The following is a 142,285-nucleotide window of genomic DNA, read 5'->3' on the forward strand; positions in this document are numbered from 1 at the left end:
ATCATTGGGTTTTCATTGTTCATGGGGCTCAGTATAGTAACATTCTATGCAGCACTGAGTCTCAAGGCCACAGACCTTCCTATGTGTCTGGGTGTGACCATCTGTAATTGTGCAAGTACGTGCTGTGATGTTTACACAATGATGAAATTACCCCACAATGCATTTCTCAGTGCATACTCTGGTCACTGAGCCCTGTGTAGCTGCATATATGGCCACACAGTCTTCATGATATCCTCACACACACAAATATCAAGAAACTATCGTAGGCTATTGGTTCCCATCAGGCTAAACCACCCACAGTCAACTGGTGCGACCTGGAAGTTCAGGAGATGTTGGTAGTGTAGGAAGAGGCATGCTGAAGGCAAGAAGAGCCTCAAGCGCCCTCCAGATGCTCGAGTGAACTCCGACTCCTCACCTCTTCACTTGCCCATCCACACAGAACCCCCGAAGGACAATGCTAACTCCTTTTGCTCACACCCTCAACAGACACACCGAGAGCTTAACCTCTGGAATGTTTCCGAGGGGCTGGTAAAAGCTCAGTCAGTGCTGGAAGTTTTAAATTAAGAATATTGCTGATGTCGGGCCATTTCCTGCACATGTCAGGAAAGCACCAAAGAGCCAGGCTCTCATCCAGATTCCTGTCTCGTCCCTGCTCCGGAAGGCCTACCTGTCCTGAGGAAGCCACCGCAGCCTACAACCCTTCTCTCCCAACCCACCCCGGCTTCACCTTTGCCTTCAGCCTGGCAGCCAGCAGAGGCCTGCAGGTCCCTCGAGCTGCCTAGGGCACGGTCAGCAAGCCCCTTTCCAGGGCCACCGACTCAACTCTCTGTAGGGTGAGTCTTGGCAGCTTTTCCCCGCATCTACTTATAAAACCAAAGCTCACCAGGGCTTGGTAAGGGAAGACTGCTACAGTGGGTCTGTGGAGGGGTGGTGATGGGGTAATGCAGAGTAGGGGTCTCCTAGCACAGAGGGCCCAGTAAGAACCTGCAACACTGGGTAAAAAGGAGTTCACCCTTCTGTGTTTCTTTGGTCAGATGAGGATGCTACAAGGGTCAAGGCATTGGGGTGATTGACAGTCGGCCAGTAAGGTGGTGGCTCAGACATCTCATGCTCATGGGCTCATGGGCTCATGGGAGAGATGAGAGTGTGAGACATGTTAGCGTGTGGAGTTGCCTTGGTCATGCTGGCTGGCTGCTGTGTGTTCTCACTTGTCCCTCTTGGGCTGGATGAAGAGTCAGTCAGTCCCTTGGAGAGTGAATTTCCTGGGTTGTCTAGATTCACAGGGTTTGGGGAGGAGAGGGTAGAGACAGCCTGCCTATGCCCATTCAAGTGCCTGAGTTCTTGAGTTCGGCTCTACCACAGTAGCTATCTGTGTCTGACTACTAGGTGAGCTTCTTGCAAGAAACACATTTATTTCAGGCATCCATTCATCTAAGGCCAAAGCCGAGTTCCTCAGAGCCTCAGGTATCAGGCTAAACAATGCTTACAAAAATCAAAACCGGTGCCCCTGATGGTGAGTGCTAATTATCAATTTGACAGAGTCTAGAATCACCTTGCGGGGTGGAGTGGGCTTCTGGTCATGCCTGGGGCGGGTATCTTGATTATATTAATTGATGTGGACAAATTCATCCTAATTGTGGGTGGGGCCATCCCATGGTCAGGGGAAGCTGGACAGTATAAAACAGAGAAAGTGTGCTGGTTTGCCCTCACTGCTCTGAGTATACAAGCTATGTCACCATCTGCTTCAGGCACCTGCCCCCTTCCCTGTCCTGCCACGGCAGACTGCATCCTTTAACCTGCACCAGAATAAACCCCTTCTCCCTTAAGTTGCTTCTGTTATGCTATTTGACAATCACAACAAGAAAAAGAACTACAAGAGTGCCCGGGTCCCTGATAAGCAGGGTAACAGCAGCACCCAGCCATATGGGGACTGACAGGGAGGCAGGAAGAGCAGCCCAGGGTGGAGCTGCAGGGTGGGGAGAAGGGTGTCCTCTATAGCCAGTCATTACTGTCATCCTGTTGCCATCTGTCCTTCTAGCTGGGACTTGATTTTACTTTTCATGAATTTTGATCATTTATTTTTGCTTGAAAACATATGGGCCATCTGATGTGCCAGGAAGTGGAGCAACTGGAGGGCACAGCCTGCCCCTTGGAAGGCACTTGTATTACACTCATGTTCTGCTGAACTGATTCGTGGGGAACAGTTTCAACGGTGGTCTCTGTTCTAAAGGTTCTAATGCCAGGAACTTGTGAGAGGCACCTGGATTCTGCAGAGAAGACCCTTAGAGAAGCCAAAACAAGAACTGTCTCTTCCTCCACCCCACCCCTCTAAGTACTGAAGAACCACCCCCCTCCTATGAGTGAGGAGGTAGTGTCTCTCAGAACACAGCTAGACCCTCTCCAGGTCACTTGGCTTCCCTGTATCTCATTTCTTAAAGAACATAGAAATGACTGTCTGAAGATTCTGAGGAGCACTCACTTTCACCTAGGGAGCACTCACACTCATCCAGGGGAGCACTCACCTTCACCAAGGCAACACTCATATTCACTTGGGTGGTTTACATAGCCCTTAACTTCAGTGGGGCAGGGACACTCTTGAAGGATTGGTGAGAGGTGTTAGGTCCCAGAAGGCAGAGCAGCTTAATAATGGCAAATGTTTCCAGAATATTCCAGAATGTAGTTCCAGAATATTCCAGACATGTGGTTCTGCACAGGGTAAATAACTGGCTTTAAGCCTCAGTTTCCTCCTCCATCAAATGTGCTTCCTGAGTAGAACCAGTCTGGGAAGCAGCAGGCTCAGCACAGCCTGTGATACATCGAGCTCTCCATTAAATGCTGGCTGTCACCGAGAAGTCATGGAACTGTGGGAGAACGGCGCTCTTCTGTTGAGAACAAGGTCAAGAGTGAAGTCAGATAGAGAGAGCTGGCTTCTAGTCCCAGCTCTGTGAGCTTCTTCTGTCTGGAACTCTGGTTTCTCATCTGTGAGACGTAGGCTTCATGGTTTGTAATCAGCAGACTCAAGTAAGGGAAGAGTCTGAACCCACGGGTGTTTAAGGAAGGCTGACAGAAACAGTCATGCCAACTTCCTGGGTGGGACTTCACACGGTTCTGTGTGCTCTTGGCATGGGTAACTGCTTCACTGGGCCTTTTCTGGGCCCGGAGATTGCTCTGCAGTGGCAGGGTGGTATCCTTTAAGGGCAGGGAGGGACCTGGGAAATGTCTGCAGCTTTCAGCTCAAGGTCAAGTTTGAAGAGTGGTTATTATTAGTGAGGATAAGAGAGTGACCTTGAAGTGCTCAGGAGTGTAGGGTGACCAAAATCAAGGAGGACCCCTGAAAACCTCAAACCTCTCTGCTAGTCTTATGTCCCTTCTTTTGGGTGTGGTGAAATGCAGCAATCATGTAGGTATCTGTGGGAACCAAGTAGCAGGTCCTGAGGTATGGGCGGACTTTGCAAATTTAGGGACTGGAGGGAGGGAGTCACTATGAGGGGGAACATGGAAAGGTGGTGTGAGAACAAACTTTTAGATGTTTGTGGGTGACATTTAGGGCCTTGTGTGTGTGTGTGCTCTTTTTTTTTTCAAGACGATGATCTTGTGCTTTGAAAAAGTATGTTTACTGAACTATGCAACTGTCACTCCAAATGCAACTTTAACATTTAACAGTTTATGCAACTATGCAACTGTCACTCCAAATCCTTCTTTAACAGTTTTAAGAGTAGTTTATTTTATGTATATGAGTGTGTTTTGTCTGTTTATATGTCCGAGCCCTGAATGTATGCCTGCTGCCCAACAGAGGTCAAAAGAAGTCATCAGATCTCCTGGAACTGGAGTCACGGATGCCTGTGAGCTGCCAAGTGGGTACTGTGAATGGAAGATAGCTCCGCTGGAAGAGCAGCTATCGCTCTTGGCCTATGCTCCATCTCTTCAGCCCCATCCTAAGTTCTTCTTTGATGGTCATCACCTCCCAGATGCCATCGCTCAGTCATTTGCTGGCTTCCCATGAGGCACCACTGTGCTGCCCAATGCCCCATGGCCTCACGTCCTCCAGGTATTTCAGCACATCTTCTTTCCTGTCTGGTTTCTTTGGGGAAGCCTAGCATTTTGAGACTTATGAGTGCTGCAGCACACAGTCAGAGTTGATTTCCCTTTACAGCTGAACAGCACCCCGATTGGGATAGGTTCTTAACAGTGATGGGATTCAGCGAAGGGTCTAGTGCCTGAGAGAAGTGCACCTGAAAAGGCTCTGCATCTTTCAGACAAGATAGCTCTTCCCAAGCAAGCCCAAGCATGCGCATGCGTGGCTTCAAGCTCGCCACATAGGCTGCTATCATCCACACATCTCTCTTTTCTGAGCTCTAGCCTCCCCCCTTTCTTAATCAATTTCTTATTTTAGTAAATTTACTTATAAAATATCGGTCCCATCAACCCTTGTTACGCATACCGTGAGCCACAGTTGAGTGCATCTGGGCTGATGTCTTATGGTCATCTTGTCTCTCTTAGAATGGAAACTAGAAACTGTACACATGTTCCCCACCCCCCTTTCCCAGCCCTTGACAAGCACTGAGAACCTAAGAATGTCTCTGGCCTATGGGAACTCAGACGCAGAGATATGGACAGAGCTTGTGTTTTTGTTTGTCTTGTAAACGAACTATCTGCAAGGCTCATCCTTGGTGTGGCGTGAGATGGACTTGCCTTCCTTTTTTAGGGCAGAATGCTCGTCCACAGTAAGGGCATACCACACGCTGTTTACCTCTTTATCACCCGTGGACATCCGAGTTGTTTGCACCTTTTGGCTATTGTAAAAATATAAAGTGCTGAGTGCCCTTAAAGGTGATCCAACGCTAAAAGGGTTGTCACTACTGATGATCTGTAGCCAAGCACTCAAGAGACGGCTCATAAGCCTGTGAGCTCAAAGAAGGGCAAAGTTCTCTCCTTCTAGCCATTCTCTTTTAGCATAACTCCAATCTTAATTTTATTTTTAAAAAAGATTTATTTTTTTCCAAAAAATTATTTATTATTAGTACATTAAGTTCACTGTAGCTGACTTCATGCACACCAGAAGAGGATGCCAGATCTCATTACGGGTGGTTGTGAGCCACCATGTGGTTGCTGGGAATTGAATTCAGGATCTCTGGAAGAGCAGCCAGTGTTCTTAACCACTGAGCCATCTCTTCAGCCTCCTCTTAGTTTTATTTTAAAGCATTTTTTTCTTTTTTGATTTTGAGAGACAAACTTTGAATACATTATCCAGGTTGGCCTTGAACTTGTAATCTTCTTGCCTAGACCTGCTCTGTGTGTGTGTGTGTGTGTGTGTGTGTGTGTGTGTGTGTGTATGTTTTGCTAGTGATGGAATCCAGGGCCTCACAGATGCCAGACAATCGCTCTACCTCTGCCCAGCACCTCCAGTCCCACCTCTAATTATTTTTAAATTTAGAAAACAGTGAATAAAAGACGCAGTCTATCCCCAGTCACTTTCAATTTCCTTTCCCTTCAGACAATTAAACAACCTTTCAGATGGGAACAACCTGGGCCCAGGACTGGAGGGTATCGAAACAGCTTTCTGGAAGCCTCTCTCCCTAGGCATTCTGTTTAGAAAACCCTGGGTGACTGGCTCCGCCAAGGAAGGGTGACTCTTTGGCTGAGGCGCTGGGAGAGCGAAGTGACAAAAGGAAATCTCGTTTCCTTAACTAGTAGGTATTGATATCCTGTTTAATTTAATTTTGGCTTTCTGTGCTGGTGAGCGCTTTCCCCCTAACATACAGTGTCAGCTTGGCAGGGGGTTTCTGACAGTATCAAAAGAGGATTTAGCTCTGAACCCTTGCCATGAAAGTGCCTCTGTCTGCACACAGAAGAGAGCATTGTGTCCTGCGAAGACGGTAATTGAGTGAACGAGGCCTGGCACCTGGGCCTGCCGTGGTGCACTGATAAGGACATAAAGGCAGGCTTAAAGGGCCTGCTTGCCAGAGGCAGAACCACTGGAGAAGGCAGCCCAGTCATCCCTGTGGAGAGCTTGAGCAGAGAGCCAGGCTCGGCCCCTGCAGTGATGCAGAAAGAGGGCCCTGGACAGATGGAGGCCTGAGCATTCTGCACTTCCACAGTGGACAGGCACTTTGGGGAGATAAGCAGGTGGTGATGGTGGTGGATGGGTGGTTTTGGCCCTGGCTGGCTGCTGAGCCCTCCTTTCTAGATAAGCACACTGTGTTGTGTGGCTGGTTTTGCAGACAGCAGAAGAGCCAAGATACAGCCTGGGTTCTCTGGACTTCTTGTGTTCCGTCTTGCCTTGAGATGCTAAGAGGACACTGGAAGCGAGGCTGCAGCCAGGAGTCCTGTGGAGAATTTCTCGTATAGGTCTGTGTGCATCTGACTGTCCTTGCCCAAAAAGGCTTGTCTGTCTGTCTGAGGATGCTGGGTTGACACCATAACTTCTTCCTAGGTTTCAGAAGAATAAACCTTTTCCAGGACCATAGCTGTGATAATTAGAAGGCCAATGACAACCAGATCAACACCCACCATTCCCACTCATCCATCTGCCCAACTGCTCATCCATCCATCCACCCTTCATTCCATCTACTCAAACACCCATCTATTTACTATCAGTCTATCTGTTCATCCATGCCTTCATTTATTCAGTATATTCCTTCCATCATCAATCTATTCCATCCATCCACTCAGCCACCTATCTATTTCTATTGATCCATCCATCCATCCATTCCTACCTATCTACTCATCCATACAGCTTTGTGGTGTCTGTTATGAAAATATATATTTTAAGCCGACTTAATGGTTGTTTTAGTTAGGGTCTTACTGCTGTGAACAGATACCATGACCATGGCGACTCTTATAAGGACAACATTTAGTTGGAGCTGGCTTATGGGTTCCGAGGGTCAGTCCATTATCATCAAGGCAGAAAGAAACATGGCAGCATTCAGGCAGACATGGTGCAGGCAGAACTGAGAGTTCTACATTTTCATTTGAAGCCTGCTAGAAGAATATTGACTTCAGGCAGCTAGTACAAGGGTATTAAAGCCCACACTCACAGTGACACACCTACTCCAACAAGGCTACACTCCCTGGGTCAAGGATATATAAGCCATTACAATGGTGAAGACTGAACAAGCCCCGAAGCCCGAATCCCTGTTGCTGTCTGATCCTGCCCAGGTCAATGTTCCAGAGTCTATAGACGTGACGCCTGCACTGGACTCACGGCTCTCAGATCTCAGTGTCTTAACAGAAGACACATTTCATCATTATCAGTTATCCTACCCTATGTTCCTGATTGATAGGTAGATCTCTCCATGCAGCAACTTAGGGGTCTAAGTTAGTTCTGCCTGGACATCCAGTCTTCTCTAGTCTGAGCAGTCCTCACTTCCACGCAATAAGACAGAAATCAGAATTAGGCGTGTGAGGCCTGGAAGCGGTGGTCATCACATGGTCACATTCTATCACTAGGACTCAGGCAGATGCCCTTTATGGTGTCCTGGTGCTCAGAAAGGTGAGGAAGCTACAGGCATAGTGCATGTGTGTCAGGAGTTTCAGCTGTTGAGTCCGAGGGTGGTTTTGTTTATTGTTTGTTTGTTTTGTCACAAATAAATGATAAAATGTTAGATATCAAAAAAAATGAGGCAAGCTATCTAGCATGCTTTATTCTCAGAGCAAAAAGTTAAAAAGTTAAGTGTGACCTAAGTCATTTGACTCACCACAAGGGGAGGGTATTCAAGTGTGTAAATAGCCTGGACACCAGGGTGAGTGACATTGAGAGGGGGTGAGCTGGGGAGATCTTCTGAAACCCAAGCACAGAACCCTTCAAATAGGAGTGGAATGTGTCCCATAGTGAAGATGGGACATCTTTGAAACATGTGATCTTAGGATGAAATGAAAGGGAAATAGTCCTAGCATCTCTACAAAACAAATGCAGGAGATATCATCTTTCCTATGGAATTGTGATGGGCAGGATTCCTGCTAGGCTCTTCTGGAAGCATACACGTCAGAGGCCACTCCAACTGTCATTGTCATCGTGACCACCAAAGTGCACAGGATCCTCACAGTAGACCACACATCATGGTGACACCCATGTAATTACCATATTCATCTTTTTCAGCAGCCTGATTGGGTTAGGTCAGTGAGAATCCGTGTCCTCTAGTCAATGGTCCCCACATCCTGGATGGGAGATTGTCCTTGGGGTCTTTTGGTTGTCCCCAGTAGGTCCATTTTATCGTCATAAAACTGGGAGGCTGACTCACCTGCCTCTGTCACAGCCTTCTGGAGGGCGACACTTGAGAATGGGTTTGGAAGCATCGGTCAGGGCGGATGATGTCACAGCTGTGCAGAGTCACTGCTTATAAGTGCTAGCATTTGTTAGCTCTTTGATGTCCCCTTCTCTTAAAAGCAGGGCAAGTGATTTATTCAGCAAATCAAGATCTTATGGCCGAATAAGGCATTCTCCTGCTGTCCTGCCTTTGTAATAGGGACCCCAGGAGGTCAGGAGGAGCTGGGAAGTGCAGCACCTTACCTCAGCCCTTGCAGCCTGCCCAGCTCTGTGCAGCTTTTCCAGCCCCTTCTCTCCAGATGTTTTTGGCCTGTAAAGCTGTACCCATTCATAGGGAGCCATCAGACACCACCAGCTCCAGGGGCCAACGTCCCACCATGAGTACTCTACCCTCTTCAACGTCAGTGCAGAGGAATGCCCCGGTAAAAAAAGCTAGGCACTAGGATCTGCCTTGCATCTGGGGCTGACTGCAGCCTGGCAAGAGTGGGCAGCTGGGTAGGGACAGCCAGTCCAGGGAGATCCCTAGTCCTCTGCTGACAATCCATGCGTGCTTAGGTGAGACAGACACTTCCCTATGGAGGAGCCAGGAAAGTCTACCAGGTGGAGTGGAAGCTGATTGGGTGAGGGGGGAATGTTTGCTTTCTAGGGATTCTGGGACCATTTTTTCTTGAAGTCTCTCTGGTTCTGAGTTCTCTGGAAGTAGTTAGAAGAAACAGCTGGGTGTTTGAGGGAAAATGTCTAGTGTGTTTAACGTCTTTATACAGCTAGCACATGGTTAGAAAAATGAGTGATTAGACCTGATTCTCCCCACACTGGCTTGATTCTCCCACCCCATGCACTAGGCTTTCCTGAAGCTTCCAAATGTTTATAGGGTCAATTAACAAGCTGGAGGGGAACACTAGCAGCTGCTATTGAAATAGAAGCATCCGGGTCTTGAAAATCTGATGGCTGAAGATACAGAGACGCTTGCAAAGTGTGCAGCCAGCCCGTCTGCCTTGCTTTGACGCAGTCCAGTCTTGCAAAGGTTTCTAGAATTAGGTCACAGCCTGGCAAAAGTCAAGGGAGTCTGGAAGAGTCTCATGAGGCTTTTTACACCCCCCACCCCTTTGTTGCAAATCAATTGGACTAAGCAGCTGATGCAAGCTTTGGACCAAATTACATGTTTCAATAAGTCATAGTTTTAAATTGTAGTTGTTTGGAGGAATTCAGACTTGTGACTGGAGGCGCTTTTGAAAGTCTCACTAGGAGCGAGGCTGGGGAAGTAACTAGCTGTTTTTGTTCTCCAAAGACAGGATTCACTGGTTTCTAGCTGAAGGTACCACACAGGGCAGCCCAGAAGCGCAAAACAGTCTTCTCGAGTGACCTCCCAGGATCACCAAATACTCAATAAACCAAGATGCAAGCACCTCCCAAGAGTGGTCCATGTAAGAGACATGTCCTCGTTAGAGTGACTATTGCTGTGAAGAAACACCAAGCAACTTGGAGAGGAAAGGGTTTCTTTGACTTACACTTCCACATTGTAGTTCATCATTGAGGGAAGTCAGGACAGGAACTCAGACAGGGCAGGAACCTGGAGGCAGGAGCTGATGAAGGGGTGCTGCTTACTGGCTTTCTACTCATGACTTGCTCAGCCTGCTCTCTCTCTCTCTCTCTCTCCCTCTCAATGATTTTATTTCTCCAATTAACATGTAAAGAACAGTTTTAAGTTTTTTTTAATTAATTTTCTACTCCATATTTTATTCCCCCCTCCCTTCTGCTCCACATCCCATACCTCTTCCCCACCCATCCTGTCTCCAGATGGATGTCCCCACCCTCAATGGCACCTGACCTCTACACTCCCTAAGGTCTCCAGTCTCTTGTGGGTTAGGTGCATCATTTCTGAATGAAAACAGACCCAGCAGTCCTCTGCTGTATGTGTGTTGGTGGCCTCATATCAACTGGTGTATTCAGCCTGCTTTCTTATAGTCCCCAGGACCACCAGTCCAGGGTTGGCACCACCCACCATAGGCTGGCCCCTCCCCCACCAATCACCAACTAAGAAAATGACCTCCATCTGGATATCATGGAGCCATTGCCTCAGTTGAGTTCTCCTCCTCTTTCAGGTGACTCTAGTTTTGTGTCATTGATATAAAACTAGCTGGGACAACATGTGTGGAGGATTTAGGAGTCTTGTTCATACGGTCACCTTGATTCTGTGGAGACATCACGCTGAAGGCCTTCATTTCCATCTGAACTTTATACTGTTAACTCCCTGAGAAAGAGGGTTTATCTTTCGGAGTGGGGCATTGGAACTGAACTTGGCTGTGCAGGTAAACTGGTGAGGACCTGGCTAAAGCCCGGTGACTCTGCCAGCTTGTGACGACTCAGCCTTTTACTTGGCTATATTTTCAGAAGAGAAGACAGCCAGTGGGAGTAAGTTCCTTACATTAAATATATACTCACAGTTAACAGCAGCAAAGCACTTAAGTTGGCAGCAGACCAATTATTAATGAAATGAATGGCCTTTTATAAATCCTTCTGCAGCCCCAGGACAGCTGATGGCTTTATGGTCCATGCATTAAGGAGCTTGGGTCCTCTGTGGTTATAGCTATTCACAGTTGCTGCAATTGCAGGCTTCTTGCACCCTAAACTGCTGTGCAGTGGGTATGCTGTTCTAGGCTGTCATGGAGGTGAAGGAAGGTTTTCTAATGCTCTTCCTGGCTCTTTGATTTTGGGAAAGTTCCTTGAGTATCCTTGCGTTGTGTGCATAGAGCTGGCATTCTACACTAACTGGCCCAGATCCCTTTTCCCCTTGGACTGCAGAACCTTCACACCCCCTCCTTACATTTAGCCCATTTGGTTTGAGGAAGGGCTCTAGTCTTAGCTCAAGGACCACACATGCGACCCACACCTGACCCATGCCAGAACATTGCCTCTCTGTGGTTTCAAGGATCGGCTCAGATCTAGTCCCCCATGCCATAGAAAACAGTGGCTGTTGTTGGGGAGGGAGCAGAGCTAACCCATTTTTGTGCTGACAGCTTTGCCCTTGTCTGAGAAGGTTTGTAAGTTAGAAACTTGGGAACTTAAATTTTTGTGATTATCTTAAAAAAAAAAAACAACAAAACCTAGAACTGTGAAAAAGAAACTCACAGCATTCATAAGACAAGGTACAGAAGTGGGGCTTTCACTCTTGGTGGGCAGAGAAACAAGAATCCACGAAGAACTCCTCAGACCCGTGTTAGTCAACAAATATACTTAGTGACATATCACACAACAAACACACAATGCATACCACACACACATATACATACATACCACACATGCACAAATACACACACATATGTACACACACACCATACACACCACACACACACACACACACACAAACACACAAACACACAGAGGGAGATAGAGTGTGTGAGGTTAGTTTTCAGTCCTTTTACTGCCTCTTGACAGTGGGTAGGAGGGACTTAGAGTCCAGACTTTTTCTACCTCTGGCTCTACCTTGCATCTCTGCATTCTTGTGGGGTCTTCCCATCCTGAGAGCAGGTGGTAGGGAGAGCATGGAGTGCGATGCTGAGGTCTGAGGGAAGGTTAGGAAAGGTGCACACCAGCTCTTCCAGAACTTAATAGCTTAGCTCTGCCAGTGCAAGGGAGGCTGGGAAATGTAGTCCAGCTGGGTACTTAAGCTGAGAAGGGGAAACTGTGCGGGGACAGCAGCTAGCTCACTCTACCAAGCCCCAGAAACACATTTATAAGCTGCTGGTCATGGTGAGAACAGGTTTTTATTTCATGGGTATGGCTACTACAGGTGAACCAAGGAACAAATGAAAATAAAAACTCAAAGTCACCATTTCTCAGGCTTTCTGGCTCCATGGAATTGGACATATCAAGATGTGACAGGTTTAAAAAAAAACACTTATTTTTACGTGTGTGTGTGTGTGTGTGTGTGTGTGTGTGTGTGTGTCTCACTGCACACATGAATGATAACTTGCAGCAATTGGTTCTCTCTTACAGTGTGGGTCTTGGGGATGAAACTCTGGTCTTCAGGTTTTGTGGCAAGCATATATGTGTGTGCAGAGCCATCTCACTGGCCCATGACAATTTTTTTGCTTCTCCCTTACTACCACCTCCATCTTAGGTGACTAACTCGGTGTTAGGTAGCTGAGTCATAGGGACCATGCAGTCCAGTTACCACTAAACTTTCCTGTGACACACACTCTCTCTTGTTTACAGCTGTCTCGAAACCTTGTCCCCAACAGAGCAGGACTTCCTCAAGCATCAAATCCTCCCAAGGCTCCGCTCCAGCTCTATGGGTGACATTATGTGTGTTCATGAGAAAATCATTTCAAGGGCTACAAATGAGTCCTTTAGTAATCCCCAGGAGTCATAATGTCTGTGACATAATGAACCTTCCTAAATTACAACCTACACTAATTACATCACTTACTGCTGCATTCCAGACCCTGAAACAATTTGCTTAAAGTGATAGTTACCTCTAATGAAAAGATACATAACGGAAAATGTCAGCAACCTTTTAAGTCCTTGGTGACTTATCATGAGGACTGTCTAGTGCAAAGTGCCCGCGGAGTGACATCTGCGGGGACCACTTCCTCCTAAATCAGGTGAGGATTTTATGACCTCAGGGACACAGAGAGAATTTTTCAGGAATGGAAGAAGATTAGGTAAGGGCTGGCTGTACCTTGGCCCATGGACTTCCCAACATCTTGACTAGGAATCTCCATGGTTATCAGCTGTTTGCCATGCAGGGCAGGGTGACATGTGTGGATGCCTGGGGTCTCACTGCAGGAGAAAGGTCCCCCCTCCCGCCCCATGAACAGATGTCATGGCCCTTTCACTAAAGTTGGAAGGAATGCTCTGGTCCTGGGTCTGAGGGACAACTGGCACAATCAGAGTCATCCATGGGGCCTTGAAAAGGCGCTGTCTGCACGTGTGGAGAACATTGGGAGTGACAGTGAGCCCCATTGCTACCTCAACCCAAAGGCATAAGGAAAGGAATACTTCTAGGGGTTAGGAGAGACCAGTGGGGGAGGGGAGGTTGACCTTGAAGCTGAAACATTGACCCTTGTGCTGAGGTTCCTAGTCCCTCCTTAGTATCCCATGGGCAGAAGACAAAAGAACAAATATCTCTTCTTCTTCTTCTTCTTCTTCTTCTTCTTCTTCTTCTTCTTCTTCTTCTTCTTCTTCTTCTTCTTCTTCTTCTTCTTCTCCTCCTCCTCCTCCTCCTTCCCCTTTTTCTTCCCCTTCCCTATCCTCCTTCTCCTCTTCCTCTTCTTCTTCATCTCCTGCTCCTTCCTTTTCCTCCTCTTCCTCCTCCTATTCCTCATCTCCTCCCTCTCTGCTCCCCATGATTCTCATGTTTCCTTATGGCTTGAATTTCCTGATAACCATTTGTGCTGGGAGATCTGAAGGGGGAATGGAGAGGGCCTGTGGGCTGATTCTAACCTTGAGATCAACTTCCCAGGTCAGAGAGCAGGAGTGGAGGGTGGGGAGCAAGTGGGGTGAGTACACAGATGACCCTCATACCATCTTTCATCTCGGGGAGCCATCTTCCCATCTTACACTCCTCTGCATCCTCCTTTGTCCTTCTTGGTCCTTGAGCAATCATTCTGGTTCTCTGGGCAGGCCAGGGCCAGCCCCGTGTGGGCTCCAACAAGGCCAGTTTTCACTGGTCTGAGGTCCTGCAGCCTGGACATATACGATAACCCTTGACTTTGGTTTAGAGTGACCAACTGAGACATCTGATGACTTCATGTCTGGTTCTCATCTCAGAAGGCAACACAGACTCAAGGCTTTCTCTATGTAAGGATTTTTTTACAGTCTGAGGGGATACTCTCATGCAAATGAGGAAGATACCACCACAAAAAGATGAAAACCACAACCACTTGGGGGGGGGTATGGAACTGAGAGGGAACTAATTATTTCTTGAACACTGAAGCCTGCATGGGTAGGGAACAGTTTCATGGAAGTACCCAGGGTACTGCCTGGCAAGTTGAGAAACTGTTGGGATGTAAGTTGTAGGGCATAAAAACTAGTTCACTGGGGGTTGGGTTTCTTGGTAAAATCTACCCTGCTACTGTTACTCACTGGGAAAGATCAGGAGGCAGCTTAAATTTAAAACCATTTATATGTCTTCAGGCTTGAATAGCTTTACATACATTAGGTGACTTTTAGAAAATTGTTTACATTGGCTGGCTACGGTGGCATATACTTTTAATCCCAGTACCCAGGAGGCAGAGGCAGAGGCAGAGGCAGAGGCAGAGGCAGAGGCAGAGGCAGAGGCAGAGGCAGAGGCAGAGGCAGAGGCAGAGGCAGAGGCAGAGGCAGAGGCAGAGGCAGAGGCAGAGGCAGAGGCAGAGGCAGAGGCAGAGGCAGAGGCAGAGGCAGAGGCAGAGGCAGAGGCAGAGGCAGTCAGATCTCTGTTAAGTTCAGAAGCCATCATAATCTACATAGTGAGTTTCAGGCTACTAGTTGGAGCTGCATAGTGAGACCCAGTCAAAAAAATGAAAAAAAAAAAAAGAAAGAAAGAAAGAAAGAAAGAAAGAAAGAAAGGAAGGAAGGAAGGAAGAAAAAAGAGTGTGTGTGAGTGAGTGTGTGTGTGTGTGAGTGTGTGTGTGTGTGTGTGTGTGTGTGTGTGTGTGTGTGTGTGTGTGTGTGCTGGGAAATAAGGTTGCATCCTGTGGAAGCAAGTCCCCTTTACTGCTGAGTCATCTCTTCAGTTCCTTAGGTGACTAGAGTGTATCTAGAGAAGGCAGTGTGGCAATTAGAATGGAGCAGTGGGAGGCGCCTTTGGGTGCCACTTGCAGCATTGCTTTGGAGGCTGAGACGAGGAAGAAAAGTTCAGAGGGGGATGCTGGCCTCATTGAGAATACAGGAAGACTTTTAAGGAAGAATTGTGAGGCCATAGGATTTGGAGGCTGTGTGTGTCTGAGTGTGTGTGATTGTATATGTGTGAATATGTATGTGTGTGTATATATGTGTGTGCATGAGTGTGTGTAAATATGTGCATTGCATGAGCGTGTATGACTCAGAGGGTGTGAAGATGTATATGTGTGTGTACAGGAGTGTGCATGTATGTGTAAGTGTGTGCATGTGCATGAGTGTTTATGTGTATGTGTGAGAATGTGTGAATAGGTATGTGTGTGTAAATATGTGCATGTGTGTATGTGTATGTGTGAGAGTGTGTGAATATATGTATGTGTGCATTGTGTACAGGAGTGTGTATTGTGTGACTATGAGTGCGTGCAAATATGCCTGTGTATGAGCATGTATATATGTGTAAATATGTGTGTGCATGAGTGTGTGTGTATAAATATGCCTGTGCGCATGAGTGTGTGTGCAAATATACCTGTGTATGAGTATGTATATGTGTTTAAAATGTGTGTGTGTGTGTGTGTGCATGAGGGTGTGTGTGTAAATATGCCTGTGTTTGAGTATATATGTATATGTGTATATATACTCTTGAGTCCCTCAACAATCATAATTTGAAGTCTGAGTGTGATTGGTTGAGGTGGGCAGGGGCAGGTAGGACATCTTGACCGATAATCCTGCAGAGACTGTGGGGGAGGAGTCATACATCCAAAAGAAGCTCAGTAGCTGTCTCTAAAGGAAAACAGAATTTGTTAAGGCCAACAAATGTCCACTGTGCAAGCCACTGTCTTGTTCAGACCTTTCCTCCACCCTGTGTCCCAACACGGTGAGTGAAGGAGACAGAATTTTCTAGTGGAAGGGGGAGCACAAGTTCAGAGAGAAGTATCCGGTCGGTCTGGGTAACACACAGCGTCTGACTTCCTCTCACGCCGCCTGCCACCCTCACTGAACTTCACACAACTGTGTCTACTTAAGTCACCCCATCCTTGCCTGGCAGGAGAGGGACAGGACATGTCTTGTGTCCAGGCTTGAGCAGAGTGGGTCATGGCTGAGTGCAGGAGAGAACAGTGACCCAGCCAGGATGGATGAGGGCTCCCCTGAGCCTCCAGCCCAATCCTGGAGCCATCTGGGACTATTGCTGGCTAGAGGAAGGTTCTGGGTGAAGAAGGCTGGAGCTGACTCTGGGAAGAAAGGCTTTGAGTGAACAGTGCAGACTGGGCGGGTCCAGGAACACGGGAGAAAGGCAAAGCCAACCATCCTGCACTATAAAATTGTACGCATTCCTGAAACACTGGCCTTCCGAAACTGGGGGGTGAGGAACGTTCAAGTCCCTGCCAACCTCAAACAGCCCTGGGAGAAACTTCTCCTTCTCCTAGCTCTTAAGGTAGGGCTGAGACCAAGAGAGCTGGGTTCTAACTCTGAGACTGCTGTTTATCAGTGGTAGTCTTGCACAAAACCCTCTGGATCTCATTTGTGGAGTTGAACGTTTGTAATAGAAAACAGTGGGCTAAAATGATGCTCAAACCAGTGAACTCTGTAGGAAGTGCTTGTGGCAGACAACATCTTTCTGCCTGCTGAACAGCTAAGCTTCTCCTGCCTGCCAGAAACTCAGCCACTGACTACAGTTCCCAGAGATCCTCGCATAAAAGTGTGTGTTGGCATCCCAGTAAAACATTATTTGCAGACAGGGGATCAAGTTTGGCCTCTGGACTGTGGCTAGACTCTGCTATAGAAGATGTTTGTACATCTTTTCTCTAGCTTGTACCACCTGCTTGATGGCATTTGCTAATCTGTATGCACCATGGCAGGAATGTGGTTAAGTTCTGGGTTTTACTGCTAAATTCTCCCAGCCAGAGTGTGTGGAGGCAGAGTCTATCCGTGCTCTAGATTCTTCCAAATTGAGGCTGTGAACACAGAGATGGGGGGGGGGCGTCTAGGTGACAGGCAGGGTGGTGGAAGGACAGAGGCTAAGGAAATGTGTTGGAAAGGCATTACTTCAGAAGCCAAACTATGCCAACCTCACGGCGGGCAGGTGGTGCCACTCATGAACCATAGAAATTTAAGTGTCTCTGCACCCCAAAGATTCTCCTGAAGCCCTTTACACCCTCACTTCTAGAAAGCAGACAACTCCAAAACCTAAGAAACAGTAGAGGAGGCAGGGCACTCCAAACTGTCACAGCGGCCCCTTGAATAGAAATGCCTACCTTGAGCCACCTTGAGTTGTTTTGTGATCCTAACAGATGGTGGAGTAAGGCACTTCCTGGAGTTTGTTTGATTCAGCATCTAGAATCACTCAAATGAAGTGCCCAGGGTCTGTCATCTCAATTAAGCTCCTATGAGATGGGGACTTGAATCATGCCACCTGATAGGCTGTGTCTTGTCCAAGAAGCACGTTTGAATAGCCTGAACTCTAATCTGGGGAAGTCTGTTTGCCAAGCCCCACTTTTGGCAATGTCTCTGTTGATGTCATTAGCTCAGATTCTGATCCATATATGGGCTAGCCTCCTGTCAGTCTCTACAACGTAGCCTAAGAAGGAGGGGACAATTTTGAACTGGCACTTGTACCAATGAGACTAGGTGGGATTTCCCCATGGCAGGGCTCTGAAGGCCAGTGGCCAGGCAAATAGGCTGGCTTATTGCCTTGCTGGAAACCAACTTTTCCAGAGTTTAGGACCAGACAAGATCCCCGTGCCCCACACCCCAAATCCTCTCGAGGCTATGGTAAGATGTGGAGGCTTCCAGGGTGCCTTCTCTTCCTGTTCCCTGGGCATGTTTGTCTTTGCATCCCATCAAGGCCCAGTGTTCTCTGTGGCCAGTGTGTCCAAAGCTGTCAGTCTGGAACTGCTCGCTTGCTTTTAAGTGTCAGGAGATGTAAATAGTTTTAGCCTTCAGTGGCTCCTGATGGAGTATCCTTTTGAAGTAATGATAGCTATAATTTAAAGCAACAGTTACCATATTTTCCTTGCTGGCTGGCTCTCTTTGAAGCCCTAAGTATAAATCTGCTTAAAGTCCTAAAATAGCTGTATTTCTGACTCAATATTCTTCCAGGAGCCAGGACGATGCCGCCTCTAATCGGAGTCATCTGCAACTAATACGAGCTTCACAGTGGCTGCTGATGAGGTGGACGGATCGCTGCTCAGTCGTGGGCAGGAAGATGGCGGCTGAGGCGTGGTCTCCCTTTGGGGACTTTCCCTTCGCTTGGCATTCCAAAGAGACCAATCTTGAAACTGCGGCCAAATGGGCACTGGGCTGGGGCTGGGGGTTTAAGTCTTTTCCAGGCTCTTTTTAGATGTCTGAGATAGAAGATGAGGCCTCTTTACCAAACAAACTGAGAAGGCTCAAGTATGGGTGAAACCTTTGCTGTAGCCCTTGGCATTCTGGGTACTGTATTCACTTTGGGGTGAGCTTTTAAGGGACAACCAAGGCTGTGTCAGTGTGTCAGTGTGGATGGCCACCAACAGGGAGTAAAATGGGCAGCCATCGCGGCAGCACGCCAGCAGTACATATGAAGTCAGTTGTGAAGCAGGGTCTGTCTGTTCAACCTCTTGTTACCTCAGCATATTGGAGGCTGGGGCCTGAGGAAAACTGCAAGTTTGAGGCTAGCCTGGGCTACACAGATTGTTCTGGGCTAACCAGAGCTACAATAGAAAGATCCTAACTCAAATAAACAAGACCAAATAAAATTCATAGCGAAATCGGATTGTAGGGTTTTCATTTTTCACAAGTATCCACTCGCTCAGCAGTTCATATTATGTGTCCTGTGCTCCTAATGTGTGCTAGGCTATGAATACAACTGCATTTACTGAGCTATGCTAATACAATGGAAATAAGGGGGATGAAGGGACATACCAGGGCATGAAATAAACCAGAGAAGGAAGCAGGGAGTGCTCGGGTGTGGCTTTAAATAAGACTGTTACTGAGAAAGAAGATGCCATTCAAACGGCTCACTGCATGTTACCTCTGTAACCCCACCAAAACAGTGTGAGTGTGTGTGTGTGTGTGTGTGTGTGTGTGTGTGTGTTTTATGTATGGGTATATGTGCGTGTTTTATGTGTGTACACATGACAGCCACAGGTTGATGTCATATTGCATGTTTTATGTTTGTATACATGACAGCCACAGGTTGATGTCAAATGACTTTTTTTAAAAAAAACTTTTTATTGATTCTTTGTGAGTGTCACATCATGCATCCCAGTCCTGCTTATCCCCTCATCCCTCGTACCTGCCCTTTGTCCTTGTAACTTCCTCCCCCAAATAAAACACACACCACCACCACCACCACCACCACCACCACCACCACCACCAACAACAACAACAACAACAACAACAACAACAACAAAGCTTAGAAAACATCTCACTACAGAAGCTTTAGAATGTCAGTGTATCCCCCAGTACATCCCTCTGTCTGTACATCTTCACTTTGCAATGAGTCATTGCATTTTGGGGTGAGCCAATTCAGAACCCTGGATCTGGGCCTGAGTGGTAGCTGAACTGGTCAACCTGCACCACCAAGGTGAGCTCTCCAGTGCTGCCCAGGCTAAGTTACCCAAGGCCGCCATAGGCAGGTGGCAGGGTCAGCCCTCCTGCTCTCGTGCCCTCGGGGCCAGCTCACCCACACCCCCTCCTCCAGAGCCAGTTCCACTGTGCTGCCCAGTCAAGTTACAGACGCCACTCTCCCAAGTGCTGCCTCTGATCTCCAGAGAGTGGCAACCCGTTATGCACAGTCCCTGGACACCCACAGTCCCTGGAGGTTGCCCCAACCATGTTCTTTAGTGGTAATATGAGTATGGACATCAACACCAACCCCTGCTGTTGTCTAGCCTCGGACTCCATCATGGCCCTCAGCAGCAGCTTGGGCTAGCCTCAGACTCCATCATGGCCCTCAGCAGCAGCTTGGGCTGGACCTTACCATGGCCTCAGGTGGCAGGGCTAGCCTCTCACAGCTGGCTGCTCCTTTCCACCCTCGAGTCTCCAGATCCATCTCCTTCATCATGTTCAAGCTGCTCCACTTCCCTGTCTCTCCCACCTGACTACCACATGTTACCACACTGTGATGGGTCCCGCTGTAGGCTGGTCACGTGGCTGGTGGGCCCCTGGGTGACATCCTCCATCTGTGCTGTGTGGTGGCACACAGGTGTTATGTCCTGCCTGTGTTGTGCACTGGAGGTCGTGTCGAAGGGTGGCTTAGTGGTCCACATGTCTCTGTGTGTCTTCCCCTTCCCATGCTGCGCTGCCTGGATTTGATTTGATTTTTATGAGTCCTAGGAAAAAGCCCGCTTTGGCCACCAAGCCAGGATGAACAAAGGACTGCCATCTTCTCTGCCCCTGACTATTATAAGAATAAAACCCCAACAAGGTGTCTCTTTGCCATTTGCCAGGGGGAATTAAATGACTGTTTTCAGTCCCTCTCCACCTTTTAAAAATTTACTTGCTAATTTTTATTTTGCATGTGTGGTATGTATTTCTGTGCATGGGTATGTGCACCACCTATGTGCAGGTTTGACTTGGGGGTCAGAAGATGGTGTCAGATCCCCTGGAACCAGAATTGCAGGTACTTGTGAACTATCTGGTGTGGGTACTAGGAAGCAAACATGGTTCTCTGCAGGAGAACTAATCTCTCTTATCCACGGAGCCGCCTCTCGAGCCCACACCTATGTTTAAGACAAGCTCTCTCGCTGAACCTGCAGTTCACGAATCAGACAGCTTCCTGCATGGGTGCTGGGGAGCCAGTCTTAGGTTCTCATGTGAGTGTGTGGCAGGCCGTCTCAGCTCCTGCATTGCCATTTTTTTTTGCATAAACTTTTGGAAACAGTCTTAATATGTGCATATTTAGGCATTATAAACAAAAACCCTGGCAGGAGACATTTATATTTACAGCATTTACCTTTGAGGGACAGAGCTTCTCTTCATGTGTTCCAGTTCTTTCTGAGACAGAGGTCGTCTACATCTGGGGAAAATGTTAACTGGATTTGGTAGTTTCTCAATGTCGCCTGACTCATCAGTTTCACTCCTGGATAGATGCCACAAAGAATGGAAAGTAATGTGCAAAGCCAAACTTGCACCCTCGGAGGTGTATGACATGCACTATGCTCACACTCCACTGGACAGAGGCAGGTGGATAGCCAGCACTGGTTAGAGTGAGTTATTTGTCAATTTGAGCAGAGAGACCCAGTAGCTAAAAAAAATAAATAAATAAAGTGGTAGACTGCTTTCCTGGTAAGTGTGAGGCTCTGGGTTTAATCCTAAGGATTGGAACAAAGCAACTTACATACAAATGTGCACAGTAGCACTATTTACAACAGCCAGGATGTAAAAGCAATCCAAGCATCCTTCACTGGATAGAAGGACTTATCCATACAATGCTAAGGGAAGGAAGTCAGATCAGATAATCACACAATTTATTATTTCATTTATATAAAAGCCAGGAGAGGCAAATTTGTACAGACATAAAGCAAGCCAGAGTTTATCTGAGGCTGAGGGGAGAGGGGGAAGGGGAGTCGGTTTAATGGGAGTAGTGTTTCCTTTTGGAAAAATATTTGAGGCTGTGGGTAGGGGAAGTGCTTGGGCAGCATGGTGCACACATAGACATTACTAGTTCTTATACTTCGTAATGGTCAAAGCCAGTACGCTTAGAAGTATTCCCCATGATAAAGGCATGACAGCTTGGGATGTAAACAGAAAGGCTAAGAGGCCATAGATGCTTGGTATCTCTGCCAGGTGGCCAAAGTGTCAGCAGCTGGGAGAGCTGTCAAGGCTGAGCCCATGGTCACAGGCAGGTCACAGGTCATAGCAACGAGTGACCACAGGTCTAGCCAGACAGAGAAAGCAGGCGGAGGGACCAGGGATGAGGTTGGCCATGTGGGTCTGAGCCATGGATATGGTTGCTTCTAGGCCGAGGTCACAGACAGATGTTACAAGATGTCAGACTGATGGCTCAGGAATTTGTGTCTAATGCATAATGGGAGTTGGCTGGGTAAATGGGATGGCTACAGATCTCATTGAGGCATCATCATCTCCTGCCTGCAGATCAACCTGGATGGAGCTAGCTGAGCAAAGGCATGGTCTCCTAACCTCATGTGTCCCAGTCTGGCTGAGTAGAAGTACCTGTGTATTTCAGGATGGTGAAAGTCAAGGTGTCCTTCCACTTGGAAAGCAAGGAAAGAAACTTGGGTCGTTTTTGGTCACTGGGGACGGCTAGGCAAGCCCTCTCCTGCCTCCTTGTGTCCCCTTCCCCTAGAACTCTGGGCCTTGCACCTGCATGCCACGCCAGGCCTGGATCTCCATGTCCATGCTTTCAGGCCAAAATGCAGTAGGATGAAGCTCATGTCGCCTGAGGGTCCCAGTCAGGGGTCCTCGATATATATAATGAAAGGACTGCTCCAAAGATCTGGTGGCCCCACACACAGAAGAGGGCAGACACTTACTCGTCAGTTCTCGGTTCTCTGGGACTCCTTGTTGGCTTGTCCTGCAGTTTAATGCTTCCCTAATAGCTTCTGTGTCTGTGACCCACACCCTGGCCACACCTGACTCCTCGCTGTCCTGGATTGGCCCCTGCCCTTCCTCCAGGCTTTGTACCGCCTGTTCTTTCATTCTGGCATGCCTTCCACCACAGTGCTGCCTCCGAAACTCAAGCTGACCTTCTCACCCCATCTCAAATGCCACCACATCCCTCAGGATCCCCTACCCCCACCCCGTCCCAATCACTCCCAGGATGCTCTCACCCCTGTGCCTGCCCAGCACCCTCTTACAGACCCGAGACACCGCCAAGGTTTTACCTTGCGGTCTTTTCCCACACAGGCTGTGGTTTAGCCTGGGCTTCCCCTTAGCTCCTCTGTAAATTGCTAATAATAACTTACCTGGAAAGCATGCTGCTTCTGGGGTTGGAAGAGAAGAGCATCCCTGCTCTTTGCAAGCAGGACCAGGAGTGAGGTGAGGCTCCCGCAGAAGGTATGTGTGCACACACGAGCAGGTGAGAAGGCAGATCATGGCTGGTGGAGCCAGGGAATGTTGTCATACTTAATACAGGGGTGGGCCTGGTACTGATCCTACATGGAGGTGGAGCCAGGGAATGGGGTCAAGAGCCACAGAAGGGCACAGTGCTCAGCAGCAGGCACCATGATGTCCAGGCCCCCCAGTCCTCCTGAATCTGTGACCTAGGATGTTACTCCACCTCTCTGAGCCTCAGTTTCCAATCTTCGAAGTGGACCTACTTTGACGAAAGTGCACCTGGCTCTGAGCAGGCCAGCAGCCAGCAGCATGCATTTGATTGAGTAACACACCAGGTGGCAGGTAGGAAGGGTGGCGAGAACCAGGCAGGGAGGTGGGTGGGGGCAACAGGCCAGCTTAGTCACAGTGGGAAGGAGCAGAGGCGGGGAGACAGAACAGATACCATCTAATGAACTTGCCAATCGATTTGAAGTAGGGGCCAAGGCAGTGTGGAGAAGAGGGAAGGCTATTGATGAAGAGAGATGTAAAGAGAATGTCCCAGGGCCTGGGAGGACACTGGAAGTGGCTCAGAAGAACTGTGCTCTGTGATGGCATTTGGTTGGGCGTGCTGAGTTGGATAGACCGTGGGAATGGAGGCTGAAATCTTAGAAACAGGGAGGGGTGGCTTCTGTGAGAGGTAATTGATGTCAGCTTCCCAGTCACCTTAAATCGGCTCCTGATTGGTACGAGGTCTTAGAACTCATTATGAAAATGTAATATCACAGAGGAGCCTCTGTTGCCTTTCCTGTGTGTGTGTCTCTCTCTCTCTTCCAAGGAAGGGCGGTGTTTCCAGAAATATATTCCGCATCTGGGCATTCTAGGAAGAGTTTATAGTAAGTGAGGTTGGGAGGTGTTCAGTTGAATACAATCACCATGTTCCTGTAATGTTGGACTGGTCAGGACCTCAGAGGAGCTGCTGTGTTTTGTGGGTAGAGGAACCTGGTGGGAAGGATTTCTTAGATTTATCCACCTGCAGAGCTGTTCGCTTACTCATTTGTCAAGAGCTAAGTTATCTGAACCTGGGGTGGGGGTAGAGGAGGCCTCCAGGTCAGTAGTGTAAGCAGGCTTACCAAGTTGAGTGTGTGTTAATGGGGCACATGAGCGCCCATAGGACTCATAGCTCTCTCAAGTTCCCTGATGGTGCCAATGAGCCAGGCACAGACCACACACTCACCCAAACTGGCTTTTCTACCTCCCTGGACACCATCTCTCAGCTTTCCCTAATGTTGCATGGGATGACAGTTTTTCCCCCACCAAGGTGAGCACAGGTATGACAGTGTGTCTCTTAAGTAAATCAATTTATTCTCTAGGTAATGTAGAATATACAATTTGTTTGCCACATGGTGACATGTGGCTTCTTTTTTTCCTGTGCCTACTGAGGGGTCTGTGTTTCCCTCCTAGAAGCTTATAAAAGATGCTATGCACAGAACCTGAGTTCAGGTCACAGACCCAGTTAGTGACAAGAGAGGAGCGGCCCACACTGGTTCTGTACTGTGGAAATGTGCCTCAGATTGGCCCAAAGTGCCCTGGGCAAAGAGGTGAGGCTTTGCTCACTCTTATAAAGGAAAGACTTCCTGGTTGTGTGGTCACAGTGTGATGAGCTATTGATGCCTGGTGACCTGGTCAACACTGCCCGAGCCTCAGCCAGCACCAAGTCCCACTCTTCCTCCTTAAACACTCCCTAAGGACAGTAGTGTGGCCAGCTGAAAGACTTTCTCCCAACCTCTCTTGTAAGTGAAGTTGCTAGGGAGGTTTCAGATGTCTTCTTAAACTAGAAACCATGGAGAAAGGTAATTTCTGTCCTTCCTTCTCCCTAGAGCATATATGTGGTGTTAGGAGTACCAGTAGCCGTTGTCATGAGGTATGTATGGGAATTATTTATTAATACTGGAAGAACAGGATAACTGAACTAAATTGGGTCTCTCATGACCATGGAGTTCTTGGTGCTTTTTGGTGTGAAATACCATAAAACAATTTTCTAATTCTTTCTAAGTTGCATGGGTCCAATCCTTCCTAGCATATTATGCTCTGGTGTGTGGCATCCCAACATGGTGAAACTACATCAGTCACAGGTGAGAACTCTAGAAGGTTCTCTATAGTCTGAGGCAGGAGGATGGTGAATTTGAGACCACCCTGACCCACATAGCAAGATCCTGTTTAAAAAATAAATAAATAAAGGACAAGAATAAAACTAAAAAAAAATTATTTTACGGCACATAAGATATGTCAGAAGGCTAAGGGCTCAATCAAGAGAGCTATGGCTGAGAGCAGGCCTGTTCACCTCTTACTACTGCAGAGGGCACCTCACTCCAGAGCCAGGCCCTTGTAGAGTCTTGGGGCTGCAGGTGTTATGTCTGGTATTACAGAGCTCAAAATTCATGAAGGGACAAAGAACATTTGAGGACAATTCAAAGTAACTAGCGCACTTAGGGAGGAAATGCCTGGGTTATGCGGAACTTTGGTTAATTCAGCCAATAACTACCAAACTGCTTTTCAGCAGCAGGCTTCACCTTACACTCCCACCAACACTGGGGGGGCTGAGATTGTTCCAGAGCTTTGTCAACACAACACTTGCTGTTTTCTATCTTTCCCCCCCCCCCCATCGTCCTGATTTTGGTGCAAGCTAGAGTTATCTGGAAAGGAGAACCTCAATTTAGATGGCATGCAGGGACATCTGTGGTAGCATACTCTCAGTTAATTATTGGTATGGAAGGGCCCACCCATTGGGGGCAAGGGCTATCCCTGGGCAGGTTGTCTTGGGCAGTATAAGAGAGCAGGCTGAGCAAGCCATGGAGATCAGCCAGTAAGCAACATTATTCCACGGCCTCTGCTTCAGGTATTGCCTTCAGGTTCCTACTTTGTTTTCAATGGCTGTGACTCAGGATACTAAACCAAGTAGACCCTTCCTTCCCCAAGTTGCTTGTGGTCATAATCTTTTTAAGTGATTTGTTATTTATTTGTATTTTGTATGCATTGACTGGTGTTGTGTCTGCATGTCTGTCTGTCGAGGGTGTCGAATTCTCTGGAACTGGAGTTACAGACAGTTACATACAGCTATGATATAGGTGCTGGGAGTTGAACCCAGGTCCTCTGGAAGAGTAGCTAATTCATGCTCTTAACCACTGAGCCATCTCTCCAGCCCTTGTGGACATGACCTTTATCTCAGCACTTGAAAGTCAAACTAAGACACCAGCCTAGTGCGGTGGGATTTCGTGGTTTTGGACTGCATGCCTCTGATGGATAACAATGCTATCTACCTTTCTGTATGACAATTGTCCGTTTACATATCATTTTTGGAGAAATGTCTGCTAAGAGTATTTTCCTGATTTTAAATAGGATTGATTGTTTTACTGTTCACTTACAGTGTCTTTATATATTGTAGACATGGCCCCTAGATATATCATTTGCAGGCATTTCATCGTATACAAGTCTTTATGTTTTGAACTATTTCTCTCATTCTTTTGATGTCTTAAAGAAGACTTTGCTTGACTCAAATTTAAAAAGAGTTTTCTCTATGGATTTTTGAAGTGTTAGTTCTTCTACTTAAGTTTAGGATGTTTAGTTGGTTGTGTGAATGGTGTGAAGGGGTCCAACTTAATTCTCATAAATGTGGACATCGCTGCCTGTTTTTAAAATGAAGTCTCATTAGCCGGGCGGTGGTGGTGCACGCCTTTAATCCCAGCACTAGGGAGGCAGAGGCAGGTGGATTTCTGAGTTTGAGGCCAGCCTGATCTACAGAGTGAGTTCCAGGACAGCCAGGGCTACACAGAGAAACCCCCCCCCCCCAAAAAAAGAAGAAGTCTCATTCCACTTGGTTAATTGTGCTGTTCTGAGACTCCAAGTGTCACCTTTTTTGTTCTGGTTCTTCCCTGGATCCTTCTGGCCATTCCTGTCTCATAAACTGAGCTGACAATACCTGGTGTCACAGGTCGCAGCATCCTGCTGGCTGAAATACTGCAGAAGTCTGACTTATGAAGTACTCAAAACAACATCCCCACCCCCTGCACATGATCCTCATGTCAGTTCCGAGATGTCTCATGGCCTGTCGTAAAACAGGCTAATGTCTCTATTGTTGGAGCAAGGAGAGATGCCAGCTTTGAGTAACTGTCACACGGGTGAGGACCCATGAAGGAGGACATGAGAATAGTCTGCCATGGTGTCTCCACAGGTTCCGATCACTGATGTACCTCGTGGGGAACAGAGAGAGCCAGGGATTTGGAGAAAGAAGAGGCTGGAGTAGACCCTCCCTCAGCTTCTCTCTAGGTACAACAAGTTTGACCACTGTCTATGGTTTCTCAGGACACAAGGGTCTTTCTTGGGAAGGTTGGTCAGCCATGACAGCTTCTTTAAAAGCCTATAGTTTGCAGGCCAGCCTGGCTTGGTTCCTAACACTCCTCGCCCTACAATGGTTGCCCAGCAGGTCACTGACAGGCAGGCCCTCTGCCCATCTGCCAGAACTGGCTTTGCTGCCGCCTGCCCAGCCCCCCCCCCAACCCCCATGCTCTGCTCAGCTCCTGGCTCCTGCCGTCTCTTCCTTCCACATTTCTGGATAATTCTAATTCTGGCAGTGGCCCTCTACGTGCTGTGACCAAGTGGTAGTGCCTGTGGCCTTTTCCCAAGTCCTATTTCCAGCTGGGCCATACCACTCTGCTCTTCTATTCTAGTCCAGGACATGAAAGGTCAGGGGCCCTGCTGGGAAGATAGACCCCGTGTGGCTACCTCCTGGCCTGACTGCGCCATGGACAAAAGGAAACAGGAACATCTTAGGAGAGTGGGAACATAGGATAAGACACCCCAGGCCCAGTCCTCCCAGCTGACCTCATAAATGGCTCCAACTGTGCCTGTGTGTTTGAGTGAGAGTCAGCAGCGGGTGAGGGTATATTTGGAGTTCTCAGGTGTGGCAGGGAGGAGGCAGGAGACAACCCAAAATAGAGTGGCTGATGGCACTGGATTGGACTTCTGCGCTGACCACAGATACAGAAACGTGGTGACCAGTCCCTGTCATATGACAAACCTGGACACAGGGTAACTTACCATATTACTCTGTTGGATAATGGTGTTTTGAACTGCTGTGACATTTTATAGCTATTAAATCTGTCCATGCAATTATATTGATGATGACCCTGTTAGTTATTGTTCTACTGCTGTGAAGAGACAGTGTAATAAAGACAACTTTTACAAATCAAAGTTATCTAACAGGGGGACTTGCTTACAGTTTTAAAGGCTTGGTCCCTAATCGCTATGGCAAGAAGCAGACAGTCATGGCACTGTGGTGGTAGATGAGAGAAGAATAGCATGATCTGCAGGCAGCAGGTTGAGAGAGAGAGAGGCTGGGCCTGGCATGGGCTTTTGAAATTTCCAAGCTCACTCCAAGTTGCAAACTTCCTCCAACAAAGCCATATCTCCTAGTCCTTCCCAAACAGTTCCACTAACTTTGGACCAAGCATTCAAACATGAACCTATAGGGACCAGTCTCATTCAAACCACAATGATTATATTTGTTTAATGGGTTTGTGTGTATGAGACTGATTCTTACACTATAGCTCAGTCTGGTCTTAAAATCAAGATCCTCTGCCTTAGATTCCCAAATGCAGGGATTAGAGGGGTGTGCCCCACACCTGGCCTTATTTTTTATTTTTTCAAAAATATTTGCAAGTGGTCTTCTTAAATATTGTAAAGATGGCTTCAGGAAAAGTCTGACTTTATTTCTTAGTTACCAAGCAGAAATGCATTTGGTAAATATCAAACCCCAAGACGAGGGCAGGCCAGTACCCAGCTCCAGCAAGCATTTTCCAGTTCAGGTTCAAATGAGAGGGGAAGAGAGATGGAGGGATGACAGAGAGAAGAGAAATGGCTGTCACTAAAGTTCTGGTGACCTTGAGCTCCCCAGGAGTCCTCATTCAACCAGCCTTTGTCACTCTGCTGGGTGTTAGAGCTCTTCCCCCACCCAAGGCTGCTCAGCTAGAATAGCTAGAAAAGTTGTTGCACAGCCTGTGTCCAGCCCCATATGATCCAAAGGGGACCTTAACATCTGAAGTGTGGGAAGGTCTCTGAGGCTAGCTGGCTCTGGTCTCAGCCAGTGCTTTGTCACCAACCATACCAGACTGGCATTTGGTGAAAGAATTGAGCACTCTTCTCCCTTTTGATGGTGTTGGAGATGGAACCAGGATGCTGTGCCTGCCACACAGCCAGCCCAAGATCAAGCTCCCTTCTCTTTCTGCCCAGGCCTTGTTCCTCATCCCTCCACCCCACTCTAGCCCAGCAGACATCCTTGATGGAGTCCATCATGAGCCTCAAAGGAGAGTCTCTTCCTCCTACACACCCTGACCATTGTAATTGTATCAGCAGTAAGAGCATGACCCACGCTGAGCTCACTGGAACACTTCCTTGCGATTTGACGGCTGAGATGAACAAGAGAAACAGTTTCACTTGACTATCTGGCACTTAGAGAAATCTGTGAGCTGCTATAACTTTATGCCCCTGGGCTTGAGGTGACTCTGCAGTAATCTTTGAAGCAGATTATCACTTGATCACGATTCCGGTGTTTTCTGGTGAAAAGTTCCTCACTCTGTCCACTGACATTATTCAATCATGTTGGTGTTATGCTAAGCACTTGACACGTTATTGTCCCAACAAACACTCTCCAGTGTTTGGATCTCAAACGTTCACCAAGGGGCCATGTTAAAGGTTGATTGATCAGAGAATTGAGTCATGGGTCTTTAAAAGGTGGAGTTTAGTAAGAGGTGGCCAGGCCATAAGGGGGTGTCCTTGAGAGTGATCATTGAGATAGCCTCTCCTTCCTCTCTCACATCCTGTTCATGAGGGAGGAGCTTTGATGGGCTCTTCCACCATCATGTGAGGTAGACTACGCCATGGGCCAACATAACCTGGTTCTCTCAAGTGTGTGTGTGTGTGTGTGTGTGTGTGTGTGTGTGTGAGAGAGAGAGAGAGAGAGAGAGAGAGAGAGAGTATGAGCATGTGTGTGTGAGTGTGAGTGTGTATGTGTGAGTGTGTATATATGTGTGAGAGTGTGAATGTGTGTATGTAAATGTGAGTGTGTATGAATGTGTGAGTGTGTGAGTGTGTGTGTGAGTGTGAGAGAATGTGTGTGCACGAGAGTAAGTAAGTGTGTGTGTGTGATGTGTACTCCCACAATACAGTGACCTCTATGGAGTAAGCACTATTACTATAGCCTTGCAGCGCAGTGGTTTTGTAACAGCAGCTCTGGTCCAACCTGTCTGGGTTAAATCACTTTCTGGGAACGTGGATTAGTAGAATTGCCTCTTTGAGCTTCAGTTTCTCCATTTTAAAGAGTCCTGATGAGAACTGCAATACCTACCTTGTAGGACCATTTGAAGACTAGATGATCATCCGGATGCTTGTGCTTTGACAGGAAGGCTCTGCTCAGTGAGGTCCAGGCACAGAGGCAAACAGGTATAACACAGGAAGACCCTGAGGCTCAGCAAGGCTAGACTGACACTCTCCAAGGCCTTTGGTGCAGAGCAATGGTGCTGGGCATGGATTCTTGGTGTTTCAATGGCCCAGGGGGCCAACTGCCTACTGGAAATACAAAGTGAACTATGGATGCTAAAAGCCAAAAACAAACAAACAAACAAACAAACAAACACCCTCTCTTACTATCTCTGAAAAACATAAGGATTGATAAAATTAAATTCAATACTTCTTATTTAATCTGTTGTATTCAAAACATTGATATGTAAACATGGGAAAGTTTTGTGTTACTTTATATTCTGCCTTTTAATTCCTAAGTCTTTGGCTTCTAGAATGTACCACATTTAGTGCTATCTCCCATTGGGACCAGCCCTGTGTTAGTCAGCTTCTCCTCACTGTGACAATACACCTGAGCAAAACAACTTAAAGGAGGGAAATTTTCTTTGGGCTCATGGTTTCAGAGATTCTGGCCCTTGATGGCACAGCAGAAAACAGCTCCTGTAATGGTAGCCAGGAAGTAGAGGGACACTCCCCGTCTCCTCCAACCTATAGGCTGGTGCTGGTGGCCGCTTGCTTGGGTGTTCTCCACTTAGTTAATCTTCTCTGTCTCCTAGGTACTCCTTAATACAATCAAGGTAGCAAGACGAGCTCTCAAAAGCCACACTTAGTTGCTCAGTAGTCAGGTTGTTTGGCAGCTGCTATCCTGAGTGGCACAGGGCTAGAGCTTAACCGGATCTCACTGTGGGCAGGTCTCCTTGGTACAGATGTGGAAGAATGTGTTACTCCCCATGTCCCACCATCTACCCAACCACCATCTTGACCAGGTCTCTAGGATGTGCATGGGTAGTGAGCATCTGCCCTATTTCATAGCCCAGAAAACCCAGCATGGGTTATGATAATATTTTTTTAATTGTTTATTTTTAGTAGACAGAAAGTTGCAGGAGGCCAGGCTTTGCTCACTGTGTTCTTCTTTGGTAACTCTTATTGAATAAATGAATGAATAAATTAAAAGGCATAAATGAGATGATCTTTATCTTCTAGGGCTCCTGCCATTTTATAGCATCTTAAATGGCAGTCCCCCTCTTTTCCCCTCCTGTCATCTCCTCCTCTTCCAGAAGACATACCTGACTCTAGTGCAGATGTGATGTTCGCTTTAATATGGTAAGAAACCACCGGTAGGCGTTTATGCTTCCAGTGTTTGTCCTGTTGCTGGGAGACATCTGGAAGGGCACATGGGCATAGGCGATGGGCACAAGGGGCCGGCCAGTGTTCACAGCCACCCACAGACTAGTCTAGTTCTGCTGGTTTAAGAGTCCTTCCCCTGACTTGCCTCATTCCCTTGAATTTCCCTCCATCCTAGCCCTGCACTGCATTCCTGGAGAGCCCCCAGACTCAGGGACAATTCCAGCTCAGGTCCATGCTGGCGAGGTTCCATGTCTTGTTGGGGGAGCTTCTAGAGGGCAGGGGGCAGGGATGTCACTAATATACACGTGCGGTACTCACCCAGACCTCTCCATGCAAAGGCAGATTCGGGTGTAGGAGGGTAGGGAGTAGACTGAGCTTCATACACTGTTGATGGTCCAGGGACCCTTGCTGAATGGCAGATCTAGGGGTAGGATGAGTCTTCTACTGTGGAGGGTGGGCTTTTCCTGCTCTCAGGGGAAATCTTTGATGTGTGCCTATGCTGGCAGCCCTTCCACATGGACTGGGCATGAGAAAGGGTTAAAGGAGTGGGCAAAGATCCACATCCTGACCTGTAACTACTGGCAAAGTGGAGAATGTGGCAGGAGTTCAAGGTTACCCTCTGGCACGGCCACTCAAATGGAGTCCCATTCTTCACTGTAGAAGTGGGTGAGATTCGGTGAAAACTATGGGTTGGGGTCTTACCAAGATCTTTAGGCCCATGAACATCAGCTATGCCAGGGAGTAGGAAGGAATGGGGCAATGTGGATTCACAGACGCAGGGCCATCTGCTCCGAATCCAGATGCAAAGAACTGTGTCAGCATCCCATTCTGGAATCAAGATGTCCAGGGTCCGGATTTGGCTTTTCCATTTATTGGCCACATTGTGCAAGTGGCTGAACCTACATCTGTCAATTTACAAAATGAAGGCAATAGCACCTATTACATCAGGCAGTTGTTGTAATCAACAAGAAAATTAACGATATAGAATTGTGTATTATAATTACTAAGAGTGGAGGTCAAAGGATAATTTAGAAAGGCCCTGGGCACTGTATTCAAGTTGTCAGACTTGGCAATGAGTGGCTTCATCTGCTGAGCCCACAGTTTGGATCTTAAACATCTCTTCCAATATCCTTTGAAGGAGGATTGTTTTCTAGCTAACCATACCACTAGAGCCCATAAATCTTTAAGCCTAGCTAGGCTGGGTGAGAGTTGGCGAGGTCACTGGGAGTGTATCCCTGAAGGAGATGTTACCTGAGAAGTCCTTTGCCAACTCACTCAGTTCCACATTAGTTTAGTCTGTAAAGTCAGTGCAGGAAGACTAGAGAGGAGGCCGGTAGTCCCAGCACTTGGAAGGTAATGGCAGAAAAATCAGCAGTTCATATTGCTTTTGAGGCCAGCCTGGCCTACACTTTGAGGCCTGTGTCAACAGCAAATGCAAACAAAACAAGAAAGCACGTGAGCTCAAGAGCAGCCGCTGCTGTAGGTAGTTGGGGAAGGGTGGGTAGGCTTCTTAATGGTGGGGTCAGTCTATGTCAGGAGCAGATCTTCTGAAGGCAGGAGGGCAGGGAAGAAGGAGCAAGTGACCACAGGGACAAAGAAACTTCAAAGTCACTTTCTAAAGTAGAGGTGGAGGCCCCAGACTCTAGGCAAACCCAGACATGGACCCCCATCATGACCCTTCACTGCATATCCTCAGAGTCCATTCCACCCACACCATCTAACTTTTAATTCAACACGCCAATGCCAGAAACACAAGGGGTCACTTCACACAGAGGCACCAGATTCCATGTCCTGTTGACAATTCTGCAAAGCCACCAAACCTGGGGCTACTGAGCAAGAGCGAGTTTTTAATTCTTGGTAGACCTGATGATAGCAGAGGAATAACTGTAATTCCTAGGCCCAACCAACTGCATGATTTATGCTGGCATCTGTGACCACTTTTTTTGTTGCTTGCTCTTGGCGTCAGCATCTACAAGAGAAACGTAGGGATGTCTTCTTCCCTAGGTACAAGAACAAAGGCCCTTGGCTATGCTTTGTAGAGCTTAGATTTCAGGGCTAGAACAGGGTGCTTAGGGGACCAGTCTGCCCCAGTGGGTCATCTGCCTTCCTCTAAGTAAAGGCTACAGACGTGGGCAGAGTCTAGCAGCTAGGCAGAGGCATTTACCTCTCACTCTCCCTGATACGTTTCTCTTTTCATGGCCAGGAGCACTCCACTTAAAAAACAAAACAGAGCATGAAAATTAAATTGATGCTATTTCATATCCACACAATTTAGATGCTACTTAGAAGTTTTTCCCCCCAACACTGTCCCTAGAAGCTTCCACTATGTAAGGATTATTAGGAACAGAGGGGGAGGAGAGAGAGGGAGAGAGAGAGAGAGAGAGAGAGAGAGAGAGAGAGAGAGAGAGAGAGAGGCGGAGAGGCTCTGTTCTGCTCTGTCAGGGAGAAGGAAATAAAGAGAAATCAGGCTGGCTTCAAAGGGCACATTTCCATAATTGCCCTGTAACTTTGGCAAAATAAATCTGAGCGTCTGGGGGCAGCACAGTTGCCAGATGAGTGCACGCTAAAGGCCCTGGAGGGCTGCAGCCCACTTGTTAGCGACCTAGTGTAGTGAGAGAATGCAGGACTGTCACAGGCACAAAAGACATGACATCACAGCCTCCATGGCCAGGCCAGGGCAGGCTCGGCTACAGGCCAGGAGTCAGAGTTGACCCTACCTTTGTCTTTGTCCTGCTCTGTGACGTGAGGCACATACATGGGTTCTCTCTCTCTCTCTCTCTCTCTCTCTCTCTCTCTCTCTCTCTCTCTCTCTCTCTCTCTCTCTCTCTCTTCTCCAATTCCCTGGCTAGGGGCTGGGGCAGGGAGGGGTAACTAAGCACAATAACTAAATGGATTTGTTTTTGTCCTTGGAAGACATCACAGTGGTGGCTGTAATTTCTAGGCCCAAACTACACGTTTTACGCTGTGACCACCTTGTCGCCTTCTCTTGGCATCAGCATCTATAAGGGAAAAGTCCCAGTTTTCTAGCGTTTTAAAGCCACACCCTCCTTGGATGGGCCTCCTCTTTGCCAACTTAGAGGAAAAAGACTTCATGCAATATTGCCCTAAGACCCACTCTTGTTTTATCTGAAGCTCATGTAGTTCATTTCCTGTTGGTTAACTCTCATCCTTATGCCTTCTTCCTAACACCAAAAGCCTTTAAAGGCAAAGGTGGTCCACTTAGCAGTCTGGTTTCCTATTTCCTTCAACAAGCTGTGGCTTCTGGGAGAAGGTAACTGCTGAGAGATGTCACCTCATCTCCATCGTCTCTTAGCTTCATCACTAACTACCGGCCTCTTAGTCACACCCAATACGAAGCAGCCTCCACCACGATTCAGAGGAGCATCTGGAGGCAGTGACACAGGTTTACCTGACTCATTCTTCTTGTGTCCAAAAAAAGACCTTGCTCAGTGATTCTGGTCTCTGTGGCTGAGGGGACAGTTCTATTCCTCTGGTTGTGTTTTCTTTACTCCTCTGAGGACATTGTCAGGTATCCCAGGAGAAACCTTTCTCTACTGCTCCCTACTTTAGAGTTCCTTCCTTCCTTCCTTCCTTCCTTCCTTCCTTCCTTCCTTCCTTCCTTCCTCCTTCCTTCCTTCCTTCCTCCCTCCCTCCCTCCCTCCCTCCCTCCCTCCCTCCCTCCCTCCCTCCCTCCCTCCCTCCCTCCCTCCCTCCCTCCCTTCTTTCTTTCTTTCTTTCTTTCTTTCTTTCTTTCTTTCTTTCTTTCTTTCTTTCTTTCTTTCTTTCTTTCTTTCTTTCTTTCTTTCTTTCTTTCTTTCTTTCTCTCTGTTGTCCAGAGACCTCACCTTCCTTCTGAGGGTCCTGAGGTTGTTCCTGGGAACAATCACACAACAGGTAGACATTTTTAAAATGTGCTTAAGCTACATGGGTGGATCAGATGAGAGTGGCCAATTCAGATCAGGAAAGAATATCTGGTGGTATATGAGGACCCCTTACCCCATAATTATCTTTGGGCTCATTCTTCTTTTTTTTTAGACCCAATCCTAACCATTGATGGATTTGCAAGAAAGTGTGGCTAAGTCTGTCAAATCCACCTTTCCTGGATGCTCAAAGTGAGACCTAAGAAATATGAGACTTGTCTCCACTCAGAGTTACCTTCAAGCACAGGCACAAGTTTTACAGACTTGTAGTTGTCCATTTTTGCTCCACAGGGGCACATGCAACCTAGAATTCTAGGAAGAAGACAATGTTTTTGGAAGAGAGTCAGTCCCAAAGAGAGTCCTGGCAAAACCTCCTAATAAACTCAAACCAGAAGATATCTGACACACAGTTCTTACCCAGGCATCCATCTCTCTGGCTACCTTTCCCCAAGACAGATGGGCCAGGGACAGACGTGCCTTTGGGTCTCCCTGTCCTCCATGTGCCCAGAGAATACTCTCTAGTAGGTGGGATTTGTCCCCTCTTCACTCCTGGCATGAAGCAAGTAAGTGGTGTGTCATGTACTAACCCTTGGTCCTTCCTGTCACCTTGGGGTTGAATTGAATTTCTTGTTGCCTGAAGTCCCCGTACTCCCAGAAGACAATTTAGTTAGAAAATATTAATGTGTCAGTGGACACCTGGAAGGTAATTTTATTCTCCTTGGGCTCTCTGGCCTTGGCAGGCACTGTCCCTTCCCAGTTCTGTGAAGATATTGGGGAAAGCAGTGTCTCCAACCTAGTGGATCCCACACATACTTTGGATGGCTCTGAGTAACCAGCCGGACAGCAAAGGCACTTCCTAGTGTCGAGCTGACATATTTCACCTCTGATTGGAGCAGCAGCAGGGACAAGACGTACACTACTTCTCACCCCCCCCCCACCACGTCTTCTAACTTTCCTTCTCCATTTTAGGAATCAATATTAAGGAATGGAGGGACTTCTTGGGACCCTTTCCTCTTTTGCTGGGAACCTGGGAGATTCTGTTTTGCTTTGGTTGAGTTGGTATACTGAGGTCAACTTGGGAACGGTGGTGTCTGAAGCACACACTGTATGAGATATGCCCAGGGTGGGGCTGGCTCCCCCATGCCTCCTCCTATTGCTGTACTTTCAAGATAGACAGTCTGGGCAGTTCCGGAAGCTTCACTGGAGAGAGACCCTATGTCCACCCATCTCTCTCCCACTGATGAAGTCCCTCTCTCTGGGGACCTCCTCCCAGAAGACTGTGCCTACCAACATCATTTTTCCCCTGGGTAGTTTCCTGTTTTCCTTGGTAAAGCTGGTTTCAGGGTCTCTTGAGCCACCTAAAGGAAAGGTCTCACATTTCTGGACAATGGGAAGGGGAGCGGCAGGTACCCCTGGGAACTGAGGATATTTAGTTTAAGCCTCTGCAAATGGCTGGACACCCCTACTTAAGAATGAGCACGGGCAGACCCCCCTCTCTCATCCTCACCTTGTGAAGCAGGCGGCTGGTGAAAAAGAACCCGAGGAAGTGAATTCTCTGCCCTTGGCTTCCTGGGAAGTAAATGGATAGTCAGTGTGGGTCAGGGCTAAGCCCAGGAGGTAGGAACTAAGATGCCCTTGTACAGATACTCATGGCACTAACCAGAGCCTTGACCCTTGTTCTGTGGTACTGACTTCACATGTATGACCTAAGAAGATGGAGCGTCAATGCTTCAACTGTGAAAGACCTTGAACCCCTGAAACACCTTTGCAAACAGAGAAAGGAAGTGTTTGCTTGAATATCAGTCCGTCCCCGTCCCCCCAACCCCCCGCTGTCACTGTCCTTTTCTTTGCTAGTGGTCTCCATTCTGAGGACTTTCGTTATGTGGGCACCGGTCTTCATACAACAGAGTCCCAGGTCGCCCGTGGCTCTGGCAGCTGTGTCCTCATCTCGTGGACCCGTACACTGCGGCGGCCCTCGCATACAGATCCACAATGTTGACTGTGCTGGATCCAGACTGGAAGCTGATCCAGGTTGTAAGCACTAGCTCTTTCTACCTTCCAACAGTGTGCAAGACCTTGCTCACGAGAGCCCTGCTCTGCAGCTCAGATGCACAGTGCATGGCTATCCCGGAAATTCCAAAGGGCCAGACAGGAGGGCCTCAAAGGCGCCCCCACTTCGAACCCCATCCAAGGCGTCACTACTCTGAATGTGATTCTCCACTTCTTAGAATCAAAGTTGGGCAAGCCAGGCAGGCAGTGTCCAGGCAGGCAAGGGACCAGGAGGGCTGCAGAGGCCGGGAAGGTCTGGCGCCGACCGTCCCCTTCGTCCTGTAGAGGGAGCTCAAGCCCCAGGTTTCCCCACTGTGGCGTCCACCCCCCACCCACCCGCCACCTTCGCCCCTCTCTTAACGGTCCCCCGGCTCACCCGACTTCTGACACGATCCCAGCTCCAAAGGTTCCCGGGCTGTACCCCGAACCCACGCGTGATTTCTAAAAGTACTCATAAGCACCTAGGGACCAAACGCCGCCTGGCTTCGGCCTTGGATTTCCAACACCAGCGCGGTCACACGCCACCAAGCGGGAAACGTGAACACCCCGGCTTCTCACGCAGATCCCCCACGCCCTTTGCACCTATAAGGAGCCGTTGGAGAGGGAACCACGGCGAGAAAGGCCTAGGCATTGAGCGTTTAAAGACAGCCCCTATACTCCAGGCTGAGAAACTTCAGTTGAGCGCAGTCAGAAGGGAGCAGGGAGGGCGAGTCTCCCAGCCCACGCCCTGAACTCCTGGAAGCTTCCCTAAGTCTTTCTGCTAAGTCATCAGAGGAGGCCCCAAGGCTCCATGGTTACTCCTGTGGACCCGTGGGCAGAGCCTAGTTTTCCAGCTCCTAGTAAGGAACCAACATCATTTTCTCCTTGGTCTTTGCCCTTTTTTCTCGGTCGCCCAGCGACTCTCATCACCCCTTCTTGGAGAGGCTTCTAAGCCTGGCTACCTAAGCCCGAACGACTTCTGCCATTGCTGTCCTCAGACCCAGCTCATCTTTTCCTGTAGATTCTTTAAACAACGGCCGGGGGTGGGGGGGAAGAAACACCAAAAACACCAAAGAACCATGCAGCAAACCGGTCCATGTGGCAGACCTGCCGGTTATAGTCAAAAGTGGCAACAGCTCATTTATTTAGCCAAAAAATAGATACTTTCTTGTACAATTTGGTTCACACGTATGTACATTTTCCCGTATATACAAAAAGAGTCAGACAGGCTTGTTCTCTCCGTAACCCCACTCCCCCCCCCCCCGAAATCAACACAACGAAGGAACCTCACAATCTAAATGTGGGGTGACTTGGGGGAGGGCCAAGGTGGGGGGACTGGCTTTCTTTCTTTCTTTTGTCCTTTCCTGTTGTTGTTGTTGTTGTTGTTGTTGTTTAGTGTTTCTTTTAAGGTAATCATACACAGACATGCTTGCAACTCGTCACTATACAGAGCGATTTTGTTTTGTTTTGTTTTTTACAATTAGTACAACGATTTAAAAATGGTTGAAAAGTTAAGACGAGGAGAGAGCTGATAAGACCAGAGCAGCGTCCAGATGGTTCTGTGGCCTGGAAGAGAACGGAAGCAGAGACAGTGAGCTTTAGAGTTGGGGAGACTGCTTAGATAGGGGATCCCCTATAAAGCCGGTGTTTAGCTGTGGGAGTATTAACTAAAAGCTGAGCTAAAGAGATCAGAAGTCAAGACCGGGCTTGGAAGGAAGTGGACATTACGCAGAGGCCTTCTGCGCCACAGGCCTCTTGTAAGGGCCAGACTTCCCCTAGCTCTGTACCACAGGCCTGAGGTGCTCCAGCCGAGAATGGAACCGTGTCTATGGGTCCACAAGAAGTGACAGAAGAGTGGATTTTTTGGGTCCTTTAGCAATAGTTTGCCAGCTACTTTGCTACCTTCCCAGGGGGCAAAGGGCTCCCGCCACTGGCTCTGTGTTTTTCTTATTCCTCCCGAAGGGTCTCCCACTATGCTTCCCAAATTCGGAGTCTCTTACCGCCTTGGCACCGGCTGGAAAGCTGTCTTGAGTAACTTTTTCTCCACTTCCAAGGCACTACAGCGATCTGTAGGAAACAGAGGGAAGAAAAAGGAGGCCTTTAAAACACAGGCTCCAGGCCTCCAGGGCAGCTGCACCCGCCTGCGAGCAAAGAGGAAAACACCGGCGTCCCACACACCCCCAAAGCCCCGTTCTTTCCCTTTAGTCTAGGCGAGAGCCCCACCAACACCCTCCCACTGTGCCCCTACATTTTTCTTGTCACCTGTTCCACTCTCCGGCTCGGCAGGCCGAGCATAGGCGGCTGCGGCCGCAGCGGGATGACCTGCGGCTCCGGGAAGTCCCAGCAGGTGCTGTGGGGCCGAGCCCAGCATGGACAGCGGGTGCGGCCGCGGACCGGCCGGCGGCCCTGGGAAAGGCCTGTTGGTCCAAGCGGGGAATTTGCCAAGCGGCGCCGACACGAGTCTGTGTGCCGCTGCAGCCGCTGCAGCGGCCGCGGGCGAGAGCTGCAGCGTCGGGGGCGCAACGGCTGCGCCGGGAGGCGAACCTCCGGCTCCGGGAGGCGAGCGGCGTGGGTTGTCCGGGCTGGTGGCCGTCTCGGCCAGTGACCAGATCTTGGGCTTCTGGAGGGCGGAGGAGGGCGCCGGGGCCGGAGCGCAGGGATCCAGGCTGGAGGGTGGAGAAGGTGGAGATGCAGGAGCCCTGGCCACGGGCGGTGGCGGTGGGGCCAGGCTCAGGACCGACAGTGGTCGGTCCTCCAAGCCTTCGGAGCTGTCGTCCGAGTCGCTAGTTTTGCAGTCCGAAATGGGTCCCAGGCCGAAGTCGCCGTTCCTGTGCGCCGCCCCAGCCAGGGTCAGCTCCGACCCGGCTGCCGCGCTGTCTAAGTTTTCCAAATCGATCTCCTCATCCTCGTCGTCGTCGGCCAGCCCCTCGCCCCCCGTGTCCTCCTCCTCTCCTGCGAGCTCCTCCTCCTCCATCTCCAGCTCGCGTTTGCTCTCTTCCTCGTCTTCCTCTTCGTCCTCCTCCTCCCGCTCGCTCCCATAAGCATTGCCCTCCTCGTCCGTGCGACTACGGGGAGCCCACGTCATCTTGTTCTCCTTCTTGAGGCGCCGGCGCGCGTTGGCGAACCAGGTGGACACCTGGGTGAGGGTCATCTTGGTGATGATGGCCAACATGATCTTCTCGCCCTTGGTGGGGTACGGGTTCTTGCGGTGCTCGTTGAGCCAGGCCTTGAGCGTGCTCGTGCTTTCCCGGGTGGCGTTCTTGGGACGGGACGGGTCCCCGAACTGGTACTGGCCATAGGGGTAGAAGGCGGGGTGCGGGTGCGGGAACGCGGCGGCCGTGGCCGGATGCTGGACGCCAGGGCTGTCCTTCAGCTCATACTGAGCGCCCTGTACGCACATGGAAAAGGAAGGGGACACGCGCGCAGGGAGCGCGAGTGAGCTCCTGCCGTCCCCACCTTTATCCTCCCGCCGGGACCCCAGCTTTCTTCTGCACGCTCACCTTGCCCCACACCCCAACTCCAACCCCTCTCTCCCGGGTTTCTCTGGCTCTTACCAGCTGTGGGAAGATGGGCAGCTCCGTGGCGTAGGGCAGGAAGGCGCCGTAACCCTGAGCGGCGGCGGCGGCAGCTGCGGCAGCGGCGTAGGGTGCCCCGTACACTGATGAAAGCACATTGGATAGGGACCCAGAGGCGGCCAACTCGGAGGCTCCGGCGCCGGGACCGCTCCGGCCCCCAGCGCTACTGCCGCCTCCACCGCCGCCCGCAGCTCCCGGGCGTTCGGGTGGGTAGAGAGGGCGGATGTACTGGTATCCGAGCTGGGGGAAGGACATGGTGGCCCGCGGCGCACCTACGGACTGGGGGCCCGGACCCCCGAGCCGCCGTGCTCAGCTCCGGACCCCGGCTCCGGAGCGCATCGGGGGCTGGGCCGAGCCCGGGCCGCGCTGCGTCGCGCTCCGCGTTCGCCTATTGATCTGCTCCGCGGCGGGCGGCGGCGGCGGCAGCGGCGGCAGCGAGGAGTCAGGTCAGGTCCGAACAGATTGGCCGAGATTCCCTGGGCTCCGGGCTCTGATTGACATTTCTACGGGGCCTCAAGCCCCTCCTCTCTGCGCAGCACTCCCTCCTCTAGGCCGGGCGAGCCGCTCTGCGCTAGGCGCTCAGTTCTGCCCTCCTCTCCGGGAGCTGTGTCGCGCCTCGCTTCCTTCGCCCTCCTCTAGTTTACACTCTCCTCCTGTCCTGTCCTCTCCCCTCCCCTCGCTGCGTCCCCCCTCACCCCACCCCTGGCCGCTTCCGCTCCCGAGGCTCCTTCGCAGTCCTGGACGCTGGGAAACTGCGGTTCTTTTTGCTCTTTCTGTTTCTCACGGTTGCTTTTGCTCACCTTTCTGCTCTCTTCACTTTTCCTAGTCTGACTCCTCTCTTTTAAATCTCTTTACTCTCTCGTTCTCTCTTCCCCTCTTCCCCGGTCTCCGCACCCTGAGCTAAGGCGGCTTAAAGTTGAAGACACTTAGAACGCTGTGCGGGGGGTGTGTGTCCGCGTCAGTGTCTGTGTGTCCGTCCCCGCCCTTCCACCCCCTCCTTCACCCTTCCCCAAATCTCGAGTCTGACGTCGCGCCCTCTTATTCGACTTTTCCCTGCGTCTCCTCCTGGAGTCGCCAATCACCCGGGAGCCTTCTGGGCGAGGCGGCCCTCCCCCGCGAGTACAGAGCGCCGGGCGGGGCGGGGCGGGACTGGACTCAGTCTCTTCCCGCCCCCTCCTGCCCGCACTCGGAGGGGAGAGCCGAGACCACGAGTGGCGGCTTAGTACAGGGTCACCTAGCCCCTCAGGTCTTCCAACTCCTCAATTCTCAGCCCCCTTCGAAGCTGTAGTTCCGGGTTGGGACAGGACCCTGGACCAAGGCAGGCTTCCGGGGCTTCCCGCCCTCCCCCCCCCCCCCCCGTGGCTCCCTTTGCACTTTTCAGCTCTGGTCCCTAGGTCGTTCTCCAAAGCCTAAGCCTGCAGCTAAAAGAGTGAACGTGCTGCCTGGGAGTTGGGAGTGCTGCCTCTCCGAGCTTTAAAAGACCTATTCTGTGCTGGGTGGGGGGAGGGCGGGGGAACCCCGCAGTTTGCTACATTTACACCTCCAGGGTACCTTGTTGAGAATCCTCACAAGAAATAGTGAGTTTGGCGCCTAGGTGGTCTGGTGGAACAAGCAAGGAGTTGGTGGAGCTCCTGGCTATGGAGTGGGGGAGGAGCAGAGAAACTTAGAGCCTAGGCTCTGGGAACTTTCCGAAAGCTCTTCCGAGAAGTTTCTATGTTGGTGTGATTTTTTTTTTTTTAATTGCGACCATTCATTTCACTATCCCCCTCCCCTTTCCGCTCTCTGGTCCCCAGACCCAGCGTTTTTCTTTTGGCGAGAATTCCCCCAGAGCCGTAGAGAGTGTGCATTGTGGGGGCGGGGAGCAAGACTTTGGTTTTATGGTAGGATATTTCCTAAATCTAACTTGAAATGTGAGTGTCCAAGTGCCCACCGTCACGGATTAGTGTGTGCAGTGGAAAGTCATACTGAAATTCCCGGGATAGCTGGAGCTCCCAGATAAGGCTGTAGCGGCGACCCACGCGCGGGCCAGGCCTGCTGTGGGCCTGCGGACTGAACAACTCCCCGGCTGCGATTCTTCAGTAGAGTGAAGAGCCCTAGCTTAGAGGCAGAAAAACCACCCCAAGGGCCTCCGACTGAACTAAGAATCAAACCGGAACTCGCCAGCTTGGAGGAATCTAAGGGTCCCGGGCTGGCCGGGCTCTAGTGTGAATACAGTTAGGGAATGGATTTCTTTCTCCCTGGCCCTGGCCTCCAGTTTTGACCCCCATGTCCCACCTCTGGCTGCATTCCACTGACCTTAGGCTCCAGGAGGTACTAACTCAGAAAATTAGTGGGAGAAACACAAACAGAAGTTTGGGGAGCTACCAAGTCTAGGGTTCGATGTCAGCATGTGGGGTCTTCCTAAATTGAATCTGTGCAGCTTCTCTGTGGTCTCCTGGTCTCCTTGCCTGGTGCTGGAGGTTGGCTTTAAGGTGAGCCTGGACAGAGGAGGCATAGTAGGATCAGCTCAGGCCTTCGAATGGCTTCCCCGCAGCCTGATTCCGTTTCTGGTTAAACCTGTCACAGGAAGCCAGGGCTCACCTGCTCAAGCAAAGGTCTTAGGGTTGTAGAATAGAGGTGACATTATTTTCCAGGATCTTTCCTGTGTATAGGATGGTGAGTCTTTTAAGACAGCCGGGACGACCTACCTACACAGAACTGGACCAGACCAATGGGCGACAGAGCCAGATTGCAAGGTGGGCGAAGGGGTTTCGCTGTACATGTCTGGGCAAAACCACGAGTATTTCATTCCTTTTTGTTTGTTTGTTTGTTTTGTTTTGTTTTTCAGAAGGGAAAGAAAAACAAAACGCAACACCACACAACAACACCACACAAGAGCCTCTGAGATGCTCCTTCCTTCCTTACTGCATTAACCAGCTATCGACCTGGTTGTGTCCGATTGCGATGATGGGCTGAGAGAAAGAACACCGGAAGAGCCAGGCTGTTCTCAGGAAGGACTCACGCCGGCCACGGGGCCGCCCCTGGCCCAGAGGGTGAACCTCTAGACCCAGGCATGAACCTAAGAACCTCGCTTAATTAGATTCCTCCAGGCATCCCAGGCCTGGAGTAGAAACAGCTACCAGTTACCCCGTGACCAACTGGGAAGAGCTTTGGTCTGGCCCTGAAATCAGCAACCCACGCCGGGACCCAGTATCCCAAGCGACTGGAGTCACTGCATGGCTCTGATTCCTCAACAAGACCAGGCCAGTGGAACTCAGCTCTTAGACTAAACTCGCGAGTCCGCGGAGAGCTGAAGCTTTTCATGGGATTTTTAATCCAGGAGATTAGGTCAGACAGACAGATTCGCACAGAGAGTGAGGAGAAGCAGGTGCATCGGGAGTTGATTGGGGAAAGACCTGAGCGCAACAGCAGGAGACCAGCAGGAGCTTCTCCCTCACCCCCTCTTTCTCCCAACAGGCACAGTGCACAAAGCGCTCGCCGCGGACGCTCTGTGGTCTGGGATCAGGGCGCCAGGAGCATACAGAAAAGGTGTACGCCGAGGACACGTGGCGCACGAAGCTGTGCGCGCTGGAGGACAACTACAAGGGGTGCCCTATGTGTAGCCAGAGGCCCACCAGCTTCGGGGTCGGACACTCCGAACCACCAGCCCCCATCTCTTCCCTCCCCTGGTCCAGCTCCCCGATGTGCCCGTGCCCCCCGTCGTTGGGAGCTTCTGCAGCTGTGTCTCCCAGCTCGGACAGAGTTCACTCCTTTCCTCCCAAGGCTCAGAGTCCCCCAGAGGCGGTGCGGGCTGGCTATCCTTCAGCTTCTTGCAGAGGCTGCTGCGTACGCTCCCCCCCCCCCCAGCTGGGGTTACAGGTTAATGAAACGCTCGTTTTCCTCAGTCATTTGTTTTGTTTTCCTGCAAAGTTCTGATAAGTAGCTAACCAACGAAGCTTGTAATTACAATCTTACAGAAACCGGGCCGATCTGTATATAAATCTCACCATCCAATTACAAGATGTAATAATTTTGCACTCAAGCTGGTAATGAGGTCTAATACTCGCGCATGCGATAATCCCCTCTGGATGCTGGCTTGATCAGATGTTGGCTTTGTAATTAGACGGGCAGAAAATCATTATTTCATGTTCAAATAGAAAATGAGGTTGGTGGGAAGTTAATTTCTCTCCGCTCTGTGAAGCGTAGACAAGAATTTAATGATTTAATTACAGTTGTAAGCCCTTTCCATGAGACTTAAATTGAGCTGAGAATATTTTTTTCCTTTTCTCTCTCTCCCCCTCTCTGGCTTTCTCATTCTCTCTCTCCGCTATTAGCAGCCACACGGACTTGCAGATGCATGGCCTGGCGTAGCACCGGGAGGAATTCACATTTGACTGTGAATCCGGCCTCGGAGCATCCCAGGAGGCGCGGGCCGGGCGCCGGCACGTCTGCCGTGCAACGCTGGCTGAGCCCTGTAAGCCGTCAGGGCCCGGGAGGCTGTCCCTGGTCCAGAGGCGCTACGGGAAACTTTGAGGCAAACTTTGCAAACTTCTTTCTCGGAGTTAAGAGAGGCCGCCGGTCAGAAAGGCTGCGGCGGCAGCAGCGTGGGCCCCAGGCCGGATTTGTACACCGCCGAACTGGCCCTGCGGCCCCAGAAGGAGCGCGAGGCTCTCCAGCGTGCCCATCTCTGCCTGCACCTCCCGGACCAGGGCCCCTGCCACTGGCCTTCGAGTGGCCAGCTCTACGCAGCTCCCGGAATCTCAGCATGGAAGGAAAACCGTGGCCCTGTGCACCAGTGGTTTTGTTTCTCTTTCTCTCTGCAAAAACATCCACTTTCCACCTGCGCTGAGCTTTTTCGCTGATCTTTTTTTTTTTCTTTCTTTTCCGTCCTGTCTATTTCTCACACTTTCTGTATGTTTGATTTCCGGGGATGTATTTTTCTCTTTCTTTGAGTCCAAGTGTGTTGTTCGATCCTTTTATTTTTATTTTCCTGGACCGTTTTCTTAAAGCTCATTCTTTTTTGCCTCTCCCTTCCGTGTCTCTGCCCCCCCCCTCCTCAGTTTCATCTTCTTCCTTTTCTCCCTCCCTCTCTTACCCCATCTGCCCTATTTCAATCTTGATCTACCCCAGGCTCTCCTTTGCTGGTTTCTTCTCTTTTCCTTTCCTCTACAGTCTGTCCCCTCCCCCGCCCGTGGATCTGCTTCTCGGGCATCCCCTCCCTCCTCATCCATCTTGGGAGATGAATATGTCGCCTTATTGGATGCGGAGGCCAAAGCAGGGCAATGGGGCTCGGCCAACGCCGCACATTTTCTTCATGCATATTGAGAATATGGTAATGAGCGCGTTTGCATTGTTGCATGGAAATGATGCGACTCCCTCTGCGGTGCGGAGTGGGCAAGGTTGGTGTGGACCCAAGAGAGCTCGGTAGTGGGGACTGGGCCTGGTGGCCATAGTGACCCACGGGGGGACAAGGACGTGACCTCTAGGAGCGCCCTGCTCTCCCTCCGCCTGCTCTGGCTTCCAGAAAGGCGTCACTACCCGGGTTAAACCTTGGAGAAGGGAAGCCAGCCTCGCTTGCCCGCCCGGTTGTAGCGTCCCTGGTCCCGGCCTGAAAACCCTTCCCCGCTATTTTAGAGTTCTGGGAAGGAGAGTCTGTTCTCTAATGGCTACACATTGTTTGCAACTTGAGTGATCCTTTAGGATGAAACACGGCCCTACGCCATCCGGCGGGCGGGTGGACATCGTTTGCCCCGCCAGGTTGAACTCTGGCCAGTTGGCCCTCAGCGGGGATAAGGTTGAACACCCCTCCCCCCAGTTATCCAACAGAGGCAGCTCTTCCCCGAGGCCAGCCAAGTTCAGGTGAAGGGACCCAGGGCCTGCAGAAGGGTGAAATTCTGTTGAAGCAGGCCAGGCTCTGCCTGGGACTGGGAAGGAAGCCATGTTACACTTGCTGGGAGCTCAGAGCCCCGGAACCCCTATTTAGCAGTCAAACCTCACCACAGCTCACCTCAGGACATTTTCCTGCCTCCTTCTCCCCCATTTCCTATTCGGGAAGTCCCTAGCAGGGGCTCCAGGGCCGAAATGCATTGTGGAAAGGCAGCTCTGAATAGGGTCAGGTTTCCCAACCTTCTAGCATTCTGCCCGTGGCTAAGGACTGAAGAGTTTCGCTTCAACCGAGTGCTTTTCAAAACTCAAGTGTCTCTTTCTGGGAAAGCGTTTGATCCGTCCCCTACTTCGGCAAACTGGAAAGTAGCGGTTAGCAGAAAGGAAACCTAGCTAGGAGCAAACCATGCTCCTAAGCCTTGCACCTTCCCACTTGGGGTTCAAGTGCTTCCTGTGTTATTAACAAGGCAGCTTTGGGTGTGTGAGTAGTGACTCTTGGAAGACAAGAGCATAAAAACGAATGTTTCTTCCTTGGTCCTCTTATGTCTTAAAATGATGTCAGGGGTCTCAAGGGCTGTCCTGGTTTGTGGCTTGGTGGTGGTGTTTTCTGCTAAAACCAGTGTGAAAATGTGAAGGCAAAACCAACGTGCTGAATTATTACTGCAAATAAGCTCATTTAAACGTTTTTCAGGCAGCATTGTGTTTAAGTCTCATCCCCCACCCCCCAAGGAGGGTGAGAGGCCACACATGATTGTGTATGATGCTTACTAAAGCCATGTCCAAGAGAAGAGGGGACTGAGGTTATTCTTCTGGGTTCACCGAGCTGTGTGTCTTGGTTTAGGCTAAGCCAGGGAAACGATTTCTCTAATCTGTAGAAGTAGCTGGGGGAATGATCCAGCCTTAGCAAAATTGGAAAACTGAGGCTTTGGGAACTTAGGAAAGCCTGAGTTGATATTTTTTAACTGTCTCTTCTGGGTCCAGACAGAGGGCTGGAGTCTTTGAGGCTTGGGGCAGGGATTTTGGAAGACCAGCCCCTGGTTGACACACAGATGCCTCCCTGCCAAGCTCCTCACACCTTACCAAGTCCTTAGACTGAGCTGATGCAAAAATTGAACGCCTGTCCAGGCTGCACTGTCTCTGCCAGGGTGCCACATGTAGGAGGGGAGAAGAGTCTATAGCTTTAGGCCTAGTGATGCTTGTGTGAGCAGCAGATGGTTCAGAAGTTTAGCCCAGATGTTTTCCCTCATCCCTGCCTCCTCTGCTCGCAACTTTCAGACTCTTGGTGACAAACTGAGATAGTCTTGTACCTCTGCCTTTGTGCTTCATCTTAATAGTTCCTTCCCCGTTGACTACATTGAGATGTATTTTAAGGCCATTCAAATATTTGGACGTCAAGCTTTGTTTGACAAACTGGAAGGCTAAGATATGCAAGAGTTGTCCTTCATGCCCCTCGTCCATCTTCCCCTTTTCTCTCCTCTTCCCCATCCCAATTCCCCCCTCACCTTTCCTTTTCTTCCTTCCTCTCTTCTTCCCATTCTCCTCCTTCTCTTCTCCACCCCTTCCTCTTTCCTTTCTCCTTTCCATTCACTTTCTTTTCTCCTTCCTTCTTCCTCCTTCCCTCCCTTCCCTTTTTTCTTCTCTTCCCCTTTCCTTTTCTCTTTCTGCTAGGCAGGCCTTCTGCCACAGAGCCACATACTCAGCCTCCCACCATACTCCCTTCTGAGGAGAGTCTTCTGACCTTGGTTCAGTCCCCAGCTCACCGGCTTTTCAGAGATGTCTCAGTAATAGGTTTGGTACCCACTCTTGGTGTCTATGAATACAGATCAGATCAGCCAGTAAAAAGTATTCCCGTGAAAAGAAGCCACATAGAAGGCAGAGATAAGAAGACTGGGAACCTCCTCTTGCCTTTCTTGCCTGGTTTCTCTGTTTTGCAGGGGTCTGATTACCCAAGGTAGGATAAGGGTGAGGTCTGATTGGTTGAGGGCTGCTTTCTAGAAGTCTAAGGAATGGTTAGCTGTGTCCTTTTGCAAGGTGGCCACAGACTTGTATCATGGATGATTCTCGAACTTCTAGTAGAGTCTCAAAGGCTAGTGATCAGTAGGAATGATGGAGCCAAACTCTCCTAATCCCCCCTTAGCCTAGGCCTTTCTTGGTCCTCATGATCCATCTTAGAGATGTTTTCTGTTTCTTTCGTGAGTCTGTTTCTTCTCTGTCATCCTCTCACTCTCTTCCTTCCTTCTCCTTTTCCTTTCCAACAAGTAGTCACAGAAAGCCTTCGTTGTAGCAAGAGATGGGCATCGAGAAGCGACACTACCTAAAGTCTGCCTTATGTGGTCTTGTATTTCAGTGAGGGCAAACAAATCAGGAGACAGGCGAGACAATTCAAGATTGCAGTCCTTAAGCAACATCGGACAATAAAAAATAGCCTATGACCAATGAGCTGGGAAATAATGAGAGACTAAAGGGAGATTCACCTAGAAAGATGTGAGGAGACAGACACAGAGTACCTGAGCACAGGTAACCTAACCAACCTGGTGAGATGTAGATTAGAGTAAATGGGTTACAACAAGTTATGATCTAGTCAGAAAAGAGCCGAGCTATATGGTCAAGGTATTTGTAAATATATTTTGAGTCTGAGTCTTAGTTCTGGAAGCACCGGGCAGGGAGGAAGAACCAGGACAAAACTTCTACATTGGCTAGAGCCGAAGATGGCTTGGGTAGAGCATAGCTAACCCTGAGCTCCCCTGGGTCAAGGGAAATGAATGTTGTTTGGAAGCTATGGCTGATGGGATCAGTTAGGGTATTCTGCTGCTGTTGTTTTGTCTCATGTTTGAAGAGGAAAGGATCTTAACTCAGTCTGATGAGTGTCCGTATCAAGAGATGGAAGACATAGGTGAGGACCCACGGGAGACTGAGACCAAGGCATGCAACCACCAGCTAAGGGAGGCCAACAGCCAGAAAGGCAAGAAAGGATTCTTTCCCCTCGGAGCCTCAAAGAGAGTGGGGCTGTCTTGCTCTGACACTTCTTGTGATTTTCATCTATCCAGCTTGGGACCACGAGTGACAAAAGCCCTGGGACCCAGTAGACAGGGTGGTAGGGGGAGGAGACCTTGACTGTAGAAGCCCTGGGACCCAGTAGACAGGGTGGTAGGGGGAGGAGACCTTGACTGTAGAAGCCCTGGGACCCAGTAGACAGGGTGGTAGGGGGAGGAGACCTTGACTGTAGAAGCCCTGGGACCCAGTAGACAGGGTGGTGGGGGGGAGGAGACCTTGACTGTAGAAGCCCTGGGACCCAGTAGACAGGGTGGTGGGGGGAGGAGACCCTGACTGTAGAAGCCCTGGGACCCAGTAGACAGGGTGGTGGGGGGAGGAGACCTTGACTGTAGAAGCACAGGCAGAGGATGGGTTTATCAAACTGAGAGATGAGCTAACTGTAAGACACATAACTGGCTTCAAAGAAAAGTGCTAAGAGGAAGGCTGGGAGCTAGATTCTAAATGGCTGACCACATGTCCCAGTGCTGCTGTTTTGCATATATTAGGTTAAATAAGGTGTGTTATTAAGATTAATTAGCCTGATAAAGCAGATTGGTGGTATAGCAAATGTCTAACATGCATAGTCTCTGGGTTTCATCGTCAACACTGCATACACTTTATACCATAAATAAACAGGCACACACACACACACACATTCACACACACACTCACACACACACACACACACACACACTCACACATGTTTGCATACACCCACTTACACATACACACATACTCACTCATAGACACACACTCATATACAAACATACACATACACACACTCACACATGCAACCATACTCAGACACACACACACACACACACAAACATACATACACTCACACACAGACACTCATATACATATACACACTCACACATAAACACATACATACAAACACGTTCACATACATATACACACTCACACACAGAAGCACATATACATACATGCTCACATGAACATATACACATACTCACACACACATACACACTCACACACACATACACACACTCACACACAAACACACGCACACAGACACATACATATAAACAGATATACACTCTCACACACACAGACATACATGCAGACACACACACACACACATGCAGACACATACACATTTACACACACACACACACACACGTTTATCTTTCTTACCTTTTAAAATATGTTTGCTAGTCTAGGTATAGACATACCTGCATGCAACCACAGTACTTATGTGACAGAGGCAGGAGGATCACTAATCTTGAGGCCAGACTGATCTATATAATCAGTGAGTTCCCAGCCAATAGAGGTTATAGTGTGAAATCTTATCTATAAAAACAAGACAAAACCTAAAACAAGACAAACAAAAAGTAAATTAAATATTAATAAATCCCAAATGTAGTTAATGGAGAGTTTAAAATTGCGTTTTGGCCCACACACATCTATGTCTGTTGTTCTAAACAAAAGGCAGGGCACGTGTAATGGGCCGCGGTAGACAGAGAGCTTCTTGTGCCTGCCTTCTTTCCTGGGTTGCCATGTGAGTAACCTGGAGGCCTGACTGAGAAACTAGCTGAACCCAGAGAAGGTGAGCAGGCTCAGACTGAATATGAAAACATGAATATGTCACCAATCAGAGAGCCAAAGTGAGTTTAGGAGACCTGGCCTTGCAGCCCAACTCTTCCTTTCTGAATCTTGACTCCAGCACTCCCTCAAGACCCCTGAGGAAGAAGGCAGGCAGACCCACACTTTCTGCTCAACCAACTCATCTCCCTCTGCCATGTCCCTTTTGGTGCTCAGGACTTGGCCCCAGGCATGGCTCCCTAGGTCTGGTCTACTGATGGATTAGCACAAAGACAATGTGGTTGTGTTAGCAAGGAGAGACTCCTCCCCCAAGCCTACAGTCACCTTCCCATCCCCTTACTTAAAACACTGGTGACCCAGTAGGAAATCTCAACCCCAACCAACTTCCCTCCCTCTCTCCTCCTCTCCCTCTGTCTCCTCCTCTCCCTCCCTCCTTCTCTCCCATCCCTTCCCCCTTTTCAAGGTGCTGTGGGTCCGCCTCCACTGAGCTACAGTATTAGTATTCAATGCCAATCTAGCAGCCCTGAGTTTGAGCCCACAGGAGGCTAGACTTGTGAAGGGGTGGTGTGGGTTTGTGACTTGAAGGTAGAACAGAGGCTACTGGGGGAGGGAGGACACAAGGCCGGAAGGGGTGGATGGGGCAGAAGGGGGAGGGAAGAAAAAAAGTGTTTAAAATATGCTATAATGATTCTTTGGAAGGTAATTGAAAACAACAACAAAAAGTTCACTTTGTGACTTTTGTCTTCTGAGGGGTGTGTGTGTGTGTGTGAGAGAGAGAGAGAGAGAGAGAGAGAGAGAGAGAGAGAGAGAGAGAGAGAGAGAGAGAGAGAGAGAGAGAGAGAGAGAGAGGGAAGGGGGAGGGGGAGGGAGAGGGAGAGGGAGAGAGAGAGAGAGAGAGAGAGAGAGAGAATGAATTCTGGTGTCATCTCTTAGATCCCTTAGATCCTCCTTAGATTGTTGTTTTTGTTTGTTTTGTTTGCTTTTGCTTTCTTTTGTTTTGTTTTTAGACAGAGTCTCTGGCCTGGGGCTTGCTAGAGTAGCTGGCCAGTGAACTCAGGGAGCCACTTGTCTCCACTTCCCAAATGCTGGAGATCAGAAGCAGGCACCAACACACTCAGCTCTTTATTCCCTGGGATCTGAGGACTGCGTCCAGCCCTTTGCTTGGATGCCTAGCTCTCTCCTGGCTAAGCCGCCTCCCCTAGGCCGCATAAATCTGTCTTATTTTAACTGGGATAACTCTCTCTTCTAAAGTGTTACTCATTCCTAGTACTTCTCTTTGTTTTATTACAAAGGACTCCAAATTGGCTTCTGCTGGAGCAGTGAGATGCTAATCTTGCATGTGGGTTGTGGAGAGCGCCTCTGGCTTTCCAGCCGGTGTTTTGGATCACACAGTTAGCAGGTAGCAGTGTGCGGTGGCCCACATGGGAGGCACGGAGGTTTGACCCCCACCATGTGGATGCCTGGATGAGGAAGGGTGCTGTGTGCTTATAATCCCAGTGGGCTCCCCAGCCCCTCTTGGGTTTGGGGTGACTATGGCCTCTTGCTGTTTCCTAGAAGTTCCTGAGAGATTCTGGCTACATTTCACCTGGCTAGATGCCTGACTCAGAGATTGTGACTTACTATATATAGTAAGTGCTTGTGTATAATCAAGTATTAGTAGATTAGGGTTCCTAAACCTTCCTCAATTGACTTTTATATAAAAAATTTTTTTTCTATCATTTGTTTTGTTACATGGTTCTTTTGAGACAGGGTTTCTCTGTGTAGCCTTGGCTGTTGTGGAACTAGATCTGTAAACCAGACTGGCTTCAAACTCACAGAGATCTGCCTGCCTCTGCCTCCTGAGTGCTGGAATTAAAGGCATGTGCCACCACCACCCAGCTGTCAAAAAAGTTTCATTGGAAGCTAGCAATGCCCATTGGTGCATGGATTTATTATCTCAGATATGTTTACACAACCTGAGCAGCAGTAGCTGCTGGTGGTTGCATGAAAAGACCATATAGTCTACACACTTGAATATTTACTACCTAGCCCTTGGAGGAAAAACTTGCTAATCATTGATACAATGAAGTCCAAAGCTAGAGCAGTGCTCTCCCAACCCCTCAGGAAGAGACGTTCTCATTTTACTTGAGTTCATTGCAATAGGCATTAAGTAAGAGCCTACTGTGTGCAGGTTTCAGTCATATTTCAGAGTGCTGTTCTCATTCTGTATCGTTTATCACTGTCTTCCCCATGGAGGTCACCTTCCATGCTGTTGTGGACCAGCGTTCATGGCTGTAAAGACCCGTTGTGAGCCTGGAGTGTGACCTTGGAACAACAATAGAGATGTCAGTGACCTTTAGAAGAACAGCAGGGGGCAAGGACATGTTTTTCCTTCAGTGTCTAAGCATGTTTGTGGTGGTTGGGTCCTCCTGTCCCTGAACCCCAAGTGTCCCATCCTCTTCTCCACAATAATCCAGTAACTGAAAGGGGTTCATTGGGGGTAGAATGGGGCTTCCTAAGCTTCTGAGGTCTGTTCTGAATGGTCATGCCACTGAGTCTTTGTAGGTTGCCCCAGGGCACATGCCACACCTCTTGCTATCTGTCCCTCCATCCAGTCTTGGAATGTGAGAGAACAAATCCTGTTGTCCCATCCACAGCCCGGCTTCCCACCCTGACCATAAACAATACTGGTTTATGGTCATACTGGTAGTGCTGGTGTTGCAATGAAGTTAGATGTCTGTCTCTGTTGAAGGATCACTCCTCTTGGGGGTTGGGTAGGGGATGAGGAGACTACAAGAAGAACTGGTCCTGGCCTTTGAGGGACAGTCTGATTCTCTGAGGACATTCTATTCTAACTCAGTATCGGGCTCTGTGCCCGGGTCTCCTGAGTTGAAAACCAGAAGCATGTCCTACTGGCAATGTGACCTTTAGCACAGTTCTCCACCTCAGTTGCTTCCTCTGTGACAATAATACATCTTATCTTCTAGCATTCTAGTGGGAATGAGCTGACATGGTAGGGGATAGGGGTAATGTCTGCCCCTCATAAATATTTACAAGTGGCAAAGCATTCGGATTCCTGCGCCTAAACCACACATTCAGAGAGTAAGGTGAGTGTGAGATACACACTCTGTGGGTTGACTCATCACTGACTAGGTCCCAGATTCATCTGTTAACCAAACATCAACTGGGTTCCAGGTTTTGCATTCAGTATATTGACTGGATAGCTACTAGATCCCAGGCTTCTGCAATACAACTTGTGTGGACCCAAGGGACTGGCATCCTGGCCATGTGACCTGTTGGGCTGGTCTTATTGGATTAACTTGACATAAACCTAGACATATCTGAGAAAAGGAAATCTTGAAAAAATGCTTCCATCGGATTGGCCTGTAGGCAAGTCAAGGTCGCCATTTTCTTTACAATGATTGATATGGATGGAATCTTTCCACTGTGTAGCAGATACACCACTGTAATTTATAACCAGCATGTCTTAGTCAGGGTTTCTTTTCTTTTCTTTTTCTTTTTTCTTTTTCTTTTTTCTTTTTGGTTTTTCAAGACAGGATTTCTCTGTGTAGCCCTGGCTGTCCTGGAACTCACTTTGTAGACCAGGCTGGCCTCGAACTCAGAAATCCACCTGCCTCTGCCTCTCAAGTGCTGGGATTAAAGGCGTTCGCCACCACACCAGGCTTAGTAAGGGTTTCTATTGCTGTGATAAAACATCACAACCAAAAGCAACTTGGGGAAGCAAGAGGTCTATTTCATCTTAAAGCGTGTAGTCTATCACCCAAGAAAGTCAGGTCAGCAACTCAAGGCAGGGACCTTGAGGCAGAAACTGATACAAGACTGTAGAGGAGGGCTGTCTGTTAGCTTGTTCCTTGAGGGCTGCTCAGCTTGCTCTCTTATGGAACCCAGGGCCACCTGCTCAGGGTAGTCTTGCTAGCAATAAGCTAGGCCCTCCCACATTAGCCATTAACGAAGAAAATGTACCGCATGCTTGTTTATGGATCAATCTGGGAGGACATTTTTGTCAGCTTAGGTTCATTCTTCCTGAATAACTCTAGCCTGTATCAAGTTCTAGCCAGCACACCGGGTGATATGTGTGGTTGGGGGTTTAAGTTTTCATGTGGCTCAGCTGGATAGAACCAGCCAATAAGACCTATTCAAACATCAACAGCTGCCTTAGCCTCACACCCTTAGAACCCAAAGAGGAAGGTCCATCCCAGGACAAAGTACCACAATGCATATGTTTAAGGGAATGTGGCTTTTGTTTTGGCTTTTGCTTTAGTTTTGTTTTCTTGCAAGAGTCCGAGGTTTTGAATTTTGGAAGAGTTCCGAAACCTTTGGGATATCCCACTTTAATCACTGGTGACAGTTTGCTTCATTTCTAGCTGTCTCAAAGCAATAGGCAAGTTAAGTTGCCCAGTAGGCACAGGCTGACATGCTGGGAAATGTGTGGGCTTCTCACCCCCTCCTTTTCCCTCCTTTGTGTCTTTGAGGAAAAGAGAGAGGAAAAATAAAAACAAAAGCAGAACACCAACCTGGGGCTTTTACAGAATTACATCTGCTTGTGACATCTCCATTCAAGGGTTTTCTCCTGAAAACTTCATTGGTGGCTTTCTTCATCTCCCCCTCCCCCTCCCCCCTCCCCCTCCCCCCTCCTCCCCCTCCCCCTCCCCCTCCCCCTCCTCCTCCTCCTCCTTCTTCTTCTTCTTCCCCTACATCTCATTGAAACTCTCTAGAGCATTGCCATGGAACTCCAGCATCTTTCACTCACTAAGCCCAACTGTTGATTGGGTGTGTGGGTGGATGGGTAGGGGGTTGTCTCAGCAGCTTTTGAGCACCAGTGAGTACCTTCCTCAGCATCATGTGTCAGCCACAGGCCACCAAGACTCTGGGTGTGGGCTGGGAGCCAGGACAAGAACACGTTGGTACTTCTCAGCTCTGCACTGTCCGGACTCTGCTGAGCATGTGTAAAATGCTTTGAGCATTAGGTGACTGGCTACCTGTAAAGTGATAATAACAGGTAATTAGTTGCTCAGTAAGTGTGTAGTTTACGTGTTTTAAAGGCGTCTTTCCCGTTATTGTTATGTATGGATGTAGAAGTGTCTCCGTCATCATGTACCCAATTTATAAAAACTAATAGACACCTAGCACTCACTGGGTGCCAGGTGTGGTTCTAAGCTCCTTACAATGAGTATTGCCTCATTTAAACCTCCAACAACCCAGTGAGTCAGGGGGCAGTTGCTCCTTCTCTTTCATAGACAGCAACAAGCAAAGCAAAATAGAACAGCCAACGAATAGGGCAATTAAATCCAGTTAAGTGGCTGACTTAAGGTCATACCACTAAAAGTGAGAGTGTCAGGCTTCACACTCAGGAACCCAGAGAGTCTGCAGTTTGACCACTGTGCTTTGCCGATGCGTGTTATTCCTGTTTTGCTGGACACTCTTTTTTTTTTCTTTTCCAGGAAAGGTTAAAGTTTTTTACTTAATGATCTTCCTGTAAGCAAAGTGCATAGTTCCGAAGTGTGGAACATACACATTTGTACAAACCAGTCCACAAGACCAGACGAAGGGAGGCAGAGATTCCTGGGTGGCCCTTGCTGTTCCTTTCATAGTTTGGCTTTTCACCCATGGCCCAGTTTTCCATTTTGAGGAATGGGGTGTCCTGGGCACATTTTTTTCTGCTTCTGTCATCTGTGGTTCAGCAGTACATGTTTGTGTGATGGCCTGCATGGTGACAGGAGCTGGAGACTTCTCACTCCCACTGCCTCACGTGGCTCTGCGTGTGGTGTTTACCATGGGTAGCATTTGGGACCTTTCTCTAGTGCTGGTGAGTACATCCCACCCCATGCCTTTCAGTGATCATGGCAGTTGACTGGGACTCGTGCTGCATTTAGCATCTGTAGCGATGGTCTCACCGTTAGTGGGGCATTGACTATTAGGGCTGAGAAGTGAAACAGAAGTTGGGCATTTCTCAAGTGATTTCTCCTTCTGATGGGCCAATGAAAGTAGCACAAGTCACTTAGCCCCAGGAAAAGTCGAAACCACCAGGGGCTTATCTGTGGGGTCTGCTTAAGTATCCCACTTTTCTGTCATTTCAGCAGGCTGTCCTGTTCCTTCCAAGAGAGCTGAGAGCTCAGACTACGAAATACTGGCTTTTTTTCTATTTTATTGGGTTCGTATATCTACCACCTTTCTACCCTTTCTAACCCATCTTCCACCCTAATCCTTTCCAACTGTCCCCCCATCCAATACTAGGTAGGGAAGACAGAATGTTAGAAAGGAAAGGGGAAGTAGATATCTTTAGACTATTTCCTGCTGGTTAGGGTCATTGGATTCCTAGCCCTAGCAGCAAGTCCAATCTTTGTTGTTAAACTATCAAGCAGTCCAGCAATAGCAAACCAGCAAACCCAATAGCAGGAGCCAGCAGCAGCAGTAGGGGCAGCATCAGCTGCAGCATCAGGGGCACACGCCCTTGGGCCTCTCCTATTTATCCTCTTCCCAGAGTCCCCGGAATTAAACTATCTGCAGCAGGCAAAAACCATGCCCCCTCCTAGTGCCTGGGACATACACAGTTAATGGCTGTGGACAAACTGAAGTAGTCCTATATGTCCCATACCTGGGATCAAAACACAAGCACATCCTATAGTGAAACTGGGTTTTTAAAACACAAAAACAAAATCCTCATTACATCGGGCTCTATGACATTGTGATGGAGCCTTGGAGCTAAGAAACTCAGCTCAAAGCAGAGCTGAAACTGTTCCCTCCTGGCAAAAGCCTAGCCTCTCAAGAGCCAGAGTTCTCTGTGGGAGGCCATGGGCTCATCCACTTGGTGACCAAACCCTGAAAGAGCATTCTGGGTGTGATGAATTATGTGACAGGCCAGCCAGCTCCTGCCCTTTCTCAGCCTCAGGCTCTCCTCCAAACTCTCCAAGGACTGCACAAGAATGAGCCAATTTAAAAAGTTATCTCCAGAACTGGAAAGGCTCAAGTAGGGGTTGAAGGTACTGCAGGTGTCCAGGGAGGGGGTCATGTGTGCCCCATTTATTGACTGAGAAGTAGCCATCAAGCAAAGTTGGACCCTGGAGTGGGTGAGCCTGCACAGTGTTTTCATGCTCGCCTGTGGCTGGATTAGGAGTCTTATTTTTTTGAGTTAAGGGGGCCGTAGGACATGCTATGCTTTCCGGTTAGTCCTGTTGGGAAGCTGAAGATGGAAAAGATTCATCACCTCATCTGCGGAGAGGGGAGAAGAAATCGCATTCTAGAACATTCCCCAACAGTGATAGAGGATTAGGCCTCCTTTTAGCTTTTTGCCTCCTCCTTTGTTTTCTCTCTGCAACTTAAAAGTTCTGAACCTGATTCCGAAGCAAATCAGGCCCCAAACAGGGACTGTGCTTTCCATGGGGTTTTATAAGGCTTGGAAGTCCTGCAGTGCAAGTGATTAATGAGGCTGGGGCTTTCTCCATTGTGTAAACCAGAGGAAGGAAGGAAGAGCACTTACCAGGAGAGGGTGTTCATGTGCTGGGCCCTTGCACTTCAAATCCCCTTGGGAGGGAAGCTGAATCCTTGAGCCCAGGCCCCAGCTGGATTGGCTCTGGTGAGCCGGATGGGGCTATGACCTGGGTCGGGTCATCAAGCTGTGACCCTGGGTCATCTGGGCTGTGCTTTGATGGTCTGTCACCACATCAGCCCAGGCCCAGGGAACTACTCTGCTGATGTCATCTCCCAGGTCTGCATCCTTTTCACTAGCGTTTTCAAGAGAGAAGGAAGGCCAACATAAGAACCCAAAGATCACGGCTCTCTACAGGCATTCGTCAACAAGAGATGATGGTGGTTAACGAGCGCAGACACAGCCTCGTTGTGTAGTTATCTGAAGACAGGGGCTGGATACTTCCCCTTTACGTTTAGAGCTTTAGTTAGAAGATATAGAGTGGGAGTTTCAAACAGACAGCTCTGCCTTCCTGTCTGTCTAGGGTTGACTCTGAATCTAGTTCTACAGGGCTCCTTGGGTAGGGGAGGGAAGACGTCTGAGGCCATCCAGCCCCTTGTCCTCAGTGGTCACCCACTCATTGTTGACCTTATTGGCTTTTGCTTTGCTCCTGGACTTGATTTCAAGCTTTTTGGGATTACCCTGCCCCAAGTCCTGAGTAAGCACACTGTACCAAGGCTCTCCTTACAGGATCTGCCTTCAGGAGCCTGAATCAGGACATAGGCTTAATAGCTCAGATCTGTTATAGAGTCTCCAACCCCAACTGGCCACGCTTCAGCCAGTTTATTTAAAATCCCAAAGTAACATCTGTTGTTGCTCTTTGTAGACAGAGTCTCCCACCTCTCTAGCCTGCATCTTGCTATGGGGGACCAGGCAGGCCTGCAACTGGTAGCAGTTCTCCTCTGTCTACCTTCTTCAGAACGGCACTTTCTCAGCTCTGAGTAGATGGGAGGCCACCATGAGGTAGGAGGGCCTCTGGTATTTTTCTAAATTCCTGCTGAGGCGGGACATGGAAACATCTAGGGATCTGCTTTTGAGTGTGAAGAGAGATTTCCCTGGAGGTTTGCTCTCCACTTACAAAGTCACTTAAGTGGGTGGAGACATGTGTATGGTGACTGCAGGCCCTGGCATGTGAAGACAAGAAATATGAGTGCTTCTAACGGTAGGAAGGGAGAGCCTTTTGCTTGTGTCAGGCTATTTCCAGGGATAGAGGGCACGTCCCTGAAGCTATCCTGATGAACAGTATCCTCCTCTCCACCTCCCCAAAGGAGTTCTTGCACCTGTTGCATGAGGCCTAGTGGTTGGAGTCATGGGGAACAGGAAAAGGCAAAGTGAGCGAAGGGTTCATAGCCAGGGCTGTGGAGTAGGGCTACCTGAACCCAGGTTCCACCCCTTCCTGTATGAGTGACATTTGAGCAGTTCCTTGCCATCCCTGTGTCTCAGTGCCTGCATCTGTAGTGTGGGAAACCCTCACAGGTTTATGCCACTAAAATGGCAGCTCATGACAACCATCCCTAAACAGAGGAGGTGAATGTTAACTTTCCATCTTTTCTAACTTTTTTTGGTATAATGTGTATGAAATATTCTTAGTGCTATTAGAAAATTAAAAGGCAAGTTTTGTTTGCCTTTTTGTTTTTCTTTGAGACAAGCTCTTTCACTATAAAGTCCAAGCTGAAAATCATGACCTTTGTACCCCAACTTCCTGAGTGGATGATAGATGAACTCTACCACATCCAGCAAAAGATAGTTTCTGAAAGACCGATGGACACTGAATAAGAAGGAGGAGGAAGACAGGGAGGGTAGAATTTGAAGTTAACCAGCAGCCACTTTGGTGGCATGTAGCCAAAAGTCTATCCAAGCCTTCATTCTCTGTAGCAGTATCTTGACTGCTCCAGGTCTCAGGAGAACCATGGAAGACTGCACTGTCATGGGAAGCAAGGCACTTTCTAACTCCCTAACTGTGGTGGTGGCAGTCATGTTTATATTGCTAGAATCAGCTACCTGATAAAAACAGTTTAGAGATGTGTGTGTGTGTGTGTGTGTGTGTGTGTGTGTGTGTGTGTGTGTGTGTGTGTGTGTGTGTGTGTGTAGGGTACTTTTGATTATGGATTGGGAGTTTGCAACCCATCTTGGTGAGGAAATCATGGTGATTGGAGCTAAAAGGGGTTGGTCAATGATGGTAGGAGCTGGAATGGGGTTGGTCAATTGTGATTGGAGCTGGAGGGGTTTGCTCTGTGATGCTGTGAGCTGGAGAGGGTTGCTCTATAGTGGTGTGAGCTGGAGGGGGTTGCTTTATGGTGGTGTGAGCTGGAGGGGCTTGCTCTATGGTGGTGGGAAGTGGAGGGAGTTGCTCTGTGGTGGTGGGAGCTGAAGGGGATTGCTCTGTGGTGGTGGGAACTGGAGGGGGTTGCTCTGTGGTGGTGGGAGCTGAAGGGGATTGCTCTGTGGTGGTGGGAACTGGAGGGGGTTGCTCTGTGGTGGTGGGAACTGGAGGGGGTTGCTCTGTGGTGGTGGGAGCTGGAGGGGATTGCTCTGTGGTGGTGGGAACTGGAGGGGGTTGCTCTGTGGTGGTGGGAACTGGAGGGGGTTGCTCTGTGGTGGTGGGAGCTGGAGGGGATTGCTCTGTGGTGGTGGGAACTGGAGGGGTTGCTCTGTGGTGGTGTGAGCTGGAGGGGGTTGCTCTGTGGTGGTGTGAGCTGGAGGGGGTTGCTCTGTGGTGGTGTGAGCTGGAGGGGCTTGCTCTATGGTGGTGGGAACTAGCAGTGTGGCTTCTCACAGGTGATGACTGGGAAACAAAAGGGCTCAGTGGATTAAAACTCCACTACTGTGCCTTACATCTTGAAGGTCTTATAACCTCCCCCAAACAGCACCACCAGCTATTCAAACAAGTGAGCCCTGGAGACATCCCAACTGTCACATTCTCTGAGTGCAGACTGAGGGGGCAGTGATGGATGGATGAGGAAGGGCGCAGCCCGACCAGGAGGATTCTCGGGAGAGCAGGACTGAGACAAACCCAGGCGACAGGATCTGAGGAACCCTGAGGCTGCAAACAGACACTCTACAGGGGGCCTCCATTTCTCCATTTCTCCTCTAAGGTAGTTCCCCATGTGGCTTACAAAAGGAGAAACAAAGACAACCAGACTTGGTGGCACATGCTCACCAGCCCAGCGTGCTGGAGGCTGGAGGAAGAGCCTTGCCTTGTTATTTAACATCCGTGTAAGCTATGTGTGTGATGAGACCCTGGAGGGAGAGGAGGGGTGAGGGGAGAAAGGAGAGACAGAATGTGAATGCGATGCTCAGTTGGCTCCATTCCTGGTTTTAGCAGCTCTGATGGGCTTCTGAGTCTGTGACAGGGAGCCCAAGATGAGGAATATCTCTGCCTGCCATATTTACTGCTCCTCGGAACCACAGAAAAAGTATATAAAAGAGAAAGGAAGGAAGGAAGGAAGGAAGGAAGGAAAAAGAAAGAGAGAAAGAGAGAAAGAAAGAAAGAAAGAAAGAAAGAGAGAAAGAGAGAAAGAAAGAGAAAGAAAGAAAGAAAGAGGGGGAGGAAGAAAGAGAGAGAAAGAGAGAGAGAGAGAGAGAGAGAGAGGAGAAAGAAAGGGTGAAAGAAAGAAGAATAAAGAAATAAAATACAACAAGAACAAAACTAAATTGTTTTTGAGGTAGAGTCTTGCTATGTCTTCCAGGCTGGCCTTGTGACCCTCCTGCCTCAGCCTTGTGAGTGCTGGGACTGGAGGCCTGTGACACCATGTCCAGCTTAAACCAAACAGTCAGAAAAATTATATTTCTCACTTGGCTTAACCCAAATACAAACTGAGCTCTACGTGGGCTAGCCTTACCTCAGTGCTGTATTCAGAAAAAAATAGTCTAAAATCAAAACTTTAATGTGTATGGTCTCTCATAGGTCCTAATTTTTGACTTGGGACTATTGGGATGCTCTAATGTGTATGCCATTCATCTCTAGAGAGATGCTCCCCCTGCCCCCACCTCTCTTCCTTCTCCCATTTCCTGTAGCTGCCCCAGGCGCACACTCCTCTCCAGCCTCCACCAGCTTCCTCTTCCTCCTCTTCACAGGTCTCCCTTGATTGCCCCGCTGCCAGATGTCCTTGGAATTTCTGCTCTGGCTGAGGCGCTCACTGGAAAGACTGGAGCCTGTGAGAGATTTTTGCCCATAGCCCTTCCTCATTCTTTACAAAGGGATTCATGCAGGGATCGCAGGCTAAGAGAGCAGTCATGGGGTGTGGCTGGTGAAAGGCCAGAATTTGGAACCCCAGGTTCTCATTTTTGTTCACTCCATGATACTCTGGGACAATTAGGAAATCAGATCTCTGCAAGAGGAAAGTCGGAAGAGGCTGTAAATACATTTACCTGCTCTGACAGCAGCTAGGTCCAGAAGAGTCAACTTTCCACCCGGATGTTGCAATAGGGCCAGGTTTGACTCAAGCCCTGATGGCCATCGCGCCATCGTTCTACACATGTGAGCTTTGGGACAAGATTGTCCGCATTGACATCTTGGCTCTGTCTCTTATTTGAATCTAGATAAAACAGCTTAACTTCCTCTGGAAAGCAGGCTGAGTAATAGCACCCACCTTAGAAAATTCCAGTGTGCGTCATGAGCACTAACCCGGTGTGAAGTGGTCAGAAGAGCAGTCGTCAACGGCCCCACAAGTGTTCACGGCTCTGCCTAGGTAGAGTTCGAGGTGCGAATCAAGATTTAAAACCAGTCCAGTCAGAGTTGGTAAGCACAGCTCTGCCTCCTCCCCCCAGCTAATGAGGGGCCACTAGGGTTAGGAATATTCCTTCTTCCTATTGCAAGCAGCATCTTAAAGATCCATTTGCATGCTTACATGCACAGCAGCGACATAGCCAAAAACAAAACAAAACAAAACAAAACAAAAAAAAACAAAAACAAAAACAACAACAAAAAAAACCGTCTGAGCCACCCAAAGGGACTAGATAAACAGAACAGGCAGATGCTGTCACACGCCACAGCTTAGCTAGACCTGAGGACACAAAACCCCTGCATTGTGCCGTTCCACTTATGTGGGGCATTTATTGTCTTTACAGCCACAGATACAGAAAGCAGCCAGTCGGTGGCCTTCGAGTTTGGGGTTTGCACAGTGGAAAGCGTTCTGGGTGGTGACTGAAGGCTCACTCAGCAAGGTGAATATTTAACACTGAATAGCATGCTTAAAGAGTAAGAGGGGACGATTTTAAGTGATAGCTGTTTAACATCAATTAAAAAAATATATTGAAAACTGTTTCCCTCAGGCTAAGGAGATGATTCTGTTGGTAAATTACCAGTCACACAAGCTTCAGAACCTGTGTTTGGATCTCCAGACCCCGCATACAAATCTGGGTGTACCATGTACCCAGAACCCAGGTGCTGGGACGTCAGGGATAGGGCAGCAACCAACGGATCCCAGCAGCATGTGGAGGAGCAGCCGAACTGCTGAGCAGTATCAGTGAGCTTTAAGTTTGTATTCACAGGTAGCGAGTTTGTGCAGCTTTATGTGCCTATGTGTATACATTCGCACCAAAAAATACATATACTGCATACATACAGCATCTCTCTCTCTCTCTCTCTCTCTCTCTCTCTCTCTCTCTCTCTCTCTCTCTCTCTCTCTCTCTCTCTCACACACACACACACACACCCCTATAAAAAATTTAAAAAGAAAAAAAAAGGAAGGTTTAACTTGTCTGCTCCAGGAAAAAGAGACAACAGAGCCCCAAATGTCCTCGCTGCTATTCTGTGGACTATGGGTGCCAAGATCAATGCTTCTGTCACTCCCTCATGCCCTGGCCATGTGAGGTAGTGGAAGTGTGAAGGAAGCCAATAAGGAACCCAAGTTCTTCTAGGCCAGGCAGGCGACCAGCGACCAATGCAGCCATTTCCTCGCCCTCCTGGAGGAAGAGGAAGTGGATCAGAAGTCACCAGAGCACAGGGATCCATTTTAGAAAATGTGAAGGTATGATTTTATCATTAGGAAACTGGTTTTGTTGATTCCCTATTGGTTTGGGTGTTAGGGAGGGGTAGGCAGGCACACCTCTGTCTCTGTCCTTTCCCCCTCAACCCCAAGTGGCCTAGTCTTAGATCCCCTAGAGTGAGAGGAGCCCTTGTCTCAGGTAGGCTGGATTGCTTTTCTTATCCTAGCTGACTGGTTAATGCCTGCTGAGATTCTCCACACCCTCCATCTCCCCCTCTAACCCACACTGGTGGGTGGGAGAGCCTGGGGGGGGGGCAGGAGCTTCTTGCAGCCTTGATTGGAATCTGGGCGAAAGCAAGACAATTTGGAACTTTAGGAAGTCAGGGAAGCGGTGTGCTACCCTACAAATTGAGATTCCCCGCTGCCTCTTTTCCTTCTCCTTCTCTTTCGGCTTCATTTTTCTCCCTGTCTTTCTGAAGTCCCTCATCTCATTTCTCTCTGCCAAGTGATATCTATGCCTTACTTGAGAACCTCATTCAGACCTTCTGGGCCAGTGGCAACTGTTGATTGTTTTAGATTCAAACCTTGTTTTAGCTGGGTACGCCTTGAAATGGATCCTTAGGCAAAGGCTGATGATATAGGCAGGACATTTCTTTGCAAGCATCCCAGGAATCAAGAGCCCAAGTATGGAGGGTATGGAGGGGCTCCAGGCAGAAGGAGCGAAGAAGGTGAGAGGAGCCAACAAGGGTTCATGACAGAATGTATTTTCTACTGTCTACTTGGGACAAAAGGGAAGCATTTCTTCATCTTTGTCTTACCAGCCTGTCTGTGGAGATGGCTTTATAGACTTTTGACCTCATGGTATGCTTTGAATGCACACATCTGATGAAGGCTAAATGGATTCCTACAGGCTAAAGGAGCCCCCACAGTGTCAGAAAAACCATTGGGACGGGAAACTCAAAGAGGTGCATATAACCATCAGAGCTGCTGATCTGTCTGGGTTCCTGCTCTTACTGGGAAATGGAGATCTGAACATTTGCCTTCTGCAGATAGGCTGTCAGCTGGGCTAAGCTTAGCTGCTGTAACAGGAGGGCCCTCAGTGTCAATCGATGTTTTGCTGTGATGAATGGAAGTTGTGCCCCTCCACCCTCACGTAAGCAGTGGTCTTTCAGGGTGAAAGCACGTCTTCAAGCATTGGGTGGGTTTTTTTTTCCCAGCTCTGGCTTTTTCAGTCTATAAGCATCTTGTCTGCCTCAAGCTGAGAACAAGGCAAGGACATGCAACGGTGCACTGTAGAGGCCAAGGCTAGAAGGAGCATATATTAATCCTGTCTACATCTTCATAGGCAGCCCTCAGCCACTTTTGCTGTGCAGACAAAGTGCTGTGCCTCTGGTCTCTTGCTGCAGGAGCCAGGCTAGCCTGTTGGCTATCCCATCATGCTCCTGTGATGTAGCTCATTCTTCTGGTGTCCTGGAACACTGGCTGAGGACATGGAGTCAGATTCACTGGAGCAAGACCAGTGACCTACCAACGGGCAAAGACTCAAAGACTTCCTGTTAGCCTGGCAGACACTTGTTTGGAAGAGTGATCCCATGTTCACGCTCACACCTCCTTTCTCCCTGCTCTGCTCCCATAGCAGTTGAATGGCCGGTAGCCCGAGGGTTCTCCTGCTCTCTATTGCTAAAACCCTTGCTTATCTATTGTACCAATCTCATCTTAGTGTCTATCTATTCTTGGCCAACCAAACCAACTCACATGGCTGCCTTTAACTGCAAGGGAGTCTGGGAAGTATAGTTTAGCTGTGTGAGCAAGAGGAAAAGGAAATGACTTTAGTAAGTAGTGAGCCATTCTCTGATGTCATAAGGGATGAGATATTTAAAGCTGTTCTTAGCCCTGGGCTGGACATACTGTCACACAGTGTCTTGAAGACATTGCCACTTGCAGCAAGATACAGGGTTTCTGGGAGTGTCTAGTAGGTGTCCTTGTTATTGTATGCATGGCTTGGTCCAGCAGGTTGTAGGACTGGGCTGTGGGGTTCCTCTTTATCAGAGCTTGGAGTGTCAGCTGATGCCCAACTGTTTTATCTGGAGCATCTTTCTTTCTGGCAACAGCCTGAGTCATCACCCAGCATCACCCAGCATCACCCAGCATCACAGCCCTTGGCCAACTCCTTGGTCATGCACAGGGTACCAGCATGTGGTGTTAACAGCTCTGCCAGTGCTGTCCCCTGGGAGAAGCCCATGGGTCCTGAAGGAATGCCATCCCTATCCCTGGCTTCTCTCTGCGTGCCTTCTTCCAAGGGCTGCCTCCAACCACTTTAAGAGTCCCATAAATGCTGATAATTGCTGCATTAAACCTCAGTTTATTATTTTCTCAGGGCGCAGGTATGCCGATGATATGAGGCCTCACTGCATTTACATACAAATTGAAGATTTTTATTAATCAGTCCAGTACCAGGAATCCAACGTTAACAGTCCATCAGGCCCTTAAATACATTTGGTGACACTTTTACCGTGCATTAGCCTGATAGGGCAAGGCGAATATAATGTACCAATGATTGCTTTTCCATTGAAAGCACAAATGGTTTCATTTTTCCTGTCATCTCAAATAAGTGTTAAAGAGGTTTGGAGGGCTGTTGTGTCCACGCCGTATGCTCAGGACTTACAAACACTGATGAGCGCATTAAACAACCATTAGCGTCTGGGCCTGGACCACAGCACTGGTCCTCCTCTTCAGGGTTTATTCTCTGATTTAAAGTGAAGGCAATCTGTGGTTGCTTTCATAACATCCTGAGGCCCCTCCATTCTCCCTCCAACAAAATACATTACAACAGTAATTTTATGACTGTTAAAATAACTGTCGTTAACAAGCACTTAATTAAAATGTACAATAAATAGCCGGCTGCAGTCTTGTCTGCTCTCCGGAGTAGCCCGGCCCGAGACTGAAATGCCCAGGCCTGCTGCTGCCCAGCTTGTTTGCAGATTAATTGCTTTTCGAGCTGGCAGGAGTTGCCTCGATAGCAGCCAGATCGTAAATGACCAGATAGGGACTTTATCAATCAAGCGAGTGTGCGTGTGACCGCTGGTCGTTGGGAAGGAGAGCTGGGGAGCGGTCAGAGGACAAGCTTTGCCTCGGTGGTATTGATGACCAGAAAGGAGTCTGGTAGAGCAAGCATTCATGGATGAGGCAGAATATCAGATGAACAAACCTGAATGGTCTAATCCAGAGTGGAATTGCCTGTCCCAGGTCTCATTCCGAATGTCTCCAGCATCATGATAGCTCTAACAAGGAGTATAAGAAAATTAGCTACCATTAGTAGGGACCTGTCATCTCAGCATCAAGGAGGTTGAGAAAGGAAAATCTCAAGTTCAAGGCCAGCCTGGGCTATATAGTGAGATCTTTACATGTACACTGAACACATATACACACACATGCACACAAGTGAGTTACCACTCTGTATCTTTTTTTTTTACCAATTTATTTAATCCTCAAAGCAACTTTATTAAATTGTTATTATTCCGATTCTCATTTGTAGGCAAGAAAATGGAGGTTCAGAGGTCAGGCGACTTGCCTAGGATCACACAGTTGCTAAGTGGCTCAGCTAGAATTTACTCACAGGACTGCATGGAAGGTGAACCTCTAAACCGCGGTGCTGTGGATTTTCTCTGAAGCTGTGAGTTTATCATGTTCGCAGAGCTGAGCTCTCTGTGTCTTTTCTCTTAATAATTACATAGTTGTGGATTGTTCCCTCTAGGTTAGGTCTGCTAGGTGGTAGAGGGGTAATAAGAAGCTCGGGAATATGTCCTTTCCCCTTGGAGAGCTCAGAGGGTGGTGAGAGACAACCGTTGAGCAAGTGAAGAGACCTCAGAGCTGATCCCCCACCTCCCCTGTCCTTAATTGTGTATATGCACAACATGTGTGTATATGCACATGTGTGTGTGTGTGTGTGTGTGTGTTCTTGTGGGGTTCAGCAGAGCTTCCAAAGGGAGACAAGGAACTTATTGTCCCAGGCAGGGGACAACTTTGTGAACTGAAAGGGGGGTCTGAGAGTGGTGTCCGAGTAGCTGGAAGACCTTCAGGAGAGCTGGGTTCAGAGGGGTGTGTGTAAAGAATAAACAATGGGGTTCAGGAATCCAGCGTGCCCTAAATGATGGCAGGGACTTGTGACATCAGGGGATCACTTTGAATCTGTGCTGTTCTTGCAGAAAGCTCTGGTTAGCAACTTTGTGAAGGAGATGTCATAGTACCCAGTTTTGCAGCTAAAGAAACAACGTCACAGGGAGAATAAAGTGGCTTGCTGGTGCTGCTGGATGAGAGATGTCAGGGCAGACAGTGGTTAATGGGGGCGTCCCAAATAGACTACTGGAGCTTACTCACACGTGTAGATACCCAGGCTGGGGGTGTCTCTAGTTGTTGAAGCTGTTGTGTTAGAACAATTGAGTTGTGAAAAAAAAGGTTATTGTTTTGTTCTCTTGGAATTTCAGGGTGCTGAGTTTCTTCCCAAAGCTTCAGGCAGGTCTGGTGACAGTGTCTAGAAATAGTAGGACAAAATGTCAGGGCAGCCAACAACTGAAGACAGTGTAGACATTCACTAAATCCACCAGAGTCTGGAGAAGGCCTTGCAGTTCCATCGGCTCATCCAAGCTTCTCCTGTGTTCTTGGCAGCCCTCCTTCACGTGCTGGCCTTTCCTTTGCCTCTTTTGAAAAACTGGTGCATGTGCATGCCCACATACACACACACACACACACACACACACACACACACACACACACACACACACACACACACACAGAGAGGCTGTGAGATTAAAGGCAGGTGGACAAAGGACGGAATGGAAAGCAGCTTAGAAGTCTTTTTGTCTGGAAGCTAGCCAGCACCTGTCCTCTTCTGTGTCATTGATCAAATTAAAGTCACCCGACTGGCTCTGACTGCAAAGGGATCTGGGAAAACAACTGTCCAGCTGATGCTGGGCTGAGGGCTAGACCCACAGCCTTGAAGAGCAAAGAGCTCCCAGGCAGTGCAAGTGGCAGGATGGTTGATGGGAAGGCTTCCATGGAGACCGCTATGGCATTCGGCAAGTCGGGGTATCAGCAACCTTACTAAGGGCTTGCATGGCTTCTCTTTCTCCTTGTCACATCTCTAAAAGAGACAGACCCAGAAAGAGACCTCCGCCTGGGTCCCTGCTCCTTACCTTGAGGTGATAGTTGCATGGCTGCTGCAGTCTCTAAGATGAAGGGAGACTCTATCTCTGATACCCATAGGTATAAATAATGCCATTCTCCATCTATGCCAGGCACCCTGAGCCTTCAGACTTGGACCTGAAGCCTCCTGAGGACTAAAACCACCCACCCACCGGTGATCTCCTGATGGATTGGCCAAGAGCCTGATTGCTCTCAACAGCTGGTCGTGAGCCTAGACAAGTCCTAGACCTTTAGTCAATAATCCCCATTACAGTAAGAAAAACTGTCCCCAAATAAGAGAGGAAGCAATAGGAGATTTATTGACTAAGAAAATAATTGAGGGCCAGAGAGATGGGTGGCTTGTCACCAAGCCTGATGGCTTGAGTTCTATTCCCAGGCCCACATAGTAGAGGGAGAGAACGGACTCACACAACTTTTCCTTGCAAGTCCGTACTCCAGATGTGACACACAATGCCTGTCCCCCATGACAGGCACATCTATACTCAGACACAAAAGAAGCAAATAAAGGCAAGAATTTTAAAAATAAGGCAAGGAACAGGGTGGTTTTTGAGCATGCTTTGATATCAGTCCCTGGGAGGCAGATGCAGCCAGTCTACAAAGCAAGTTCAAGGACAGCCAGAGTTACAGAGAGAAACCGTCTTGAAAACAGCAACAAACAACAATAACAAAATAAAAAATAATAAGAAAACTTAAGGAAAAAGAGAAAATGATTAAATTCCATGTGCCCCATATCCATGCCTTGTGCTAACTGAGGTCAGAAGATAGTGTCAAGCCTCCTGGAATTGATTGTAAGCCATCTTCTGGGTGATAGGAAACAAACCTAGGTTTTCTGAAAGGACAACAAGTGCCCTTTAACCTCTGAGCCATCTCCCCAGCTACAAAAATGATCCAAGTCTTTTCTGAGGTACAGTGGGGCTTTTGTAGCTATGGTGGGTTCAGATGGCTCAGAACCAGCAATATCTGAAAACCCGTTTCATCCTTGCTGAATATGTTGGGTAGTCTTTCTCCTCTCAGTATTCTGTGCACAACACAGCAGCACACTGTGTGTTCCCTAGCATTTACAGACTGCAAGGTGCTAAGATCATATCTAGGGACAACTTAGTGTCTATAGGAGGACAGTCATGGGTTGCAGGCAAATGCTGTATCACTTTATTCTAAGAGACGGAACCAGTCATGGATTTTGATATGTGGGGATGGTGGGCTCTGGATTCCTCATTAGGGGAATCTGTGTGTATTATGTACACGTATTAGGATTCGTAGAGATGACTGTGTTTGTGTACGTAATGTTTTTGAAGCAGCACATTTAAGCCATTCCACACAGAGGAAGTCTACGGCATCCACGCAAACGCATGCAGCGAGCGTCAGGCTGGGTACCTGGCTGCATCCCCCAGCCTGGAGATGCAGAAGACTCCTATTAATATCTGAAATTCATGCATACAGCTCTCTCTCAGCCTTGGACATTAACGGAGGCCAGCCAGGGAACAGCAAGCTACTGCAAACATGAAATCAGCTATCAAGTAGGGCAGAATCTAGGGAAATGTTTCCAATCTCCGCATCTTGGGAGTTGCCGAACAAAGGTCTCTACCTGGCTGATATTTAAACAAACACAGGATGAAGGCAAGCAATCTGGATAGCATGCTGCCAGCCCATCCGAAAGTCAGGGCACTCAGGTAGAAGCGGGTGCTTTGTGTGTGTCAAATCTATCTGCATCAGCATACTGTGGGGGCGGACATGTCCAAATGCCAAGCAAGTATGCATAGCCATTTGCTGTGCAAAGGCCTGGGAAGGAGCTAGGTGGGCCCCCTCAGATGAGAAGAAGGGCACAGCCTCTTGGTGGCCAGCATCTCCTGTGCATTCATTAAAGGACCAACTCAGTGGTCACATGGACATAAAGAAGACAGCACTGGGAAAGAGCGTTACCCAGGCATGCGCCATCCCAATTTATTTTGATTAGCTTGTTAGGAGTCTGCTTGCTGAGTGTGGACTGCATTTACAGAGCAGAAGAGCCCCGTCTTTGTGGATATTTCTGGGCTTTGCTTCTGCAACTTGCCTTAGGGGACGTGTTTGTGTGTGTGTGTGTGTGTGTGTGTGTGTGTGTGTGTGTGTATGTGTGTGTGTGTGTGTGTCTGAGTTGAAAGGGAAGAGGCTTGAGGTTAGAGCCACAAGCCCTGGTGTGGGATAATTGTGTCACTTTGGGGACATTACTGTCTTGCTGAGATATATCACCCCCTCTTCAATTAATTAGGAATCATTTCTCTCTCAGCAGCATTGAGAACATGAAAAGAAATCCTGTCCTGCCTGTGCTCTGCCTTGGGTTGGATTCAGATTTTTGTCACATGTTTGTAGCAAAGTCAGTCTAGAGAGAGAGATGTAGGGACACTTGTGGGTCATCTGCAACTTGAGGGATCCATGCAATTTGAGAGTTAGGTCAGTCATGGTATGGGGCACCAAGTCCCACAGAGCAAATGGCTTGTGTTTTTCCCATTCCATATCTGTCAGGATCATATCAGAACAAGGGTTTCGGCTTGCTGGTGATATACCATTAATACTTCTCTGATTTGTTCCAATTTCCCTTTAAATCAAAGAAATTGCAGGAACAGAAAGCACAATGATAGGGGACCTGGATGGGTGGGGGACCTACCAGGGACCAGGACAAGGTGGGGTGGTAGCCATTGGTTAATGGCTATGGAATTTCAGTTTGAAAGAATGGAAGAGGTTTTGGAGATGGTTGCTAGTGATGGGTGCTCAGGATGGTGAGGGCCACTGAGTAGGGGCTGGGGAGAATCGCTGCTCAGTCGTAAAGTGCTTGTCTAGCATGCTTTCATTACAGTCTTAGAGGGTTAGTCCATGGTCATCACGGTGCGAAGCAGACAGGCATGGTGCTGGAGTACTAGCTAAGAGCTTTATATGGAAATCTGCATGTAGCAAGCAGAGAGGGAGGGAGGGAGGGAAGGAGGGAGGGAGGGGGAGGGAGGGAGGGAGGGAGGGAGGGAGAGAGAGAGAGAGAGAGAGAGAGAGAGAGAGAGAGAGAGAGAGAGAGAGAGAGAGAGAAGCTGGCATGGGGTTTTGAAACCTTAAAGTCCACTCACAGTAACACACCTCAAGGCTATACTTCCCAATGCTTCTCAAACATTTCCACTAACTTGGAAGGAAACAGTCAAACATATGAGCCTGTGGTGGATTTTCTCATTCAAACCACTACATTCCTGTCTCAAACCCGAGCAAACCAAAACTGAACCAAACAAAAAGCACAACAACAACACCCCCCCCACACACACATACACACACACACACACACACACGAGGGAGGGGGAGGGAGGCGGAGGAGAGAGGGAGAGAGATCAGTCCCTGAGAGGGAGAGAGAGGGGGGGGGGATACCCTGACTAGAATGGCTTTTCTTCCTCCTAGACATCCCCAAGTCTATTCAAAGACTCAGTCTTGGTGTTGGTACCTCTAGGAAGGGCTTTATGGCCATCTCCTTATCCTCTTTGAGAATTGAGAGGTACTGGATGGCACCAGCTGACATGCAAGGCAGGGACCTGGTGTTGGTAGGTGAAGGACGCTAGAGTGGGTCAGATTAGCGGGCTGCCAGCTCCAGGGGTGATGATGTCACAGCCAGGCAGTGACCATGGAAGCAACAAGAGGCTTCCACTTCAACCTGGTCTGAAGAAGGGGCATTTTGTGAGTTTGTTTTTCTTTCTGTAGCTGATTTCATCTCTGATATTAGCATTTGGATAGGGATTCGGTAAGGAGTACACATCCTCACTGAAACCAAGGCGAGAAGACCCTGGTTTCTGAGGATCCTTCACCTTCTCTACACCTACCACATAGATCCCCTGAAGTATGCCTGCCTATCGGGGGCCTGACTTTCCGTTCTATCTCACCCTGCCCGACCATGCATCAGTCAGGAGCAGTAAGAATGGGATGCAGTAACAAAGAGCCCCAAACGCTCAGGCTTATGTCTCACAAGTATATCATAATCAACGTCGGTGGGTGCAGAAGCCAGAGCTGGGGAAGGGGGACACTCCGTGGTGTCAGTCAGCATAAGCTACCGGCTGGGGGGAAGCTCCACCTCAGGCCGGGGGTGTCTCTGCTCCAAGACCTTCTTGCCTAGGGAAGAGGGATCTGGTGACTCGAGTCTGTCCCTGATTTTCCAGTTCTGGCTAATCACAAAGACAGGGATTGCCATCCTTCATGCATCCAAGGTAAGAGAAGCAGATCCTGGTGACTTGTAGTGACCCATTTCACTTCTTAATCTGTTCATGTCATTCCTCTGTCCAAGGAGCCCATAGAAGGACCCAGAACGGATCCCTTCTGGAAACATCTTTGCTCTGAGGAGCGCAGTGCAGTAGTTTTGAGCATGGGTTGTAGAGTCTAGACTTTCTGAGCTTAAATCTGGTTCAGTCAAAGTTTCTGCCCTTCTGCCTCTCATTGGTGGAATAGGGACAGTTAGCACTGCATGACCTTGCAATTCTGTGTGACAAGGAGGAAGATGCCTGGCCCCACAGGAGGTGATATTTAAGTGTAATCTTAATGGTCACCAAGTATGTGTTAATCTGCGAGGTGTCTCAGGACAGCCCGAGGCCTGGGAAGGGGTGTGGGGCTCAGTGAGGCTCTGCTCTCCTCAGCCAGGCTGTTGCTGCTCTCTGTGGTTATCTGTTGACCCTCCAGGCTCATTGTAACTTCTGGAATAAGGATTCTTAACTGTGATGTAGTTAAGCCCTCAACCATGAGGAAACCCTCTCTTTCCATGCCTTCTGGAGTGTGTGGCCAAAATGGGGCCATGACCTTGGGTCAAAGACAGATGGAAAGGGAGCTTTGAGGGAGTCTCTATCCTGCTTTGCCTCAGAGCAGCCTGGCTCAGGGAAGAAGCTGGGGAGCAGGATCCTCCCTCTGCTGCTTATTAGCGGGCTGACCCCAGGCAAGCCACTCCTGAGTTTCCTAATCTGTGAAATGGGGGTTACGAGGAGGCCACAAGCACTCAGAGATACATTCTGAGCCGCAGCGTGACACACAGAGAGTGGTCAATATGGACCCTGTGATTGTTCTCGGTGTATTATGGGAAGTGTGCTGATGGCCTGGGAGATGGGAGAGGGGGTGGAGGTTAAACAGGGTCCAGTACAGGCCGGGTCTGACCACTTCAGTGTCGAGGCCACCCTCAGCTTAGTGAAACGCCTGGCCAAAGGTCGCAGCCTTGAGGTCTGAAATTTGGAAAGACCCCTCCCTCTTCATTATAGATGGGCAGAAACTATCTAGACAGTTTCCTGAATGCGAGCAGGACATAGAGAAAAATGGAATTATAGTCTATTTGCAGATAGCATTTTAATGCCAAATATCTTTTTAGCATTGAGGATGAGTCAGGTACTGACATTAAACATCTTGCTATTAATTCATTTTGTATCAGGAGATACTAAAAACCTTCCTTTTTGGGGTGTGTGTGTGAAGAAACGGAGGCACCAGGAATTTAACACTGCATGCCCAAGTTCTCACAGCTGAATACAGGATTTGAAACCAGATTTGGGTCCATGGAGAGCCGTGTAACAACTGTTAGTTTTCTCTGATCAAAATAAGAGTGTGTGACATGTGACAACTACAGACAGTTTCCCTGTGTTGTCCTGGATGTCTTGGAACTCACTCTGTAGACTAGGCTGGCATTGAACTAGGAGATCCACCTGCCTCTGCTTCCCGAGTGCACCATCACACCTGTCAGCTTTGACAGGACCTATCTGAAATGCTTAGAATAAGAGGCATTTCAGAGTTCAGGGCTTGGGTTATTTTTCATGCATCTGTAATGAGACATTCCAAGACTGAATTAGCCCCTTTCTGTTTAAGACCTACCTTATGCACACTGCCTGTAGGTAACTGTGTGGTCTTTGTAGCACACCTGCTGTCTGACCGTGCCCCGTGTCATGAGAGCAGGTTTGGAATTTGCCACCTGTGGCGTCAGAAACCATCAGCATTTGGAGCATTTCTGACTTGGTTGTCTGCAAGAAGGATGTTCAAGCTATCACAGTGAGCGGCTATTCTGTGCTTTCTGTGTGACTGCTCAGAGCTCACTGGCAGGGCTCTGTCACTAGCCTGTGGTCAGCTGTGTGACAACAGGCAGCTTTGGAGAGACTCTCAGCCAGTTGGAGGGGTCAAGTGGATGCAGCATGGGTCCATGCGTCTCAGCCTGCTAGTGGGGAGCCCAGCTATGCTTTCTTGGAAGTGCAGAGGAACCAGGGAGCTGTGACTCATGGAAAACCCAGCCCTTGTTTCTAGTGTGCTGCCCACCAAGGTTGATCAGCAGCCAGTACAGACCTAAGGAGTCCAGAAACAGACCCCCTCCTCTCCCTTTCTTTCCCTCCCCTCTGCACTCCTTCCGTCTCCTCTCCTCCTCTCCTCTTCTCTCCTTCTATCCCCCATCCTTTTCTATCCCCTTCTCTCCAATAACAGTCCTTTCTTTTCCCTTCTCCCCCATACCCGCTCTTTGCCTCCCATGTCCTCCCCTCTCCCTGCCTTTTGTAAGTTTTTGCAACATAGTCCCACTATGTTGTCCAGGCCTTGAGTTTGTCATTCTCCTTTTCTTAACCTCTCTAGTACTAGACTTCTACTGGAAAGTCTAGAAGCATGAAGAGAAGATGAGCAGCCTGGGCCATTTGGTCACCAGTGACTCATTAGGGACTCTTGTCTAAGCCCCAGATACTTGGGTTGGGCAGCTCAGAGCCAGCCATTCCCCGTCACTAGGCAGGTGAAGTAGAAGGGAGAAGGGTGCTCTGAGGACAAGGTGAGGATGGATGGGAACTGGTGGATGCTGAGTTACATCTGCTCTGAGTTACGCAATTCGTGCAATCAGGGTTCAGATTCCACCTGCTCTGCTCAGGAGCTGGAAGCTGTGGACAGCACGCGGCTAGACCTGAGAGCGCTGGCTGCCGCTGTGCTGAGAAGGCTGAGAAAGCTGCCTTCCTTCTGGCTCCGCAGAGCTCTTCCCAATTTATCCCCAGAGGTGCTTCTTTCTTCACATCAGGCAATTGAGCAGCTGGCGGTCCCCTCTGGGGACTCTCAGGAGTGGCTTCTGCAGGTGCTGGCCCCCAGGGACTGGAGCAAAAGTCTTTGCCTGGACCTCAGGCTGCCACTCAGAACAGCCCACTCTGCTCAGAGCTGGGGTGTAGTACAAACAGGGGATGGTAGTCCCTGGCTGAGGGGGCCAGGTGGGCACGCCTGATTGGAAGCCATGAAAAAGAAAAGCCTGGCTTTTCTTAGGTCACCAGACAGCACTGTAATTCTGTCACTTTAATCTAGGGCTTCCTGCTGACACCCAGAGTGCTATCAGCCCTTCCCAGTGAAGGAAATAACTTCCTTTCCCAGGTCAGGCAGACCTACCTGCTGAATGTATCACCTCAGGATTCTCCAATGGCTTCAGGACAGTTTGATCCTAACCTGAAGCCAGCTGCCCTTATGCTGCTTAGACCCTGGCCTCTGCCCTCATTGTTCCCTTTCTGGGAAAGGCTGTGAGCAATTGTTTGTCCTGGGAATGGGAGCAAGGGAGCAGAGAAACAGACCAGGGTGGGCTGGACTGGCTCTTCATTGAGAGAGATGGTCAAGGACCGTTCCCATTCTACAGTCTCGGGAGACTAGGCTGCCACGTGGCAATCTTCCCCCTACCCCTGCCATCTTTTCTTTACTTCCTCCTCTCTGGAGGCGGGTGAGGGTCTTACACGGAGAGCCAGCCCTCCCAAGCTCTGAGCACTGATTACTTAACCTGATTTGAGCCTCAATTTCCCCTTCTGTGGAACAAGGCTGACTAACATCCATGCCTTGAAGGGTCTCTGAAGGGATGAGAGGTTGTGTGTATGCATAGCAAGCCCCTGGTTGCTAAGTTGGTTATTTCTGTAGTTCATGAGCCTGGACTCCCAGTGGCTCCCTCGAGGCCTCTCTTCCTTCTCCATCCAGCCCAGCTTCTTCCTTCCAAGGCCCTTTGGGGGAACTCTTTTGCTGTGTGGGGAAAGCCTTGTCTTTTGCCTGGGCCTTGTCTTTTGCTCCTGTTGATGTGGTCTGTGGGTGCTTGCCTTCGGTGCTTCTGCCTCTTTGTGAAAGTGATTGGTAACCTGGCAAAGGGGAGCAGAGCTTCGGGGAAAGTCTTGTGGCTTAGGGACAACAGCCTAGGTAGGCTGTTGGTGTGTTGCTGTGGTATGGATGGTCCAGGCCTCTGGTGGACAGGAAGCTGATGGCAGATCAAGCATCTTTTCCTCCCTCCCTAAGGCCCCTCCTGGTCCTTCTTCGCCTGGTTATTGCGTCAATGCGTCATTTCTTCCAAAACCCCTGAAGCTGATCTCCAGCATCTGTATTTTTCCATTAAAATGTGATCCTGAGGTGGGGACCCTATTCTGAAAAAGTCATGTCACCACGGACCTTGGGCTGATGTGTCAGCAGGGGTAGAGGATGCGGGGTGAGTCCTCTGGGAATCTTTGAAGGTGAAGTCTGACCCTGGGAAACAATGGAGGTCCCCTCCACAGCTTCTCTGCCCTGGTGACACCATTCCTTAATTTATCTGGGGATGGTAAGGGTTCCATGCTTGATGGCTTTGTGTTTTGACCTCTCAACAGACCAGTGAGTGTGAAAAACAAAATGAACAGGTAAACACAGCCTCTGTTAGAAGACCCAGGAACAAAGTAAACAGCTATCACAGTCCACAGGAGCACTGCCTGGGGCCCTCAGGCCAGGAGGGAGGAGATTCCAGGCATAATCTTGGGGCTAGAAAAGTCCCAACTGGGGCATGTGCCACATAGAAATGGGAGAGCACAGTCCCTCCACTGACCAGCTATATGGCCTGGGGGGAGAGACTTTCTGTTGTAATTTCCTCACCTGTAAAAATGGGGATAACAATGGTGCCTGTTGCATGAGATCATCTTGCAGATGACATGAGATAGCACACGTAAATGCTGTTGGAATAATGCCTGACACACTGTGTGCTTGGTGAGCAGCAGCCATGACAGCTGTGACTCAGGCGGTTATTGATAGAGTCTGAACCCAGTCAGGACCTCAGATGAACTGCATACACCTTGAGTGCTTTGCTTTCCCTAAAGGACCATAGGGACACTCATCCCTGCACCACAAGGCTCACTGGCAAAATTAAGCTGGCTGACTTTTATGACACGTTTAGCTCAGTGATTCAGGCTCAGTAAAGATCTGCCCTTTGCTTAAGCAGAACCTAAAGTGAATAATGAGAAAGTTGTGCGTTCTTTTAAAGGAAAAAAAGTTGTACTTGCATTTTTAAATTTTATTTTCATGACTTTAATCACCTAAGTGTGATTAGTAAGTAAGTAGTTTGAGACAGGGTCTTGCTCTGTGGCCCAGGCTGGCTTCAAACTCTTTGTTCTCTTGTCTTCTGAGTACTAGGGTGATAGGTTCATACCACCACAGCCAGTTTTTTTTTGTTGTTGTTGTTGTTATTTATTTTAACAGACAAAAATGTAACTATTTATGGTATATGTTAGACTTATGCAAACATAAAATGACTAATACGGTAGCTAATATGTTATACTGTCTGTCTCTATCTCTCTTTGTCTCTGTCTCTCTCTGTCTCTCTGTCTCTCTCTCTATTGAAAATATTTAAAATTTCCTCTCAAAAGTATTCCAGTGATACTGTAGTCACCAGAACTTGTAGATTCATTCTCTCTGCTCTTCTTGAACTTCATAACTTTTGGATCTAACTTCTCTTTTAATTTTAATTTAACCTATCTGCTTTGGGTAGAAGGATTAACCATCTTTTCTTCTTCCCTCCTTCTTTCCCTCCCTCCCTCCACCCCTCCCTCCCTCCCTTCCTTCCTTCTTTTGTTTATTTACTTATTTTGTCATTTTTAGTCAGTCTCACCATGTAGCTTAGGTTGGCTTTAAACTCATGGCCACCCCTCTGCCTCAGCCTCCTGAGTAGCGAGCGGGATTATAGGTATGTGCCACCACTTCCAGCCATTTCTCTGATTTCTAACTAATTTTCAATTTCTAACTAAGTCTAATGCACATTAGGCTTACCCATGCCTGGACTTTAAGCACATGGCAGGAGAGAAGATGTTCTCTTTCAAGACCGGTTTCCTTGTGTCTTCAGATCTGCCCATGGCCTTGGGCTGGCCATTAGCACGCAGATTTATGTGCCCTGTGAATGAAGCGATTGTGAACATGCTCATGCTTTTCATGAAGACCTGTTTTGTTGGAGGCATCCACGGGAGCATAATCCCGGCTCATAGGTAACTGCGTGTTTAGCTTTAGCAGATCTTGCCAGACATATTTCCTAAGAAGTTATTCTCATGCTGCCCTTTGAGCTGTTAAAAGAAGGAAGAATTATGTCTGGGAAACTTTTGTTGTTGTAATTTTTTTTTTTTTTGGTAACTATCACTGCAGCTCACCCAGAGTTGTCCATTTTCCACAGAAACATCTGACGGTGGCTAAAAGGGACAGGAGCCACTATTTATAATGAGAAAAGAGAATAGTAAATCACAGTGTCCTTGTGGGACAATTTCGAGACAATAGGAAAAGGGATTGCTAGCTGATGAGATGGTCAAGCTTCATTTGCAGAATACAGTGTAGACTATGGGCTAAGAGATCTATTATATTAGGAGATGGTTCATATAATGCTGTTTTATGAATTTTTCAAAAACCATATCTATTTCTCTCTCTCTCTCTCTCTCTCTCTCTCTCTCTCTCTCTCTCTCTCTCTCTCTCTCCCTCCATCTATCTATCCATCTAATCTATATGTCAAAATTAGTCAGGGTGCAGACAAGTAAATCCCAGAGCAGAAAATTAGAAAGGCCAGAGAGCACACAAAAGGTGCTCAATTTGGTTAATGATAGACATGCAATTAAAGCAGCCACAAAGCGTCTATCTGCACCCAATGGATTGGCAAAAATTTCGACTGTCTGACAACACTGTTTGGCAAGAATGTAGAGCCACAGAGAGGTTCGTGCATGTGTAGAGATTGCCTAATTGTTCTTCAAAGTGGTTTTTGCTAATTTATAGTTGATGGTAGGCATGCTGATTTGTGCAGACATCTTGGAACAGCGTGTCTAGTAGAATCTAAGATGCTCATAGCGTGAAGTAGACACTTCTTCAGCTCTGTACTCCAGAGAGATGTCTGCATGCATGCATAGAGACTTAGATGGCAGAAGGGTCACTGCGGCACTGCTGATAAAGCAGATCTTCAACTCCAGGACCTTTTAAACAGCCCAACAGAGAACTAAGCGGTGGTAGCTATATATTGAGACATAAAACAGAAGGAACAAACACATCGTGCTACAATGTTGACACTTGTGGAGCCTCTGGGAAAGCAAGATGGAGGAAGTTTGAATGCATTAAGATAGCAGTGTAACTAAGTTGTTTTACTGCTTCTATAAAGGCAATATTCCATAATATAATGTTACATATTATTTACAGGCACAGCCCTACCTCCTCCAGCAGTTTGTGAGCCTGTGACTCACAGAAGATGCCTGAAACCATAAATAACACTAAACTCTCTCTACAGTTGTCCCCATAGCAAAGTAGTTAAGAGATTTTATTTATTTTTTTCATGTGAATGACTCTTATGAGAAATTCTTTGCTTTATCTAAATAGCTAGCATCTTTACCTTTCTGTTTTAGGGGCATACAATGATGGTGACTAGAACACATGCCTTGTGATACTGACAGTTGCCCTAATAAAAAGCTAAAGTGTCTAAAGGAGTATAGTATATACAGTGTAGATACACTGGCTGTAGATTCACTGGACCTAAGAGTGATTGGCATCCAGATGGAAAGGGAAAGAATAGAGTGAGATTGCATCACGCTAGTCCCCCAAATGCACGATTTAAAGCTGACGAATGGATTATTTCTGTAAATTTTCATATATCAGGATACGCTATGTGTTCTAGTTTCTTTTCTGTGGCTGTGATAAAATCCTCTGACCAAAAGCCTCATGGGAGGGAAAGGGTTTGTCTGGCTTACACTCCTGCTTCAGAGTCCATCGCTGAGGGAAGTCAGGGCAGGAGGTCAGGGAAGGAACTTGGAGCAGAAACTCTGGAAGAACGCTGCTTGCTGCCTCGTTCTCTGCCTGGCTCTCTCAGATAGTCTAGGGCCACCTGCCTAAGGATGAGGCTGCCCATAGTGGCTTGGCCCATCCCACACAAAGCATCGATCAAGATAATTTCTTGCAGCCATGGCCATAGGCCAACCTTATTCGTACAATAACGTCTCAGGTGAGACTCCCTCAAATGATTCTGGGGTGTGTTGAGTTGACACCACAGAAAGCCAGTGGGTGGGGGATGGAATGACCTAATCAGAGAACTATAAATCATGATGTTGGTTGTGGTTATTTCTGACCAGTTGGATTTGGGAGGAAGTTTGCCATTTAAGGCACTTCTCTGTTTAAAGCGAAAGCAAAGGGTGCTTGATTATCCACATGTGCCCACAGAGTTCTCCCTTAAAGACAACGCCCCCAGTCTTTTACTCTTTTGAGTGTTGCCAAAACTTAGGCTGAAATGTGGGTGGCTTCTAGTGTTTGGGTGCAGGTAGTTCGATGCCCCCCACACCCCCATAAGTGGGCAACAAGTACCTTAAGGCAGCTGGGCTGGTGGGTTTTAGCTTCAGGGTGGCTCACCGGTAAGGGTGGCTGCAGGTCTGTGGGGTACGTCTGATGCTCAATATTTTGTTGGTTTTCTCAAAGCCTTGGTCTTAGTGGACCATCTTCAGACCAAGACACCTTTTAAATGAAAGCTCTTAAAAGGCGGGCAGACTGATAAAATCTTTTTGGGTTATGGCCCATCCGCTTGGAGCCAAACGGCTTGCTCATTAATACCTTTTCTTCCGTTCATTTGCCTGATGACCAATTAGCAGCTATTAAGGTCTGGTTCGTCCTGGAAGGAGCTGCTCCCTGCAGCAGCTGTCCCATTAGTAGGAGCTTTGGGGACTTGGAGGTTCCATGACCCCTAGTGGATTCCTCCCATCCTTCCTGATGCTCAAAACTTGCTCTGGATTAAATCTGGGGGAAGCATGGCCTTCTGGGTGTTGACAATGCCCGAACCTAGGCATATGTCTGTTAGACCTCTGTGATCCTCTTTTTACCAGGATAGGCACCTCGGGGCATTCTGTGGACAGGGCTTCCTCACCAGATACGCAGCTAAAACATGCATCCCTCCCTCTTCTGCTCTCTCCCACCCCACTCCCCTCTTCTATCCTGACACTGCAGGGGCATCACACTCCAGACACTGTGCTGAACGACAATGTAGTTTCTCGTTTATCTTTCTCACTAAGTTCAAGAACTCCATGAAGCCCACTTGACTGAGAAACTGAGGCATACACACTGACACTCAACGGTTTGCTGAAGGTCGTGTTTTGAGAACCAGTGGAGCTTAGGTATGGACTTGTAGTGGGCATCTTTCTTGGTGAGTCCATGTGAGCACATTAGTGGTGGTAAGGCTCTGGAGCGTGCGTGAGAAGAGGTGCAATAACCCCTCTCTCCAATGGACACATTGCGACTTCATTGGAAAGAGACTTAACCTTTAGATGAATGCTTGTTGAGTACCTACTGTGTGTCCAGCTCGGTTCTGGGGGGAGGGGAGGATTGGCAGTGGGTTGCTCTGACACAGCAGGCAGCACATGGAGGGACCTTTCCAAGTGTGTGTGTGTGTGTGTGTGTGTGTGTGTGTCTGCCTGTGTCTATTTCTGTGTCTGTGTGTGTATGTGTCTCTGTGTGGTGTTTGGTGTGTGTGTGGTGTGTGTATGTGTGTATGTGTGTGGTGTGTATGGTATATGTGTATGTGTGGTATTTGTGTAGCAAATGTGGTGTGTGTGTATGTGTGATGTGTGGTGTGTGTGTGTGTGTGTGTGTGTGTATGTGGTATATGTGGTGTGTGTTTAGTGTGCATGGTGTGTGTGTGTGGTATATGTATGTGTGATGTGTGTGGTATATGTGTGTGTACGTGGTATTTGTGTAGTATATGTGGTGTGTGTATGTGTGTGTGGTGTGGTGTGTGTGCATGTGTGTGGTATATGTGGTGTGTGTGGTGTGGTGTGTGTTTAGTGTGCATGGTGTGTGTGTGGGGTATATGTATGTGTGTGATATGTGTGTGGTATATGTGGTATGTGTGTGTGTGTGGTGTGTAGTGTGTGGTGTATGTGTGGTATGTGTGTGTTTGTGTGGTGTGTGTTTGTATGTGTGATGTGTGGTATGTGTGTGGTATATGTGGTGTGTGTATGGTATATGTGTGTGTGGTATATGTAGTGTGTGTGTGTGTGTGTGTGTGTGTGATATAGCGCGTGTGGTGTGTGTTGTGTGTGTGTGTGTGTGTGTGGTGTGTGTATGTGGAGTGTGTGGTGTATGTCTGTGGTGTGTGTGGTGTGTGGTGTGTGTGTGTGGTGTGTGTGTGTGTGTGTGTGTGTGTGTGTGTGGTACATGTGTGGTGTATGTGTGGTACATGTGTTGTGTATATATTGTGCGTGTGTGGTGTGTATTGTGTGTGTATGTGTGTGTAGTGTGTGTGTGTGGTGTGTGTTGTGTGTGTATGTGTGTTGTGCGTGGGTGTATTTCGTGTGTGGTGTGTGTGTGTGGGATATGTGTGTGTGTAGTGTGTGTGTTGTGTGTGTGTTTTAGTACTGCGCAGGTGTGGTAGGTGTGTGATGAGTGTTTGTGTGGTGTGTGTGTTGTGTGTGTGTGTGTGTGTGTGTTGTGCGTGTGTTGTGTGTGTTGTGTGTGTGTGTGTGTGGTGTTTGTTTTATGTGTTTTATGTGTGTTGTATGTGTTGTGTGTGTGTGTGTGTGTGATGTGTCTTTTGTGTATGTGTTGTGTGTGTATGTGTGTTGTGTGTGTTGTATGTGGTGTGTGTGTGTGTGTGTGTGTGTGTGTGCGTGATGGAAAATAATGAAAGAAGCAACTCAAAAATCAAAAGTAATGACAAGGAACCAGATGATATCCATAGAGAACTAATAGGTGTCTGACTAGAGACAGGATGCTCCTCTCTCAGGAACCATAAAATGACATGGCCTTGTGGGAAGAGTGTTGTACAAGCTAAATGATCAGCAAGGTCAAAAGCCCTAGGCTGAGAGTGTATTTCTCAGGTTCAAGGAACCTGTAGGGCCAGGGTGGAGGTGTTGAGGTCAATGTGAAGTTCAAGACAGGCCTGGAAGCACGTGACCTGTTTAGTCATCACTGTGAGTTTGCTGTGATTCTGGGCTCAATAGAAAGAGGGAAAAAAGAAACTGGGTCAGGAGAGTGTTGTGAGCTGTGTAAGATCCTGCTGGTTGATGAACAGGTTGGTGGCTTACGCCTCACTCCCTGGAGTGTGCGAAGGGAGGCGAACTGGCTACTGAGGTGGAAAGATACTACTGTGGGTGAGCCTCAGAAGCTACCAGGAACAGAGAGGCAGGGGAGCCGGCAGAATTTGGAAACCTGGACCCCACAGGGACCGAAGCTGAGGGAAGAGTGAAGATTATAGAGAGTGTGGTCAAGGCATACCACACTGGGGCTGGAATGCAGGGCCACGCCTCTGGCCTGGGGCACCTTCTCTTTTCTCAAGGTTCCACCCGAATGTTTGATGTGGGTCAGTTTGTCAATTTTTTTCTTATTAATAAGTAGTTATTTCTTTCCACTGTGCCTGATGCACCATCTTGCAGTGGCAGCAATTCTGTGCAGCCCACAGTATCTCACAAGGGGCCAGGTGATATGGATTCCTAGCCTACTGACTTATGTCATCCGTGCTTCCCAGTTCTGAGCTGTAGTCTGTACCTTCATTCTCCCTTGGGGTTGGTGGAGCCAGGCCAGCACATCAGTGGTTCCATCTGTGGTCTCTCCGTCTCTGCTCTGCTGTCTTCATATCAGTTTCACTCTCGAGCAGAGGAGGGATGGTTGCCATGCCCACCAGCACCACATTCAGATATGACAACATCCTAGGAAGAGAGCTCTGCCTGGATGGACCTCTTTCTTTGGGTCAAGTGCTTCTTCATCAAGAGACATCATAAATGTCCTTCTGAGTCTCTTTGGCCAGGGTACACTCCATGCTGAGCTGCAAACAACAAGGGGACAACATTTTCAAGTGTGATAAACATGGCTGGTACCTGAGGGGAGGTGGGTGCAGTTGGATGGTGTCACATTTATCAGAGTGACAGTTATCCTGCCTTATATGATTGTAGAGATCAAGTGCTTGGGCCAATGAGGGACACACAGAGAGTCCTTAGAGAATCTTAGTATCTAGGGTACTAAAGCCAGCAATCTATAGTTTCCAGGCGTGGTATGTATGGTCCATCCCAAGGGTGGAGGTTTGGGGGTGATGGTAGAATGCATTTCAAGGCTTAAGAACAGTTTGCCACTATGTTCTTTGAATACAGGACCTCAGCTCCTCCAGGCCCTTCTTTCTCCAGCCCTCTTCTCAGCTGCCGTCCCAGGCAATCCTCCACGGGCCATGTTGCACATTAAGCATGCATTAGGTGTCCATCTCTGGGTCCCAGGCTCTCCAGCTTGGAATTCCAGCAGAGAAACTGCATGGAATCTCGAGCTCCGGCTCCCTTGCCTCCTAGGTCAGGATGTACATCCTTAGCCCCCGAGGAGACATCTTACTCAACTCTGAAGAATTTCTGGGCAGTTCGGAGCCAGCCTCTGTGCACGCCTGGAGCAGAGCCTGAATATGCAGCCCTGGGCAGATTAGATCACCTCCTGAGCCTCACTTTTCCTATCTGCCAAGTGGGGCAATAAATGTCTGCTGGGTAGGCCTGTTATTCAGATGCAGGGGACCATGTGGAGTAGCACATGGCCTGGCAAGCAGAAACTTTTTAATACAGCTCTATTTCTCTTTAGAGTTGAAATTCACATAAAACTCCATACCGCTTCACCCCACTCCAGCTCCCAATTCAGCGTGGTGCAATACCTTCACAGTGTTGTACAACCATCTGCTCTGTATAGTTTCCAGACATTTTTATGACTCTTAAAGTAAACCTAGGAGTCGTGAAGCAACTACTTCTCAGCCCTCATCCCCACCACACCCATGGAAACTGATCTGCCTGCTGTTATAAGGATGTCCCTACCTTAGATAGTTGGAATAAAACGCCTCATAACTTGATCTTTTGTGTCTGGCTTCCTTCATTTGACGTGGTGCACACTGGTCCATCCTTGTTGCTGTATACAGTAAAGCCAGGTTCTTCTCTATGGTGACAATGTACTATTGGCTGGATATAATTAAAGATCTTAAGAAGAACACTTGTTGCCTTTGCAAAGGACCTGGGTTCAGCTTCCAGCACCCGCATAGTAATCCACAACAGCATGTTAACTCTTGTTCCAGGGCCTCTGGTACCCTCTTTTTGCCTCCATGGGCACACACATCCAGGCAAAATACACACACATCAGATAAAAATAAATAATTTTTAAAAAAGAATCAGCCTACTCATGGGTGCTTGTGTCATTCTCAGGATTTGTGTGCCATGAAGAATTCCATTATGAGCCTTTGTATAATCATTTTTCTGTTGTCGGGAGGCATCTGCAGGAGTGGAGTCACCGAGCTGTGTGGTAATATTGTGTTGAACTTATTGAGCTAATTGTAATTGTAGTTCGTAGCATTTTGCGCTCACACTAGTGTCTGTTGCTTCCGGTTTCTCTTCCTTCACTGCCTCCTGGCTTTGGGGCTGTGCAGTCAAGCAGGAAGAGATAGGAAGGTGATGTCATGGTCCATGCTCCACCATTAGCACAAGGTGGCTAGCTTTGCCAGTTAGGTAGAACACATGCCTGCGAAACAGACCAGTCACAGGGACCAACCTGGCCAGAGCGGCCATGCTCAGGGGTGACCCACAAGTCCTTACCCTGAGCTTTCCTCTCTAGAGCCCAGGCCTACATTAGTCATCAGAGAGGGGAACCTTAAAGTGAAGGACCCCGACTCCAGGTCTGTCTTCCCTCCTTCTTGAGTGGGGAAGTGTTGAGACTTCCAAGGTAAGTGTGCAAGGTAAGTCTTCTTGGATTCTCCACTCCCTCCATCATGTTGTTGCCTTTAAAGTATCAGGGCTGTGGGTCTCCTCACATGCTGATGCTGAGTTCCTGCTTTGGAAAATAAAGAGACCCAGGCTAGACTTAGAAAGGTGGCTCCCTTAACTATCAGAAAGAGCCTGATCTCTCCCATGTCTTTCTCTTTCTCCTTCAGCATGCCTGTCTGGGCACAGCTCTCTTACTTTTCTTCCTGGGAAGGCACTTAGAGCCAATGTAGGGTGGAGACTGTTCCGATGTAAAGGTCCCTCCCCACCCCCTGGCTCTTGTTGCTACACCCAGTTATCTAGAAGATGGAGTTGGGTTAGAGGGGGTCAGCAGTGCCCTGACTCTGGGTGAGACAGCTTACGAAATGGTGGCTCACGCCAGGGGATGTGTGGAAATGTATAACGTTTTGAGCTGTCGGGGACTCTGGAGGCCGCACTTCTGAACTCTTGGGAGCTTTCGTAGAGACAAGAGTTTGGTGGGACATCCTGAACCATTCTACCTACCTTCTTCATTAGAAACCACCCCACTGCCCCCACTCTACGCCCTGGACCATGGTGCAAGCAGCTCTTAAGTTCACTTGTGTGCTTCTTAATAATGCCTTCTCATCCCAGCGTGTTCTTCAGGATCAGATAGCCACAAGCGACGAGGAGCAAGCTGGGAGCCAATCTGGGGGTGGGAAGTTCCAGGCGCACAGGGTCTGTCTTGCTATGGTTGGATCTATCTCCCTTGCCTTGTGTTTCTGATGTGGCTACCCTTTGGCTGAGCATGTTCCTATCTTATGGACTTAGTCCCCCATGTACCTCAGTGTTTCACAGGATTCACTTCTTTACCAGTCAGAGTCTTTCCCAGCTCCAACAACATAGCTACTATTGGGGTGAAGCTATTACTAATGGTACCGCCCAAGAGCACGTCAAGCAAACCCTAATGCAACATAATCTTTGCAGCGGCCCACAAAGCTGCCCCCCCTTTTTTTGCATTTTATGAATAAAAAAATCTGAAACATAGAGTGAGTTTCTCTATGTTTCTCCAAGGTCACACACACACAGCTAAGACAATCCAGCCTCAAAGCTTGTCTGTCTGTCTGCCTATAGCCCACACCGTATCACCCAAGCACCGTCAAGTAAATGTATAAATATAAAATAGTTTAATGGCATTAACTGTAGTCTTTACTTTGTAGCCTGCTTCTTTTCCTTCACTTAACAATAGATGATTAATATTCCTTCCATGGCAGGCTCCAGCCTCCTATATACTATTATTTTAAATGGCTTCTTAGAATCCCATTGTATACACGTCCAAGGTTTATTTAACTAATCCCCTATTGTTGAGCACCTAAGTTGTTTCTAAAGTTCTTCTTATTATACACAACACCCCTGTACTAATTTTTTTCAAGGTGATTTCCTTGGGGGTAAATTCCCAAAAGGAGAGGCTGGGAGGGAGGAGGCAGGCCTTTGTTTCTCGAATGTCTGTAACATCTTTGGATCAATTACATATAATTTGGAAACACAAGCTATGCCATTCACAGGAGGAAGGTTGACACCTTTCCCGACTTGTTGGGCTTTGCACAACCTAGAATTATGAGTTGTAAACAAGCCTTCTAATAGCCCTGGATTATCTGTGGTTATTGTCAGGTCAGGGAGAGGTGGTAATTTATTAAACAGACCTTTGAAATGTGCCTAAGTACACTTGGGGTGGAATGAGTGTGGGAGGGGTTGCTGCAGTAGGAGACGGGTGTGATGCTGGTTAGGGGTTTCTGGTTGGTTGTGTGACTTCCTAATGTCTGACCAGGGCCTGCCTCACATCAGACCCCCTCTGCCCACTCTGCCCCACCGCTCCGCTGGCTGGTGTGGATCTGGACTGCCTTGGGGCGAGCTGCCCTAGGCTGTTCCCGGACAGACGTGAGAGCGCAGAGGTGGAGCTACAAAGTCTTGAGGAGGTAACAAGTCATGCCCTGTTCCTACAAGGCCGTGGGTGCCATTTCAACATGGTTATTAGCTTGTTTCAGCTGCCAGAAAATACCAGCTGGAGATGGTGAAACCGCCCGAAAGAATTTCCCCAGGACAGTTTATCACCCTCAGGAACATCATGAAGAATTTTCCTGTGTATGTGTGTGTGTGTGACATCCTGCCTTCTACCATCCCTGAGGCACCCCTTACTGACCTGGTCACATTCTTTGGCCACCGCTTGCTTGACCACATTACGTGGTTTCCAGGCCACCTGTTCTTGGATTGGGCTGGAGAAATGGTGAGGCTCGAATTGGGGCGGAGGCACACCCAGGGAGGTGAGGTAGGGTCAGTTAGGACTTAAATCCAGTCATTCAGTGAGATGCACAGTTCAAGTCCTGGGCAGCTAATGGGTGGGCAGAGAAAATGAGACACCCCTGCCTGTGAGGATTGACATAAGGGGGACAATAAATCCCAAGGCTTGGAGGAGACTCCTGAGGTGGAGGTTAGTCTGGTGGAAGCCATATTAGTTTTGTGTGTGATGATCAAACAAAGTCTGGTGGCAACGACAATGGTGGATCTCACACCAGGAAAGAGATCTCTTTAACACAATCTACGACTCCATATTCTGCACCCTGTCTTTTCCAGTCTGATAGTAAATGCTGTCATCCACAGGGAGTGTGACAATGTCAATTGTCTGAGCTTCTGCTGTGTGTCAGGAACCACACGCTGACACTCTGCATCCATTATTTACCTAATTCATCCATCTCATCGTGTGGATGGCAGCCATAGTGTCTCTGTAGTACAGATAGGTGAAGCCAGGCCAGAGCACTGTGCCATTTACCCCATATCACCCAATCAAATAAGCTACTTGTTGTTCAGTTTCTTGGTAACAACTGCCTTCTCTTTTTCTTCTTCCACATCTCCAGTAGTACTTAAGGTTGTCTCCCCCACTAAGACCTGAGCATCCCCCAGGGCCTCTACTGCTGTCCTAGAAATGTCACCTTTAAAGACAAAATATTTTTGTTCCTTTGTCTTGCCGGAAGGAGAAGTTCCTGGAAACAAAGATCTGGGGGACTCAGGTTTGTAGCTCTGTATGGGGTGTGCACTTGGAAAATGGAGGGGCTCAGAAGTAGAGCGCCTCAGCTGATAATCTGGGTATCTGACTGCTTTATCTCTGAAAGCTTCTTCTAGAACATCCAGGAAACAGAAAACACACACACACACACACACACACACACACACACACACACACACACACACACACACACACAAGGGAAACAAACTCTTAGAAGGGATTGAGTTGACACTAAGGGTTTCCCAATGTCTCTGGAGACTTGCAAATGCCTTCTTTCTTCATGTCCTGTCTTTTTGGTGCTTTTCTGGAATAGGGAGGAGTTTATGAACTGATATTTTCTTGAGATAGGATCTGCTTACCGAGCCCCCGGTGGCCTTACCGTCTCCAGCTGCCTGCTTCAGGTCTCTGAGTGTGCGCTGCCACACTCCACGTGCTTGTGATCTTGATCTTCATTCCTGTTTGTGAATGAGTGTGGCTGCCAGGCAGAGAGCGCGTCTTTTGGATGAGGCCCCTTTGATCACAGGGTCATTTTCAAGGCCAAAGTCTCACAGAAGCTCCTGACAGGGTCAAGGGTCAACACTTCAGTCCTCCATTCTGGCCGGTTCCTCTCATGCTAGAGAGGCCAGCGGGCACTGATTCCCCTGTGTCTCTGGTGAATACTCTTCGGTGTTGTGGGCAGCAGGGCCATGTCCAGGGGTGCTAACCATTCCTTCCACTTGGAGCTGGAAAGCATCTAGAATATGCTTTGTCTGTCCCCATAGTTTTTTCTGAGTCTAGTCTCATTCCAGAATAACAGCTTTGGACTTGGGGGCCCCCTACTGATCCTATTGATCTTTTTGAACACAATCACACCTTAGCTTCAGAAACAACTCAGGTCAATACAGAGCCCAGCTGTCTTAATCCAAGATACCATGTGATAAGAAATCACAAGAATCACCTCCCTACCCTAGCTGTCCCCACAAGGCTTTCATGCCCTGGGAAAGCAGGGAGATCCTTATGCATGCCTTAGAATTGTGGGACCAAAGGCAGGGGAGTCTTTGCAAAGCCATGTTTAGAAGTATTGTGGGGAATGGACCTCCACCTTAAGTGTAGGAACTGGTGTGTAGGATAAATTGCTGGGGGAGTGCAAAGATGCGTTCCATCCCCAACTAAATGGTTTTCTAGAAAAGGAGTCTGGCTGAGGCCTCACTGGCATGTCCACCCCAACTCTTCAGCATGAAGGAAAATCCCAGCTACTCACTTCATTCAGTCCAGTGTGGTCACTAGAATACATCTTTAAAAGGAGAATAATTGCCCATGCTAACTCTTTAGTGACTTCTCATGCAGGTGTTATCACTCTGATGGGGGCAGGGGTTGTGACAAAAAGCCACCTTCACCGGACCCCGCTGGCTGCTCTGAACTTCTCTTCTCTCCCCCAGGGACCATACAATCAGGCAAAGCTGGCCAGTGTGACAGGCTGCTGCAGTCTCCACTCTAATGTCCTTCTCAAGGACACGCCAAGTGTCTAGCATGGCTCCCCTGTCAAGCAATGAACTCAGAGGGGAGAAAAGTACAGGAAAGGCTTTGGCTGTCAGCAGCGGCTCCGGTGGTGCCCGCACTCCACCCCCTTCAGATGTCAGGGCTTGCAGGATGCTGGGGGTGCTTCAGCAGGCAGTGCAAGACTTCCAGGAGCATTTTCAGTCTGAGCTGCCAGGAGAGGAGGACGCATCTGGGTGCCACCATTTTCTGGCAAAATATTCCTTTCCTATGGCAGCCAGAGATGGGGAGCGTTTAAACTGTGTGGTCGTGTTCTGAGATATACTCCACATGTCACAAACATGTACCTTAAGTGTGTGTGTGTGTGTGTATGTGTGTGTGTGTGAACACGCATACATGCACACACATACTTGCATAGCACAAAGCATATCTAGAGATCAGATAAGAATTCCCGGGAGTCAGTTCTCTCCTCCCATCTTGTAGTTCCTGGAGATATAACTCAGGCCAGGTTTGGTGACAATACCTTTCTCCACTGAGCTGTCTCATGTCCTACAAACATATCCCTTTGAAGAGTAAGTGGCATTGAGCGAATCTACAATATAGCACAGCCATCATCACTGCCTAATCCCATCAACCCCCCCCCAAAGAATTTTCAACTGGTTTCAACCCCAGAATGAAACCCCATGTCTATCAGTAGCCCGTTCCCTGCAGTCTCTCAGTCCCTCTGTCACTGACCCCCATTCTACTCTGGCTCTCTAGCTGAACCTTTCTGGACAAGCAAGTAGGCCCATTCTACTTTGGTGACTGGCTTTTTCTGCATGGATGACATTTTTAGCTGGCCTGTCTACAGCATGCACCAGAGTTTCCTTGGTCTCCATGGGTGACTAAGATCTTGTGGAGGAAACACACCTGTGTCTTCAGGCACCAAGAGCTAGACAGCTGGATTGTTTCCACTTTTTTGGCTTATGAACATTGTTGCTGTTAGTGTTTGTGTGTCCATTTTCCTGGGACATAGTTTCAGCTCTCTTTTGGCTTGTCTCCAGAAGAGGAATTGCTGGGACCTGTGTCCACCCTATTGAAAGTTAGAGTGACTTCTGGACGGTTACAGAGCAGCTGTGCCATTTTGCACTCTCCCTGGCAGTGTGCGAGGGAGCCATTTCTCTGTGTCCTCTCTAACATTTGTCATGACTTATCTTTGATTGTCGCCAATCTAGCCAGAGTGAAGTAGAGTGCCCGAGATACACAGAAGCAATCCTCAGGGAGTCGCTGTGTGTGTGTGTGTGTGTGTGTGTGTGTGTGTGTGTGTGTGTGTGTGTGTGTGTAGCAGCTGGGCTGTGGAATGTTCTAGGTCCTGTCCTTGGGAAGCATGGTTGTAGATCCAATAAGTATTGTTTAGAGGAGCTTTTCAGGATCCTGGGGTAAGGAACTGCTGGCCTGAAGCCCCAGTACCCAGTGTTAAGCTGACACTGTACACATTGATAACTGAGTGTTGAATGGGTGATTGATGGAATCAGTGAATGGAGGTGTCAGTCACTGAGGACTGGGGCAGCAAGGATGGATTTGGAGACAGGCTACTGCTGTGTGCCTTCCAGGAGAATGATGGTTCCCTTGGGGCCGGGTCTTTCGTTTCTTTGTGGGTCTGGAAAGATCTGAGGATTCTTTCCTTTGTGCATAGAAGCAGAGGGGAGAGTGGGAGGGCCACCCTTAGCATGGAGACTTCAGGCTAACTGGTGAGGGAAGCAACCCCACGATGGCTGACCTGCAGAGCCTCCAGCTGCACCCCATGCTGCTCACCTGTTACCCTTGACCTTCGATCTCAGAGTCTCTCCTGCTTATTCTCTCCTCTCTGCACATATCACCATGACAGTTGCTCTTTTTAATCGAAGGGGCAGCCACTGCCTGTGAGCCTTCGGGAGTAGGGGCTGGGGGGTAGGGGGGACAACTGCACTTTCTGTGCAGGGGCAGGGGAGATGCCAGGCTAGAAGTATGAGGCCTCTGGTGATGTTTTATCCTGAGACGAGGAACGTTCTGGACAGCTGGCAGAACATGCCATCTAGTAAGGACAATGCAGCTTCCAGCTCTGAGTATTTCAGGCATGTTGGCTTCTGCCCATGGCAACCGCTGGAGTTCTGATACTAGAGGTACAGAGCCCAAAATACTTTTGGTTGGCCTTCCCAGACACCTTTTTGGCTAGGAATGACCACTTGATCTAGTTCTGGCCAATGAGATGTAATGAGAGATATACTCCCTGCTCCCTCCCCCCCTTTTATTTTACCAGGATAGGTCTGGGAATACAACTGCTTTAAGCAGCAGTTACTGCAATTGCAGAACCACCCTACAACAGCAAGCAGAAGTGCACAGCTATGTCGGGCCACTGAGATAAACCTGGAAAGCCTAGACCTGACACGCTGTTGCTTGAGAAAAATATACCCAAGATCCTTTGCTTCTCAATAAGTGGGATTATTTGCAGCTGACCCTGATGAACTTTCTGATTAGTCCTCATCACTGCCCCAGGGAGCTGCTTCTATTTCTGCTCAGAAAGGTTAAGGTACTAGCTCCAAGCCACACAGCTAGAAGATGATGACTGCTCAAGAGGGAATTTAACCAAGATCCGTCCATCTCCCAACGCTTCCACCTGCTGTTCTAAACCTCTTCTACAGCTGGATAGATGGAGCTTCTGTCAGGAAGAGAAAACCTATCTGGGCCTTCCTAGTCTGAAAGCACACCTTGGCTCTCTTGGGCGGCTGAGCTGTCCAAGTTGGGTCAGTTTTGGAGTTCCCGTGGTACAGGTTCACAGCTGGTGGGCAGGAAGGGACAAAGGACAGAAAAGGCAGTGGACTTGGAATGAAAAGCCTGGTCTGTCTTGTTCTGGGCTCGTGGCAGAACCTTTGTGAGCTTTGAGTCTTCATTTTCAAAATGTTACGGAACTCAATAGACAGAAAACCTGTCCCAAGCCTTCTTGTGCCAAGAAGGGAGTGCGCTGGGTTTTAGTGATTAAAGCTGAATCACTAAGCCAAGGGTGAACCTTGCTTCTGGCAGACAACATGGGCATCCTCCTGCCTCTCATCTCACTATCTGCTTGACCTTGCTCTCCTTGTAGCTCATACTGATGTGGTGTGGTGTCCTGAAAGTAAGCCCCAGCAGTAGTAAATGCCAGGAGCTCTAAACAGCTTGTCTTGTCACATGACTGCTCCCCAAGCTGGAGGCCAAGCCAGTCTCTCTGTGTCTCCTTTCAAAGTAAGAACGGGGTGGAGTTTGCCTGGAACAGGATGGGTCCAGTTGTCAGAAGTGGGGAGTAGATACTGGGTAGAAAAAACAACAACACAAGTGGCATCCCCTCTGTCACCTCAAGGGCCACCTGCTGAGTTATGGCCTTCTGTGTGAGCGATGTGTTCTGTTAGATTGGTAGACCATTAGCTAACATGACCAGGCCTCTTCCCAAGGCTTGGCACCATCCTCTCAGAGGCCTTTGAACCTGTCCCTTACGTCAATGGCACACTGCAGGAGCAGGCCTGTCTGGACCGCGCAGCTCCTATCCATCACCGCAGCCTTTGTTCCCAACCTGAAGATTACAGTGTGGCCCGAGACGAAGCTCTAATCCCATTACTCATTCATCAGCAGGCGATGAGAACCCACCATGGATCGAACGCAGCCAGGGGAGCTGCGGAGGCCTCCTCTACCACTGTGAAGCCGGGCTTAACTCGGGCACAATAGGTGTGTAATTTAAGGTTTTGTTGAGCCGAAATCCAATCACATACTTGAATGGTGGATCACAGAGCCTTGCCGGCTAAGAGAATGAGACAATTCCACCTCCCACAAACACTGGGACGTGGTTTTGACTTAACAACACATGTGTGACCAACCTTACACTGCTGCCTTCTTGCCTTTTATTTTAATGCATTGCCATCTTCTTCCTCTCTCTCCTCCCTCCTGCATCCTCCCTGACTCACAGAGGTGGAATAGTGGAGTCCTGAGCAGAAGTACACAGGTAGCAGGAGCAGCTTCACAAACAGGGCCTCTGGGGTGCTGCCCTTGGTCCCTGTCCTGTGGACTTCCTTGGTGGCCCAAGCTGTAGTTTATTGTCAAAGCTTGTTGCTTGTTGGTATCTGCTGGGAAGACTTGGCTGTGCTCTCCGTGCCCTGGAATGTCATAGACACATTGTGGAAAGTCACCAAGATTGAGTTTGGGTGAAACAATTACAAATTGAGAGGTGGCTTCTAGGGACAGTGTTATTCTAATGACCTTGCTTCTTCAGCTCCTGGAGTGGGTTAGAATAGGAAAAAATGGCACGCAAGAGATGGCTGCCACACCCTTGAATTGATTCCCTTAGTCACTCAGTGTGTCTGTTTTCTTCCCTCCCTTCCTCCCTCCTCCCTCTTTTTCTCCCTTCCCTTCCCTTCCCTTCCCTTCCCTTCCCTTCCCTTCCCTTCCCTTCCCTTCCCTTCCCTTCCCTTCCCTTCCCTTCCCTTCCCTTCCCTTCCCTTCCCTTCCCTTCCCTTCCCTTCCCTTCCCTTCCCTTCCCTTCCCTTCCCTTCCCTTCCCTTCCCTTCCCTTCCCTTCCCTTCCCTTCCCTTCCCTTCCCTTCCCTTCCCTTCCCTTCCCTTCCCTTCCCTTCCCTTCCCTTCCCTTCCCTTCCCTTCCCTTCCCTTCCTTTCCCTTCCCTTGCCTTCCCTTCCCTTCCCTTCCCTTCTGTGGTGGGGCAAGGTTCAAAGGAGAATTTGAAAGGAGATCTCTTGTTTGTGATTCCTGTTGAGTGGATTTCTAGCCATTCCTATAATTCTAGGTTCTACTCTAAAGTGTTCGTCTTTAGGGTGCCCCTCAAGCCTTTTCATAAAACGCTTGCAGATTGGCTGCTGCACACAGCCAGGCACTTCTAGGCATCGGTGACCTGGTGACTAGAGTCATTCACAAACAGCTGGTGGGTAGTGAGGTCTGGTAGAGGAAGATGTGTTAGGTGTGGAAAGAGTGGCTCTAGAGCTAATGAGCTTGCAAGGATGTAGATAAGCACCCACCGACTCCTTCCACTGTGGTAACCATGTGCTAGGTGGTACAGAACACCCAAAATGCAATTGCATTCACAAAAATATCATGGAAGAGTGCCTAGGGAGAGTGACTAAGTAGTATTTAGGGATCCCATTGGCCCTTGGGTATAGGTATGCAAAGGGTGTTGACCTTACAAGTGGTAAGAACTATGACCAAGTATTGGACCCCGTTTTTATTAGATTTCCTTCTCTTGTAATCAGTGGCCCTAGCCTCTAAAATGAGAGTCCTGGGCTTAAGGCCTTTATAGGCAGATGGAAGTGGACATGGCCCTTGTCTCTTCTGGGATTTCAGGTCGGGGGATGGGTGTTGATTTGTGGCTCCTGTTAACTGAGCCCTCACAGAGCCCTGGAAGCTTTGCCAAGTGCTTTATATGTCATTACATCTTCTCCAAGATGCATGTTCTAAGGAAATGAGGGCTTCTTATGGTTAAGTGTCTTGTTTTAGGTCCCATAAGACAATGGCAATGCCTACAGGTCCATATGTCGACTCTTAGCACTCTGACAAGCACCTTTCACAAGAGTCGCGCTGTGCGCCCTTACTCTGGTGGCACCGAGTATCTCTTCCTATCCCACTTTCTGTAGATAGCAGTCCTCTTATTTCAAGATATTATGATTTCGTCTCTTAGCATTCTTTCAGTGAGGTCTGACTAAATGTAGACATTTGCTTATTCAGCTTAGAATCCTGACCCTGAAGATGGGTGATGTCTATCATGTCTGGAATGTTCTCCATCTTCATCACGGAATACAACTTTCCTCCTAGTTTCTCATTCGCTCTTTTTGGGACTCAGATGAGTGTCTCCCCTCTGCCTTCCTTTGGTGTTTCTACATCACTGTGCTGTGGTCTAATTCCTTCAGCCCTGTGGTCCAGGGCACCGATTTCCTCTTAGCTCTGTCTCATGCATTCACCCACCTCCTCCTCTGAGTTGAAGTCTCACACAGAGCCAGGTACAGAGACCATCACATACAGCTTGATCAATACTTCCCGACTGAATGTATGAACAAACACACCATGGCCAGTTCCCTGGGGGAAGCCCTGTTTCTCTCCTTCTCCTCAGAGGCCTCTCTTTTGCCTTCTGCCTTCTGATAAGATAGATAGATGGTCTTATCTTTTTGTTGTGGTTCATACATGGGATAACACAAGATAGCAACTGGTTTTTTGTACCTGTAGCTTCTGTATCTGTTGATCCCATGTGTTGAAAACTCATCCCGTTAAAAAATATTTGAACATTTTGTTTGCTAGTATGGGATTCCCCGCCGCCCCTTTAGCTTCAAATAAGAGGATTGCAATGGTTTCACAATCGTTACATGGTCATTGAAAGTAATCCAGAGATGATGTAAAGTACACAAGAGTATTGCGTAGCTATACATAAGTACTATACTGTTTTATTGAGAGGATATGGAACCCCCATCCTGATCCTGAAGGTGATTGGAGGATGCTCTCTTTTGTATGTGACTGCATTTACCCATTTATGAATTTTTGCAATTTACCAATATTGCATAGAGAAACTACTCCTAAAAGCTACATTTAGTTTAGTCTTCTTGCCCCCAGTTTTGTTTTGTTTTGACACAAGATCTCACTATATAGCTCTGGCTGGTCTAAAGCTATGTAGATCTGGCTGGCCTTGACTCACAGAGACTCACCTGCCTCTGCTTCTCAAAGGCTGGGATTAAATGTGAATGCTACCATGCCTGGCCAGGGCCTTTTCTTAAGAGTCTGATTTTACTTTGTACCTCAGCCCCACCTTGCAATCCTCCTGCCTCAGCCTTCTGAGCACTTTGATTATATGTGTACATCACCGCGTCCAGCCTTATTGGGTTCTTAGAACATACTAAGCACACTTGGTTTGGGCTTTTGCTCCTGTGCATTCCTGCTGGCACCACAGGTCTCTCTCAGGGTGGGCTTCTTCCTCCTGGCTATAAGTTTGTGAAGTGGGGCAGACAGAGTCATCTCTTTAGCCCTCAGGTTGCTGAGGGTGGGTCATCTTCTGGCTTTGTTCAGGGTTCCTAATCTAAATATCCACCTTGTCAATGTCTCAAGCTTTGCTTTCATCCCTCCACATATCAGAGACCTTAAAAAACAGAGACCGAGACCCACCAGGCGTTAGCAGCTGTTCCTAGGTCTGTGCCTGTGGAATACATACTCATCTCTTTCTGGTCTTGCTTTTCACTTACTTATTCTGCCAGATCCCATGAGCATTACAATTTCTTATCCAACATTTTTGTGTACGTGTGTGTGTGTGTGTGTGTGTGTGTGTGTGTGTGTGTGTGTGTTAAACAATAGGAAAATTTTTGTAGTATGTATTCCACTTTAATGCTGGCCTACGTAAGTAAGTTCTTGATTGCCACGTGTCTCATTACATTCTGCCCAACAGAACTTTGAGACCAGTAACCAGAAATACCCCCCCCCCATTTCACAGATGAGGGAACTGAGGTTCTGATTGCAGCTGGTACCTTGTACCAGATGGTACAAGCAATGGCAGAATTGAAAGCCAGGTTGTGCAATTCCGGAGCCCAGGTCTGCCACTGGTGAAATCTGTGAAGTCGGGGTGTTATGTGGTTCAGGGTCTGGCCAGTAGAACAGTTACATGATCAAGAGACCTGGTCTGTTGCTGGGGATGAGGCCTGCAGTGCGAAGTGACAGCCAAGTGGTTGGTCCTTGCAGATGGGCTGAATGCAGCCTTAGACAGTGGTGTTGGCCTCCTTTGGGAGGTAAAGATGGACCCACAGAAGAGTGGTGTTCACTGTGCGTCTTCAGCTAGTGCATGAGTTCACCATCCTAGAGGAGGGGAACGTGGGTAGACAGAACACTTTATGTCATCTGGATTTGTCCAAAGGGAAGGCCTCTGAGCGCAGGGGTGAGTCAGACTTGCAGAGACCCCAGGAACGCTGCAATGTAAGCCTTCCTCCTTGCGACTGCCTCTTTTCTCCCAGCCTCACTCTTCCATCTAGCCTTGGGGCCCCAGTGCGTGGCTTCCTTTCACCATCTGGACCAGAGATGACTCATGAGCTCCGAGCCGAGGAAGACAGAGAAGCACGGACGTGAGCCCCTGCATCTCCTCAGCCTGTGTCCCAGTGGCTGCGCAGGAGTGTATCAGGATCCCAGTTCTCAGCTGCTGCCGGCTCAACTGTCGTTGTCTGAACAGAGAGCAAAGAGGTTTAGGAGGTCAGAGGCAAGGAAGCTGATCCCTGAGCAGCATGAGCGACATGTCACATATTTAGCAGAATGAGACAGCCTTCTTGAGGGTCACACTTCTTCATGGGGCCGTGTTTGGCAACTGGAGCACAGGACAAACACTGCTCCTGATAGGGTCTCTGTAGGCAGTCCCTGATGAGCAGCTCAAGTCCTGGTTTTGCTGTTCTCCTCTTGCATGATGGTGGGCCTTCTTCATGCCTTCCTGAGGGAAAGGATGCTATTAGGAACGACTTCATACTGTTCGGTCTTGGAGGCCACATTCCTTTGGCCCTGCTAGGAGGTCACCAGCCATCTCTTCTCATTTTTCCAATCTCCAGCAGAACAAAAAAAATGGTCTAGAAAGTTAAAATCCCATGAGAGACTGACATCCAGTGAAGCCGAGGAGTGAAAATAGAGAGAGCATTACTGGACAAACTTTGTCATCTGTGGGTCCCTGATGTGTGAGATCAATAGACTAAGAAAGTCCCCATTGACACAGTCCTGGTGACCTGCCCATGAGTGTTCCTTGCAAAGAATCACCCTTGTTTTTATGACACACTTTAGCAGGCCCTTGGGCCTCCTAAGGTCACCATCCACACATGCTCACCATGGTCCATGCTCAGGGTCTGATTGTCAAGGTGTCCCCATGCTAGACAGGAGGAGAGAGGCCACCCAGGGAAGCCCATGCTTCACCTGTCTGGTTTCAGCACCCATCCTGGTGCTGGCCTTCCCTCTACACGTGGTGGCCTGTCTGGCGCTCTGATGTGTAGTCCAGTGGTTTGGGGATAAGCAGATGTTGACTTCTTGGGGATGTTTGCAGATGTTGACTTCTTGGGGAATCTCTGTTGCATTGGGACTGTGCTGACCGTTCTTCAGCCACAGAACCCGTTTGTTTGGAGACATTCCGGTGTGTGGTGAGGCTGACAGCTGTAGGGTTTTTGACCTGGGGATCTTGCTTCATGAATGGCAAGCGATGTTGAGGTTCTTTTCTCTGGGGTCTGGAGAGATGGACCAGAGGGCAAAGAGCTTGCTGTGTGAACAAGACTATTGGAATTGCTATCCAGACCACGTGACAAAAACAGCCACATGTGACAGTGGGCATGGATCTGGAATGTCAGAGCTGGAAGGCAGAGACTGTCCTAGGGATTTGATGGCCAGCCTAGCCAGTCAATGAGTTCCATTCAGGTTCAGTGACAGACTCTGTAGAAAAATGAAAACAAAAGAAAAGCAAGAAAACCAACCAACCAACCAATCAACACACACAGGTGGAGAGCTATAGAACACACTCAACATCTGCATCCACTTGCTCCTTTCCAAATTGACTTTTCCAACTAAGACAGTAGAACATCCATCCACTCGGAGCACTGTACCAGATAGCAGGCCTTGGCTGGCAAGAACTTGGGGGGGATGGGGGGGAGACTCATTGTTTCCTGTCATCATGGATGTCCAAATGGGGTTATCATTCTAAGAGCTGCCTCAGGAATTGATGCTCAGGGGGCCTTGGCTTGTGTTTGCCTTGATCTAATCTGACTGGTTGGGACTGGTCCATGGTTGGCCATCTTCTCTTCTCTGTCAGATCGGTGGCTTCACACTCCACTGCAAAACCAAGAAACAGAACTCCTCTCTGCTCCTGTGTCACAGAGGAGGGAAAGCGGCCCACCCCAGGTAGGTACCCTGGTAGTGAAGCCTTACTAGACACCAGGATTGTCTGGAAACAAGGGAAGAGATTGGTGTCTCGGGACTGGGCTGAGCACGAGGCTTCCTGGTGTAGGAATCCTCCCCTAGGTTCAGCAGCTCAAGTCCAGACCTGATCTCTCAAGGCAGTGGGTGATGGATGGGTGGGGCCTTTCATGCAACAGGATGCGGCAGGGAGGCTAACACTGTGGGGGGTGGGATTATGTCCCCTTCCTGGGTGCTGTTTCCCCCTAAGCTGGGAAAGGAGAGAGGGGAGCTGGACCCCGGAGACCGCCCCAAGCACGCAGAGCAGAAATCTGTTCCCAGCTGTGTGAGGCTGTGCCCAGAGCTGGGATTTACAGCTTCTCTCCAACTGGCCAGAGTGGGGAGAAGAAGGGCATTCCAGATGGAAGGATGTCATCCACACTGCCTTCCTGTGCTGACCTTGGGGTCAGTCTATGCAACTAAAGGACATGTGTCACCTGCCACCCCTCACCCCAGAATGTGACTCTCAGGGGACAGGTGAGGACATTACTGAGACAGCCCTCCTGAACAGGAAACCTCATTGTGGTTTAATCGAAAGGTTGACAGACATTGTCAATGTTGTTTCTGATACATTTTGAGCACTTCCACTTGCTGCTCCTGGTACTTAGTCTAAATCACTCTTGACAGCATTTTTGGGTGACTTACAAGGTATTCCCTTTGAGGAGGTGGCAGAGGGCCCTGGCTTCCCAAAAGAAAGGGATTCGGTCTCAATCCTCTCTGGGACTTCTTGGCTGGTCAGTTATGCACCTCATAGACTGCACAATTATAGTGATGGGGGGGGGAGAAATAGATCTTATGATCCCCATTTGGCAGATGAAGAAACTGGGGCTAAAGATGCCACACAACCAGGAAGGGGCGCTGTCAAAGCCCTGGGGCAGACCTGTCCGAGCTCAAAGCTGATGCAATTCACCATTGGCCACTTCATTTTATAACCTCAGAGTTTGGTAGGATGCTTGGGTGGGGGGCGGGGAAGAAGGGAAAGAGGTCTGTCCATAAAAATGCCTTTCATCAAAACCTTGTTATTAACAGACTTGTGTAAAAAGCAGATGGTTTGCTACAGTTTTAAAGTCATCAGCAGAGGAAAGAAAAAAAAAACCACAACAATTTGTAAATACTATTAGGTTCTCTGCCACTTTGCTGAATTTAGCTGGTGTTTTTGGTATTGACTTCCCCAGCTATCAGCTTAACTATATAAATCCAGTTGACGTGTCTTTATTCAGATAAAACTCTAATACTGCAAGTGTAGCAAATTAGATGCAAATGCCCCCCTTTTTTATTTTAAGTATACTTAAAGCTGCCTTTCCAATGCAAATTTTATAGAAATCTCAACCAGCTAGGACAGCCGTCTTAGCTGTCAGCAGGCAAACGCTTTCATTTTGGTCCCAGGCAAGGGAGCTGCCTGCCTTTTTCCCTTTTGCCCCTGCAGACCGAGATAATTAAAACTACAGAGAAATTGTTTTAAATATACATGATACAACACAGTTTCTCAAATTATGGGATAGTGCATAAATTCACCCATTACCATATTTGATAGCCCTCTTGCTGACCAAAGCTGGGAGGTAGGGCCAGTGGGCAATGGAGCTCTGTGACACCTTGTTTCCCTTGTCAACCATCTGGAGAATCCTGTCACTTCCACTGGTATGTCCTTAGGAGCTCTGCTGGAGGTTCAAAAAGAGGTTGTGAACACTCTCATTAAAAGGGAATTGCAGCGTGTTTTTTTTTTTCTTAAGAAATAAAAATGTTAATAGTAACTTTTCCCCCTCTTTTCCCTTAGCAGCTTTCCGTCTCTCTGGAATACATATCCATTTCGGCTTTGATTTGTTGAGCTCCCTGAATGAGTTTATCCAAACAATGTGAATTTACTCAGATCTCTCTCAAATCCCACATCTCTTGTGGTTGATAAAGCTGACTTCAGCTAAGAAGAGTGGATCAGTGCGATTTGAAATTCACATTGGGAATGATACGGGCTTTGCTGGAAATAATAAAGCCCAGTCAAACGCTGTTGGGAGGAAATGGGGGTGAGCAGGGGAAAGTTTGGTGAGGCCATCCTGGCTCCCTGCTCTTCCCAGAATCCATATGGAGAAACATGGGAAAAGGTGGCTAGGGCTTTGCAATGGCACATGCCTTCTGGATGGTGTGGGTGATGACTGGACAGAGCTCTGAGTATCTGCTTCACGCATTAGCATTAGACAACGACAACCTTGATTCACAATGCGCAGTCACGCCGCCATCTTTACCCGACAGCCATCCTTGATTCACGACGGGCAGTCCTGCTGCCATCCTTACCTACCGTGGCTCTTGACGCCAGTTGAAAAGAATCTCCCACAGCTCTTCCTGAGCACTGTGGCTACTGGACTAGGCGTTTTCTTATTTCTTCCTCCACGCCATACAAAGCAGCATAATTATTACATCTATTCCAGGGAGGTGGCATTGAAGCTAAGTTTGGATCCACAAACCTGTCACAACTCCTTTGGGGCTCACCCAGGTCCCTGAGTGTGATTCACAGGGGACACAGTGTCCTGAAACAAAGGGCAAATAGTCCAAAGATACTGCTCTGAGCTGTGTCTGACTGATACCCTGGAAGATGTGTTGGCTTGGACTGTCTTTCTGGAGAACTTGTGTACAATGTTCTTCTGGGCTAACCCGTGGGACACAATGGGTGGGAATGGGCAAGAGCGGGGACCTGAGCTCTGAGACAAACTAACTGGGTTTACACAGTGACTAGAGTGTGAGGGGACAGGGCTTCTTCCTCCTGCACTGATAAATGGGCTCTGGGTCTTAGTAGTTCTTTATTGCATGGGAGAGAGAGAAAACGAATGTGGGGGGGGGAGGGGGGCAAGGGCAATATCATCCCTGGCCTTTCTGCCCACTAGATGCCAGAGATAACCCTACTCTAAGTTGTGACAACCAAGTGCCCCCTGGCATAGCCAAGTATTTAATGGGATTCAACATGGCCATGGCAGAGGAAGACAGCAGCCCAGGGGGCCTCCTCCAGAGCCTAGAGTCCTAATTTTCTCTAAAAGGCAGGTTGCCTCATCCGTCCCCTCCTCCCATCCCCTTTGTCTCTGAAGATCCCATTTTCACACGCCCTGCTAAGCAGCCGAGCAACCTTCCTTGGAAATAGTGGGATCAGGGGAGCTTTGCCATGGAGCCCTCGGTTCTAATTACCGTAATTACTCCCTCTCGAAATCACCAGAAGGCCAGCAGGATAAGGCACTGGGCTTCTCCTCGCTGCCCGAATCTCTGGGATTCCAACTGGAACTGAAGGATGAGTTCTCTGAGCACAAGCCCCGCCTATGTGTGTGTCGAGAGCACAGTGGCTAGGGCCAGGGCCAATGGGGCCACTAACTCTTTCCAGCTCCTGTCCCCATAGTGAGGGCTCCTTGCCGGCTGAGCTTGGAGCTTGCCACTCTTCTCCCTCACCTCAGGACCACTCCTGTTCTCAGCATCTACCACCTGTGCTGCCTGGCCTGACCCCAAGGTTGGTGTTTTCTAACCTAACAGACAATAATCACCAAAGGGCTGTTTAACATCTACTTAGGCTGGAGGCGGGGGTGGGGTGGGGGTGGGGGGGGGGTGGGGATGGTGGTGGTGGTGGTGGTGGTGGTAATGGTGGTGGTGGAAGACAGGCATAAACTTCTAAAACATCATCTGTAACACAAACAAATCCTTTCCAAATAGGTTATTTTTCCTGGTTAATGACCAGTTGTCTGCCCTGGGGTCTGTCTGTTTCTATTCCAGATGGGAGCAGGGCCGACCAGCCCAATTATCTTTATTAAACACCACCCTCCCCTTCTGAAAAAAATGAAATGGCAGCCAGCTCCAAAGTGCCTTCCACTCCCTTTCTGTCACCCCTGGACCATTTCCTGCTTTTGCCTCATTATGGACAAGTGTGTCCTTTAAGACACAGACTAATGAGGCGGTTTTACGAGACTAATACATTTTAAATTTTAACACGGAGGCGAGCATCTTTAATTGTGCAATTACACATTCATTTAACACACGCTTGCCGGCCCTCTCTTCTGGCTTTAAAGGATAACAAAACCATACATGACCAAACGTGTCATTTTTTTTTCCTTAAGAGTTTCAAATCACAAAAGTGTAGGAATCTTTCTCCCTTCCTGATAGATTTCTTCAGCAAAATTATTCTTAAAGAGGATGTGACTTTTAAAGAGTGAGTGGGGAAGGATGCAAAGAAGGCTAGATGATGCTTTTATTGTGAACTTTTATTTTCAATCCTTCAGCTATGTCCACAGATAGACTTCAACTAGAAAGTGTTTCGAAATTAAAGAATTAGGGAAATAAGGAGGTAGGGAAGAGAGGAAGAGGGAGGGGGAAGAGGAGGAAGAGGAGGAAGAGGAGGAAGAGGAGGAGGAGGAGAGAGAGATGCACCCTGTCTTCAACAAAGGCGTTTTGCACCTGACAGCTCTCTATCGGTAGTAATAAATAAGGCTGAATTATTGATGATGAGAACTGCTAATATTATTATGACCTCAATTAAGTGCTTTTTCCAGACGCATTAGTAACAAAGGGTCTTCCCTTGCCCCCTTGCTGTTCCCCCCAGGCCCCACTTTACATTAAAATCTAATTGATCAAACCTAGTTGCCATTCGCACAAGAGCGATCACCATAATGGGTCATCTATCAGCGTGGTCTCCTCATCAGGCTATTAACACCTTTTGTTACTGGCCCCGGTTCTGTAGCAGCTGAGAGGATCAGAGAGGCTGCGGTCTGGAAGGACGGTGTGCGTGTGAGGTCTGACATGTGGTACTCTTTAATTACCCTCTTTAACACCCTTACAAAACACTTAGATATTCTCGCTTTGGGGGGAGCCCTCCCAAGCAGCCTGGTTACAAGATGGCGCCCTCTTTATCTGAAGAAGGGGGTGTCTCCATGGATCTTTAGCTGGCTCCTCCCTTCCACTCACCGCCTCCCTCAAAACCCTGGCATATGGCCTCTGTGCTCTGTGACTGAGGAGTTCAGACCTCAGTGGCTGGCTCAAGGGAGTGAGAAGGATGAAGCAAGGTCTTCCCCACAAGCAGGGGGTGGGGGGTAGGGGGTCAGTCCTGGCAGACAGAGCCTGCTGTGACTTCCTGATCCAGGGCCACTATGAAAGTTCAGGGTGATGACTTGTAATTTCTCCCCACAAATGTGCAAAAAGTTGTTTATAGACTGTGTATTTCTGGAGGAGAATAAAAATAAAAACACAACGACCATTAGATTTCCAAATTTGTCTTTGACCTCCAAGGGAGTTAGAATTCTCTTTTCAGGAGCCTCTTATGTGGAGGAAACTCTATGTCTCTGACCCCAGCAGGATTGCTGGTTTGGATCCCAGGACAAAAGACAAAAGCCACTAAGGTGACCTTCACTCCTGGTGCACTGTCTGGAGGAACTCTCTAGTCTCTCTCTCTCTCTCTCTCTCTCTCTCTCTCTCTCTCTCTCTCTCTCTCTCTCTCTCTCTCTCTCTCCCCACTCCTGTCTTACTGTACTGACAACCTCCTTATCCCAAAGCAACTGTAAGGTGGTCTTTCTGAGCCATCCCTTCCTCAAGCCTTCCTGGGTATTGGAACTAGGCAGAGAGTAGAAGGTGGCTATTGCCATTGTAGAGAGGACATGGACTGAATAGGTTTGGGGCAACTTCAGAAGCCTGGAGCACTCCCCCAGGTCACGTGTGTGTGTGTGTGTGTGTGTGTGTGTGTGTGTGTGTGTGTGTGTGTGTGTATGTGTGTGAGATTAAAGCCCACCATGAAAATAGTATTATTTTTTTACTTGATTATAAATTAATATACTTAGAAATCAGTCCAAACGGCATTAAAATTCTCCCAAATGTTAACATGTGTCAATTTCTTTCCTTCCTTTCTTTGCTTCTTTTCTTAGGGTGATAAGTTTTCTTTGTAGCTCAGGCTGGCCTTGAACTTACTAGATAGCTCAGGCTAGCCTTAACCTCTGCTCCTTTCTCCAGTTGTCCTTGTATGTGTGCACTCCGGTGTCCAGCTTGCTCTCCTCTCAGATCATAGCTGTTCCCCCGGGGATTTTTTTCTGGAGAGCTTTTAAAATGTTTTAGGGTGGAACTATATATTTTGTTTCTCAGTTTTACTGTCTTCTCTATAAAACATCTTCTCATGAAAGTAACTGTTAGCATGATTATTTTTAGTGACTTTAGAATGACAGATGGAAGAGTTGTGCTCTTGGGGTGCCTCACCCCTAGTTAGGCGTTTTGGTTGGTTTCCTTTTTGTCTGTGGTAACAGTGGGTGCCACATGGACTGTTTCCAGATCAGCACATTGCATCCCTCACGGTGTCTTAAGGTGGGTCGTGACCATGTATACTCTAGGTGAGAAGCCTTAAGTTCACAGTCCAGATATGTTAGAGAACTAACACTACATCTTGTCTGGAAAAACTTTGTCCAAAGCAAGGTGCTTTGGAGAAAATGGTCGCTTCTGGCCTGACCTGGGTCCAGGCATCCCCCTGTTTGAGCTTGAGGGATGGGGATGGTATTTCCTGTCCACTGGGATTAATACACAGCCCCTCGGCAAACAGCAGGTCAGCAAAGAGGCTTCAAGGAGGGCAGCTTGTGACACTGTCCCACTTCATTTCTGCCTCAGAATTCTTTAAAAGACCTAGGCAAACCTAATGCTGGCATTTAGGGTGCCGGAGCTCCCTGAGAGGATCCTCGAAGCCCTGGGTGTTTGTTTAGCTCGGCCTGGTGGCTACTCAGCCTACATTGTCTTAATTCAAGTTGTCAGTCATAGACCAACAGAAAACTAAAATCAATAAAGGTGAAAATGGGCTTTAAAGGCAACTAAAACAGCAAGGGGGGGAGGGTCCATCTTCCATCCCTTGCTGGTTACATGACTCCTGGCTATTTAGGACTGGATCTGGCAGCCATGTCTTTAAAACAGACAATGCTAAGAAAACATAAGTAGACTTCTTTTAAAGAATGCCTGGACTCAAGGCCCAGCCATCCTTTGGATGTTGACCATACCTGGGGTGAGTTTGTATTTTCTTTCTTCAGAAGATGGAATCTCTGTCTGCTGATAGCTGTGCTATGTTTTGTAAGTCTGGCTACTTCTCTGGGCCACCATCTTCTTCACTAGTGAAGTGAAGGTGGGGTGTAGTAGTTTTTAGCCTATTAGCCTATGAGAATCCGAAGCAGATAGAGTGAGGAGAGGGAGGGAATTGGAGTCAAGCTGAAAGCCTATGGTCCCACCTCTGTGTCCGTACAGCGATACCCTGGGCCCCTTTCCATGATTTCATCTGACATTGGAATTTCCCGGCAGAGACAAATGCTTGGAGGTCACTAAGTAGATGGCCTCCAAGTCTCCCCTTGTCTTGGTGAGGCTCTGGTATCTGGGGTATGGCTACCAGCCACCACAAAAGAAGCTGGCTTGGCCTAATTCCACCCTCTTCCCATGGCCATCAGAGACCTGGCAAGGGTAGGAAAGGTGCCAGGCTTAGGGGTGAGAAGTGCCAGTTCTATCATTCATGAGACACTGGAGGATGCTTCTGGGATGTGTGTGGCTCAGCACATGTAGTCTCTATCTCAAGGACCCAGGGATCAGCGGAGCCAGGGGACCCACATGGCAGTCCAGAAGACAAGGTCTTGGAAACCAAGAGACTGGGACAGCAAAAGCTCAGGATACAAACACCAGGGTTGTTTTTGTTTGTTTGTTTGTTTGTTTGTTTGTTTGTTTGTTTTTTGTTTTTGCATTTTATTTTGTTTTGTTTTGTTTTTGTGGTGGTAAAACCCACATGGCCCAGTCTGTGTGGCAAGGCTGGGCATTAGTTACATGAGACTCTATTGAAGGATCAGATAGATCATTTGGGCATTGACCTCTGTGCTGTTCGTTGTTATCCACTCTATACAAGCTAGGTGACCTGGGAAGAGGGGACCTCAGTTGAGAAAAATGCCCCCTTCAGATTGGCCTGCAGGCAAGTTTGTGGGGGGATTTTCTTGTCTGCTGATTGCTACAGAAAGTTCACTGTGGGCAGTGCCACCCTGAGCACGTGGTCCTGGGAAGTGTATGAAGAATAGTCTGAGAGTACTTTCCTTCATGATTCCTCCAGATTCTGCCTCCAGGTCCCTGCCTGGCTTCCTTTGATGCTGAGCCGCTACCTGGAAGCCCCCTTCCTTTTCAAGTTGCTTCTGGTCCTTGTTGTTTATCCCAGCAATGAAAAGCAACCTAGGACATTGTCAGAAGTGCAAAGGGTCATCCTGGATGGGCAGCGGAGGAAGGAGGAGGAGGCTTCTGCTCACCTTCTGCCCAAGCCATTGGACACGGAAGTGCTCAGGCCCCCAGGGCATTGTCTCCTTGTAAGTCTGCAAGCAAGAGACCCTTCCTACTTTGAGACTCTGGAGTATGTGGGACTTGCATGGAGTCTCACAGTGGACATATAGAAAACTTCCCTGTCCAGAAGTTGGTAGAAACACACTTGCCAGTGTTGCAGCACATGATATAAACCAACTCTCGGGAGAGTTTTCTCAGAGGCTGGCTTTGAGAGACGGCATTGTCTTTCCCTGTTGACAAGAGCCGGCATGAGCTAGCTCACTCTTGGGGAGCTATAAGCAGCCATCTTGTATTCAACTCACCTCCACATCCAACAGCTGATATCCAGAGGTGCTGGGTGCTGGGTACTAGGAGCTGGGTACTAGGTGCTGGGTGCTAGGTACTAGGAGCTGGGTACTAGGAGCTGGGTGCTAGGTACTAGATGCTGGGTACTATAGGTGCTGGCTGCTGTTGACTGCAAGGCAAATAGGCCAAGCAGTACAGGACACATCCTGGCCCTGCTCAGCCCATCTGCTATTTTGACCCAATGGTATCCCCAAATTTCTCTGTGTGTCTTACCTATTGGCTCTGTTAGGTTTACCTAAAGAGGTGCTGTCATAGCTTATAGCATTTATGGGAATCTCACTCTGCCACCCTGCCCAGAGCTTTCCCTATTCATGAAGGGGCTTGATTCTATGTTCCAATCTCACAGAGAGGTATGTTAATGCTCAAGATGGGACTCAGAATCTAGAGGCTGTGAAACTCTGCGTCTCGCCTCCTTTGAAGCCACAGAGACCATCACATTTAAAGGAAGAGAGCCGATGGGCACCTTGGATACGTTATCTTGACCACAGTTGGGGCCCCTTTCCTTGGGGCAGTGGGATTCTCTGTTTATAGGGAACCTTCATCCCAACAGACTACAATTTCAGCACTCCGGGAAGATAATAGCACCTTCTTTGCCCAATAAGGGCCAGAGGGATGGCAAGGGAGAAAAAAGGTGACTGAGACACCTACCACAGTCCTCCACAGATGGAAACATTGACTGTTCAGAGTGAGACCTCCCCCTATAGAGTCCTGTGCTCCTGTGACCCCTCCCCAGCATCTGGCCACCAAGATGGCTTCTATCACCAAGGGTGATGGAGAAACTGACTGGGGAGAGCCCCCCCACCCCCCCACCCCCTGTCCCTCTATCCCAGTCTACCCAGCACACTAGCAGTCAGGTCTGGTTCTCTTGGTGACAGTGAGAATAACCAACAACTCAGGAAGGTGCTGAGCCCATGTTGTGTAACTCTTAATTTTTGGATTGCGGGACCTTGTTTATTTTATGTGACAGTCACTTCCTTCCCCCTATTGTAACAGAATGTTCTGTGATGTATTTTATGATCTTTAATTAAGGGAACTTAATTTGGTTCCGAGGCATCCTTTGTTAGTTAGTGACACCCTAGGGTGTTTAAAAACCAGTTTTGGAATCGCTGCCATCAAAGCCTGCAGTCTAAGCCAGACTCCAGTCCTTGGGACCCATGTTGGTTTAGAGTAAGGGGGACATGGTGTCTCCTTCTTGCTTCAAGTCTCCATAGAGAAACTGGAACTTTTCCCATTTGCTTGAGAAAAAAAATTTTGGCCCATCTTCCAAGGAACATACCCTACCAGCCCCCCAAATGGACCATGAGCCAAAATTATGTTAGAGAAGGGGACGGACCATTTAGATGACAAATGGTCTTCCAGGCACTGTCAGAGAGTCCAGGCGGGGAGGACTATTAATGGTCACACGGAGGCAGCCACATCTGTGGTACCAGAGCCAGTCGGTGGGTCCCCACTGCTGTGTTTACTGCCCCTTAATGCGGTATTGTTTACTCACAATTAAACCCTTTACCATTAATTTAACTTTCAGATGCTGAAATTGGTCACACAGCCTCGAGTCCCAAGGCCCGGACAGATGTGTTCTCTACACTTGTTTAAACACGGCGCTCATTAGGAACTGAGCATGTAAAGCAAGTTGATCACACCACAAAGCAGGACGCTTTATCATGGGGGCCTCTCCGGAGGCGGCGGGAGGGGCCGTCAGCTGCCACTGTCACTCTGCTGCCCCCTCGGATCCTGAGTGACAGTCAGGCCCGCCACCTCCTCAGCCGCCTGCTCGGAAGTACACAGCTTCCCGTCAGAGCGCCGCCGAGCTGCCTGGGAGGAGGTATTAATTGTTGTCAGCGTTCATTTCACACCCCAGATAACAAACGAGAGCCACCCTGGCGGTGTGCAAGGAAGATAAACAAGTTGCCTGAGCCCCTGCAATTAAACATGCTTGCATATTTAACGGAGACGTTTCCTGGAAAAATGCAAAGTGCTCTGAGCAGACACCACACAGAGGCCCTTCCAAACAGCACAGTGTCCTGTGATGCAGTCGCTGTCTACTCTATGTGGCTCAGGAACGGGAGTCTCAGAAAATCATGTCTTCTAAATCTCCCCACTTTCTCTCTGTCTCTCCCTCCTTCTCTCCTTTTTTTCTTTCAAGACAGAATCTCTCTATGTAGCCCAGGCTGGCTTTGAACTCATGATCCCTCTGCTTCTGTCTCCCAAGTGGTGATATCATGACGATGTGTCTCCATACCTGGATCAATGTCTCTTCATCTTGACGTGAATAAACATCAGAGTTTAGTGGGATGGGGGTTTATGTGGCTTTCTACATGACTTGAGGAGATGGGGAGTTAATACTGGCAATAATTAACGAGGGTTCTCCACTAGCATGCTCAGAAGTGGCTAGCTGGGAAGCCCGGCTACAGGGACGGGCTATTGCTAGGCAGTCATGGCATCCCAAGTTGGAATGCAGACTGAGAAGGGGCCAGTGAGTTCATATCAGAGTTACTAGTGAATGTTTTCATTCATGACAGTTGAGCATACCTGAAAATTGGGCAGATTTCCATTTATTAGATGTTTCTAGACACTTCTGTCTCAGTTCCTGAAAGGACCAATTCCCACAGCCTAAACTTTTCTTTCAATTTCTCTTTCTCCTCCCTCCTTTTCTTCTTCTTTCCATCATTTCCCTTTCCTCCCCCCATTTCCTTGTCTCTTTGCCTCCTTCCCTCCCTCCTTCCTTCCTTTCCTCCCCATCTTCTCTTCTTCCACTCTCTTTATCTTCCTCTTCGATTCCTTCTTTACTAGGTACCTCTTCCTCCTCATCTCTGCTCATGCCCCACCTCCCATTTCCACCCTCTCTCCCTTCTGTTCCCCCTCTGGCCTCATAGCAAATGTGTAGTCCCACTGGTTCACGGTAGCCCATTCCTCCATTTCCTGTCTAGGTGTACCTGCCATCCCAATTCAGTCCAGATTCTAGTGTTTGAATGTATGGAGAAACTGAGGCAGCTGGGAATGGAAGTTTCCTGCTACCCTATGCTGGTTATTTTGCCCCTAGTTAGCAAATTCTAAGCCATCACATTTGGGACAAGCTCTTTGTAGACATCCTTTCCTCTGCCTGGGGCATCTCTGTCTGTGTCAGAGCCCTTTCTGGTGTGCTATGCCATAGGACCTCTCCCCAGACCTTCCTCATCCTCTAGATGGGGACAGAGCTTCAGAAGTTCAGAACACTCTTTTTTTTTCCAGATAATATTACTCATTATATTTCAGATAGTATTATATTTCAGATAATAGTTAAACTTATTATTTGGGAATCTGCTCAGTGCCCATCTTCCCAGTGAAGGTGACAGCTCTGTCTGTCTTTGTCATCTGTTGGGGCTTGAGGCATAGCACCCCAAATGACCATTGCATGAAAATGTGATGTTTCTTTGGAATGTTTGAGCTGGCTATTTTGAGAAGCCAAGGACACGAGGCTATCTCTAGCTATTCCCATAGCTCAGGAAGGTTTACAGTGGTCAACTGACGTGCGCTTTCTCTGTTGACAGACCCCAATTACTTATCACTAACCATGTTCTGAAAGTATCGAGTGGAAAATTTCAAAATAGTTAAAAATGTTTAGCAACATAGACTATTGCCACACTGTTCTATGTTATCGCTTACGGGGCTGACCCCTGCTGGGCCTGAGTTCATCAGACACATGCATGCTGAAGAAAGTGCGGCCATGATGGTAGGTGTCTGCTTGGGTCCTGTCTGACTCCCTGGTGGATCAGAGAGAATATCTCATTTGCTTATAATTCAGATTTTTTTCCCAGTTGAGTTGCCTATTATTGGGTTATCTGCGGCTACGTTATGATCTTCTGAGGGCAGGGAGAAGGTGTTGTTTCCTCTCTGTGGAGAATATTTATGACATGCATTGTAGCAAGTTGTCCTAGTGATTCAGACCAGGTTTCTAAACAATTTGGAAAGAGGGAAAATACTCCCAGTAAAGCCTCCTACATTTTGCTTTCTGTGGCCCGGTGAGCATAATTCTGCTCTCCTGTTTAGCAGGGACAAGGGTTCCAGTGGACTTCTGTCAGAGTATCTTTGTGTGTCCCTCTCTGGGATCTGTAAGTCATCATTCTTTCCTTCAGCCTTGCTGGACACCATCGTCTGCCCAAGAACCCACAATGATTTGTTCTTGGACCATGCGAAGGATGTGACTCTGTCTTGTGGGCTCATTTTCGGGAGGTAAACCCTCTGTTTATTTGTCTCCACAGTTGTTTCCTCTGTGCTTTGTGGCTGCTCAACCACCCCCTTCTCATCTGATCGAGTTACCATTAATAACCCTCACATTGGTTAAGAATTCTGTATCCTGTGTGCATGCGTGTTCACATGTCCAGCAAATGTCCTCAATGATGCATTCAGAGCTCTGCTCCCCCAAGACCCAGCTTCCATCTCATCCAAATCTATCCATCTTCCCACACAGACTTGGAGGGATCAAAATTCCTGACTCTTGTGAAAAGCAAAAAACACCTTTTGGAAACACATGTATACACACACACACACACACACACACACACACACACAGGAGGCGAAATTCCCCAAGCTTTTATTTCCCTTCATGCTTGAACTTCGATGACTCAAATCATTTGCAGGCAATCTATTAAGTTGGCTGGTCCTGCTGACTGCCAGGGGGGCCAGCACTTCTGGTTCTGCCCCTCCAGGGGCAGCATGTGGCCCCAGCTGGCTATGTGGTGGTGGGAATGGGAGCAGAGGGGCTGTGTTGTCTGGAAGCCACATTGAGAGTTTGCAGAATGCCCTGTGTGCATAGAAATGGAGGTTTTCAGCTTCGGTTTGGGATTTGCTTATGTTGGGGGGTGGGGTTGATATGCTTACATATTATAACTGGGAGCAATATCTAGCGATTAGATGCTATCTTCCAGGTGTTTAAAAGAACCCTTTAATATTTTAAGCTGCTTGGAGGCCTCTTGGCACTTTGTTAACACCGCTGCAATTGAGAGTGCCAGTTGACGGCGAGGCTTTCTCTGTATTTTCTTGCCAGCCCAAGGCCCTGGAACCCAGGATCCCTCTGAAAGGACACAGAAGCATTTATTGTGCTGGCCTCTGCTTGGGAACAATTGGGGCAGCCACCCATTGAATGGGTGATGGTGGGCCGGCCAGGCACTTCTGGCCCCTGTCAATCCTTCTCCGAGATCCTTGACTTCTTTGAACACTTGACTGAATCGCTCAGAAGTTCCCTCCTCCGAGTCCCACACAATCGCCTGTTCTCTCTTTATTAGGCGCTTTGAGGGGCGTCCGTGGTCTACACCTGCCTTTGAAGGGGCCCCCACCACGGTTTTAATGACCTCCATTTGTCAAAGGAAAAGTTCAGAGTTCGTTCTTTTGTCCCAGCCCTGGCAACGGAGGCGTTCAGGGTACGGACTGGTCAGTTATCTTTATGTCACTGGCTTGAAATCCTTCCCTGTGACCCCGCTCATGTCAAAACAGTGAGCTGGCCGCTCTGGCCATTGTCATCAGAATAAGGGCTAAGTGATGCTGCTTGGTCATTACGTGTGCCCTGATTGGCAATCAGGGCACAATAAGAGGTCATTAAAGGCCATAAAAGTGCCAAAGCCAAGAAAGGAGATTTTGAATGGAGCCAGAGAGCCCTGTCCCTCCTCCCCACCCCAACACCCCCTCCGCCCCCAGAATAGATGCCTTCAGGAGAGGATCTGGAGCAGTTTTGGAGGGGGAAAAACCAACTTGATGAGATTAAGAAGTTTCCCCTCATGACAGTTGGAGTAACTATGTCCCACACTACCTTTATGAGGCCAGTTCTTCCTTTCTCAGAAGATATCGGGAGCAACGACCAATCAGCGCCCTGTGAGACCACAGCTCAGGGCTCCACTTCTAGAAGGATTCTGAGGCCAGAGCTCCTGGTTTTATCCAGCCAACAAGAAGTCAGTCCTGCCACGTGAACTCCAGTCAACCCATACCTAGGTACAGACATGTCTCTCTGAAGGACTAGCGATGGCTTTCATAAAATAAACCTAAAATTAGCCCATGTAGGCAGTAGAAGGCTTTCCTGGGCCTCTTCTCCAGCACTGCCTATCTCAAAGAGGAGCTTCAGATAGATGCTCATTTTGTTTTCTCTTTAGTAATCATTGAAAGTTGTGTTTCATTGAGTAAAGACCTTGTGCTAGGATACACACTATCTCAAACCTCACAGTGGGCCCTGGGGTCCACACTGGGAACACCCCTTCTTTACAGTATGGAAGTTGAAACCCAAAGAAGTAGGGTGTGGACACAGCCCAGGCCAGGGGTTCCAGTTCCCACATTTCACTGTATAGCTTCATGCCTGTCACTTTCAGCTCCTCTGACTGGGCTGTCAACCCTTGTGTAGGATAGAGATTCTAGGTCTGTGTTTGGCAGATCTGGACCCTGCCCTGCTATGAAGCCTTGGGCAAGTCACTTCACCTCTCTGGGACTTAATCCTTACCACTGAAATTTGCCAGTGGTGGGTGATAACTGAACCTGCCCTGAGCTTCTCAATGGGGAGTTTCTGATGTAAACTAAGGAAGGCCAGAAGACATACAGGGTCATCTTTTGAGGTAGCCTTTTATTGCAAGGCAAGTCATTCAAAACATTAGTTTCTGATGTCACAAAAACTAAAAGTCCCTGTGAATTTGCAGAGGCAGGAAGACTTGTGGGGAATGTGGAGTTTGCTTGGCATGTCTTTGTGCTCTGTGCATCCTACAGAAGTGTGTGCCCATCTCCTCTGCCTATTAGGTAGTTCCAAAAGTAGGGTGTGGAAGTGCCCAGACAACCCCACACAAGGGCAATTTTTAGTCCTTTTAGGGCCACCTTTTTGTTGGTAAGAACAGGGTCTCCACCTTTTTGTTGGTAAGAACAGGGCCTTCATCATCAAAGCAGACTTCTGAGCTCAGAAATCATCTGGGTGTGGGAGGTATGGGCGCCATAAGAGGAATCCCACCCTGAGAATGTTGGGGGTTTCTAGAGCTCTATTGATAAGTTTCCTTTGGAGCCAACAAGAAAGGCTCTGGACCTGAAAGAGGGACACTGGTAGATTCTGGTGTCCCCAGGACTAACTCTGGTGCCCCTCTCTGAGACACCAAGTCCCACAGAGGAGGCTGTCTGGATCGCCTAATGTCTGGGAGAAGGAGATACAGAGAGGAAAATCTATGCAGAGATCTGGAACAGAGTATATTGCAGACTCCATGTAACCCAACATAACCACCACTGCCTGGTGGCTGCCTAGCTCTGTGACCAAGTCTAAGGGTGAGTGGCATGCCTTTCTTGTGGACCCAAGAAGTCTGCTCTGTTGGAGACAGAAAAAGAGAAAGGGAGAGGGAGGAAAAGAGAGAAAGAGAGGACAAGAGAGGGGAAGAGGAGCCGCACACATGCTCGTAACATCTTTCCCTGGGTCAAGGCTCTCTTTGAATGATTAATTTGTTCTCCTCCTTAAAATTGAAAACTGTTGAGAGTCTGTCTGTCTCATAGCCAGTCTCTGCATTGGGTGATTTATGGTCCTTTTTTTTTTTTTTTTAATATGTCTCTTTCTCTTTGTGTTTCTGAGTCTGGGTCTTCTCCCCCCCCCCTTTTTTTGACTATCTCATTTTATAGTTCAAGCTGCTCTCAAACTCAAGAGCCCCCTGCCTCTGCCTCCCTAGTGCTGACATGGCAAGCATGTCCCAGCAAGCCGACTATCATGTCCCTCTCTTGACTTTAAGTAGACTGAACTTTTCTTTTTGTTGGAGGAGATGTGGTCTTGAGGATGGAGGGGAATGGCTTTTAGGTGGAGTTAGTCCCTGCTCCAAGAACAGCTGGTACCTCTGCAACATTTGGAATGTCCTTTTTACCCTTGATGATGTACCCTCAAGAACATCCTGGAATATGAAAGAACTATGTGAGACTCTTGTTCTCTTGCCTGACTTAGGCCAGACTTACCTTCACAGATGGAGACTTCCTAGGATGCCTTCCTTGCTGCCTGGAATTTTCCAAGCACATCTGTCTCCATCTAGGAGACAGGCAGGATCCTGCCATCAGCTCCGGTTTCCGAAATCCTGGAACAGGACAGTGTTGGAAATCTCATCTCTTCCTGCATCCTGCTCCTTGGAATAGCGGACCTGAGAACTGCAGCTGCTGACGTTTGAATTATCCAAGGATCCCTGTGAGGGTGATGCTGTCAACTTCCAGGTCAGAAAATCGCCAAATACATCATGTTTGCTAGTCTGCTTTCAGTCCTTCCTAAGCGCTAGGCATCAACATAGTCTGCTGTGGACAGCCATGCTTACCGTGTGAGCTGGGGCCATCCCCTCCTTGTGGCCAACCCTTAATTCATGTAGTCTAAGATGGGTTAACTGAACTGTTGGGACCTCTTCTAGCGCCAACATGGTAGTCCAGTCATTCTTTCCTTCGTGTATTGTACACTTTGTGTATTGTGCACATGTTTACCGGGCATACACGATGCCCCTCAGATATGGAATCACTGAGTTCGTTTGTGAATGGAAAGATAGCATCAGATACCACAGCTAAAAGGAAATATGAACAACTGGGAAGGGCACCGTGTGACCTGGAGAAGGATAAAGGAGGATCCAGGAGAAAAGTTTATAGAGAGATGGATTTCGGATCTCAGAGACTGACAGCTATTCCAAAGAATCTTGGCAGATTGCATCCAGAGAGCTGAGTACCCCATGTCCCACGGCATTTAAGTGAAGGCCTCCAAGGTCTGTACGAACAATTCCTTTTCAAGAGGCTGGGCAGGAGCTGGTCCAAATAAGGACTGAGAGGCGTGGTTTGGGTAATAGAGGGGCATATGAAAGCTAGAAGGTCAAGGTTAGACTCAGAGGAGTTAGGTTCATCCCAGGCTAGCAAAGACACACCAAAACAATTCAATACAACAGGGATGTGATCACAGCTCTAATAAAGTCTCATTAACTCCAGAGAGGTGAGTAAGTTAAGATGTCTGGTTTACAGCGTGCTTTGAGAGTGGTCCAGGCTAGAACTGCGAGAGTCGTTCTCTGAGCTAAAGGAGAGTCTATAAGGGTGGAGGGAAGACCCGGGTGCAATACATCAAGAGGTGGGAGCCAAAGGAGTGGGCCAGCAGGTTGTTCAAAGAAGAGAGATGCATCAAGGATGTCACCTGAGACCATAAGCTCCTGCAGTCAGATCACTGTGGACTATTGGATTCTGCTGCAGGCACCTTTGGAAATTAGATACAGGAAAAGGGAAGTTGTTTGTTTGTTTTGTTTTTAATAAGAAGGGATGCTAGCAACTGATGGTGAATGTGCAATGTGTCCATACATTCTGCACCAGCACATTCAACAAAGCATTGAGAATATTTTTTAAAAGTTGCATTGGGGGCTGGGGAGACAGCTTCGTGGACAAGTGCTTCCTAAGCACACATGGGGACCAGAGTCGGAATCTCTGGAACTCACATCAGTCTGGCAGCAGTTAGTGCATCTTGGCTACATCAGTGTGCCTGCAGTGGGATGGAAGGGAGACTCCTTGGAAGTTCACAGGCCGTCTAGTCAATGTCACAGTGAGCCACAGAGTCTGGTGGAAGTGTTGACATTGGAGATGGTCTTCTGAGGTCCTGGTGTGTGCTTGGCATGTGCATATGTCCACTGACTGACTCCTGGTGAGGCTGGTCTGCCCAGAGCGCCTCTTCCTCTTCTTCCTCATTTTCCTCCTCCTCCTTCTCCTCATGCTGTAATGACAGGCATGTCCTTGTCCCACTTATTTATTTATTAGTAGATTATTTTATCTACTTGGCCCCATCTTCATGACTATATTCCCTTTACTTATCCCTCGAAAGGTCTGCTTCATTACAGCTTTGACATGTACACTCTTAGGTGCTTGTCATCTGGTCAGGTACATTTGCAAATCCCAGGGACAGACTAATATTTCAGCAGTGGACCGAGGGGCCCAGTAGCCTAGGCTACTTAACAACCATCATGGAAATATGTTCAATTCTAACAACTTGGGAGATTTCACTTGTCCAAACTATAGATATGGCAACCTCGGATGGGCAGCATGGAGCAGTATGAGACAGTTTGGAACAGTACACAGAAAGTTGTGCCAAATATCAAGGCAAGATATGCCAGAATAAAACATCAATTAGATATTGGTGGTGTCAGGAAAGATCTTTAAAGTGCAAATGAACCGAGTGCCCTGGGGAATTAGGGTCCAGACCACTGTCTATTCCTCTTGGCTACTTTCTCTGCTGGAACTACATATGCATCTTGCTGTGTGGAGAGCCAGTAGCTTCCGTGAGCATTGAAGTTCTTATTAACCAGAGGGGGCTGTTCTTTTCCTCTCTTGGAAGCTCAACCTTATCTGGAGGGACCTCTGTCTCCAAGAGCTGTAAAACAGGCTTTTCCCCTAAGCTAACGGCACACAATAGAGTCACATTATGTATAATGATTTTGTAATGTGAACTAATTCCACCAGGGACCTCATGGAAAGTACCACTTTCATTAAACTCATCCAGCAACAAGGCTCGAATACCAATTTGGAGTTGGCAGCAATTTACCAGGCATGCCTGTCTTAGACAGTTGCTGAGGTTTCTCTGGGAAAAGGCCCCCGGGGTGGAAATCCACCCACTGGGTGGCTGTGGTGTCCTGGCCCAGTGGTGGGTGGGGGAAAGCCACTCCACCCTGCACCCTAGCCATATAGATCCTGGGCTGCTCCACTCTCTGTTTCCATGGTCTCCTCTGTCTCCAGGGGAGTTCTGCTGACCCCAACATGTCACCGAAGGCACCTGGGCACCACTTGGAATTAATGAGACTCCAATCGCACTTATTTGCTTCAAGGAATTGTACCTAGCACAGATTCAGACCCTTTAGTTAACCATGGCTCCCAACACCCTGGTGTCCCTTCAGAAGTTACAAATTATGAGAAAGACACATCTGAGGAGGAAACATGTGAGCTAACTCAGAAGTAAATAAGAGAGACAGGCCTCCTCAACAGAAGAACACTCCAGCCCTACTCTGATGCCTGCATGGCTTCCCCGAGACTTGTCTGGGCCACCAACACCCAGAGATGAGACGCTGCCCCATCGGAAGCCCCACCCCCACCCAGTGCCATTTTCCTGTCTCGCTAATCTTAATTGAATCCGTCTCCCAGCCTCTCTTGACAGTGAAAGATTGATCAAATCGGGGAGGCCAGGCTGGACACCACTCTTAAAAGAAAGAAAAAAAATCTTCCTGAATCATTAATTTGTCCACTCTCTCTCATTTGGCCCCATTCTTCACTGTCCAGTCGCCCCCTTCCTTGGTAATCACTTTAGAGTGCTCCTCCCAATGGGCTCCCACAGCCAAGAAACTAATTTACCAGAGGAGAATTTTGTAGGACAGCTCCGCTCTCACCCTCTTCAGTGTGCTCTGTCCCCTGTCTATGAACTGCTTTGGTGGCTCTAATTAAGTCTAGTGAGGCCTTGGGTACTATTTGCCTGACACGCTGGTCTCCAGCCCTGTCTCCCGAAGCCAGAAGAACCTGGCAACAAACTGGTGAATCAGAAAGCACAAGAGAACTGTTGGCTGCACTGGACCTTGTCTTGAAGGGAACGGTAGGATCCCCTTCAGGGGTTGCTCTTTCTCTACCCCCAGCCCTCAGCTCTCAGATAGGACTGCAGGCTTCACCTATCTCAGTGTTCCTGAAAGTAGATCCTGACAGTGAGTGACCCCGTGAGACAAAAGAGCCATCCGAGAGAGCTCACCACCCACAGCCGTTACCCCCACCATTCTGTTCTCCAGGCACAGGTAAGCCTCCAGAGCATTTGGCATATTGCTTTATATCCTCTCATCAGTCACTCAGCTAAGATTAACAGGGTGCCTGTGGCCCACCAGGCCCTGTAGGAACTGGTCCCTTGTCTTAGAGTTACTGTGAAGAGACACCATGACCATAACAACTTTTAGAAAGAAAAACCTTTAGTTGGGGCTGGCTTACAGTTCAGAGGTTTAGTCTATTATCATCATAGTAGCAAGCATGACGACATGCAGGCAGACGTTGCACTGGAGAAGGAGCTGAAAGTTCTCCCTCTGCATCCTCAGGAAGAGACTACCTCATTGGGCCTAGTTTGAACATCTAAGACCTCAAAGCCCACACCCAGTAACACAATTCCTCCAGCAATGCCACACCTACTCCAACAACATCACACCTCCAGCAGGGGTAGGGAGGGGAGGGGAGCATTTTCATTCAAATCACCACACCCCTTGTCACCTCTCTGCTCCTTTTCTTACTAGACGCTCTTCTTCATTGCCCTTGTCTCCCTGGTGCTCCTCTTTCAGCCTCTGAGCTGACCTTCCCCTGACGTCTGTGTTCTTCCCTGTGGGCACAACTACTCCCTGACATCTGTTTTCTTCCTTGTGGGCACAACTACTTCCTTCACTTTGCTGGGGCCTCTCATTAAATGTCATGACTAGAAAGACAGCTTTAAGACTGAGAGCCTTGGCCGCTCTTGCAGACAACTCAGGGTCTGTTTCTAGCACTGGCACACATGGTGAGTGGCTCACAACCATCCGTAACTCCAGTTCCAGGGGATGCAGTGCCTTCTCTGGCTCTGAGGGCACATACATATAGAGAGGGAAACACTAATAAATAAGGTCATTATGTCAAGACACATCCTTGACCGGGTGGCTCCTGAACTACCTCTGTCACGCTGTTTAGTCTTCCTGCTAGTGTTCATTGTCTGGCCCAATGTTTCCTCTGTTTTCTGTCTCCTGCTACTAGGTTGTTTATAAGATCTACAAAATGCTGTCTCTCCGAATAGTAGATACTAAATACTGTAAATAGTTGCGTGTTTACTGATGGGGAAAAGTGTTTACCATAAAGTATGATGTCTTGAATTCAATCCCCCAAAACCACATGGTAGAACTGATGTCCAGAGTGGTCCTCTACCTTCCATATGTGTACTGTGGCCCGTGTGTGCCCGCAAACATATGCTCATAAGTGAATAGATAAGTAAGTGTGAAAAATTTGAGAAGATGTGTTTCATGAGCAACTATCACACTAATGACAGGATTTACTGAGAACATATCAATGACATTGGACTCTTGATGGCGAATTTTCATGATTTCAAAGTTCGTAAGATGTTTCCCCCTCCAAAAGACTTGTAATTATATATAGAAATCCTGTCTCAACAAAGAAGCAAAACAAACAAAAGATCAACAACCTCCCCAAACCTAACAAACAAAACAACAACAACAAAACTAAAAACCAAACCAAACCAAAACCAAAAAAAGATGTTCCATAAAATGTTCTGTATTGGTCTCTTTTGGAAAGAGGGTTGCCTTGAATTGAACCTAGGTCCTCACACATGCCAGGCAAGAGCTGTACTACAGAGCTACATTCCCAGTCTTTAGTTTTCATGTGATCTATGGCCTCCTATAGGAACAACAAACCTAAAAACAAGGGACTGTCTTAAACCTATTCTCTAAAGTAACAGTGACTCAGCAAAACTAAGCAAGAGGTGGGCGTTGTCACTCTGGGCTTACAGTATGACAGCATCTTCCACAAAAGCCTGTGCCACTGAGGCAGAGGTCCCACTCTTAACCTTAACGGTGAGGTTCTCAGGTGGATTTATGGCAGCCTTGTGAGTTGTCCCCTGGCCTTCCAGGTCAGCCCTCCTGAGGCTTCTGTGTGCAAATGCCAGCTGGTTAAATAAACAAACTCTACCGTTCTCTCCTGCCTGGCTATAAATCGGCCCTGGCCTTAATGATGGGGACAGAACCAGGTCTGATTTATGTTCGTTGTGAGATTTACAGCCTAATCATTTAACATGAGAAACAAGACCTCTCAAACATAAATTCCAGTGAAAGCAAATGTTTGGAAACTTGTGTTTTCTTTTGGTGACACTGAGCATGCTCCTCACCTCATCTGAGGGTTCATGGAAGGTTGGAGACTTCACTTCTGTAAGTGCCTGTCACGTGCAAAGGCCCATGAGTGTAATGCTCAACAGAGGTGTGCCCACTAAGTACATAGTTGGTGTGTGGAAACTGGAGTTTGAAGGAAACTGAGCTCAGGGTGGTAAAGGGTGTTTGCAGCTTCACCAGAAGGTCCTTCAGCCCTGGAAACAGTTGACGTCAGAGGACATCTTACCTTCATTGGTTGATGCAAGGAAGTTGGTGGATAGGTGGCCACTCTCTGTTGGAAAGCCTGAAGACCCAGGGCAGGAGTCTTTGAATGTGTGCATCATCTTCAGGCCTCAGTGCCCTGATGTATGAAGTGAAGAACTGGTCCCTGTTGCAGAAATGTCTTTTAGGTTCTATGGTCCAGAAGGAAAGACAGCTTCTCTTTGTGTTTTCACAAAGTTTGGTGCCAAGAGCCATGCCTTTTGGATAGAGTTTGATTTTCATCAACTTAATGAACTCACATGCAGTTAGATGTGATATTTTTAGTCATTTGCAAGGGTTTTTTTTTGAAATAATAGAATTTATAAAATTAAAAAGAACTCGATTAAAAACTTTCCCCCTACCATCATTATTGTTCTACCTTGTATGTATGGCATATACATGCACATGTGTGTGTAGGCACACATGCCATTATACACATGTGAAGACAACTTTTGTGAACCCAGTCCTCTCCTCCCACCGTTGTGCGAGTTCTCAGGATTGAACTCAGGTCTGCAGACTTTTGTATCATGTTCCTTTACTGGATGAAAGATTTACGTTGTCCAGAATTAGATTTTTTTTTCCTTCAAGACTTTGAAATGAGGAGGGAAGTTGTTTGAAAAGTTACTTTTTAATATGTGTGTGTGTTGGGGTGTGTTTGTATATGCATGCATGTGGGCAATTGTATTTACCCATGTGGCCACAGGTGAAGGCAGGAATTAACACTGGGATATCTTGCTCAATTTCTTCCCCATTTTGCCCTTTGAGACCAGGTCTCTCAATGAATCTGGAGTGCCTTTAATCACTATGTTAGCTGGCTATTGAGCCCCTGGGATCTGCCTGTCCCTGTGCCTCAGAATTAGGGCTACAGACTTGAGAGTCATTGCACCCAGCTTCTGATATAGGCGGTGAGGATGCAAACACAGACCCTCCTGTTTGTACAGCAAGTACTTTATACACTGAGCTATTATTTCCTTGGGCCCTGGAAAGTTCTTTTGTGGTCACGATGATAAGAATTACACCTCATAGGGCTAGAGAGATGACTCAGTGGATAATGGCACTGATTGACCTTGTGGAAGACCAGGGTCCAGTTTGCAGAACCCACCTGGAAGCTCACAAGTGCCTGTGATTACATGTCCAGGCATCAGATGTGCTCTTCTGAGCTCCTCAGGCTCATAGGCACGTGCTGCACAGGCAGACATACGTACACTGGGGCACACACACACACACACACACACACATACACACACACACACACACAAAGTAAACCTAAAGAAAGTTATTTCTTCTTTAAGTACAGGATGGCTCCTTATTGAAGCAGCTTAAATATGACCTTTGAGAAACACTGGGTTACCTCACCTTCAGGGACCAGAAAGCAAATTCTAGTAAAGCCTTCTTTGCCTAAAAGTTGGTTGGATTGTTGTGGGATTCGTCTACTTTAAAAACTTAGGTTCTTCAAGGTTGATTATTTCATTTTAAAAGCAGTGTGTGTGTGTGTGTGTGTGTGTGTATGGATTTCCTACCACCCAGAGGACCGTCTTAACATATTTTATATGCACGCATATATATATATATACATATATACATATATATGATATATTTTATACATATATATGTATGTATATATACATATATACATACATATATATCTTCCTGTTTGGGTGACAGTTTTAAGATCTTTCTGAGCAGTGATGAAAAGCTCACAGTTCTAATGTGTGATCATTTCTCCTTTCATTATAATGCAGAATTTCTCCATGCAAAATCAGGCCAAGATAGAAGCTGAAACCCAGGGGCAAAATTCATTCATTATGCATGTGCATTACTTCCCCCAAATATTGATAACACTTTTCATAATAATTATTTTACATATATTAGCTCTTGCTGCCATATTAGCATTAAAGATACCTTTATTAATCTTGAATATTTTACTGAATAATAAATAGGGTCTCAGAGGCTTGAGTTAAAAGCTGCTCTTAGCTAGAATGCTGTAAATCAGTTGTTTTATGAATAAAATTGGCTTCCATATTTTTTCCTTAGGATTGCTTATTTAAATAATTTTCCCGTTTATTGAATGTGTATTTTTCTTCATTTTTTTTAAAGCTAGAGACAAGGCCTCCTGCTGTTACCCTTTCTTCTGCTCCTCCACAGCCCCTCCCACATACATACATGCTTACTAGGAAAAAAAAAGCGCAGGGCCTTCCCCAAACCTCCATGTGCAAGGGCAGACATTTGCCCAGTCAGTCAAGGCCGGACTGCAGCCAATGGACTCCACAACCCAGCTTTTAGCAAACATCAGAGCTGAGGTAGGAGCTACCGTCCTGGCCAGTATACCCTGCTTCTTGTCTCTTCCACCATGTGGAATTGGCTCTGGACTCTCTCCTTACCTCAGCTGCCCCAATCGGAGGACACACACACCTGCCTTCTTAGAGTGGAAGATGGCAGCAAAGAAGTAAGAATAAAAGTTAATTGAGAACCTGCTTCATGCCAAGCATGCTTGTGGGTTTTCTGTCTCCGTTTTCGAGGTAGGCCCTTCCTCCTTATTTAAACAAATACTATCAGAAATGCCAGATGAACGCTTTATCCAAAATGCTTTGGATTGGAAATACTCCATTTTTGGCTTTTTCCAATTTTTGGGATATTTGCATATGCATAATGAGAAGGGCGGACCCCAAGTTTGAACACCAAATATACACCATCTGTACCTTGTACATGTAGCCAGTGGCAAGCTTACAGAATACTATTTTATTATTCTGGAGCAGGTCTTACTGTGTTGCCCAGGCTGTTCTATAACTCATGGGCTCAAGGGACTCTCCTTCAGTCTCCCAAGTAGCAGGTATTGCATCCACAGGTCACAACATCCAGCTATTTGCAGTAGTCATTCTTATTAGTTTTGTGTGTGAAAGAAACTATGCTTTCTGGTGTGGGCTTTTCCACTGTGCCATCATGTCCACGCTCAGGGAGTTTCGGCTCTTAGAGCTCACATTGCACTTGGAGGTTAGGGCCTGGTTAAGCTGTGATGACCACAGCGGCACTGACCGAGGCTGCGGAGGCATTAGCTCACCCAGTGCTCACTCCTCGAATGCCTCTGTTTTATCTACGACAAAATTAAGGCTTAGAGAATAGTCTCAAGTAGTCAAGATTCAAACCTAGGCTTGTCAAGTCCCCAAATCCTTGCAGTGTTGGCTCAGAGGGAAACGCTCTGAGCCATGTATCTGAGTGGTGTTGAAAATATGGGAGGCCACAATGCCAGAATGGCTAAGCTTTTAAGTCCCTAAGATCCCCAGTCAGGATCCTGGCACCCTAGTTGTAGGTTATCTGTAGGGAGAGGGTTGTGACTGTTCGAAGGTCAAGCCTAGATTTCTTCCAACCCGGTCACAGCTTAGTAATACTTGTGATTTTACATCTAAGCAAGAGGAGCTGACATCTTGGCCTTTGATTACTCCATCCTTGGCAGAGTCTAAGGGTTGGGCCACTAGTGCCACGTGGATTGAACGATGGGTCTTGCCTGGAGCCCAGTTAACTCAGAGGCAACCTTGATAGTTTGTTACTTTCCTAATCAAAACGCCTGACAGAAGCAACTTAAGGGAGAAGCGATTTATTTGGGCTTACTGTGTCGGAGGCTCTGTCCATAATGGCACAGAAGGCATGGGGCAGCCGTTTATGGCAGCTCTGTGGAACTTGGGGCAGACTGCTCACGCGGCAGCTGGATCCGGAAACAGGTCTAAACCAACCAGAAGCAGAGGTGGGCACTGCCAGTTAAGTTTCACATTTCAAAGGTGTCTTGCCAGGATAGCTCCATAATCCAGGACTAAGCACTTGACACATGCGCATGTGGGGACCGTTCCAACCAAAACAACCAATGTGGACTAGTGAGCTTTTCATTACTGTAGCCAAATGCCCCCAAACAGGTAACTTAGGAAGAAAAGAGGTTAATTCAGCCCACGACTGTGGTTCAGAGCACAAGCTCAGAGTGAGGGCATTCTCTTGACGCATGTCATGGAGGGCAGCTGTGGCAGATAGACTTTCATCCAGAGCCCACTCTGAACTCAGAAGCAAAGTGCTATGTCAGCAAAGACTAAAGGGTCCCCCTAGAACTCCTAAGAGTACACACTGGCCATCTATGGACCTCCCTTTAGTACCCAGTCTCCAGTTACCGTGAACCTTGGGGGACACTTGAGTCATGCGCAGACATGGGCATTACTCCTTCAGTGTGGCAGTGAGAATCTTGGGAGTTTTCTCCCCACTGAGCTTGTAACCATAGCTTGGGGACTTGGAACTGGGGGGTCTCCTGCTTTGAAGGAAGGAAAGCTACAAGCAGGTTCGACATTTCCAAAGCCACGCAGGATGAGAAGAGACCGTGGTTCTGGAAGAACCTCTGAGCTGCTTCTCCATGATGCATCTCCTCTGAGAGGGAGAATCAGGCTGATTCCATTCTCCTCACAACACACAGGAAGCACATTTTAGGCCTGGCTAGCACAGCCTCAGTCACCATCTGCTTGGCCTGTGTGGTGTTTGCCACTGTGAATCTCCTAAGAGCGGGAACTTACCCTGTTTGCTGTGCCTAGACTTCCACCTACCATCCAGTAAATAAATGTCTGTTGAACGCATGTGTGACTGCATAAGCAAATGGCTCTGCTCTGTCCCAGGACCCACACACCCCTCTTTCAGAAAGTCTTAGTGTTCATCCCAAATTCATTTATCCCAAACTCCACCTTTTGGATCTGACCACTGTCTGACATTCTGGGTTTTATTTCTCAATTCATCTACTATCTTCTGGTTTTTGTAATTTAATCATGACCCACAGCCTTCCTTGGGAGCAGCCCAGGGCCCAGAAACATATTCCTGAAGTAATTTGTATTCCTAAATATGGCCTCTTTGGCTCCCACGGCTAGGGCGGCCTGGCTTAGTCAGGTTTTAGATATGCATATTATTATGTAAATGTGTTGGAATTGAATATAATTTCCTTAAAAACATTTTTCCAATGGAAAATAGATCTGCTTACAGGAGAGACCTTGCCCAGGAGCCCCTAAAGAAAGCTGTGCTGTGCACACAAGACATGTATTTAGAGCTGAAGATGGAGCAGCAAGGAGTGGGGGTCATGGGATACTTATTCCTCATAAGAAAGGAAGTCCTTACAACCATAAACCCAGGTTACAGATAAGTAAACTGAGGCATGGAGAAGGCTGGAAACATGTGTCAAGGTTGCCCAGACTGCAGCAGTTTCTGGCATGTTCAGTTTTAGTTAAGGGTGACCCTATAGTGGCCCCCTAGCTCCCCACCACAAGTCATCTTCAGAGATATGTCAGTGAAGTGGATGTGGGGTACAAGAGGCAGACACATGTCTTTCTAGTGCTCTTCATACCTTTCCTTAGTGTGCCCAGTTGGCCCATTGTCTCCCTCAGGAGTAACTGGAGAAGGGTAGACAACTTTGGTTAACAAACTGTGATATGAATCAGCATACATCCAGCTTGAACACAACACACAGTGTCAGACCCATTTGGTTTTTTAAATGGGGGTTCCATGCACCTCTGAAAAACATACAGCTCCCGGACAGAGCTCTGGAGGTGAGATCCCAGGGAAGATTCTAAGAGGACATTGAGCACCCTCACCCCACACATATCCCACAGACTTTTTCTCCACATGACTAATCGAGTATCCCATGACCTCCCTTTAGTGTGATGGGGACACAGAAATGGAGCCTGCAGCTCCCGCCGACCCCAAACATTTAGTTACATTAATCACAGAGCACTTTTGGACTCGGAGCATCTAGAATGAAAGACACTTTCTTGGGGAGACATTGATCAAACAGTCTACAGGTATCTGCACATCGAGGGACATTAATCATCTCTTGCATTATCTCGCCCACCAGTAGAATATGTAAATGTGATTCCTGTCAGTGATAAGAGGAATTGAAATTATTCTTGGAGATTGGTCCATCTGGAGCTGTTGATACAATCTTACCTAAGACAATAGGTTGTAAAGATAAATTTTTTAGCATTACTAATCCAGCGTTGCCAATACCCATGGAGAATGGAGAAATTTAAAAGCAAACCAAAGAGGTACCGTTGGTACAAGAGAGGAAAGCTAGCCTTGGTTCTGCTTCAGTTCCTATAATACCACTTTTGGCAACCTTGTGGGAAAGATGCTTTCTGCATAACTAAGGAGGACATTTTTGGAAAGGTCTCAGGATGCATTTGGAGAGTGTTCTGGAAGGGTTCACATCTGGTTGCAAACAAGACAAAAGCCTGCCTACGGATACACACTGGGATGCACGTTTCTGCACACTCATAATCCAGGAGTTTCATCGTCATGAGAGGAATCTTTCTAGAACCTTCTATACTATCAGCTGACTCTTAGAAGTTGGCAAAACATACCCAGTACGGAATGGAACAGAAAGTCATGGGGAGAGCATGGCAGAAGAAGATGACACAGGTTTGAGTATCAGCCCTGCCGACTTCCCAGTTCAGCTTTGACTCATTTCTCGACACGTAATGTGAGCCAGGCTGGGTCGGGCATTCACTCCTCTCGCAGGCCTTCCTATGGGCCCACATTCTCCGTCAGGGGTGGGAGAGTCAACAGGTGCACAGAACATCTTGGGTCCTCACCTTGAGGAGCCTGTGCTTTCTTCTTTGTGCTTACCATGCTCAGGGGCTGAGGGACTGAGGGCCCAGTGTATTTGTCATCCTTCCAGACATCCAGATGGGAAAGAAGCCCCTGGAAAGAGAAGACATATGAAGGCCATTTTAATAAAAACCTGTACTGCTGACACTGCGTGCTCCTCTTCTACGATTGTAATGTGAAGTCCCCCCACCCCTGCCAACACACACACACACACACACACACACACACACACACACACAATGGGAAAACAGTTGGTGTTAGTGTTGCTGTTTAGGAGCTGAAGTCCACCTAGAGGAGGTGGGTTTTTCAAGGGGCCAGGTTAGAGGAATCACAACCTGATTGGCCTCAGGTCTGATCTGAGCTCCCTGTTTTTGGATCCATCCAGGCATGAGCAGGTGGCCTCCAGTTCTCATCTGCTGTGTGACTAGGAGCTGCTCCTGCTGCTGTGACCACTGCCAGGAGAAGGGCACAAAGGATTTTCTCCCTTAAATCGCTTCAACTGGAGAAAAGCAGCTGAGATGTGTTTTCATGATGGAGTTTTTCCCCTCCATGCACCAATGTTAGTGTGAATGCTAAAAATCTGAAGGACAGCCTTGCCCAGGAAGATGGTTAGAAATGGGTATAAGAGGGAGTTTCCTGAGCTTCCTGAAGTTAAGCAGCCTTCCCCTATGCTCTTCGGGGCGATGAATAAGAGAAGAGAAAGTTCCCAGCTGTTAATTTTCACTGTAGTTGAATAGGGAAAAGCAGGGTGTTGAAGGGTCAGAGACTGGCCTTTCCCAGTGAGTGAGTGGTGGCACAGCGGGAGGCAGGCTATTAGGGAAATGAGAATCACTCCCTCTGAGACCTTTAAAGAGAGGACTAAACTTGAGTCCCTAAGAAAGAGGGACAAGGTAATTTCCTTCCCCATGTCAGCTTCCAAAGGTCACAGATGTTTCTTCCCCCAAATTTTTAGCTTTCTTGAAATAATCCATTATGAACCTGACGTGTACAAATTAGCCAAAGTGTCCCTTGGACATCATTGGGGTAATGAGTGCTTTGACTTTGTCATCTCCCATGAAGGTTAAACGGTGTCCCTTAAGCTGTGTGGGCTGCAGCTTCTTATTTCAGGATCACCTTTCTTGGCTGGTCCTCATCATCTGTGTTCTTTCTAAAATCAGTCGTCATTATTTAAAAACTCCTTCTCATATCAAACCATTACTCGTGAACTTCCTTACTGACAAACTTTAGTTTCTTCTCAGTGTCTTACCATGCCTCTTTAAGGCACATCCATTATGCGAGGTTTTGATTTGTTTTCCCCATTTATGCCAGAAATAATTAGGTTACTTAATAACCTTTAGCATCATCACTCCTTTGTTACATGGAGTGTGTGTGTGTGTGTGTGTGTGTGTGTGTGCACGTGCCCTTGAGGTCAACATCAGAGTCTTCCTTGAGGACTGAGACAGTCTTTTCACTAAAGCTGGATCTTGCTCATTCTGCTAATCCTGCTGCCAGCTAGCCCTGGGGAGTCCCTGTCTTCTCAGCCTTTCACATGGGTCCTGGGAATCTGAATTCTAGTCCTCACCACTTGAGCAACAAACATTTTATCCACCAAGCTGTCTCCCCACACCAATTAGGATAGCTTCTGCCGATGCTCTCGCCATAGTGAGCCCTCTCAGCTTTAATCTTCACTCGCAGAATTCTTGGGTGGGAACCCCATGGTGGGTGATGACGGGTACCCCCATCTGACCACAGCCCCTAAATCTGTTCTGAAGAACTGGTCTGCTGAGTTTCTTATAGGGATCACTGGAACCAGGGATTGTGTTCCAGAACTCCAGGTCAGGTGCTCAGTAGAATGTGGGTCTTGCTGATGCTCTTAGCAAGCCAGGATGCTCTAGCACTAAGAATAAGGTGACAGTATTACAAGCACAGACTCCTCTTTCTTAGCACACCTAAACAAGCATCCACAGGGCACACGTCTGGGGAAGGAAAGCTGAAGGCCATGGGTCTGGCGTCACTGAATTCAAAGTTCAAGAAAGTATATTTACCTTGAAGATGGAACGGTTTTTGTCTAATCAGGAACTCGTCACAATTTCCTTTAATAGAGGACTTCATAAGAGTTTTTTTCTACTTCTATCATGTTTAATATTCCAAATAGATTTTAAAAACTGATTGAATGGATATTACTTTTAGCTTCAGAAGATATCATGTATATTTAAGAAGCATTTAACTTTTATAAATTATTTTGATGACTTAAAAATGTCAATACTGAGTTGTATATTTTAAAATAAATTCTACTAGTTTAATAAAAAAAGGAAACAATTTTTTAAAAAAGAAAGCATATTGATTCTGTTGGTCCTGTGTGTTACTTAGGAGTCTAAGAATTTATGATAACTTGTAAAATGTTCTTGTTAAAGAGATCTTTGATGGCAAAGAGGTATTCTTTTATTTTGTAGTTAGGATTAAACTTGCTTTTCTGAGAAGCGATTTCACACTTGTAAAAACTGTGAATACTTTGTAAGCAGCAACTGTCATTTTAAGAAATGTACATGAGTGTTGGACTACACCAACACTCTAATACTATGCACAATTCTAATACTATGATAGAACTGACTTTGATATTTCTTTTTTTTTTTTTTTTGAAGGGAGGGGGATTGAGACAGGGTTTCTCTGTATAGCTCTGACTGTCCTGGAACTCACTCTGTAGACCAGGCTGTCCTCAAACTCAGAAATCCGCCTGCCTCTGCCTCCTGAGTGCTGGGATTAAAGGCATGTGCCACCTCTGCCTGGCTGACTTTCATATTTCTGTGTGTGTGTGTGTGTGTGTGTGTGTGTGTGTGTGTGTGTGTGTGTGTATGTGCATGCGTGTCTGTACACTATGTTTGGGCAGTGCCTGCAGAGGACATTGGATCCCCAGAGCTGGAGTCCCAGAACTTCAGAACGTAATGACCCAAATTACCTCCTTTAAAAATGAAATAGTGAAGAAATACTCTTAAGCATCTGTGGAATTTAATATCAATGTTCATACCTCTTTGGAAAGTTTCCAGGGGAGAATTTAGCAGAAATGTAACCTAGAAGGAGCTGCCTGAAGCAGACACCTCTTCAAGTGTGGTACCCATAGGCTGTGTCGCCAAGGGCATCCCCTTTTCCTCTCTGTTCTCAGCGACTCTGTCACAGTAACTCACCAGGTTTGGTCCCCTCCAAGTTCCTTTGTTGAAGAGCTACTCCTCAGAGTATGTCATTGGGAGGTAGGCCTTTGGGAGGTGGTTCATGGATGGAATTGGAGTTCTGAGGAACGAGACCCAAGAGTTTCCTCCTTCCTTCTGGTCTGTGAGGGAGTAGATAGAAGAGAACTGTCCATGAGCCAGGAAGCAGGCCCTCCTGATACCCTTGAACATCCAGTCTCCAAACCTGTGAGCAACTGTTTATGGTTTAATTAGCCCATCGATGACATTTTATTCCAGGAAATCTCTCCATTTGTTCTCAGACTTCCACTTTCTAATATGGCAGGAAACTCTACTCTGGAAAGTACGAATGGCATCTACAGAGTCCCTCAAAGAAAAATATGGCCCTGCTAAACCACAAACACACGCAATGTTTCCCTTTATAGTTTTGTCTGTTAAACTATAAACAGCCACCCCCAAAACAACCCTTCAGAGATCTGAGATGTTTCCAGTGTAAAAATAAACAAATAATAAATAGTGAGAGTCCTCCTAAGAGGGTCTGGAAATGAAAACAATTAGAAGAAACGTCTAAAAACACTCTCATTTTCAGAGTGATGAGAGAATTTCGTATACTCAGAGGAAAAGGCTGCAAGAAAACAACAAGTCAGCTTAAAAGAAGCCCAGTAGAAGGGAAGAACTGTTTGAAAGGCTAAATCCCCATGTTCCTTGTCTGAAAGTTTAAGGAGCCTCCACCCAGCAAGGAGGGACACAAAGCATAAAAGAAAAAAAGATACAAGAAAACTGCTCAGAAATCTTAAAATTAAACTACGCATTCACTTCTTTCCATAAGGAATGGAAGAATAAAGGTGACTCTATGCTCTTAACAGTACAGTTTCAGAATGATAAAAATAAAGACTCTAAGCAGGGCATGGTGGTGGGTGCCTTTTAAACCTAGCACCTGGGAGGCAGAGACAGGAGGATCTATGTGAGTTTGAGGCCAGCCTGGTCTACAAAGTGAGTTCCAGAACAGCCAGGGCTACACAGAGAAACCCTGGAGAGAGGAGAGAGAGAGAGAAAAAAAAAAGGGGGGGAGGGAAGGTCTACACAGAAATTATTAAGACTGGGATTAAGAATCGCATAGAGAATGGAGAGATGGTTCAGTGTATGTCTGAGCACTGTGTGCCTGTTCTGCAATTCCCGAAGACCAGACTAATCCGCAGCAGCCACGTGGTGGTTTATAGCCTTCTGCATCCACGTGGTGGTTTATAGCCTTCTGCATCCACATGGTGGTTTATAGCCTTCTGCATCTAGCTCCAGAGGATTCCATGCCCTCTTCTGGCCTCTTTGGGTACCAGGCACACCATGGAACACAGACAGACATACAGACAAAACGCTCATAAACATAAAAGTATATAGAATTCTATATATAAAATTCTAAAAATTCTGTATTTGGCAAAATTCTTTGTATTAAGGATGTGAACAATTAAGAGAAAAATAGCTCCCAGTTAGTGTTAGTGAAAGATTTGTTTTAGCAAATTAGAGTTGTGTCAGTCAATGTGGGCTTCCTCAACAAAACACCAGATAGCTTAAAGAACAGACGTTTATTTCCTCACAGCACTAGAGGATGAAGGTCTTCAGGGAGCGTTCTGGTGAGGGTCTCATGTTGGTTTCAGATGGACCCTTCCTATGGTATCTCCTGGCAGGGTGGAGGAAGAGTGTTGGTGTCCTCTTCATTAGGGCACCAGGGCTATATGACTAGGACTCACCTATGACCTTTGTTATCCCTTCCCAAATGCATTCACAGTGGGAGCACACAACCATCCCATAGCTAGAATATCAACCAAAACAAGTGAAGGATAAAAGAAAGGAGAAACCAGAAGGGAGGTGAAGAGAAGCCCCAGGGACAACAGAGGCCCCAGTCTGGCCTCCATTCCATGCAAGAAAGCACCAGGGTGTGCTTGTGACCAAAAGATTGTATTAAGCTGCGAGGGCCAGGGCCAGGCACAACACAAGAAGAGCTTACTAGTGTTGAATGCATGGAAATATATCATGAGGATTTATTCCAGAACAGAAATACCAGGTTTACAAGCAAAATAATTAATAATTAATAATAAATAAATAAATAAATAAATAAATAAATAACCAACTAAAGCCTTAGGATGACTTTGGCACGACATCTGAGTTTTTACTCTTCCCTAGCTGGGTCACTTCTCTGGGTCTCACTTATGTCTTCTGTAAAATGGGCAGATTAGCATAGCCAGATGCAGGCCTGTTCTTAGGCTAACAGCTACAAACGAACTCAATACCCATTCCCGCTGGAATCTTTGGATTTTTGGTGCTGGGCAATAAAGGAAGAGGAAGAAAGAGCCGAGAAAACTCAGAGCATGCTGAGCAGACTCCCAAGATTTCAAGTACTATCTTAAAGTGAAAGTGCCGCGAGCATCCCCATTTTACAGATGGAGGGGACGGAGCCCCTGGAAGGAAAAATCACTTGTGCAGACTGGAGCTGGCAGAGGTGAAGGGGTGAAGGGCCTGTGGTGTTCAGTGTGGGCATATACAGATCCATGGGTCCAAGTGCTCCTCACCTCTGAACCCCTGATCCTCCTTCACCAGTGGTCGGGGCAAAGCCAGGAGCTCTCAGGCCAAGTCTAGGGCGGGAAGTTAGGTCATCAGCCGTCCTTGAAGGGGCTAATTAGCTGACTATGAAAACATTGTATCTGACCACAGCAATTCCCCCACCCGGGGAAGAGGGGAAGTCTGTGTGTTTTCATTACAAACGAAATCACGAAGGAGCTGAAGGCTTTAGTAGTGTTTGGTTTGGTTTGGGTTTTTAATGACCTGAAGCAGAACTTGGCATCTACCGCCTCAGCCCAGAAGAAAGGAAGTTTATTTTGGGGGTCAGATTGAGTCTTTGGCTCTCTTGAATTTTATTTTTGTGGAGGAAGGACAAGCTGCTTGCTCGCTCTCTGGATCCTTCTGTCTGTCCTAGGCTTTCTGTCAGCTTCCTGAGCAGATGGCCAAGGATGTCAGAATAGAGATGGAGAGAGGGTGAGGAGAAGCAGTTCTAGGGTCTCAGGAGCCAGGAGGCACAGAGTGGGGACCAAGGGGGGTGGGGTGGGCTGCAGAGACTGCTTGCTGCCTGTGTGACCTCAGTCAAGTCACTGGCCCTTTCTGAGCCTAGTTTTCCCATCTGTACTGTGAGAGTAACATCTGTGGCTTGCCCAGGGCCATGTCTCCCCAACATGAATCTGTGGCTTAAGACATAGCATCCTTGGCTTTGAACCCCGGCCCCAACCCTTCTATGTGATGTGAGCCCGTTACCTCACCTGTCTGGTAGGGGTGAGAATAATGGACTGTGGTGCTAGTCACAGGACATCACTCAGTGATGGTTGGGTACCACTTAGCGCTAATGGCAGCAGAGCCAGCATGGCCTTTCTGCTTCTGCCCAGAGAGTGATGGATAATAAGGCTGAGCTCAGGGTCTTATTTTAAAGTTATCTGAATAGTAAGTGATGGAATTTAGAAGCAAGGAATTAACTTTTGGGTTAAAGAGCCACAAGAGGCCATTTTTCAACCAACTCCTGGAAACCAGGAACACAGGCAGCAAATGCAGCTTGTTCAATGTCCCACTTTGGTTGGATTGTAGCCAGGATGGCACCTTCAGAGGCTCTCGGTAAACCATCAGTGGTACAGTCCACTGGTGTCTATGATTCTTCCCACAGGATGTGGATGAAAGTGTCTTTCTCATTCACATGCAGACACATCAAATAGTCATATTTTAGTATGGGTTAGCTTGCCATAGGTCTTCCAGATTGCTAGCTAGCTGAGAGCAAGGTCCTACTAGGTAGGTCTCTTAAGAGGCAGATGGATTGTGACCCAGAGTGTAGGTAGAGTCTGGGGTTCTTTTGAACCAGGACCAATGTGATTGGGGTAGGCACTCGAGAAGCCTGGAGATAGCCTGAGGATCCCCCACTCCCTTTCCCAAGCACCGAATCCATATCCCATGGATTCAGCCAAGAAATTTTCAGCTGCAACTTACACAGTTTAGGGAAGAGATTCCTCATCCTTTCTGAGCACTCATAATTTAAAAAAAAATATGAATACTCTCCAAAATTGATTTGTAATATCTTCTGTTTACTTGGATTAATTAATTTATTTATTCACTTTACATCCTGATTGAACCCACTCTTCTGACCCCCATCTCTACTCTCCTCCCATTCCCACCCTCACAAAATCCCTCCCACCATTCCTCCTTCCCTTTCACTTAGGGAAAGGGAATCCCTCCTTGGGTACACCCCACTTTGGGACATCTAGACCGAGAAGGACTTAGCACATCCTCTTTCATTGAGGTCCAACCAGGCAGTCTAGTTAGGAGAAGGGGTCCGATGGCAGGCAACAGAATCACATCCCTGGAATCACCCCCCTGGGCTGGGGGACCCAGGTGTTAGGGACCCACATGAAGACCATGTGGAGGGGGGGCTAGGCTCAGCCCCTACGTGTTCTTTGATTGGTGGTTCAGTCTTTGTGAGCCCCCAGGTTAGGTGACTCTGTAGGTCTTCTTGTGGTGTTCTTGACCCCTCTGGCTCTCTCAATTCTATCCTCTACTCTTCCACAAGACTCCCCGAGCTCCTCCATTTGTTTGGCTTTGGGTTTCTGCATCTTTTTCTATCCACTGCTGTCTGAGGCCTCCCAGGAGACAGTTACGCTAGGTTCCTGTCTGCAAGCATAACATAGTGTCATTAATAGTGTCAAGGGTTGGAGTCATGATATCTTGAATCTCAGGAGTCCACTTACAAATGGGCTTGGCACTTTGGGTTCTACTATTTCCCCCATCCTGAGACACATTATTATAGCACCATTTGCTCAGATCGCCTTTTAACCAGACGATTCTTCTGGCAATTTATAAAGATAAATGTTCCAGAAAACAAGATGGTTTCCCTCCGCTCCCCTCCTCCACTTTAAGGAGCAGAGGAAGGAAGAATGGGGGTAGCACAGAAAGTTTGGTTAGGATTGAGGCCAAGAGCTGAGGCCTATGAGCTCATGCATCTCATCCAACAGTGGGCTACTTGGACTGGATCCCGGGAGAGACTCGTTTCAGCCTTGCAGGAAGCACAAATGGAAACTGCTCCCTCAACCAGCTCTCGAGCACTTTTATGATGAGACAAAGTGATACAGTTGCCCCCTCAGTCAGCACACAACAATCATGGAACCTCTTGCTTCGAGAAGGTTGCTTCCCAGTGGGCTTTTCTTCAAAGCATTGGCTCCTTATCATATACCCGGGGTGCACACTCACGGAGCAATGGGAACACAAAGAGATCATCGGATCCTCTGTTCACAGGATCCTCTGTTTGCCATCCAGGGCAAGCCTGTGGGGTGCATCATCGTTTAAAAGTCAAATGCCAAGAAGTTCTCTGCTCTCCCACCCTGGTGAATGTGACACATGGGGCTCTGGCAAGAGAGTGAGAGGTCAGAGTCCCAGCAGGAAACCCAAGGCTCCAAGTACTTTTAGAGGAGCGTTCATACAGGGGACAGACCACAGGCTGACAGGTGGGCAGGTGGATGGACAACTGAGACTTTATTCTGGGAACAGTGAATTTACTGGGGATCCCATGCAGTGGACAGAGCTAGCATGCTCATCCCTGCATGCTAGAGGTCACAGATAACTGCTCAGCAAAGTGCCCCTTCCTGGCCAGGTCCTTGCTTGCATGAGCCATTCACTCCAATGGCTATAATGAGCCATTTCACAGGAGAGGAAGCTGGGGCCAGGCAGAGGTCATCATAGAAAAGTCATCCAGTGTGCAATAAATGAGATCAGAACCTGAACCAGATTGCCTCCATAAGTCCCGTGTCCTCCATCACTAAACCCAGTCTCCTGCAGCTCTCGGAACCACGAGCTACCTAGCCAGGTCAGCTGTGGGGCCTGGGGACCCTTTGGGAGTGAAAAAAATGCAGTTCTGCCATACTCCGGCATCAGAGCCTTCCCCGAAAGACTGCTTCAACCCCCCTCACACCAAGCTATGCCTGAAGGTCTGGGGCAAGCCAATACAAAGCTGAGAAAACCGTGGTCTTGTATTCTAGACAGCCAGATCCAGTGACTCAAAAGGGAGTCTGCTCTTTCTGAGATGGGGGGTGGCACCCTCTGTGCCAGGGTGTCATCTTCTTTCCTTGTGCTCTAGCTAGTTACGTGGTGTAAGATTGGCCCCATCTGGAACCCTCTTTTTGCTGCCTGACATTGGTGGGCTGAGGGCAAGCACTCTGTGCTTCTAGAACACTCTCTGAGGAACCTTCCCCTACCCTCAGGTCTGTGAATGATACATGCTGAGAAGGTGCTGTGAGGATGAAGAGAACAACCTGCCACAACAGAACAGCTACCTCACTGGGGGCGTATTGTCTGCTTCTCCCTGTCTTTGAAACTTCCTGATGTCAGACAGGAGCTGAGCTGAGTCTCCATGAGCAAACCAGATTAGTAAAAGAAGAAACTCAGGTGGGAGGTGGGGTGGGAGTGTGATGGTAGGCTGGAAGGCTAGGTGAGTTTCCTTGGAGGTGTGTGCTCCTCCAGCTGGGATGTAGTGCTCAGGTTCTGCAGGTTGCAGAGCCTTCCCATCCGGAGACTCTGGTCGTCTCTCTTTCTAATCTCAGTTTAATTGCTGTGGTCAATTTGCCCCCGCGTTTAATAACCCACAGCTTGGCGTATGGTTTAATATGGTTGACACACACGTTGCTTTAAATGTCAGCCCTGGCTGGACCTGGGGACTTGGCAGGCTCCCTGAGAGAGATGGCAGCAGTGCGGCGTCATCTGCTCAGCGTCTGGGCTGCTGGTATGTTGGCTGAAGCTTCTTGGCTTGGAGACCCAGCCACTGCCCAGGCTGAGCCACTGGCTGGGAGATGCCTGGGTCACAGACTGCCTGGATCACAGACTGCACAGCCAGAATCTAGTCTTACCTTACTGCCTCTTGCCCAGCAGCCCATGGAGAAGGGGTGCCTGCAAGGGAGGTATCCCAAGATTTGGAGTCATGTTGAGTCCAGGCCTCACCATGAGTCTGAAGCCCCAGGGTTAGATATAAGCTGGTCCTCAATGTGTGTTT

At 48.1% G+C, this 142,285-nt stretch overlaps 1 protein-coding gene and 4 long non-coding RNA genes across 8 annotated transcripts; 2 read left to right on the plus strand and 3 right to left on the minus strand.

Moving 5' to 3' along the window:
- Positions 1 to 28,810: 28,810 nt before the first annotated feature.
- On the minus strand, positions 28,811 to 34,087 carry Gm36380. The gene is made up of 5 exons (XR_387907.2): positions 33,011 to 34,087; positions 32,462 to 32,664; positions 31,699 to 31,794; positions 30,462 to 30,682; positions 28,811 to 29,523 (listed from the first exon to the last, which is right to left on the minus strand). It is a non-coding gene; the product is annotated as a predicted gene, 36380 (long non-coding RNA).
- A 1,783-nt stretch (positions 34,088 to 35,870) lies between these two features.
- Gm39222 lies at positions 35,871 to 38,040 on the minus strand. The gene is made up of 3 exons (XR_879088.2): positions 37,340 to 38,040; positions 37,187 to 37,248; positions 35,871 to 35,991 (listed from the first exon to the last, which is right to left on the minus strand). It is a non-coding gene; the product is annotated as a predicted gene, 39222 (long non-coding RNA).
- A 767-nt stretch (positions 38,041 to 38,807) lies between these two features.
- On the minus strand, positions 38,808 to 41,951 carry Irx3 (Iroquois related homeobox 3). 2 transcript variants are annotated; one of them, NM_008393.3, is made up of 4 exons: positions 41,262 to 41,951; positions 39,970 to 41,095; positions 39,708 to 39,774; positions 38,808 to 39,273 (listed from the first exon to the last, which is right to left on the minus strand). In NM_008393.3, the coding sequence occupies exons 1-4, from the start codon at positions 41,535 to 41,537 to the stop codon at positions 39,219 to 39,221; spliced, it is 1,524 nt and encodes a 507-aa protein (NP_032419.2). In that variant the 5' UTR covers positions 41,538 to 41,951; the 3' UTR covers positions 38,808 to 39,218. The 2 variants fall into 2 exon arrangements, with proteins under 2 accessions (NP_032419.2, NP_001240751.1); NM_001253822.1 differs by having other exon boundaries at positions 39,956 to 41,095.
- Positions 41,952 to 43,632: 1,681 nt separating this feature from the next.
- On the plus strand, positions 43,633 to 114,019 carry Irx3os. 2 transcript variants are annotated; one of them, XR_003947581.1, is made up of 4 exons: positions 43,633 to 44,017; positions 44,110 to 45,140; positions 45,596 to 46,660; positions 112,873 to 114,019. It is a non-coding gene; the product is annotated as an iroquois homeobox 3, opposite strand (long non-coding RNA). The 2 variants fall into 2 exon arrangements; XR_001778626.2 differs by lacking the exon at positions 112,873 to 114,019 and having other exon boundaries at positions 45,596 to 47,674.
- Gm39223 lies at positions 56,396 to 70,934 on the plus strand. Of its 2 annotated transcripts, XR_879090.2 has the most exons (4): positions 62,881 to 63,946; positions 64,276 to 64,371; positions 68,671 to 68,808; positions 70,430 to 70,934. It is a non-coding gene; the product is annotated as a predicted gene, 39223 (long non-coding RNA). The 2 variants fall into 2 exon arrangements; XR_879089.3 differs by having other exon boundaries at positions 56,396 to 64,371.
- Positions 114,020 to 142,285: the final 28,266 nt, after the last annotated feature.

The sequence above is a fragment of the Mus musculus genome, chromosome 8, assembly GCF_000001635.26.
Source record: "Mus musculus strain C57BL/6J chromosome 8, GRCm38.p6 C57BL/6J".
Taxonomy (NCBI): Eukaryota; Metazoa; Chordata; class Mammalia; order Rodentia; family Muridae; genus Mus; species Mus musculus.

Bases quoted from the DNA above. Each gene is read 5' to 3' on its own strand.
- Irx3 (NM_001253822.1), bottom strand. From the start codon at position 41,537: ATGTCCTTCCCCCAGCTCGGATACCAGTACATCCGCCCTCTCTACCCA. The intron at 41,096-41,261 runs GTAAGAGCCAGA...ATGTGCGTACAG, and splicing joins TGCCCATCTTCCCACAGCTG to GGCGCTCAGTATGAGCTGAA. The intron at 39,775-39,955 runs GTAGGGGCACAG...TGTTTCCTACAG, and splicing joins GAACAGGTGACAAGAAAAAT to ATCGCTGTAGTGCCTTGGAA.